This window comes from Anas acuta, chromosome 1, assembly GCF_963932015.1.
Source record: "Anas acuta chromosome 1, bAnaAcu1.1, whole genome shotgun sequence".
NCBI classification, from domain to species: domain Eukaryota; kingdom Metazoa; phylum Chordata; class Aves; order Anseriformes; family Anatidae; genus Anas; species Anas acuta.
The window spans coordinates 83,022,814-83,144,709 of record NC_088979.1 but is presented as its reverse complement, the minus strand read 5'-3'; the positions used below and the strand labels follow the sequence as shown (position 1 = coordinate 83,144,709).

Genomic DNA, 121,896 nt, shown 5'->3' with positions numbered 1-121,896 from the left:
TTAATCCCCAGAGCACCTGGGAAGTGTTTTCCTATCCTTATAACAGATTTGTAGCTCTTGGACCTTGTCAGGAGGTGGAAAGTCATTTTGCTGACTCACACAAGCTGCCAGGTCAGGTGGGTCTCATTAGCTCCAACCAGCTAGGATAAAAAAACCTGAGTATTAAAGATTGGAAAGGGAAAAAAAAAAATAAAAAATTAAGTAAGAGGATATAGGATGGAAAAAAAAAAACAGCAGGTAGTACTTTTGTTAGCTGCTGTGGGTTAGAGGAAGTATTGACAATGCTGTTTGGTTTCAGAACCTTGTTCTTAGTATGTTGTTGAAGTAGCTAAATAAATGATAGGGAGTTAAATGGGATTGAACCCTTTCAGTTGAATTCAATAGGTTGATTCTTCTGGGCCTTTATTTATTTGTTTTCAGAGTGTTTCTGTGCCAGCCTATGCTAGCAGTCTTAAAATTGTATGAGGCAAGTCTACTGCGTACCTGTAGTTAACCTGTGTGGCTGCAGCGATTTGGAGTTGCTGTATACGCTGAGCTAAGCATGCAGTGCCTATTTGTCTTGGGCTTCTGCACTTTTAGTAGCCCGATGTTTTTTTGCTCAAATACAGTTATTTAGCTGCCACTAGAAGAAGCTGTATTTCATCTAAACAGGTTAATATGACAGGCTGGCAAGCAGGTGGCTAGACTTTAGCTTTACTTTGCTGTGGATAATTTCCAGGTATGAGAATGTCTATAGTGGAGTTCTAAAAGCTAGGTGCTGGAGCCAGACTATTTTTGGCTGGTGTAAGGACTGGTGGGAGAAAGGTTTTTGCTGTATATTTTCTATGTTTACTATGCTGCTTTGCTCTCTCAGCTACTGGGAAACTGAGGCATGCAAGGCAAAAGTAATTCATTCACTTTCTGAATGTGTTGGAAAGTGTGGAGATTTGAATCATATCTTTTTATGAAAGGGTCTTTCATAAACGACAAATCTTCTGGTGTTCTAGATTTTTCTCTTAGCAGATCAAGTGGCATGACTGCTAGACACTGCTGTAAAGTGGAGCTCTGTAAGCCATGCCTGTTGTGCTCTGCAGCAGAGGAACGTCAAGCAAGAGCACCCCACAAACTGGTCTTCATCAGTGGGCATTTGCAGGGGAAGTAAAGAGCAGGAGCTTTTAACAGAGTAAGGAAAAATACATAAGCAGGTGTTTTCCTTTTAAAAATAAACAGGACTAGAGATTTAGGTGAAAAAAATATTATTAGGGCTGGACAGTCTGATGTATGCTGAAGGAGGGGAGTAAAAAAGGGGAGAGGGTGCGTGTTTCCTAATACCACCTTTGTCTAGAAGCATGCAATAAGGCTGCTAACATTTGTGCTTTAAAAATAAAATTACCATCTGAAGAACTGAATTTAGACAGCAAGCAGAGGCAGAATGAGAGGTAGGGGCCAGTTCATGGCTGCAGTGCATGGGTGTTAGTTAATGTTGTTCTGGCACTAAGATGTTTTAAAAAAAGAGAGAGGGGTGGGGGAAGGCGGAACAACAAAACACCCCGAAGGCTGTGAGCACTTGTGGTTCAAGGGAAAACAACATTCTGGGTAGCAGGGACATTTAGACTGCAAATGTGACAAACAAAAGCTTACATATTGCTGCAGGTTATACTGCAAGGCTCTATGACATTGATGTGAGTGCTTGATTAAGTAAGAGCAGTAGGGGGAATAGAGAGCTTCTGCTTAAATTTTAGGTAAAATATTCTTGCAATTCCACATTGATACAAAAAAAAAGTCTGTATCCATATGACCTAATTCTGTTCTTGCTTGCACCAGCAGATGAAGGACTTGCTTTCTGGAGGTTAATGGCTTTAGACTGGTATGTAAATCAGAGAAAAGCCTGATCTTAAATCTCTAGGAAGCAAAAAATAGTGACACAATTTACTGCAGACCTCTTCCACTGAGGAAGCCTGTGGGGGCTGGCAGGGAGGGATTGTGCAATTAGAGGAGCCTTCAGCAGTGTCATTCATTCTGCACTTGTTGTTCCATTTCAGTGCTGGTGAGTGTGTGGATTTGAGGAGGAAGGAGGCAAAAGGACTCTGCAAAGGGCTGTCCCAGATCCCATGAGGGTGTGTTCTCGCTGACCCTTCCTGATGGTGTCTTTCAGGCCAAGTTCCCTGATGGTCTGTGCTGTCTCACCTCGGGGTGTGTTTGCAGCATCAGAGTGATGGATTGGGGGAAGCCTGGGCAGCAGTAAGCTCCTCCAGCCTTGGTGACTACTCTGTGTTTTCAGCTATCTGTCAACACAAACTTACCGTACACAACGTGGTGCTGCAGAAAAGGTGATAATACCACACCATCGTCACAGCAAGACTCTTCCAAAACTTAGTAAGGTGGAGGAGCACCAGGGTGCTTGACAAAGAGCAGGGTGTCTGCTTGTCCAACGGGTGAGCCCTATGTTGGAGGAGTGTGAACATGGCCAGATTTGGCTTTGCCCCAGTTGTTTTGATGAGGAAGGAGTACCCTGGGGGGATGAGTCACTTTGCCCATTCCTACTCACATTTCCCCTAAGGTCAGTGCCCCTGTCTGGCTCTGTTCTGGTTTCTCTTTTCCTTTCGTGACCAGGCTTTGTACCTCAGAGGCTGTTGTCAGCTCAGGTCTGCCCTCAGCAGAAGGACTAAGGAACGTGGTTTAGTGATGGGACTTGGGAGGTCAGGTGGATGGTCAGACATGATAATCTTGATGGACTTTAGGAAACTAAATGATTCTGTGATTTCTGAGTGGGCATCAGTGCTGCTCCCCACATGTGTGCTCACAGGTGTGTGTGGACAGAGAGGGATCTGATGAATGTGGTGATAAAACTCCTCCTTATACTGATCTATGACTTTCTGTGGCACTTTTCTATCACCTGTATGACAAGGAGGAGGACAGGACAGGCCCAAGCAAAAATCAGAGGCTGGATGTCCACTTTGTGCTAAAGAATGAGATTTAAAGTCAAGGAGAACTGCAGTAATTGTATTCAAAGGGCAAAGAAAACAGCAGCATGTTCACCATGGAAATAAGCCACCTGAAAAACCAAATGGATCCCTGGTGTAATTTTATGAGCTTCCGCAAAATTAGTGCAGGATCAACAGCAGGCATTGAATTGAAAGTTTTCAGGTGAGAAATATTAAGTGCACGCGTCTTTGCCTGCTGTGGAACGGATAATGTATTTCTCCTGCTTTGTCATCTGCAGGCTCAAAGGGTATCTGGGATTGGCATCCATTTGTTCTTCTTTTGGACAAGATATACATGTTCTTGGGAGTGTGGAGTCCAGTTGTCTGCATATCTGGGGGGCAGTACCAATAATAAGGCAAAGAGCCTGAACTCTTCCTTCCCTCTGAGTGATGACTGGGGTGCCCAGGTGAGACAGGACATAGAAGCACGTGCTGCTAAAACCTGTGCTCCTGTTTCTGCAATGGATAGATAAGTGACCTCAGGGCTTCTAGGGTGGCATTTCCCATATATACTATAATTCATTCTTTGGAAGAGGAAAAATAATGTAATATATTCTGGCATTGCCTACATGATATAGAATTCTATTTGCCTTAATCTGTTCCTTCATTTGCTGTTTGCTGTCTCGTACCCTTTCTGTATATTTTTCTTCTCATTTCATTAAGAAATGAAATGTGATTTCCCTAGTTTTCTAGTTCCCTTGAATCATCAACAAAAACCTGGCAAGTTTTTTTTTTTCCAAGGTTTACTACTAATACACTTAAAAAAATAACTTTAATCAATGCTACCTCTTAGGGAATTCTGAAGTAATTGCTAGAATACAACTAATTATTGTGCTGTTACTTTACTCTTCATTTGTTATTCTTCTGTGTAGTTGTAACTTTTGCTATCTAAATATTAGCTCTCTGATGAGCACTCCCATTAGGCTAAGCTTTTTTCCTCAAGAAACTGTGTAATTTGCTTAATTACTTTCACTCATCTGCTTAACTCCTGTGCTACCAAGTTACGACTTCTAAGAACACAATTTATAACTTAAAAGGCTGAGAACTATGAAGTGGGAGGGAGGGAGGTGGCCTCAACTCTGAAAGGGCTTGTTTACCGTGGCGGATTATCTCCCATAGTCTTTCAGAAAGTGATAAAGAGCCAAAATATCAACAACTTTTATTTTCCATGAGGTTCAGAAAAGTTTAGTTGTTTGTTTTTTTTTTTTTAATTTCCCTCAAGTGAAAGTTGAATATCCTGTGCAGGATTCATTTCAGTTTGAAATGAAGTCTCTCTCTCTCTTTTTTTTTTTTTTTTTTTTAAATATATCTTTTCACTAAGAAATTATTTACTTATATTGTTTAAAGCAGTTCCACTAAAAATGTATGTAGTTTTATCACTTGCAATGTGTTACTATGTTTTCTATTTCCACATATGCTGTAGAATATGCTTTTTTTCTTTGCTAATAACCTTGTTTTTTTTGCCTGTTCTTAGGTGCTATGTTCCTAGACATTGTCACAATGAATAGTCTGTGGTAGTTCATCACTCTTTCTATTGAAATCAGTATATTAGTAAAGAAAAACTATCACTGAGATCTGCAATACCAGCAGAAGCTGCACTGCCTTCCAATTTCTGTAACACCGTATGGTGATATGTAATAAAGACTTGAAAGAGTGCCCATAAAAGACACTTTTTCCCTAATTTGGTTAGAAAATCATGGAATTCTTGCAAGCATCAGACTTTATTTGGATTCTCTTGTAATATAAATGTTTTGTTGTTGTTGCTTTTTATTCTTGTTCCCCCCCACACACACACTTTATCAAATGTCTGTTGACCTTTTAAGAATTGCTTCCACTTCTATTCCAAGTTACCCCCCTGACCAATAGCCCAAACCAGGCAGACCCTATGATGGCCAGGTCCTCAGTGTGTCAAGCAGCAGTGGGTTACACCAGCATGGCTAACATGAGAGGTCCAGTCCTTGATTCCTCTCAGGTTCTTATCTCAATTCCCAGGTCAGCAGTGTGTGGTCATGGGCAAAGCACTCAAACCCAAGGGGCAGCACAACATGGAAGGTGTGTTGGCTCTCTTGTTTTCTTAATGCATCTTTACTCACCAGTGCACAGAATTATGTTAGTAGCAACACTGATTGGCTTTATCTCCCTGTGCTTGTTGGCAGGGGGGAGGAAATTGCTGCTGCTTATATTTGCAGAATAAGGGAGATGAAGATGTCCTCCTGTGAGGCTGCACGGGGAACAATGGTAAATAATAGAAAACTGAAATATTGGTGGAATTCCTCTTGCCCCTGGCATTTTCTGTAGTGCTACAGAGCTCTATATAACTTAGTTCTCATCTATCTGTGATTTATTGTAAAATGTCCTTCTCTTATACGTTCTCTGTCTCTTCTTAATGAAGAGACAGGCATCATGAGAGTAGTTTGTAATAGATTTATTAGCCAGTCATATGCATTTAATTAACATATAGCACTGTATTCTACTTACAAGCAAAAATTAATAACGAAGAGAAACAGATGGACATTTTTGTCTTGCAGAAAATGAAGGCACACTTAATTCTCTTTACTGATGATGTAATCCCAGACTGATCTGCTGCCAGAGGTTTTGGTGTTAAATTCATCTGCCGAATTATTCAGGGTGTAAAGAGTATTTGTATCAAGTTTGCCAACGTAATGGCAAGCAGCCTGTCTAGGAAGGATGCAGCTTCATTCATGCACTGGGTGAGCTGTCTGCCTCACCTGCCCTCTCCCTTTCCTCTTCCTGACAGTGTTGTTTAAAGTATTTTCTTAGTATATGGAGAAACCTTACCCAGGAAGCCAGATAGACAGCAGGGCTTTTCGTGCCAGCAGTATGTTTGTGCAGGCTGCGTGTGACCCCAGTGATACTCTGCCAAGGTCAGGTGGAGGTTGGCAAATCAGTCACACTTACACAGGGCCCCACTGGGATGGCTCTTCCACCGTGTTAGCAGCTGTGAGCACTGACTGCAGTAATACTCTCCCAGGCCTTGCATGATGTTACCAGACAGTTCTTTAGCATCATAACTACTTTGATCTGATTAATGCGAAGGTTTCCTCGGGAATCAGTGGCAGGATGCTTTGGAGTGTGTGAACCTGTCATTAATTAGCTACAGGTGGTCTTTTTGTGTTAGAGCAATAATAAATATGACTTCATATTACTGAATCCTCCTGGAACTGGACACCATGAGTAACATGATCCCTAAAAATGCTTCTCTGATTTCTTTGGTTTTCAACTTGCTAATCAGCCATGCTTTCCTCTGTGAGTGTAAGCCACACAAACCATGTATGAAGATCTTAAAATTGCAGGACTAAGATTTTAATTAATGAAGTTATATTAATGTGAAGACAGAAGAAAAGCCAAGAATGTCAGTATCTTCTACAATGATTATCTATGGGAAAAATTGTCCCAAAATGCAGATGACATTTGCAGATGACACTCTAACCGTGTTATGAGTATGTCACTTTAAGAAGAGCTGATCAGGTTCTCTCTTTCTTTTCCGAAAAAAAGTAAAAATAATACTGATTAGGCACAAGTACTAAATACTCAGGCCAATCAAGACATTTTCTCTTACACCGGAAACATTTTGTTCTGACTTCTGTTTTTTTTTTTTTTTTTTTTTTTCCTTCTTCCAATTTTCACATCCCAAGCTCAAAATTCCATTAGAAAGGGGAGACTGAAGTAAGCTAGATCTTTATTTTTAAACAAAATATTTGTCATAGCCTGACAGCTTACAAAACATGCAGGTTTGGATGAAATGGCTTTTTCCTACAGGAAAAAAAAAAAAAGACATTCAAATTCTGATCAAATGGTTTCAGCATGTGAAGCAATGTACTATAAATGTACTATATTCGGTTATTCTGCCAGGTACTACCCCTAATGAGGCTGCTCAGTGGGCTATTCAGTCATGAACCTTAAGTGCTATTCTTCAGACAATAAAAAAATAAAAATAAATAAAAAAAAAAAAGGAAGGAAACATCAAGCAATTGGGATGGGAAAACTGAGATTTGAGTGAGGGGAAGAGGTGAAATCGGTGGACCCGGGAATGCTGTTAGGCATAGTGCCACCATTAAAATACAAAAGAAAGCATATGGTGAACTGTGACACGATATTCTGTATAATCAGATAATTTAGCAAGATTTAGTGGGTTGCTTTATGACTGAAGCATGGGATAGAGCAATAATTATTAATCTGTCATTTCCATTGACTTTGACTACATAGGACAATTGCTGCTTGATGTACTCTACAAATTCAGGCTGGTCACATTCTCACTTAAACTGTGCTAATTTATGTTGTCAGAAGCTCAAATTAGTTGGTCCTAGGGATGCCCTGCCATGCCTGCTTTCCTCTGATAATGTCTCTTCTCCTTACAGCTGGGAGACAGGTATGGGAATGGCAATGATGTCTCTGCTCTGCTCTGGGAACCTACAAAACAAAGGAAGCCTGGGATGACTGAACAAGTACAACAGCTCCCTTACTGAGGTGACCCAGATCTATCCTAAATCTTGAAAAGCCTTGACTATTTCAAGGAGATGAAGGTTGCCTCTGCTTTTTTTGTTTAGTTTTGAAATGGAAGCAACATCTCCAGCATTATAATTGTTGTTCAGTTTAACTTTAAACATCTTGCACAACCTCTTGTTATGCCTGGTAAAAAGTGGTTGATTGAGCTGCACATTAAGGTGTTTCCCTGTCATTCTTTGTCATCTACCAATTTTTCCAGAACCCTTTCTGCAGTTATTGCTAATTTCCCACCTACACAAAAGAGTTTTTTTTTTTTCTTTTTTTTTTTTTTTTTTTTTCCTCCTCTCCCCTCCACCCTTTCCTCCTTACTTTCTTTTCTCACTCTTTCTAGGAGCACGCTGTATTCAGCATAGATTTAAAGCCCTGGTAGAAGACACGCTTCAGTTCCATTACTGCTTGCTCATGAATGATCTGCAGACTGAGTAATTCACCTTTGCAGGATTCCTGTCACCCACGGGAACCTAAAGGCTGGGTGTAAGTACTGGCATTGCCATCACGATGGCCTTGGAGGCACCCGAGAAGCTGAAGTCTGTTCTACTTGCTGCAGTAAGCCAGAGCTATTGCATACAGCTGTATTTATGGAGGGTTACTGATACAGCACTGAATATTGATTCTTGTCTCAGTTTTTCCTTTTTCAAAGTGCCTCCCGAAACAGCAGAATTCTGATTGTCAAAACACAGTGATAGTTAGCAGCACTGTTAGGATTTTATCCTGTAGTCTAAACAGAAATGATGTTTGATATCAAGAAAAAAGGCTTCCTCAAACTCCCTGAGTCTTACCCCTGCACACACAAACAAGTTGCTCTGATTGCACGGCCTGAGACAGAGGTGCTGCAATTCATCTGGCTGCCTTGTCTTCAGGGTGCATAATACATCTGCCTTTCTGTAGCCAGACAGGCATATTTCTTGCTCACCAGTTTCCCAGCTGCACAGAGATAAACACATTTTTCTGTCTAAAAGCTGAAAAGTAAACTGAAGGTGCCAGGAGGAGAAGCTGCAGGGTTTAGTGGCTGGACTGCAAAGTCTGGCTGCTTTTCTTATCCTCCTTATTGATCGTGTGTCTTCAGTGTGTCTCTCCTGCTCTCTTCATGTTTCCCTTACCATTGTTCTGCTGCTCCATCTCTGGCATAGGCAATTTGTCTTTCTGTGTGTGCTTGGTGCAACAGGCTGTGCTGAGCCAAGAAAAGAATTAAATAAAAATATGAGGCATCCTATAGAGGTGTGTTTGCTGTGAGGACTTAATCTCCTTCCGTGCTTGTAGATGATGATGCCTGCTGCTCGCAGGCATAGTGACAAAACACAGACCTCCAACAGAAGCCATTCCCCCAAAGGTGGGGATGGCAAAGTGCCAGCTGTTCCCTGTGGTCTTCAGCATGCAGATCTGCCCTAGCCCTTGGGCCTCAATGCTTGTCTGTGTGTGCATTTCCCCTGGTGGGTCTCTGGTGCAGGGAGTTCTCCAGGAGCCCTGTATAATGATGGTGAGCAAGGTTCTCCTGGGCCTTCTCAGCCTGGGGGCCTGGCCTTGTTCTGGTGCCTGTGATGCTTCTCCACAGTGCTACAAGCCATCCCACTGCACTGCTCCAGCAACAAACAGGAACAAAATTTCTCACTGTTTGCATGCTGATATATATATATATTTTTTTTAGTGAGAAATTTTGTTCCTGTCACTGCAGTTATTGATGAGTTAGCACTACTGCTCTCTTTTGTTCAATTTGTTGCTGTGATCCATATATGAGCTGTAACTGTCCTCTCTTATTGTGGGCCCTGCTTTTCAACACCCCACCTCTGGTACTCTGCCATCAGTCCCTGTGCCCTGTGCTTCACCTCTTTTCCCCATGCTCAAGGCAGGGACATGCACAGCTCTGGCACAGATGACTTGATTTTTAAGAACAGCAAAATGTCCCCCTGCAAAACTGCTGAACCATCTGCATATAGCAGAGCATATGACAAGTAACCTACCGCTGTGTTTCTGGCCGTCCTGGCTCCCCCCGCTCACCCCTCAGTGCTTGCTGTGCCACATGCGTCAGCATAAAGATCACGCTCTGTAGGGGTGGTGCTCAGTCTCTGTCTGGGCTATAAATCCCTGTGTACCATGGAAATGACAGGGAATCATCAGATAATCTCTCATGAAACTAACGGTGCTGCACGAGGTCGTGCAGATTATAATTTTTATCAGTTTTGAGTTTTTGCTATCCTAAGTATCATCTGCTAATGGTCCCTTCTCTACACGGGCTGATGATCACCCAGTATGCTGCTGTTTTTATTTGAAAACTTGTAATTTATTGGTATTAAAACTGCGAGGGAAGCTTGGATTAAAATTTCATGTTTCTTTATTGTACCTCTTCCTTAAAGAGGAGGGGATGTGTAGTACAGACATGGGTTAAACAACAACTTTGTCAGGTGGGTTGTGTTTTTCCTTTCCAAAGAAGGATAAGAGGATTTTCCCTCAGCAGTGCTCTCCCGTTATATACTCGATAACAGACTGAAATAGGTTTAATATAATTCACTTAGCATTGTGGGAGGATACTTTGCCAAGTAGTGGAAACTGGCTTGTGGCAGCTTAAAAGGTCATTGCTGTGCAAGGGTGCCCCTTCATGCATTATCTGTAGGCACGGCTTCTGATTTAGTGTAATTGATTTTAAAGCCTGATAGTTTGCCAAACTGATTTATAATATGAATCTCTGATGGGATTGAAATTTTTGAGTTGAAGTGCAAGTGGTAAAACTTCATCAACCCAACCTGCTTTTGTTTGCAGCCTCTGCCTTCCTTATTATTGTGGTTAACTAATGTTTTCCACAGGAACTGGTAGAAATCCTTCAAGGCAACCCTGAAACATAAAGGCACACGTGGGCATTTTGCCTAGCACCTCCCTTGTAAGAGAAGACAATGCAAGTCGAAGCCAATTTAATTAGCAACAACGATGGGTCTATTTCTGATCTCATACAGGCAGATCTTTTGTGTGACTTCACTGTTTCACTGTATTTATTCCTGGAATACATCCTTTCCACTGTGGTCAAAATTATATCTAATGTCCTTCTGATACAGGAGAATCTTCTAACTAGGAAAGTGCCTAAAAGTAGGCAGCACTTTAAAAACAAAAACAAAACAAAACAACAACAACAACAACAAAACAATAACAATGAACCACTAATTTAGAGAGACTACAATATAAGGAAATGGTAGAAGTGCTGCCTGTACGATAGTTTATAATAATAAACTGTTTATAATAATAAACTGCAGGACAATGCCTTTGATTGCCTGGGTGCTTGCAGGAGAAATCATCTGATTTATCAGAATCAAGTAAAGCTGGAAAAAATCTTTAATACCAGAGAGAATAATTTCATTTCCACATAGAGCATAGAAAAGAAAATAATTATCTGATTTATAATAAACTGTAATATGCTGATATATGTGTAGAATGCAGGGTTCTGAAATAATTTTATCATGACAGAACAATTTTTTTTTTTTTTTGGTATGTTCATCTCTGTGTGGGTTTGGGCTGCTGGCCAGCAGGGTGGCAAGCATATTTGCATTGCTTGTGCTACTGCATGTGAACTTTAAAGCTGATGGTATTCCTGAATGTTTGTGAGACAGTGACAGGTAACTGCAAATGAACTGGTTCACAGAGTGAGAAAACAGAGGTAAAAAAGTGGAGGGGTACCTCACAGGATGGCTTTAACATCAAGTGCCCTGTCTGCTCTGTTGTTCAGTTTTTCCTTCCTCTAACTACAGTATGAGGGTTTGAAAGATTTTCCAAAAAATCTGTCTGTCAGTTAGGATACTATTTTCTCCTCCGTGTGAGTTGTTTATTTAATTCCATAAAGTGTTAAGCAGCAGGAATCTTTGTGAATGACAACAAAATGGTATAATTGAGAAAAACTTGGGTCAATTTATTTTAGTCATCTTGTATTGCTGCCCTTATTAATGATGAATGCTGCATGACCCTCTTACTGTCGAAGCCTGAAAGTTGACCATTTTGGGTCACTTTAGTATGCAAAGGACTGGATTGGCCAGAAACAGAAGTACCTTTGAAGTATCGTTGGCATTGAAAATGTCTCCAGCAGTGATCTGTTGGTCTGCTCTAATTAGTAGACTTAAATTCTCATTGGTGTTTAGTGAAAATGATGATAAAAGAAATCTTTATCTTTCAGTGTGATAGATGTACCTGTTGTTTTATCCCATGTCTCAGCAAGGGTGAGGGAAGCCTTTGGTTGCAGGCTGTTTTCAGAGGCTGATGGTACTTGGCCTTGAGTGCCAGCACGGCAAAGAATTCAGTCTCACAAGGACAAGTTATGGAGCAAAGAATTAAAAAGAAAAAAAAAAAGCTCACTGATAAACTGAGACACGCCATCTGTTGCATCCAAAGTCTACCAAAAGATTTTAAGGAGGCATCATCAGACTATTGACACACTTCCAGAGCTCAGGACCTGGCAGATAAGGAAATAGGAATGAAATCAATTATTTTATGGGAAATATTCTCAAAGCAGGTGCCTAACTTGTTTCCTGCACACCAAGGTTTCCATTTGGTTTCTTTCATCTAATGACATGTCATCTGTTATAAGAAACTTTTGTGACATTCAGAGCAGCCAGGTACATTTGTTTCCATGAAGTTAGCCTAAAATTCTGGGTTTTAACCACTGATTCAGAAATGTCACATGTATCAAAACTGTCATGTAAGCCTCAAACTCCCAAACTGAGATCTTCTAGGAAGGAAAAAAAGTGTACCACACAGGCCATCTGATGAAGCCAGGACACACACCTCCAGCCAAGAAGACTGCACAGATTTGAGAACATAAGGGAAACTCCTGATGCAGCTTGAAGATTTGTTCTCCAATTTGTCCTCTGAATGGAACTGAATGTCAGTCCTGCTGCAACAAAAAGATTATGCATTTGCTTCTTAGTCTGTTACTGCAGCAGAAGCACTTGAAGTTAAAGGATGAAGTGTACTATGTTAATTTTGGGTTTGTCAGAAGGCACAGAGTGGAAGATTAGAGGCATGGAGGAATAAATGTACCCATGTGGCTTCTGTTGCTCTGCCTTTGAGACCATTTTTGTTTTACACAATTAGATCTGCGCCACCAATGCACGTTCTTGTAAGATGTTATCAGGCCATAAAATAAGATGCCTTCTGTTGTTGAGCTGAGGAAGACAAAAATTAAAAATCATATGTATGGCATGGCCTTTTTAACACTGACAAGCATTAATTGGAAGACTAAGATGTATCTGCAGTTTCCAAGACTTGTAATGACAGGACCCCAACAAGCCAAAAGAGCTTCAGAAGACCTCTGCTTCAGCTTAATCTTCTAAACTTCACCTGCTTCTTGTCTGCATCTGTGCAATTTGGCATCTGTGAAGCATCTTCAGACTGAGATCCACATGGAGCTGCTTGTGGGTAAGGAACAAGCTCTCTTGTTCATACAGGGGCTCCACCTTGCTACAAAGCCATAGCAAAGCCACCATAAATTGAAAGCTTTCTTCTATGTTGCCCAGCCCAAAATACTTTTAACACAATGTCCTGCACCAATGCATGGTATGAATGGCTCAGCAATGTCACCATTCAGTGAGTTGTAGTGAACAATAGTCACCTTTTCTAAAACGATACTCAACTAACAGGATGACATTGCCAATGTTATGAAGGATGTAGTCACAGTGGAGTCTTATTCCAGTCTTCCCTATTTCTATCAAGCTTCCTTACCTAGTCATCTTTATCAACTATTGCTCCACATTAAGGGGTGCTCTGTAACTCAGATGTTAAACTTTTAGTTTTATTCTATGTTTCTTGTGGGGAAAATTACCTGAATTTCAATTGTCTTTCAGTGCTTTCAGCTTTCACTGGAAAAACAAACCACGTTTTTCCTTCAAATATGATCACTATTGGTCTGAAAAGATGACAGAAAGGTAGTTTGAGCATTGTTCCACAAATTTACCAAAATAAGACTGCTACCCTGGCTCAAGCTAATCAGCATTTCTGTACAGAGCCAAACGCAATGCAACTTTCATTACGATGGTCCTTTTTCAGGGTTGTCCCACCATCTCTCTGCCACATGCTTGCAGATCAGGAGCAGCTCTGCTCTCATTGCATGGAGTCAGCCAGGAGCCACTGCAGCCCAAATCACAGTTGCACTACATGCTTCTAATGTGTGTTTGTTTCACTCTTACAGATGTACTGGTTTCAGGCTGGCTGTTCCTATTTTCTCACATAATAACAAAAATAAATGCTCCCTAATGCTTCAGGGAGAAAAGCAGCCTTTTCCAGGAGGCTTCAAGAAGGGCAAAAATACCTGGTATTTGTTTTAGAAGTGCAATAGTTGATTAAAGCTGAGAAATGATCAGGTCCAAATAGGTTTAATTTGCATCTGCATTTTGAAATAGTGACATTTCTGCTAAAGCCAGGCATTGTGTTACAGAGTTGAGAAAACAGGCGTTTGTAAGCTGTCACATGGCACATAAACGAACCAGCAGAACTCAAGGCTAGCTTGCGATGAAGAAATGTAAGGTAAGCAAATATTGGGCAGGTTTGTGTTCTCTCCCCCTCCCTATTTTTATGCTTTTGTTGTTTTTATTTTTTATTTATTTATTTGTTTGTTTATTGAACGGGAAGACCATCCTTTCAGAGGACATTTTTCTCTAGGGCTGCATTCCCATGAGCTCCATACAGCTTCTCCAAATAGCAGAAGCATCTCAGGGTCTGCTAGGACATGTCCTGACAGACCGGGTTTAGCAGGGGACAACAGTCACCAGAGACCCCAAGGCCAGCAGGGAGCAAAGGCTGCAGGGTGGTGCAGCCAGGTGAGCAGCCAGTGATGGATAGGAAGAGCTGGAGCAGCCAGTGGCAGCCCCGTGTGGGAGCTGGAGGCCTCCAGTGAGCCTTAGCCATGAGCAAGGGACTGGTGTGGCATGGAGCTGGAGCACACTGGACAGTAAATGCTGGGCTTCTCTTGACCTGCTAGGTCCAGCACACAGGTGGAAAGCAGCACAGGCAGTCCTGGGATCAGGAGGAAGGAGGCAGTCAGAGCTCAAGTGCTCTGCAAGGCACCAGCTCTGGTTCTGGAGATCATGTGAGTTTTTGAAAGCAGGAATAATTTTATTTTCCTTTTTGTCCACCTCCAACAAAATTCCGTTTGCTTAGGTCCATCTGCTTAAATGACTGTTTGCAGGGGAAGGAACATTGCTCGTTTTGTGTCCAGGCTTGTTTTCTTCCTCTGGCTGGATCTGAGTCTGATGATGTTTGTGTTTTTAATGAAGACCGTACGAAATTGCATGTGGCCTTTCTTTCCTTCCAGTCAGTGCCTGGCAGAAGGATTATACTTGTGAAATCTATGAACCCAGCATAATACAAAAGGAACCGTACACCAGCTTGGCCACACTTCCAGCCTAGCAGGCAATAACAATACATTTGTTGTGCTTCATCTATCCTTTGAATTTAAAATGATTGACAGCTTGTAGCTGCCATCTGTCAGTGGAAAATCCAGTTATTACAAGAAAGCAATTTACTCACAAAATTTGAAAGGAGATTCTACCCTACTGCCTTCATTGTCAAGATGCAAAACACTGACGTGATAAAAAATGTGGTAGCCATCACTTCAGGATTTTCTTTTGTATCCCTTGATGGGATCATGTGTCTGCCCCAGGCGCCTGCGCCTATTAGCTGTAAAATCAATCCTGCTCCATGTTAGTAGGTGGAGTTTCAACCAACTGCTGAGGAATGGCATGAATGAAATTTCCTTTTAAAACAGTGTGAAAGTGAGGATGCTCAAGTGAAAGTCTGCTTTTGTGACTGATATAAAAAATATCCTCTCCATCTGCTCCTAATCACCTGAGTGGTGCCCAGGGTGTGCAAGTAGTGTGTGCCAGCATCAGGTGGGGAGGCAGTGCTGCTGCCCCGCACTGTGAGGATGCTGGGAGCTGGTTATCCACCACCTGAGAGTTCTCTGCTGGTGATCAGTAGCCATCCCTGCTCATATTTGCTTGTCTTAGTAGAACCAGACTTTCAGGGCAAGATTCGACACAGCACTGGAAATGTTCTGGCTGAATGACTCTGACTAAAGTTGCTGGTTTGTCAAAACCAATGCACTTCATGAAGATTTGGCAATTCAGAGAAATTTGTTTTGAAAGTTAACGAGAAAAAAAAAAAAAACACTTTGAAGAGATTTGGCAATTCTGGTCAACTTCTTCAATACGGGCAGTTTCAACCTTTCTGTTTCAAACTAAGTTTGTTTTATTCTTTGTCTTTCTATAGTCTATAGAATGTGTTAATTAGACTGTTTTTGTTTTGTTTTGTTTTTTTCAAATGACAGAATATCTATGAATGATACATTCAAGATTTTTGCTGTGGGCTTGTCTTCTTTGCTCTTTTTTCTCTATATGTCATTTTATTCTAGAGTGAAGAAAATTTAAAAAATCCTTGGGGATAAAGAAAAAAACAAAAACAACAATAAAAATCCTCAGATTTTCTCTCTTCTTTTTCGCCAGACTATATTTTTGTCACAGACTTGGCAGATGGCTCTTTCACCTACACTGACTTCCGCCAAACTTCAGCTCATAGACACTTGAGAAGATGTGGGTAAGCAGACTGGTAATATTTTGTGCTCTTTTTTTCTAACAGTAAATGTTCCAGACTGAAATAGAAACAGTTTGGTGCCTAAACCCCTCTCTGTTATTATGAAGCTTACACGTAGAATCCATGAATGTGCATTCAGGTAACCCGTCATTAACCCAAAGACAGCTAAAATGTCCTGTTAGGTCTATATTCTTTAATTCTAAAAGAAAATAACAGTAATAGTAATAAAAATGAAACTGGGATGTGAAGGAAGAGCTGTTAGATCACACAAACTGCTCACTGCTTTGCAGAAAGAGGTCAAGAAGGGGGAACTCCTGTCTGGGAGCAGAAGCACCCAGATCAACACGTAATCATGTCCTCACTGAATGTAAATCTCTTTGGTATCTTTTGTGTATTTTAGAAGCAGAGAAATGATTTGAAGAATATGCTGACCTAGTTGATTCAGGGGTATTAAGATTCAATCCAATTTTAGGACTGTGCATTCCCAGCGGGCAAAGGAAATTGTATCAACTTTCTACAAAAGCTGTCTCAGGAGCTCTTAGTAATAGCCAAAACCTTTTATTGGCACAATGCCACCCTAATTAACAAGAAAAGACATTGGGAAGAAGCCCCACAGAAAACAAAACTGAGGATGAAAACTGGCAGCATGGCAAGGGGAAGACACAGAACTATACACGATGCCTTAAAATTTCTCCTACGTCCAAAAAAAAACAAACATCTGTGCCTGAACTTGGTGTAATGCAGGAGGGGATCCTCACATGTGCCTGGTCCATTAGTAAATACTGGCAGGTGGTAGCTATGCAGCAAGTGCAAGCATCTAGAAAAATGTTTGCTCTGTACTGCTGTAGGCTTGCTAGCAGGCAGGCAAAAACCTAGGCGTATTATCTGCTTTCTGCCATGGGGGCCTCTGCAGAGGGAATCAAACCCCATTAGTTTCCTAAGCAATCTAGCAGCATGCTGCAGCTGGAGTTACCACAGGACTTCAACCCACAACCAAGTGACAAAATATGCAGCAGCAGTAGCTCTGGAGTAAGGGCACACGCTTGTGGTTTTACCTTGCTTCTATAGCTTGCAACACTTAGGATAGCTGCAGAAATGTCAGAGGTATCTTACCTCTCAGGGGAGCAAACCACCACGGTGAATGTCTCACGGTGGGACTGGCTGCTTGCAAGAAAATATACTTCAGCTAGGCTATGAAAAATGGGAGGCATTGTAGGTTAAAACTGCTCAGAGCTAGGCTGGAGAGTCTTTTAATTTAAAATTGATCTCCTTCAGTCATTTTAATTTTATTTTTTTGAAAGTGAACAGTGTTTTAAACAAGCTTTGTAAAATATATATTTTTTCCTTATACTATAAAATGTTAGATTATGACATTATTGATATTCTTATTTTCAATAGTAAAAGCAAATTGTCTTTCTAAATTGCTGGAATTTTTCAAGTTTTGTTTCATTTTTATTTTTGAGAATAGGTTGTTTCTTCTTGGGGGAAAAAAAATAACAATTTGAAAGAAAAAACACAGATCTTTTTTATTCTTACTTCCTACAATCTATTCCCTTTCTCCAGTTATTCATCTAATACATTGCCATCCCACTAGACAGGAACAGTAAATTGGATGCTTTAAAAATAATCTCCATGTTTTTGTAGACCCATATTTGAATGCTATGGAGTTCATTTTCAGGTGATTGACATAGTTCAGGCACAGTTCCGCTCACATCACAGTGAAGACCCAGAACACTTGGCTTTGTTATTACTGTGTCTTAAATTTCCTCTCTGGAAGACTTGCATAAATATAAGCAAAAATGTAATGAAAGCAGCAAAAGTTGGACTGACACATGGAAAGACCAGGACCATTTGTGTGACTGAAGGTATGCCCTTTGTTTTCAGAAGCTCTTTAAAGAGATAAATGAAAAATTGAACTGATTTAGCAAGGAAGAGGAAATAAACTTGCTGTGAAAATTGTACCGGTGAGTATGAAGGTTGCAGAAGAGGGAAACAATGTGTACTATGTTCTTAGTATGACACTAGTACTAAAATATAATGGGCCATTTTAGTGGCCAGCATACTAAAATTAAAGGAAACAGAGAAAGCAAGCTGAACCAGCTACACACCTGACCATGAGCATTCAAGCAAACTGACCTCTGGGGCACTGGTAATTTGGCTTTGGGGATAAAACAGGAATGGAGCTGTGAGATCAAGAACCTCATACAACTGTATGATGGGGAAAAAAAAAAAAAAAAAAAAACACAACTGGATTTTCAGCCTCCAACAGTTCTCAGGCAGCTGGGCTTTGTTCAAATGTGGGGATACCACCGGAGTAATAAAATGCTCCAGGTGCTAGCAGTTGTGCTTGCCACAGTCCTACTCTATTGGGTGTTGCATGCTTTAATTTGTTTTTATTTCTGCTAATGAAAATAAATAGAAATGAGAAAACTCCAGGGAGCAAAGAAAGGAACGGCATTTACGTTTCAAAGCTCAGCAGCCTGCTCTCTAGTGTGCAGTTGCAGTGAGAGGCAATGTTCATGCCTTGTTAAATAAAAAACAAAGAGCAAAAGAAGAAAACAGAGCTGTTTTACCAGAGAGCACAGATTCCATCTCCTATTCACCACTTTGCAGATTCTTTGCAGTCTTTGGCCTGAGGCTACATGAACATGCATATCTGAATTTGAAATGCAATAGCTGAAATCTCTCTTTCCACCTTGAATATACTGACAAAAGCATCACGAAATTCAGATTCATGTTGAAAGGTATGGAAAGTTCCAAAAGAGTTAGTCTGCTATCTGTTTAACACAAAAAGAAGAGCCAACAGGCCTGTTTTTCAGTTCCTATATCTCCAGCAGAGAATGAGAGCTTGAGCCCTGTGCCTTACTATGGAGGCCCTCAAGTCATTAAATAGGAGCAATCCAAAGCATTCATCCGGCTTCACTCCATCAGCTTTTCCAATTAGGTCTGAAAAGGGGTCACTGTGAAACCTCCATCTCTGTCCTTGCTGCTAAAAACTTCAAGAGAAGTGGCAATTAAAAGTCTTTCGGTTAATCAGCACTCTGCCTTCTGCTTGGTTTGCAGACAATAGTCAATCAACAAGACTTGAAAGAGGCTGGCAAGCATGCATGTAGCACTGCCCCCGTGCAGCAGCTTGGATAAAATGATGAGTGCATTACCCTGAAGGATGTCAATTACCCTGAAGGATGTCACACCAAAGCAAAAGCTTAATAATTCAGCCCCAAGACCAGCACGTGTTATTTAGCAGTGGAGCCAGCTGTTGTGCTTTCTCAAGTTGTGACCTCATCGGATTTATGAAGTAAGCTGAACTGAGCTGCATTTATATTTGGCTCTGAAACCTCTTTTGAAAATCCAAAATAATGCAGGAAGTAGTGATGTGGATTCAACAGCAAATATGATTCCCCTCCGGTGTTGGACTGATGTGATGTTTTAGCATGGAGTGAGGAAGCAATGTGCTACTTGCATGAGCTGTATTTCATATAAAGTATTAGCTCATTTTTATGAAAATCCACACAAAGCTTGCTCAAGGGATAGGTGCACTGCAGCACTTTCAATATAGAGTTGCCACTGGTACACTCCAAAACAGAAAGAAAAGCAGAAACTGAACATGTCCTCTAGGACTCGAGTGTCCCACTCCCTTACCTCTTTGTGAGTTACAGCATGACATTTACAGCTACTGCTCTCCACCTTTGCTCTGTATTCAGCCTGCAAAACAAGTTCTCTGCTTCAGTGACCCCCACCCCCCCACACACTCCCGGGTTTTCCTTGCCTGTATCAGTCCACACAGTCATTCTTTTAACTATGTACTTTGATGTGAGAGAGAAAGTAAAGGGGTCTGGCCTCTGTTACTGCTTTATCTACTTGCATTCCTTCCACATTCACTTTTTTGTGCTCTTTCCTCTCCTCCATCCCTGTTTGCTTTCCTTCCCCCAACAGTGCTGACATCGGAGATAAGGTAACTCTTCATCTCAGGACCAGAGTCAATTCTTAAAAAGCCTTAAGACTCACCTTCTGCTTCCAGTTTTACCATGACTCCTGCACTGAAATAAATAAGGGTGCATTGCTGTATCTCTGAGCAGCCTCTAGCCACTGGCAATGTGTTCCACATAATTTTCTATATATCCAAGATTTAATAAGTAGTTCAACTTTCTAGGTGAACCGTTGTTCTTCATGATAGCTTTTAAATCCATTCTGCATATGTCCAATGTAGATAGCTGCCCTTCATATTAGGGTGTCTTTTATCTCACCAAAAGCATGAGATTTCACCATATGCTTTAGTCTTCTCTAGCTTAGATATTTGCGTGTTGCGAAATGAGTAAAGTCTCCAACCTGTGAGAAAGGGCTGCCTAAGGAAATGTACTCCCAGTGGCTTGTTGACTGGGTGGGTGAGTCAGTCAGCATTCACTCCTCATGTTGCTGGTGCTCTGCCCACTCAGACATTTGAATCAAGTGTTTTGGGTGGGGGTCCTAAAACTGGGAGCAATTGGAGACTCCTGGGTCGCAGTAACAAACATTGGAGAGTCAGAAAAGATCGAAACCCAAAGGTCTAGTGGTCTGTGATGGTTTTACCCTGCTACGCAGCTGAACTTTACCACAAATGCTTGCGCTCTCTCCCCTCTTTAAAGAGAAAGGGGGAGAAAATGTGATGAAAAGGGCTCAAGGGTTGAGATAAGGACAGGGAGATCACTCATCAGTTGTCCTCATGGGCAAAACAGACTCAGTATAGGGTGATTAATATAATTTATTTCCTATCACTAGCAGATTAGAGCAGTGATAAACTAAAAGGGTACTAAAAAAAAGGTTACCCCATCCACCCTCTTCCACCTCCTCCTCCCCAAGCAGCACAGGGGAACAGGCAGTAGGGTCTGTGGTCAGTCTCTAGCATTTTGTCTCCGCCGCTCCCTCAGGGTCCCTCCCTGCCCCTGCTCCCCATGGGGTCCCTCCCATGGGATGCCGTCCTTCCCCAACTGAGCCTGTGGGGGCTGCCCACAGGCAGCAGCTCTTCGAGCACTGCTCCCGCACGGCTCCGTACCACAGGGTCCATCCATCCCCCAGGAGCAAACTGCTCCAGCACGGGTCCCCCCCGGCTGGGTGGCATCTCCCCCCAGACCCCCTGCTCCTGCAGGGGCTCTCCATGGGCCGCAGCCTCCTCCAGGCCACATCCACCTGCTCCACGGGGGCTCCTCCACCCATGGGGGGGCTGCAGCGTGGAGATCTGCTCCATGTGGGACCCATGGGCTGCAGGGGGACAGCCTGCTCCACCAGGGGCCTCTCCCTGTACAGGCCGCAGGGGAACTGCTGCTGCCTGCCTGGAGCACCTCCTGCCCTCCTGCTGCACTCACATGAGGGCTGCAGGGCTGTTTCTCTCACATGTTCTCTCTCCTCTCTCCCAGCTGCTGTTGCATGGCATTGTTTCCCTTTCCTAAATCTGCTCTCCCAGAGGCCCAACCAGCATAACCCCCTGGCTAGACTCTGGCCATCAGCAGGTCCCTTTTGGAGCTGGCTGGAGCTGGCTCTGATCTGACATTGGGCAGCTGCTGGGCTCTGCTCACAGAGGCCACCCCTGCAGTCCCCACTGCTACCCAAACCTTGCCATGTAAGCCCAAGGCATGGGCACACACATCTTTCTGTCTCTCTCACTCAACAGGGAACCAAAACAGAACCTATGTCCTGCCACTCTTGGTGTGAAGAACACTATATTCCATTATTTTGGGCCAGTGTTTTTTTACTTATTTTCACAATGTGATGCCTCATGCACTATACAACAAATGAAGGTTGTGTTATATAGGAGATAGTGAGAGGCAGAAAAGTTGAATTTTAACACTTCCAGCTGTGCCACATAACTAGTTTCTGCACAAATTCAGAAATCCTGATATGACCCACAAGCAACTTATACAAGAAACCATCATCTTGCTAATAATACTCAGATGTAGTTGTAAATAGCAAATACACATCAAGGGAGCTTTCACTGGCATAAAGGAAGAGTTACTGACAGGATAATAGCACTGAGGGACATATTTGGGGAATTTGTCACTAGGTACATGGGATTCTGAGGTTGGTCCCCTCCAGAGCAGGCTGCAAGGTGCTGCATTTCTCCTGCACACCTCAGTTATTCTAGTTATGTGTTCAGAGGATAGATAAACTGCTAATGTGCAATATGAATTGCATTTTTAAGAGTTTGTAAAATGTTTCCAGCTGAGGTTACCCCTCAGACTCATTTGACCTTAGAAAAAAAAAAAAAAAAAGACACTCATTGGGTGATTTTTAATATCCTAGTAGGAAATGTTGTAAATAAGTTAAAGGAATCTGTATTGGGTTTACATGGCAAAGATTTGGTAGCAAGGGTACTGCAGAGGTGGCCTCTGTGAGCAGAGTCCTGCAGCTGCCCCATGTCAGAGCAGAGCCGGCTCCAAAAGGGACCTGCAGCTGGCCAGAGCCGAGCCAGGGACCGATGCTGGGTGGGCCTCTGGAAGAATGGAGTTAAGGAAGGGAAACCACATTCAACAGCAGCTGAGAGAGAGGGGTGAAAACATGTGAGGGAACAAGCCTCTAGCAGTTCCTCAAGGTCAGTGCAGCAAGAGGTGCTCCAGGTGCCAGAGCCAGTGTTTCGCTGCAGCCTGTGGAGAGGCCCCTGGTGGAGCAGGTGGAGACAAAGCATTGTGGGCTGACTGCAGGCCCCATTTTCCTGCACTACTTAGGGGGATAGGGTAGAAGAGAGTGGATGGAGGGCAGGTGGTTTTAGTTTGCTTTTAGTTTCTCATTGGTCTTGTCTGATAGTAGTAGACAATAAATTTTGTTAATCTCCCTTCTGTGAATCTGTTTTGCCTGTCATGTTAATTGGTTGGGCGATCATACTGTCCTTATCTCAACCTGTGAGTGTTTTTTTTTTTTTCTTTTGTTTTATTTTGTTTTTGTTTTTTCCTCCACCTGTTCCTGTGAGGAGGGGAAGTGAGAGGGTGATGTGGTGGAGTTTCATTGGCCATCAGTGTGAAACCACTACAGAATCTCTGCCTGAAGGTGCTTTGTATTTCTTCTTGAGAGTAGAGGACTCCAGGAAACTGTTGCACAGGTATGTTGCAGATATCCTTCAGACTAGAATGGTCATTTGTATCTGGAAATAATGCAAATCTCCTTTAAGTGTGCAAACTGACCAGGAAAAAGAAGAGCTCTTTTAGGATATATGACATCTATTAGTCTACTACCTTCCTCGTTTGCTTTTTCTTTGGAGCTCAAGTTTAACATCCACTTTAATGAACACAGAGAAACAACAAAATACTTTCATATGTATTGTTCATCATCAGAGAAAGGATGGCCTGTTTGGGAAGCTAAAACTATATCCTCAGTGGAAGAAGATGGGTACAGAATTAGCAGCTGGGCATTAACTTAATAACAATGAAATACTTTACTCCAGTTTTGTGATCTATAGAAAGAGTTGCTGCAAGAGTGGATTCTCTCAATCCATGTACGGATGAGATGCTTGAAGTGCTGAGTACCCAAAGGTCACCTTCAATGACACTCAATAACTCTCTAATGATTCCTCTAAACTTCAGGAGCTCTTTGAAAGACCAAATTTAATGTGACCTATATAACCAAGAGATGAGATTTGGCATAATTTTTGAGAAATTATTATTTTCCAGATTTAAAACCATTTATAATTTTACATTTCTGATGGCTCATATGAATTTCATATACATATATGTATTCACATATACACAAACAAGTATACTGCTAAGCTCTTAGAAAAAGCACAGGTGTATTTTTGTTTTGCATCCTGAAATTAAAATTTCAGGAGATGAAACAGTTCATTATTCAGAAATTATTAATCATTTAGCTAAAATGTGGGGTTTGAGTCAAAGAAGGGTGATGGGAGTGGTCCTCAAACTAGCTAGCTCCCTGTTTTCATATTTCTTCTATGTAAATATTTAACTCTGCATCTTTTGTGACAAGTTCCACTCTGGAAAAAAAATAAAAATATTTACAACCAATTTATTAACCCTTCAAATGTAAGGGAGGGCGGAGATGATAGCCAAAAGATTAATGTGCAAACATCACATTTTATAATCATTATCACGTGGTGCTATTTCTTTCCAACAGTAAAGCAGCAGCTCATCATGACAATAACTTAAAGTGACAAAGAGGATTACAGTGTAAAACTACAAGATTGTTTTATTCTATGAAATCTGTAGGACAGAGACCCTAATGACACACCATGACATGAATGCTGATCACTTTAACGCCATGGAAAGCCAGTGACTGGAGATCTGACCTCTAGCAGAAAAACACCTGTCTGGGTACATAATTCTACTCTATTAAAAAGAAAGAGGAAAGTGATGAGGGACTTTCAATCAATTTTTAATCGTCCCACAAAAATGGGTATCTATCATAGTAATATGAGGGGAAGGACACAGATCATCCTATCACATTTGTTCATTGGAGAAAAAATACGCTTCTAAGTGGTGCTCCATCATTTCTTGCTGAGCCAGCCTGCCTTTGGTGGGCTGATGGACTGCTGTCTTTTAGAGGGGGAATAATTAATTACAGGCTAGTCCAGCTCCTGTAGAGTGCATTAGTAGTCTTCTTGCTAATTTACGTGGAGAACCAGAAGCCCTGAGTTTTAAATACTTAGCCAAATGCTTAAGTGTGTTTGAAATGGTAATTCTACTATCTAGTATTCTGTTCAGCCTGTTTACATCTTTTGTATCTTTTTTTTTATATTTATTATATAGGCTTTTGATTACTTATGGTGGTGCAGCTAAATTTAGGCCTTTGCGGTATAGGTCACCACGTTGGAGTCAGACACCCTGAACTGCCTTGGTAAGCCAGGAAGAGAAACAGGAATTTTTATGGCACAATTCCTTTGACCACTTTCAGACATCTGCATTGTGATGAGATGATTTTCTTGTAAGAAGCAGTCATTTCTCTCTACTAAGGCCACTGTGGAAGACTAGAAGGGGTAGTTCAGATGTCAGCATGTGCATTAGCAATGTTCTTTATTTGACCAAATTAATACTGATTTGTTTGATTGTTTTTTAACACAAATGCACCAGGCTCTTTACTATAGCATACATGTGCCTAGGACACAAGATTGCTGTGGTCTGCAAACAGCCCCAAGCAAGGGCAGCTGCTGCCTTGCTGCTTTCCATGTCTTGTTTGATCAGGCAATGGAAGGAGACAAGCACAGAGAACAAGACGTGCCTATAACAATACCCCATCAGGAGCACTCGTGGGAACTTGTGTGCCAGCCCTTACGTATTCAGTACAAACTCCACTGTGAGGTTATCCATCATGCACTACTCATACTTAATTTTCTCTGATGGTGGGTATCCCTGACCCATCTTGGCTCACTTCTGTACCCATGTCAAACAGACCCAAGCAGAAGATGAGATCTTCTTCTTACATAAGATGTTCAATTTTATAAGGATATGGCTAGTTTCTTCTGAGTTTGAATTGCCTTTTGTTTTGGAAGTAATTCAAGGAGTTTTACTTCATAGAAAGGCTTGGAGTGCTGTTTTCACACACACACACACAACCTTTTTTTTTTTTTTTGGCAGCTGTGGTTAACAGTGGACTTGTTATAAATACACAGTGTTGCCTGGGACATGGGTAAAATGTAGCTGCAGGCACTGTGGAAAAAGGATCTTCATGAGAGTGCTGGAGGAAGTCATCTGGTTTCATACTTTAATGATGATGTGAATTACTTTCAACACTTTTCAGTGCGTTTCATAAATATTTTGTTATTTCTCTTAAGCGCTAAAGAAAATCCATGTGGTTGAGATCTTTCTATTTCTCCCTCAATTAGTCCTCTCTCATTCCTCTTTACTTTTTGCTGTGTCTGGCTGTGTATTTTTTTCCTTTAATATTTTACCATCATGGGACTTTCAAATGCAAACACTTCATTCTTCTAGTCAACTCTTGACCCTGTTTCAAGCCTATTCTCTTTACAGCAGAAGATACAAGGAGCTAATGACACACAATGTTTCAGTGGCATCCAATCTTATGCAATTTAAGGAGAGGATGGTATCTTCATGTAGGTAGACACTTGTTTCTCAAGAATGACTGATCCTCTAGTAAGCTAATGTAGCTTGTTCAAATATTTGTTACTTCTATCTCCTTGAAAATATATTATCTCCACCAGATGGAACGAAAATATAGCCAACTGGTATGCTGACAGCTTCCAAGTAGAAACTTTTGAGGAAGTTAATAACATAACTTCTCTAAAGAGTTAATATAAAGCCTCTACCAAAGGTAGTTGGGAAAGGATCAGAACAATATACAAAGTTAAATTACAAAAATGTGGCAGAGGAGTTGTCTGAGGAATGTTTTGTAGGCATAGCCAGGACGACAGTCTCCATACAGAAAGACACAACGTACTTGGAAGCTTGCACAGACCTCAGAGGCTGCTGCTCTGCTTGCTGCATGGTTCAGGGTTTTCTCCCCAGACGTGGTGGTCCTTTTGGGCAGGACATGGGAAGATGGGAATGGAGCAGAACTGCTACCACTCTCCTTCCTGTCCCCTTTGTGTCACCTATTTTATAGACAAGGGAAAGAACACTTTCCCAAGGAAGGGACTGCTTTTATACCCAGAGGCCCATGATTTTCCTTCTCTGCTATATAGAATTCCTTCTCTGTTATGTAGAATCATCTGAATTTGTCACATTGGTCCTTTTTCTTCTGGACAGGAAACATACCAATTGTCTTACAAAAATTTCTTCTGAACATTGTGAACAAGTAAGAGTGAGAACTAGCAGCCCTGGTCTCTCTTACCCCAAAAGGTTAAATTTCATTTAATAAAAAGTGAAAATTTTGGAATTGTTTCTTTTAAGTAGCAGTTTAGAAAGAAAGAATGCTAATAACTATGGAATTTTTCTACATAATTCAAAAGAAGTTGGGGTTGAGCTTGGATTCTTTTTTTTTTTTTTTTTTTCTTTTGGTAGGTCACAATCTGCTTTATTTAAATTTGCTTTGCTTTTTTATACCTAAGGTCATGAGGTTTTATTTTTAAAATATCAGTAAAGTCCTGCCATAACAGTGCACCCACATGCCCTCCTTGGAAAAAGACAGAACAAGCTGTGAAGATGTTAAATGTGTTGGTTAATGAACTGGAGGGCGCTCAGACACAAAGGGTCTGTTGGAAGAATCTGGTCAGAGAACTTAATGTGCGGCTAAGTCAGGAATCATGATGCTGATGCTCCCATGCAATGAGTTACAGCGAGGCTATAATATCAATAATCTGCATGTTAATGAGTCAGAAGTCTTCAGATTAAAGATTTTCCAAGTGAGCTGTGAGACAGCAGACCTTGGCAGCTTTATTGCTGTTGAATAGAATAGCTTTCTTAATGCTCTTTGATGGTGTTTTTCTCTGTCACTTTCATGGGGAATATAAGTTCTCCAAATGAATACTTCCATAGCAGAAACAGAAAATCATGTATTTTACACATTTTTGTGTGTGTTATTGTTATAATAATCTTTGCTGTTATGAGGATTTTTGTACCTACGGGAATGCAAAAGAAGAATATATAAGAGATGAAACAGAGCTAAATCCTAATGCTAAAGACTCAATTCTGAAGTTACTTTTAAGTTTCAGTTGTTGTTTTTATTTCATGCTGGAATGAACCCCAAACTTGTGGCTGTTCTGGAAAATAAAACTGTGTCAAAATGTGTGTTTTCTGTCTGAAAAGATTTTCAATTCTAGTCTCTGACTAGGGAGTCCTTAACTTCATGCTTCAACTTTTCTGTGTGAGAACACCCTTGAGAATGTATCAGGAAAACGTTTAATCTTATAAAAACAAACAAACATACACACACACACGTGGCATTCCCTAACAAAAACACAATAATTGTATTCTAACCAGGAGCAATACTAGGCCCACAGACACTTGACCAGTTGGACCTATCCATATATATGCCTACCACCCATATGGTAGACTTTAAAGTCTACCGCTGGGTACCCATCAGATTCCTCTGAAAGAGACTGAGGTGCTGAGGGAAGGGGAAGGACAGTACCTGCTTAGGAGACCTGTGAGAGCCCTGGGAAATGAAAGACAAGCGAGCCGAAGGCAGACATAGGGTTTATTTCTACTGGTGGAGCATGTAGGATCACTGGAGTAGCTATTCACATGAGACCAACTACTTACTACATCCTTGCATCCTCCTTCCCTTGTCATTTGAAGGTCTTCCAAAATTTTTTACTGAATCACTTGACAATCCTCAGGTGCTCCATATGGAGTTTTAGCAGCATGGAGCCACCCAGGGTAGGGGAAAGAAAATCTGACAGATGACAGCCTGGCTGCCTGGGGGGCAGATGCTGTTTTGCTCAGCTACATAGCAGTGAAATTCTTTTACAGATCTAGCCCTAACAAATCTGGCTGTGGTCATTTATGAAATATGTAGCAGTCCTGTTTCTGAAGCACACAGACTGGTTGGCACATCTCTTTTTTGGGTCTCTGTATTCAAAGTAATTGAGAAAGAGCACAGCTAATTATTTTTAAGGCTCATTACAATAACAATTCAAATTCCTTTCAGGCAAGCAAGACAACTGAAGGATGAAAGCTGAAAATTCTCTTCTTGTTTTACAAAGCTCAAACTCTGCTTCCTTAGCAACCCTCTATGACCATGAACTGAAATCTTGGTACAACAATAGAAATTTAGCTCTTCTCTTTTATTGTTACAGGATTTCAGACCTGTATGTGAGATTTTAACTGCATAGCCTCTGGTAAAATTGGAATCGTGCAACTCTTTGGAAATGGAGAAATTAGTAATATCTGGGTAGCTTGAATAGAATGTTCTGTGTCTGCAGTCTTCTACAAACTTTAGTAATCCACAACACTTAATGGATTATGTAATATTTTCTCTCTTACCTGCAGATGTATATTGGAACTGCAAAAGACCTCCAATATTGTAGCCAGCAGTTAAAAACACTGAGCTGTAATTAAGCAAGAAAACCTTGCACGGTTTGAAACAAGCAAGTTGCATCATAAAAGGAAAAAAAATCTCAGCATGGGTCCAAATTTTCTCATGGAGGCAATTTTAGAAATACCAAATATGAGATTAATTTAGATCACGCCGTTTGTTCTTCTAGTATTAGTCCACAAGTACATATACATAAGTGTTATCAGAAGAAAACAAAACTAGCATTCTGCTATTTCCTCTATTGTTCTCTCAACACTATTAGATAAGAGAAAGATATTCAATAAAATATTTATGAGACAACTCCTGTTTTTACTAACAAGAACAAGGAATGTACTCATCCCATAGAAAATGTATAGAGGTAGAAAAATCAGACCCTTCCTTTTAGCTCCCACCTAAGGAAGCAGTTGCAGGTTCAGGTCTTAAATCAGGATATCATGTCATGATATCATATCATGTTGGAGTGAGTTTCAACTCTGTAGTCTTCAACTGCTGCAGGTGAAGCAGTGGGGAGGTCTGCAAGCAACAGGTAGTGGTGATTGTCTGCAATGGTTCTCTCTAGGGTAGTTTTGGACCCCACAATTGATATCTACTGTCACTGACCCAACAAATCTATGCTGTGCATTTGTTTTTGCTCTGTAAAGAAGCACTGCCAGGTTTGTTGACTTGATGTCAACCACTGCTACCAATCATCATGGGCTATGGAGTAGCTGAAGGTGAGCACTGAGCAGCCATCCACAGCTGGTACCACAGCGAGTTTCATGTCAGCTGAGCCCATGTAAGACAGCAGTGTCAGCTCAGGTTTGGAACCAAAGCTGGAGCTTAAATGTTCATGTGCAGTCTGGAGATGAGGTAAGTTTTTATGGAAGTGCAAGTGTGGTTATGTCCTGATGGTACAGTCTGGCAAGCCCAGATGTGCTGTCTTTACTGGCCTGAGCTTCAGCTTTACACTCACCTCCCAACATTTTTCTTGTGGAGGCCAGGGGGTGTAATTTTTGTCCCTTGAAATGCAGAAAGATTTATTACTTGCCAGTCTATGACCCCTTTTCATTTCCAACTAGCTACTTCTACAGCACCACCCCACTGAACTGTGCAAGGTAAAGCAAGCCTCAGTGAGATGCTATTGTCTCGATCCAAAATAGTTTTAATGTCTTGACCTCCTCAGCCCTCTTGTCCCTCCACCTGCTCAGGTTTGAGGGACAAGGGGCCAGGAAAGGGAGCTGAATGTGACTAACATTGGAAATAAAGCATTCAGAATATTTAATTCCTGTGGTAGCTGGTTCTGTTATGCATGCCTTTTAACAATGTTGTCAAAGGCATCTAGCAGCAGGGGTAACTGCCTCCTTGTCATGTGGGCTGACAAAGACATAAAGGTATAAAATAGGTTTTTCTCTTTCATTTTATGTGATAAAGGTAAATTCCCTTTGCTGAGAGCCCCCCTACCTGAACTGTATTGTTGCTAATTTACTATTTCTAACACAGTAATGTGTTGGCTCTGTAAGAGATCGATGTTCTGTACGCAAAGTGCTCCATGTAAATATAACAACAGAGAGACATTCTGCAAGCACTTAAACATAATAGTAAATGCTTTCTACACCACATGTTACTTGCTACTTTTTACTCACATTTACCTACCGGGTTTCAGTTGCTAATGTCGCCAGCACTGCAAATGTTTAGGAACAATTTTCCATGTGTTTCCTCCAAACCTTAGCAACAAGCCAAGAAGTTTGACTCCTCCAGCATGCAAAAATGTCTATGGGGAAAGGGGAGGTTTCTGTCTGAAAAGTTCAGAACAGTGTCAGGCTGCCTTGCTTTCCCATCTCATGCATAGCAAGGCAAAGAAGGGCTGCCACTGCCTTTTTTTAAAATGTCATCCTCCCCAAAAGGCCATCATTGTTAACCTGTGAATTTCTGCATGCCACTTAAACAAACCTCCCTCACCCAGCTTCTGATAATCCAAGTTTTTAAATGTTTTATAAAGAGGCTTAGGGCTAGAATGATCTGAAATACATGAAAATCCCAGCAATCTCTTTCAGAAACAACCTGTGTGGTCATCAGCATAATTTGGGTTGCGTCTTTATGAGATAAATTAAGGCTTTGTCCTATTTTGCTCAGTCCTTCATAAAACTCCATTTGTAGTGTGTGTCATCTCCCTGAGAACAGACAGGTCTCCTCTCTATCTGCAATGGTAATTTCTGTTTAAGCAGCCTCAGATCACAGACTAAGAGCTCAGTAACTCTTCTTGGCTCTTTAACTCATAAATCAACAAGGCCATGAAGGCTTCCTGCATCTCCTAGCTTTCAGTCTTAGGAGTGGACTGGACACAGCATCAGTAGTACATGAGCCGTGATTCATAAAGCCTCAAGTATAGGGCTGCTCTGTGAAAAGGGAAGGTATAGAAAATGAATGTTTCTTTTCCAAGGCAGCAAAGAAAAAATAATTGCAAAGTCAATCATGGCATGGTTCAAACAACAGCTACCATTCTGTGGTTGGCTTTGAATTCCCTGTGGATATTGATTTTCATTCCCCATCCCCATCCCCACCCTCACTCCCTCCCCACCCCCACCCCCCCCCAAAAAAAAAAAAAAAAAAAAAGGAAAATATTCTTTTGTGTAATTATGGACATGTACATATGCTATGGACAAAATGGAAGTCTGTTTACAACTGCTACGTAAATGCTTATTATGAGATTATGAGCAATTTTTACCTACACTACAATCTATACAGAACAAATCTAGTGGTGGGGAAGTTTTCTTAGGACAATAGGGTGCCTGAAGCAAATCCTAGGTGGGGCAGGATTTAACTGTGCCACCCTTACTCAAACTGTGTGTAGGAGCAGATTGCACACAGACCTCAAGTTCCCAAGAGTCACAGCTCTGTATGACCCCAGAACAGACCCAAACTTAAAAGCATCAAACCTTTTAGCACCTAATTTATGCCCATGCATGATGACGGTCCAGAATTTAGGCATTCCTATTTGCAAGCCCTGATGGAAGTGGGGTACTTGCAGCATATGCTGTCTGTAGTAGACTTTCCACAAAACACAGTTATTACAGCTGCTATGTTGCTTATTTATTTATTTATTTATTTATTTAATTTTCCCTGTGAAATAGGAAGTAGGAAAAGTTTTTGCCACATCCTAAATCTACTTTATACCTTGTTGCACAGGTTAGACTGATCAATACAAGAAATGGAAGATCCTGTTTCAGGTCTTCCTTGCACCCTAGGCAGCCCTCTCTCAGGTGTGGGTTAAACTGAAAGTGTTTTTTGCTTTTTGTTTGTTTGTTTGTTTAATTTGTTCTCCCTTCTTGAAATCCTAACAATAAGCAGGAAAAACAAACAAACAAAAACTCTGAGGATGCTGGAGATGAAAATGATGTGCAGGAGTCCTAGTGACTTGAGCATGTATGAGTAAAGAGGAAAGCCTTACTCCTACTCCCAAGGCCATAACTAAACACTTGAATTAAAGTATGTTGGTTCTTTGGGTTCCTGTTCGGAAGGCACATTTTAAAAGCAGGGACATGGACATGCAGTGTCTGCTGATACAACTGACTTTTGTGTGATACTGTTTGGACGCACTGACATGCAGATGTGCCGGACCGTTGTGTCCTGCCTCACTAGTGACCCTGATTTCGTGCAAGTTGTGAGGCCACTGCCTCAGGCGGCTAGAACAAGCAGCCAGAAATGCTAAGGCTGTGGTTTTCAAGCCCCTGAAAAATGGACCTTACTCTGTTTACAGGCTGAGAGACTGCTAGGGCAACGTAGCCTACGTGCCTGGCCTGACTATTTTTCCTTAAGCAACCCCTTACAGCCACTGCTGGAAACAGAATAATGAGTTACAGACACCTTTGCAACCCCATGCAACTCTGGTCTTGTGTGACCCTTCCCACCTGCTACAGGGAGCACACTCACCATGGCCCAGGATTCGACCCCAGGTTTCAGGCAGTGAAAAACTACACTTTGCAGCGGCTCACTTTTAAGCATTTATTTGGCTTGATCTTTGTGCAGGCTTGTCTGCAGGGAGAAGCAGATGAAATAACCTGTAATACACTGGAGATAGACATAGTTGTCAGTCAGTTCCCATTTCAGAAAGAGATTTATCATCTCTTGCTGCTAACAGCTCCATCACCTTGCCCACTGTCCTGTTGTGAATTTTAGCAAACTACCTTGGCCGGAGTTCTCTACTGCAGTTATAATCGGTCAGACTTGGATCAGGATCTATCTGGCTGCAATGTGTGTGCCATTATGTTGCAGTATTCAGGTTCTGTGGTTCTGTTACTCATTTTTTCCCCACCAGAAGCATTATAATACAAATTTCAAAGAAAAATGCTCAAGGAATTTACTAAACCTGAACCAAACATCAGTCTGAAATGCCTCCTCTCTGACCTTCTGCCTCCACATTGAACTGGTGACAAACTTGAAGGTTTTTTGTTTGCTTGTTTGTTTGGTTGGTTGGTTTTGAGGTCTTCATTGATCCTGTACCAGTACTGAGCTAAGAAAAGAGTGAGTATCTGGTTACTGCTTCAGCACAATGGACTGATTAAAAGCTGCCATTTTCTAACAGAAAAAGAAAATTCGTCTCGGAGACTGCCTACACTGGGATCTGCAGAGCAGTGTGTCACTGCAACCTCTCCCTTCTCTCAATCAAATGCTTGGCACAAAGCTTTTCCTCTGCAAGGGGGCACCCCGTACTGCTCCATAGACCCCTAGAAGGAACCTGTTCAGCATAGGAACTTAAGGTATCCTCATAAATAACATTCTGAGACAGGGATGTCTCTATCCTTGTTTCCAATCCCCTATTCTTTCTAAATGCTTCTCTACATAGAGATATCATCACTGGAGTACCTCACCACATGGGCAGATGTTTAAACCTGAACATATCAGAGGTGTGTGCACAAAACCAGGCTCACAGGATTGTTTCTGCCACCTGTCCTTTTGTTTCTTACCTCAACTCTGGCACCTCTTGCATTCCTTCTCTCTCTGCTCTGGTTCCTTCCTCCCACATGCCAGATTTAGGGCAATGAAGTGATGGAGCTGTGCTGGGAATATAAAATGGCAAACAGAGGCTGAAGCTTCTTGCCCCTGTCTACAGGTTTTCTCCATTTATATGATCCTTTCTGTTTGTAGATGTTGTATTTCTCAGTTTTGACTGTTTTCTAAACCCTGTTAGCTCTCAACCAGCTTTAGCTTTATCTCAGCCCATTGTGACAGTAAACAGGGAAATGTGGTGGTTTGTTTCCTTGGAAATGCCTTCTGCTGTTCTCTTCAGGCATTAATATTATGTGTTACAGCTGTTTAAAAATTCAGTGGTAATTATGTACTCCAGTGAAGATGACTTCACTGAGATGAGGAGTTCCTTTTTTTATCCCAGGCCACTGCAGGGACATCTCTCCCATGTTGTCCCAGTTTGGGAAGACAATTGCATTGTGCCCCAATCACATCAGGGCTTCATCTACATGGGAGTGCCCTCTGCTCAAAGCAACAGTGGCCTTCAGCAGTGTGTTGCAGTGGCAGCTCAGTGGGTTTCTGAACAGGCATTTTACCTGTAACATCTTCAGTATATACATTCAGCTTTGGGGAACATACAGAATTAAGTCTACATAAAATCTGGGATGTAAGAAACATATATTCTAACCAGGGGGTTGTTATCTAAAACTGACTGCTGATGGATTGAAACTGGCCAAAAACTATCCATGAGAAAGAACAAGGTTGCATATATCAGGGGAAAATAACTTTAGGGACCTTTTTCCAGAGTGGGGGTAAGTCTGGGTTCAGTAGAAATGAATTGCAGTTCCTTCTCAAGCTCTCCTGCAGTGTTGAATTTCAACATTTCCCATTTTAAATTGAGCAAGAGGATTGCTAAATGGCCACAGCGGTCTTTTCTACCTTAATGTCTTCAACACTTCATTTGCATGAGCCCAGAATTGATGACATTGCAGCATAGATCTCCTAATTTATAGCCTTGTTATCAATTCTTAACTGCTCCAAAAGAAGGTGATCCAAATTATTATGGGACAAGAGTTTTCATTGGTTTTATCATGAAAAAGGCCATTAAACATCATAACCCAAAGACAGCCTTTTTCCTGTAGACATACCGATGCAATAGAGACAAACTGTAATGCTTGTGAAGGAAACTAGTTAACTATCTAACTGTAGTCTCTAAGCAGATTGCTGTCGTTCATGAATTCACTCCTCCCTTCCAAAAGCCACCTATTCCTTTTGTTTCCAAAAGTTTTGAAGGGCCTTTTCTTATTGCAGCTAACTAATGTTACAGAGGAGCATTAATTTCCTCCTGTTCACATTTGTAAGAAACATTGATTTACTGTATGCATGAGTACTGTGTTGATGAAACAGACAGTAGGGATTAGAGCTCTTGCAAAATCCAGGTCTTTAGTGCAAAAAGCCTCCCAATGACAATAAAATGGTATATTGGATAACTGTTGATACAAAAACCTGTCTAGCAAAGCGACACAACCAGTACTCCTGCCAGTCAGAGTAGGTGCCCCATCTGTGCAAACACTATCCAATTTGGAGCAATCAAGCAGAACACTTTCACTGGCTGTCACATTTTCAACATGTTTTCTCAGTTCTTCCATCAAACCTCAGCCAGCGGTGGTAGATATTGGCAGATACCATCAGTTCCTGAATAATATCAGCATTTTCCTTCACTCGCTCAACTTAAACACCCAGTTTCAGTGTCTGTTGCTTACATTAATTGAGTGAGAAAAATAGATACATGCAGCTGCTGAAAAATGAATTCATACTGGCACCTCAGAAACCTTTTCAAGTCTTTTTCATCATTGTAGAGGCCCAGGCATAGCGTTCCAGTTGAGGTCATCACTCAGTGGAGCTCAAAGACACAAACTTTCTTGGACTCCAAAAGCATTTGAGTTAGGAAGGAATTAATTGTAGGGCTATTGCATGTGTTGGCCCCTTCTGTTTCTCATTAGGTTTTGGTTTTCTTAAAACAAACAAGCAAACAAAACAAAAAAAAAGCAACAACAAAAAAAGAACACAAGCTACTATGTCAGGAAAACTCTCTGCTATTTTAAATCAGTGTACAGATTTCATGATGGCGTTAAGTTGGATGGAGCTTTGAGCAGAGGACTGCATCCATTCAAACTGCTTCCTCTCTCCATGGCATTACAGGCAAACATCCTCTGTGCTTGGAGGTGCCTGAAATGGATGCTACAAAGCCTGGGGCACCCTGCTCCTGGGAGGAGAGGAGCGAGGGGCTCATTGAGTGAGCCTGTCCAGGCTTACTTCATGCCCTAAGTCGTACTCTTCTGCAAAAGGGACGACAACAAAATGGCTTCTTCATGAGGTGGAGGCTATCACAGTAGTTATAATAACTTCCAGATCATTTGGGAAAGCTGGCCATGCCTGAAAATGGTCCAGGGGAGTAGGTTCCCTGAAAGAGTAGCCTGCAGGGCTGGGGTGAAGAGGACTTGGCCAGAAGGGTGTTCGTGACTGGGAGATCTCTTTGGGACAGCAATGCGTTCCCTGTTTGCTGCAATAATTGTTGCTAGCACATAAATACAGTACAGCAGATGTAGGTTGCAGATGGGCTGTCTCAAAGGCTCCTAGTCCAACAGCCTGCACTGGGATAGGGGATGCAGCCTTTAGTATCGTCAGGAAGAAACAGAGCAAGTTGCACATCCAGGAAGGGGACAGCAGCCCATTTCCTGACCTGCACTGAACAGGGAAGGGAATATTCACCTTTCTGGTGAATATTTGAAATGTAAATATTCCCTCTGTCATTTGAATATTCCCTCTGTCAAAGGTGAATATCACCCTCCGTCATTTTGCAGCTCTGCTCTGTCTCTTCCTCAGCATGACTTTTAATTACGCCAATTGTCCTGGACCCTTGCAAGGAAAAGGGAGGAAATGCAGTTTGGCAGACTTTGTGAGCCTATGTTCTCAATCAATTCTTTGTGGAGATGCTTAGAGACCGAACTTGGCACTTGAGGCAGGTTTTGGCAAAAACACGGTGGTGGTACAGCCCTTCCTTTCCTTGTGTTCTCACCGTCACTACCTCTTTTTTCCCCTCTGTGTGCTGGGCTTACAAATATCATTTTGATGATGGAGATAATTAGGTAGCTATGTAAAAAAGTATGCACATCTAACATAAGCAGTGGAGCCATTAGGAAAATTGAGGCAGATGAAGGGCAGGCAGGACTCTGCTGGGTGCCCTGTCCCTCCTAGTCTCTGCTTTGGTACGGCAGAGCTGCCAGCTGTGACACAGCCTGGGTTTGTACTTCCAGACCTCGCGGCTGCCTGCAGAGTGCTGCAGAGCCATAGCCAGCTGTGATTACAGCACCTTCTTTCAACAGCGAGTTTTTTTTATCAACTGGGGGTTATTTATCTTGGTAGTCTGTTGTGCTGGGCTTCAAAGATATTTTAATCACAACACATGCCACAGAGAGGAATGCAAGTTTCTGAATGGAAGGGTAAAGCTGTTGGACTATATTTTTTGCAAGAAAAGAGGTCTAATCTTCCTCACTCATACTATGGATTTTTAATATTTCTAGTACTGTGGGAAGGTATAAGCCATAGTTCAAATAAAAGAAGGTCTTAATTGGTACATTGGCATTTAGTTTTAGTTTCCATTTACCCATGCCTGAAGCCTAGTGAAATACTGATTCCCTGAGTACTTCTGCCTATGGTTAATTTCAGTTTGCAGACGGATACATCAAAATCCACAAAGTGCTGAAAATCAAGCATGTAGCCTGCTTTAAAATATAGTGGCTGTTAATAACATTGTGAGGACAAAGATGCAGCTCGAAGTGGTTGAAGCACGTCTCATTGAACCTGGTGGGTGTGTGTACTCTGCTCTCAGAGAAGGGCCAAGGAAAGGATGAGTCAAGTAGTACAGAAGTTGTTCTGACAAAGAGTTGGCCCACTGAAAATATGGAAATACTGAAAATATGGAAACTAGTGAAAACCACCATGACCAGGCCTTACTTAAGAATCCCACATATAAACCTCTTATCTCTGACTGCAGCTTCAACGAGACGTTATTCATAATGACCTCTGCAAACACAGACTTAATGAGAGCAAGTTGTGAGGCTCTGAGTGAAGATAGGAATAGAACAAAACACAGTTTCCTTCACCTATTTATGGAAAGAAAAGATTCATAAGCACAGATGGGAACGCTGGGACTACCATAAACGCTCAGACTAAACTGTGTTAAAACAAATTTTCATATTGTAAGTGACATTTTAAACATGTGTCTCCTTCTGAAAAAAAAAATTCAAGCAATGAATAATGGAGTTGAATCAAATGGAGCAAAAGGCATCTTGCAGCTAGTGAGTGCTCAAAAGCACTGACTCACTTCAGATCTTTATTTTTTCTTTTTCTGAAAGCTTCACCTGCAATGAATGTGACCTAGTGAATTAAAGAAACAAAAAGACAGGAAAAAGCAGCAAATAGCTTATGAGCCATCTACTGAACCAAGATTTGTTAACATAAAACTTTCATTAAACAACTATGAATAATGAATTCACTTGTGTTTACACTGAACGATTTATTAGACTCTGGTTTCCTTTTCCCTGCTGGCAAAAAACAACTTCCATTTTCACAAGAATGCAAGAGCACCAGTCCAGAGGGAGATCCTGACACACATTCTCTCCCCCCCTCCAAACAGACGTTACCTAGTGGTTAGTGAAGAGGATAAGGCTATGTGCTGGTTTCTGCTCCAAGTACCAATGTCTTTCAAAAGCTCCTGGGTTAAGTATGTGATCAGACCTAGAAATAGCCCTAAAACAGGACCCTAAAGCTCGCTTGACTGGTCCTACACAACCTATTATAACACCGCGGCCACAGTCTGGGGTTTTTAGTTATTTGCTCTCTTTCTGGCTCTGTAAGTACTTTGTCCTTGCCACACCATGCCATAACTTCAGCAGGAGAAGGTGAGGCCTGTCATCTGCAGGTTACCCTACAGCACAACTGTACTTACAGGTATCATTTTGGTAGATCCATCTGGAGGTTTGTGACCAGAAGCAGTAGGTCTTGGTGCCTGCAAGAAGAAGTCAGGAATCACCACTGATGCTGTTTTGTTGTGGATGATGCTTTGCTGGAGACCTCTTCCACTGAGGCAGATGGGAGAGGTCCTGGTCTGAGTGAAGGGAGGTGACTCTGCAGCACTGCAGCTCAGAGCTTCCTAAGGAAGTGGTAGGATTAAACATCTGGGCTCTGGAGAAGATGGAAATCATCATCTTTCCCCACAGAGGACAGATTCACACACAAACAACAAAACCATCTTGCCCACCAAATTTGCTTAAAGAAAACACCTGTGCCCTGCTCACTTGAGAGCTCAGAAAAAAAGATTTGCCAAAGCATCTGCTGCCCCTGGTCCATTCAGAAAGCCCCAGCCCCAAGAAGAGTTGGAGGGACATGCTTCTTTTTACTTTGGCCCAGAAAATTTCTTTCTCTGGGGAGCAGAAAAGCAGGGAGCAGGTCAGGACCGTGTCTTAAAGTTTACTTTCCTCATTGGCTGTAGAGCCTATATGGCATAGCTTTGTCCCTCCAAATAATCCTAGGAGAAAAGCAGCCAGGTAGCTTCTCTGAAGACAGGCATTCTTGATAACAATGCCTTTGCTGAGCATTTCCTCTTTTTTTTTTTTTTTTTTTTTTTTGGTGGACCTTCATCCAATTTTCATTCCACATAAAGGCATAATAGATGATTAGAGTGATGATATATTGATTATGGATGTCATTATTGTTACCAGTCCTCCGGTTGCTCAAGCTTTGAGGGCATTATTCCACTGCATTAGAAGAAACCCTGGTCTGCTTATTTCAAGGCAAAACAATCTAAATATGCCTTATAAGGCCAGATATTATGGAATTGAGCTTTGAATCTGAGTCAATTACAGTTCAAATTTACTTATGTCATTACCATAGACTGACAAACTCAGAGACCTGTTGGGCTGCTGTTTTTGAGAAGACCAAAACAATGGTATCTTTAGGCAACTTTGATACTTCTGTTTTTAAATTCAGTCATATCTCCAGTTAAAAGACCCCTAAGGCCATCATAGATATATTATTAGTGGAAATAGATATATTATTAGTGGAAAGTTTGGGTTGCTTTTAAGTCCTGTGGGAGAGTAGAGCTCATTTAGTTGATTGAGTTAGCTCATTTAATCAGTTAGCTTAATTTCAGTGAGGCTGTGTTTCAGAAACATTGGAACACCGAGAAAAAGCAATTTCCTCTGTATTTCACATATAAAATCACATTGTTCCAAAACAGTAAAAATCATTGCAATGTGGTAACAGCAAATTTTGAATATTTGATAGCAGTGATGGGATTTTCACAGATCAATACATAAAGAATTATCCTTCAGATTTATTTAATTATTTATTTCTAGAGCAGAGGACAAAAAACAGTCTGACTTGTCTGAATGCATTCTAGTCTGAAAGGTTAATGTCAGGGCCAACACCAAAGGGGCTTTTCCTTACAAACCACTACAAAGAAAGATTACAAGACAAATCTTGACCCAAACTACTTTGTCATGATCATAAGACTGCATATTTGGCTTTACTAGTGCTGACATATTTTAATTTTAAACTGCTAGCATTTTTTCAGAAGGATAATGTATACACTCAGCCTGAAGGCTGGAGTTATGAAAGCATGCACAGAAGGAGTTAAAACACCAAACCTTTCATAGTGATGGGTTCCCAGGAGCAGAAAGCAGGTCCCAGAGCCATACACCTGGGATCCTTATGGAGCAAGGGGTAGAAGCTGGCCCTGAGGCATGGGGTACACTGATGCTGTGCTAAGAGCCATCTGTGTGCTCCCAAGGAACACTAAGCAAGGGGACAAAATGAAAGTGTGCAGGGAATTAGAGGTGAAGATAGAATCAGCATTTACTCACAGACTGATGTGACAGAAACCCAAGATAAAATCCCTTCCATGCTTCAAGGAAGCATGACCCTCTAGCTCTGAGAGGATTGTAGGACACTTCATGTGAGGCTCTTCTAGTTTCTCCTTTCCATGTTATGTCTTGTTGCTTGAAATAACTAAACAAGTTCTGAGCCAGGGAGAGAAAGCAATAATGATTCCATAACTAGCAGCAAAAACTTTAGCAAGTTTTTAGCATATAAAACCTTGGTAAGGCGGTCTAAAAAAAAATATGAGAAGAGGTTGTGAGGAGCAATTTGCTAAAGGCATGAAATTTAATAACAACAAAAACTTCAAAAGCATCAGAAATAGGACACCTACCGTGCCCACTGAGGTCCAGAATTGAACAAAAAGTAAAAGCATCACACAGGCACCAATGTCATTGCAAGAAAGCTGAATGAATACTGGAGGGGATGAAGCCCAGTGTAAACAGGGATCTGCACAGCTGGTACCACATCTTCTAGGACAGGAAGGTACGAAGTGGCAGCAGCTGCTAGTGGTGAAAGGCATGTCCTTCGCTTCTCTTGGGAAAGGTGGTAGTTTTCTCTGTCTCTGTGTTCTCCACAAAGAGGTGAAGGAGAGACATGAGACACTGCTGTTCTTTAGCGGGTATATTCCCAGGGAATATCTGTCTTATCTGGAAAAAACAGCAGAATAGGATATGGAACAAATCAATAAATAACAGTAAATAATTAAAAACAAAACAAAACTGTAAAACAGTTAAAGTTTTTGTTTTATTCTCGGAGTAGACAAACTTCAGGTTATAGATATCAGAAAGCAGAAGAAAAGTTTTTGGTTTGGTTTGGTTTAACCAGGACTGCAAGAGAGAGATGGGAAAATATAGACTGTTATGCCTGGCTTTTGTACCAAACAAACTCATAGAAATTTATGTACAGAACAGATTTGCCAGATGTGCGGAAAAGTACAATTTATTGAGGAATAGTCAACATGGCTTTTACCAAGGCAAGTCATGACTCACAAATCTATGAGTGCTCTATGATGGAAATAAAGAAGTACATGAATAAAGGCGATTTATTTGATGTAGGTTTTGAGGGTTCCCAGACAGATCTCAAGAATGTTTCTCCGCAAAGGTTCTTAAAAAAAAAAAAAAAAAAAAAAGTCATTTGGAGAGGCCTCTCAGGCCTCTCATAGAGTAATAACTGATTAAAAGACTAGAAACAAGAGCAAATGATAAATTTTTCACAGGAAAATGTTAGCTATGCTGAGGATTCATCGTATCTCAGGAGCAAGCTTGTAAAGGGGGCTGAGTGGCAATGCTTGGTGGTCATACAGAATTATTTATTGCAGTCAAATCTAAAGCTGACTGTGAATGACTGCAGAAGATCTTGCTATATTAACCATAATTCAGCACTGATAAGTGCAATGTAATGCATATTGGAAAAATATTTCTAGCCATGCATGTACTGTTCTTAGCTCTAAATTAGCTGTTACCATTCGAGAAGTAAATCTTGGAGTTGCACTGGATAGGTTTCTGTAAGCTCATTGCTCAGCAGCGGTCAAAAGGGCAAGCAGGCTGTTAAGAATTATTTGGAAGAAGAATTGAGAGCCAAACCAAAAGCACCTTAACCATTTGTATAAATGCCTGCTGCCAACATACTCTGAAGACTGCACCTGTAGGACTAGACCTTCCCTTATGTTCTAAAAAGCAGAGGTGAAAGAATTACTGAACTGTTTGATCACTGAAAGAAAGAGATATGGTAAAACTGATTAAAGTTATTACATGGGTAGAGAACAAGCATGAGGAAGGACTATTCCCTGTTTCTGGACACACAAGAATTAATGGGACTTCATTGCCAATGGATCAAGCAGCAGTTTTAAAGCAAGCCAAAGAAGGTGCTTTTTTACACAGCTCATAATTAAAGAAGGCTCTCGTTGCTGAGAGAAGCTGTGGAGGAAAAAATGCAAATAGAATCAGGAAAGGATTAGCTAAATCAGGACAGGTCCATTGGCACTCATTACAAGGATGGTCTCTGCATGACCTTCAGCTCAGGTGATCTCGAAGGCACTGACTGCCAGAAGAGGTGTTTGGCCAAAGATCTGTCTGTACTTATTAACAACTTCCCCAGTGTATCACCTGCTGGGTAGTTTGGGAAACAGGCTGTGGGGCTAGCTGGGCCTGATTCAGGCTGGTCATTATATACGTGTGTTATTGAACTAAGCACTTGGTGCATTCACTGCTTTGGGAACAACTTCTGTTCCAGAGAGCAAACCTCTTCCAGTGAGTGGATATGCCCTTGACTCAGCTGGTCATGTATGCTATTCCTAGGCATTTCTAATATGCTTTCCATAGGTAAACCAAGCATGTGTCGTCCCCCCCCCCCAAGGACGACTATTTATGTCCTGGACATAATATACACAACTATAGGCTCACTGGTGGATATCAATGGTAAAATGTTCGTAGTATACCACCGTAAATACAGAACTTCTTTTCTGCAGTCTGAATTTAGGTGTATGTTAAATGACAGGCAAGGATGCAAAAATGTCACTGGATTATGCTGGGATTAAGTCAGATACAGACATACCAGCTGTTTTTACATTTTTCTATTAAAAAACAAAAAACCTGAAAATCTGCCTCTTCTCAACAAGAATCTATTATCAGTTTAAGTTTAACATAAAATGAGCATTTACACAATATGGCAAACTGCTCTGTGGTGTTTGCTTGTATTATGCTAATATATTCCAGAAGAAGGAAGCAAGGTGTAATAGCAGGTCCTCCCTGGCAGTTGTTCCTCAGGCAAAATCCTGGTGATATTACATGGCGGAGGAAATCCCTGAATAGATGAGCTACAAGATAAATCACCAAGAGCGTCAGGAATTATTTGTAGCATTTAGCAATAAACCACGATATTGTCAGCATCATGTAAGCCAGAATCTGATTTCAACAGCAGTAATTTAATGTGTGATAATATTGCTCTGTGCATGTGTGCTTGCTTGCATGCAGACGTGCTGGGAAGGGGGAAGGGAAGGGATGTGCTAAACAGGTTTAGCACCTGCCAGGAGCAGCTGCTGCTTATTCTGGGAGAATTCATGCAGAGCTAAGCACATCTGTGTACAATAGGACAGGTAGAAGAAGGCACGGGTATGAGTATGTGTCACTGTAAGAAAGCAATAAGGAGGGAAGTGGGAGTGCTGAGATGGCCCCAGTATGTTTCACTGCCAGTCCTGCATGGAGTGCTGATGTTTCAGCCAGCTTGTTTAATCTTGCTATGTTTTCCCTGAAAAGACGAGCTGCCCTGAGGACATCAGAGCTGAGTTTTGGCTGAGGGGCAGTGCTTGCTGGGGAGTGCATGCTGTTTTATGCTCCTTCTTACGGAACAGTGCTTCCCTCCACCTCCTCCGTAGTCCTTTAGTCCTCTCTATTGGCTATCCGCGGTCCTGTGCAGCTTTGTGCACTTAATGCACAGATGATAAGGGTGCATATTTAATGTAATAGGAGCATTTTATGACAGATACACATATCATTTATCAGTGCAAGTGGAAAATGAGGTGCAAATTGTTATTACTTTACTCATTTAGCAATTTAATTCACAGAACACAAGTGTCTTCCTTGGTGAGCAGCTCCATAGCATTATACACACTATTGTAAAGCAGAAGTCAAGGCAGAGAACAGGGAAGCTACTTGCTCAAAGTCACCCAGAGCACAGGTTTTTTAAATCACAGGCTATTGCAGGCAAGGCTGCTTCCCATATACTGTATGCATTATTCAACAAGAGAGTTGCTGTTCTATATGTGAAAAGTGATGTCAAATATAAAGCTTTTTTTTTTTTTTTTTCAGTGCTGAATGATGAAGATGTGAAGGGTAGTGAATGAAATATGAGCTTGGTGTATTTTTCTTAAGGCAATGTCAATAATGTGACAATTAAGAAGGAGACCACAGAAACAAATGTTTCCTTTGCATGAAAACAATAAAGCAATCTGTTACACAGATAATATATATATTGATGTTAAAATTTAACCAACTACGTTTCTACAGTAAATCAGTCTGCTTTTCAGACTGCTCGTGGAGGACTGAGTCCCTGTTGGTCCATGGACAGCTTCTAAATGACCCATGAAATGACACCACAAAGTCTGTGTTGGCTCAAGTTAGACTAGCTTTGGAGTTCTTCAGCTCTTACTCAGTGCTCAGCCCCATCTCTGAGATTCATAGATAGTTCTGATCAAAGACATTTTGTTTATTTGTCTATTTTTCAGGCAGTGCTATTGCCTCTGCCTGGAAGTCTGTCCCATGGAAACAAAAACCTCATGAGCTCTTCAGAGAAAGCCAGTGACGAGGGTGAACTTTGCCACTGTCAACACCCTTTGCAGCACCTTATGTGATTTTTATTTTAATTGTGATTTTGAAAGAAATTTGAGTTTGGATAGGAATTGAACCTATCACCACATTTGCTGAATTTGGCAGATGGTCTTGACCCAAAAGAAAGGATGAGGTTTTACCAGAAACCAAAAGTGGTGATGCTGAGGAAATTTTTCTGAAATAGAAAAAAGTTTTATTACTACAGTTTTAAGTATTTGCCTTTTCTTTTTCAAATATTTTCCAAAAGTTATTGGTACTTTCTCCTCGTCTTGAGCTAAAGACATACAGGTCTTAGCCACACACAGGGGAAACAAAACATTTAATTTCAGACTGAATGACAAATTACAAGACATTTCAAAATGTAATAATTTCAGACACCAAACTCTTGAAGAAGGTTTATTTATTTTGAATGATTCCTCCCCCAAACTGTTCTGCTCAGCCAGTGTGTTATTTCAGTGTGTTATTTAAATCAGTGTGGCAGAGCTGAGGTAGGGCTCAAATGTAAGAGAAACCTTGCACCTGCCTTCATACATCTCAAGTGATCTGCTCAGATTTGACCCAATTAACTCAAGGCTGCTTGCTTCTTCAAGCTGGCAGTGCAAAGAGAGGGGAAAAAAAGACTCCACAGAAGCTACACAGTTTTCCCATGACTGTCATTACCCCATGTAAGCATTTTGATTGCTTCAGTGACTGTGCATACCCTAGACGTACAGTCTAGGTACAGATGTAGATGTTTGTTGCTTAAATCACCTGACTCATTCTGTAAGTCCAATGACAAAGTCTCATAGGCATAGCATGTATCTCCATTATCAACACCAAAACTAGCAGTAGGACAGTACTCAACAGATCATTAGTGTTGGAAAAGAATAACACCTTTTATTGAAGACTTCAGAAACTCCATCAATTAGCAGGCAAACACTGCAATTTACAGTAATTCCAAGCAATTCAGTATACCAATAATGACTTGTTACTCAGATGAAAAACACAGAACCCCTGCCTTATTAAAAGCAAAACTATAAAGTTCAGCAGACAAAGCCAAACAGACCACAACATCAAAAGTCTTTTGAAGATTAATACATTGACTAAATTACCAGAGATTCATTTAGAAGTAAATGACACAGACATTCATTACATCTGCAGCCATTTTTAATTTATTGGAGTATGTTCTTCATTTGTAACATTCTCCGTTTCTTAAGTGATGGATGTAGATGATAGGATCTTTTTTCTTTTTTTTTTTTTTTTCTTTTTCCCAGGATAAACTTTTTGGGGTCATGGTCTAGACGCCTTTAGAGGAAATCTTCTGAATCTCAAATGAGTCATTTGGAAAATATCCTACTAGAGAGAGTTATGTTTGCTGAAGCATGGATAGGAAAAGCTAGTGAGAACTGTTGCAGCTGTGTTATATAAAAGGAAGAGACAATTTAATGGAAAATTTCATACTTTGCAGAAATTTGATTGCCTATTTTCTCTATGTAGATATCTTATTAGAGCAGCTACAGCTGCTGCACTGAAGGTATATTTTCACTGATGATGATCAGGATGGGAGTGCCACAGCAGTATGTGGAATTTAACATTTTATTCTGTTGCAGAATTACAGCAAACATTTACAAATCTCTCAGCTGTTATTTTCCTTTTATTAGACAGGAGTGAGAATTTGCTCTTTGTGGCTGCTCTTTTTTGTCCAAGGGACACAGAGTGTTTGTTGGTTCCGGGAACTTACTGGGTTGGGTATACTGGCAAAGAAATCATCAGTTAAGTGTGTCTGTCTCACCTCCTGTTATACTGAATGCGGGATGAACTGGTTCCCTTAACACCATAAGTATAGACCATCCTACATCATTCTCCCCTCCATATCCCCCTTCTTCACTGACTTTTTAAAATATTATATTCTTTAAAAATTTTATCACAATGCTGTGATCTGGATCTTCATAGATCTCTTTGTTTATAATTAGTATTGGAGGCGAACATGTCATAAATTCTACATCATAACATCTCTTAGCTTCACAGCTATGATAGTTCCATTTCTTCACTGAGGCCAAAATAATCCCAGAACTGCTGTCAAATGTTTTATGTTCTGCAATTTGGAGTTTATTACTGTTAACAGGGTAATGTGTTATACTATTTGTGGTGTACAAGGTGCTGCAGGCTAAACATTCTCAGACTACAGTGGTTCAATATCCAAAATAATTTTAAAGTCCTATCTACATATTCTTCACAGTATTTTATTTGATTTTCACAGGAACAAAACAAGAGATTTTTAGGGATATTTAAAGTAAAAGATTCTCTTTTCCTTCAAGTCTGTGTGAATGATTCCTCAAGTTGAATCAGTGAAAGTGAACCTCAAAATATTTTCAATTGTTCTTAAATATCTGGAGAAGGAGCCTTGTTGTCCCTGAAGCCCTAGGGTGAGTAACCCAGATGAAAAGCACAACAGCTGAAAGCAGCTGCTGTTAGTCTGGCTGCTTTCTTTCTCTCTCCCACACAGGACAATGGAGCAATGATGCATCATGTGAAGATGACTCCATTTGGAGACATATCTTACAATGCATTTGCTGACATTCTCCCTCCTGATTTCGTAAATACTTGATTTTCTTTTTCTTTTTATTTATTTATTTTACATCTGTTTCCATCTGTCTATATTCACAGTCCTACCAAGCACAGTATAAATAGTCTTGTAGGCCACCTCTACCTGGTCTAGAAATATATCATAGGTTCTTACATCAAACTCTTCAGAACTGCAGGCAATCCAGCTGAACAGTGGGTTGAAATAGCATCTTAATTAAAATAAATCCGTGGCAACCATAGGCTTAAGTGTTGCCAGAAACTGAGCAAATTACTAACCCTTCTTTTGTTCTGAGTTCCCATTATGCATTATGGCACCATTCTAGATGACCCTCAGCAACTATAGAAAGAGATGAAATGTCACAGAAGTGAATGGAGAAATGTTTCTCCAAGCACTGTGGTAGACGCACTTATAAACATCTTATTCTCTCTGTCCTAACTCAAGGCTGAAGTCACTATGCTTAAAAATTACAGCTTCTGCTAGGGTCAGAGATAGCTTTTCATACCACCAGATGAACCTCTGGACAACAGATGAGTTATAGTTTAAGCAAAGGACTACAGAGTCCAACTTCTAGCAAGTTGTTTCTTTATAAAAAAGAGTTGACTGTCCTGAAAGTCATTCAAGGCAATTTTCTTAAGAGAAGATGGCTTTCAACCTGTTCTGCCACTGTGATGGTATTGCAGCATGTTTGGAATTGTAGCTGGTATCTCGGAGCATCACTGGCAAAGCTCTGTCAGCAACAGCATCAAAGAGCCTGTTTAAAGTTTAAAACTATTCTACTGGTAAGATCTGAGTGCTGCTCTTTCAGTAAGCATATGTATGGTGCTTAGGAGAATAATGTGACAAGCAAGTGAGAGAAAACAAAGCAAAACAAAACATTTCTGGCTCCCAGCAGAGATTCCACTTGGAAATTCACAGTTTTTAGACAAATGAGAAGAGGAAAGCAGAGGAAAGGGAAATTGTCCATAATTACTTGTTTTGTTTATTTGTTTGTTTGTTTGTTTGTTTTTACTGTTTGTTTTTACTGGATGAAGGTATCATTGTGAACAGTACAGTTATATGCCCATAAAACCATCTGAAATCCATTTTTTGATCTCTGTACATTGCACTGTGTTCTTATCCATGAGTGTGGAATTGGCTTGAAGGAAAAATGGTCTTGAACTAATGGCAGAGATTGTCATCTTCAAGGAAAAAATGTGAGAAAGACAATGCCTTAGCTTCCTATTCTATCTGGAACTGAGATTGGAAGAGACTAGAAAATTTAGAACCAAAGCCTGCTGACTAACATGTGCCATTTCATTTACTTTTGTGTCTTTACATTGTATCCTTGGTTGAAGAGATTGGCTGATGAGGAAAAGACGGTTTGTGCTATTGATAGTGACTTCCAGGGTGGAAAGGGAATTAAATTCCTACCTATATAGTGGACCCACACAAGGCCATTATACCAGCTAAGACCAGAGCTAGTCCAGCTCCTTGACTTGGGTGGTCTTGAAGTGATACATACAGTTTATACTGCTCCCTGCATTCAGGTGAGTTTCAGCCTGGGATTTACTGAAGTACCAGCAAGATCAGCATTTTTATCTTACCTGATTATTTTGCACACTGTCACTCTCCCCTCTCAACTTCTCCCTCTAGCAGGATGCTCACTACTGGTCTGGGAAAGTCAGGCAAAAGTCTTGCCAATTCATGCTATACTGCTGCTCACTGTTAATGGTCTCAGGCATCACTGGCCAGGTCCCATACCATCCCACTGCATTTACCTCTATCCCTCTCTCCAATCTCCAGGATCATCCCTCACTTACAGGAGCTTTCTTCTAGTGGAGAACTTCTTACTTCCCTTAGTCCAGGCATCCTTCTCCTCCCCAAGGCAAATTCTCCATTTTAGGAACCCTTGTTTTAAATTGTCTTTTCTTCCCATAACCCAAAGTCCCCGCTTCTCCTAATCAAAAGTCTATGTACAGAAGCACAATGTGACCTATTGTGATCAGCCTCCTAATTGGTGTTTCTGTCTTATGTGTCTTCATTAATGAGAGGATTCAGGACACGTCACATTTGTTTCGTACAGGTACTACCAAAATTCAGAACCAGCACATACATACTGCTTGCAGCTAGCAAGTGGCAGGTTTGTGCGTGAGAGTTCAAAAGTACAGTTTTGGACAAGCATCGACATGCACATCTACACCCAATTATCTGCCACTTCCTAGCATTCACAATTTAAGCAGGTTTTTTCATCTGCAACAGTTTGTTCATCAGAAATGTGAGTAGCTGAGCAATTTTCACTCCTACTGGTTGAACACAGCCAAATCTAAACGCAAGGATGCTGAATTCTGCAAGAAACCCACAGTCATCCACTTCTCCCTATGGGATTCGTTCAAGATTAGGGATACAAACAAATATCAAATATGCTGTCAAACAGAGCCTGATATTACTCTTTTGAAGGTACAAATGCATATTTGCTGAAATGTTTGCAGAATTTCCTTAGACCCAATAAGGTAGGGTTTCATTTAGCTCCAGTGGGTCTGAATCAGAGATCAGCTGCTGAAACCAGGTTCCAGAAGCAAATGATTTTCCTAACAACAATAGATATTACAATTGCCAGCTAGAGTTAAGAAAACCGAATTGCTGTAAGGTTAACAGCATCATGCAAGTTCCACTATCTCTTCCTAATGAATTAATTAAATTAGTAAAGATGATCTTCTTCCTGTCTCTGCTTTCCTAAAGAAGGGCTGAATCCTGCTGCCAATTAAATTAATTGTTAACTCCTTTTGACTTGAGCTGTACATGATTGAAGCTCAAATGAGCTTTAATTTGTACAAAGACTTAAAAACACAAGTGGAAGCATTTGCAGATTTCAAAGGTAGAGCAATGAGCTGCAAAGTTAGGCCAGGGACAAGTACATGCATATGTAATTCAGAAAGGTCTCTTCTAATCAGATGGGTTAATTAAAGAGGTATAAGCCAGTCAGCTTGGTGTTTTGATGCATTATGTTTTCTTGGAGCTTCCAGAATGTATCCTGTAGATCACATCTTTGTTCAAACTGAACTCAAAATAGTTCTGTCGAAACCTGCTTATCTCACAGATAAATGTTCTGAACATGCATCCTTTGACTCAAGTTCAGTGCAGTGTTCTGAAATAAAAATTTTTAAACAGATTTTGTTTCCCAGCACAGCAGGGAAGCCTCTTGTCCCTAACAGACAAGATTTGGAATGATGCTATAAACGAAAAAGCTACAAAACATGAGACAGGAGAAGGGAAAGAGAAGGAGGGGGGTGATTCTCACACTGAGAGACATTGTAGGTGCATAGCCATGGGAATGACGACGTGAGACAAACATCATAAGAGCAGCAAGAGAAAATCACTGTCATGGCAGCTGAGCAAAAGGCTACAGAGCTGCGGGGGAAAGGCAGGCTGAAGAAATGCAAGCAGGAAGCCCTTGGCATGATACAGGTGAAGGCATTTTAAGTGTTGTACAATACTATCTTGCTGCAGGAAGGACCATTTCTGGCAGTAGTGATACACTGGCAAAACGTGAAGTGAAACCCTTCAGCTTCCCACAGTTCTGTTTCCCTTTTGACCCCGTGACTCTATTCTGCCCCATCCCCTCCATTTTTTAAGTTGAGTGGGTAGGAAATGCCTCTTAGCAGGAGTTTATGTTGGCAAGTTCCTCGGGGCTGTCATCTCATTTGGGAACCCAATGTGCTGTGCCAATGCACATATCCCAGCGACTCCTCTCTGTCACTCTGCCTCAGCAAGTGTTGTACTGTCCTGAGCAAACACCCAGAAAGAGGTCTGGGACCCAGAGACTCCAGCTAATGTCTTCTGAGGGCAACATGGGCAAGTTACAACCCACAGTTAAGGTTTTGTGGAGTAGAAGAAAATTGCTCCTGGGGACTCCAAGGCAGGTATGGGGTGTGCAGTGCTCCAAGCCAGCCACCATGCACATGAAAAAGGTGGAAGAGCATGGCTGTAACTGCATGCAATGCTCAATTGTTGCTGCAGTAGAGGTAAGACTAGCAGTGGGGACTGGTGATTAACACAGCATTAGTGCAGGATACTCTAATAAAAATATAGGTCAAAAAGCTTTCAGAGATCCTGCATTAAAGAGCTTATAACACATTTCCTGACGTATTGATGGAAGCAAAGGTTAATCTTTTTCTGGGGTTACTTGTAAGCAACTTCAGACAAGAGTCGTATTACGATGATTTTGCAGTCTGCTTTGGGACTACATACAGGTCCTACATCAGAAAAATGGAAGTTGAGTCAGGGGCTGATTGCTTTGCCTTAAGAATAAGGATTTTTGCCTCATGGGTAGCTACTAGGCTTTTACCTCCTGATCCCTTTTATCCTTGGAGACCTGCAGAGAAGGCCTGGAGACTACAGGCCCCTCTGTGCAGTCTGCTCAGTGGGCTGCCAAGGGAGGTGCAGATGGGACAGGAAGAAATCTGGCTGCTTTCTGCCAGCAACCTGCACAGCAGGAAAGTTTTGAAGCCCATGTGCGCTAAACCCAGCTCCACAGATTCCCACACTCGGCAGTGTTTCGTTCTGATGAATCGGCATTTCTCGCTGGGAATGGGTTCCACCAGAAGATTTCCGGCCAGATTTAATCAGGGATGCTTGAAAGCAATCCAAAACACAGGCCAGGAAAGGAAATAGCTACTAAAAACCACCAGCTTTTTCACATTTTCTGAATTGTTCTGTAATTACATTTGTTGAAGATATAATTCATGCATGATTGTTTAGAGTTGTCCCTGCAACATTTATCAACTCACGCACAATTATCTTCCTTTCCTTCCAGCATCAGTCTGTAATCAGTTCTATAAACCCTTTGAGATATTTGTTTGAAGACAATGTTTTTTTGTAGGGAGTAAAAACGGGAAAGAAAAATGTTTTCGAAGATGTGGCCAAAGAGAAAGACAGTAATCAGAGAACTGAAAGGAAAATGTAGATTTTTCTGACCTAGTGAAAACGGATTCTTGAGGAAATGATATTTTCCCCTTTCTGCTCTTTCTTGTTACATGTTATATTCTACTTCTCTTGCTAAACAGTGTTAAACTCTAATGTTTTATCATAGATCTTTTATTTTTTTTTCTATATATGAGAAGCTCTATTGTTTTAACTCAATGATTGTACATGGATGCTGTGCTACACCAGCACAGTCCAAGTGGTATGATCTTTTTAATTTGAACGCAGCTGCACCAGGAGGTGCTTTATACTAGTCTGGGAATTAAACAAGCAAGGCAGCTATAATGAACTGTTATGCCAAGATAGCCATGCCCACGCTCAGGGTTTATGGGTGTGAATCTGTAGGAAACATTTCCTACCTGGCACAGTTACAGTGGTTAAAAACAAGAAAACCTTGTGTGTGTGAGGCCATAAGGATGAAATGTTGTTGGAAGTCTCCAGCTGCTTCATGCTCCTCTGGCAATATATAGTATCTATATATCTGGTTTAGCAGCCTAATTAATCAGAGTTACAGCAATTTGCATTGCTGGAGCTGCTCAGACAAAGCATACAGTAAATCCACCTTATGGAGCCTGCTTCTGCCCCACTTGTGCTGTCTTCGGCACCACGTGCCTCCACAGAAAATTTGGGTGTAAAGGGCTGTGTTTTGTTGGAGGGTTCTGGTTTTGACCATGCATTTGTGCTTACATCGCGCCTTAGTTAACCGAGGCTGGCTATCTTGGTATCAACCTTCCTCCTGATAGTGTTAAATCCAGTTGTACTCTGTGATGCTCAGACCCACTGACAAGCTGTTCTGCGATAAGGAGGATGATGCTGGCTGTGGATGATCTTGTGACTCAGTAACAAATGCATGTGTTGTCATCTGGAAGACCAGGAGAACAGCGCCAGAAGCACAGCCATCTCTGGACAGCAGCACTTCAGCAAAGCTTGCTTTCTGTGCCTCGTCAGCCTTCCCGGAGGGCATGAGTATTTCAGCAAGCTAGATCTATTTTTTTCAGAAATGAGATGGTGCAGAGGGCTTATTTACTCACTGACCTATGAGGAAAAGGGAGAGCAGAATGGTTATCTAAGTAGCAGTGCTAACAATGAGGTGTAGGCTGGACATGAAGTGTTTGGATGCCCTGTACTGAAAAACCCTAAGTGCCAAGTACACGACATATCAGGATTTTGAAGTTTCTTTCTTGTTAATGCAGGTGCCATTTGTAAAATGCAGCTCTGGATCCTGAGCATTCACAACACTTCTGGGTGTTCAGACCTCTGCTTGATTAGAGCCAGCCAATATAGTTAAAGGTACTTTTTCCTCACTACAGGAGTTTATAATGTGATACTCTGCTATTGGTTCTTAAAGTCAGTATTTATACAGTGCCGCTAAGACGTGAAGTGCTTTCCTGAAAGAGTCTTGATGCTCTCTCCCAAGAGGTAAGTCTGGTGGTATAAAACTTAGATTTTTAATGAGTGAAGCAAAGCTCTCTTGTTTGGCTTCACTGATTTACCTGCATAAGGGCTACAAGTTGAATACAATTTGCAGACTCAGGCTAGACTAAAACTAGACAAAATAAGATGGGGGAAATATGTTACAGGCTTAATGAGAATGAAGGATAGAGATTGCAGTAATATAGTCAGAAAGTCACACTCAATATACTATCGCAGCAGCACTGGTCCTCCTATTTTTAGGTTTAGTCCTTTGTGAGGGAAGATTAGCTTTTTGCAAAGGGTGTTTTAAGAGAGAAAGAGCAGAAGACTACTGACAGGGTTATGAGAGCAGGTCCAGGCATTAGGCATTGATGACAAAATGTCCATTAATAAGAACCAGAGAAGTGGATGAAGGAAGCAGACTATAAAAAGGGCTGGTAAAGAGAAATCCAGTGTTGCCAAAACAAACAAACAGAAAACCACCTTGTTCACAAACACTGTATTTTGGTTGTGCTCCAGGACATGAAGACAAAAACATTTCATGAGAAAGGGTTCCAGGAACATTCCAGTCTGAGAGCTGTAACACTAGTTCTGCTCCTATTGCTGCTGTTTTCCAGCTCCTTCATCCTAGAACAGAAATCCTTAACAGAGGATTTCTGTTAAGTTTCCTTTCTCTCTTCCAATGAAAATGTGAAATTAACATGTTCCTGAAAAGGAGCCACCAGGGCAGCCCATTTCTGATTTTCCTGAAGAGTCAAAATCTTTAGGGGAAATAAGAATTTTCTACATGTAAATTCTGGATTTTGTGAAAATGTCATTTTCTGTTGGAATGATTTTTCCAGGAAAATCTCAACCATTTCTAATGGCAGTCAAAACTTTCTGGCTAGTGCAGAGAACAAAAAGAAATGTTTTCCAAGATCTGGACAACATCAAAAGTAGCTTAGATTTTGTAATCTTTCAGAGGGATTGTGTGACATCTCTCTTCAGACCTCTGGCCTTTGAGGTACATCACCTTATATAACAGAGATCACTCCTGGGCGTGAAAGTCACTGAAAGACAATTTCTTTTTTGCTAGTACCAGCTCTCAGACCTGTTCTTCCAGTGCCTGTGGAGACACATCTTTGAACGTTATAAATATATGCTAAGGGAGGAAGGTGGTAATCTCATGACTATTTCCCAGATTTCCTCCCTTGTGTAATAATGATTGTCTAGTTAATTTGAAATTACTCTTTACTCAAAAGAAGTTCAGGCAAAATGAAAATTGAAATTTTTATGGTATCCAAAATAGATAGACAACACCAATTGCCAATATTTATAAAAGATACATGAAGATATGCAATGCACTTGTACCAAATTAATTCTTGAATTTCTCTCTCTTTCCCTGTCTGGCTGACTTGTTATAGGCTTTTTATGACCCATCCCTCGTGAGGCCCTCTGCCTGCCTTTGTGCCTTAGGTTTCATTCATCACAGAGAAACTGTTCTTAGTGGAGCGTGCCAGTTTCATAACTGATTTCTTTGAAGCCTCCAGGAGGAACTGGACAAAGTTAATCTTCCATCTCCTCTCCCCCATGAAATATATTTGCTTCTAATTTATTTGGGGCACTCCTGTAACTAAATTAAGAATCAGATCAGATCATTTATTTTTAAGATGCATGTGTCACCTTTACAATTCCTAGGGTCAACAGAAGAAAAAAAAAATCATCCCTTAACAGCTTTCAGTGACTCAGTATGCACCATTCAGCATGAACCATATCTATCCATGAGACTTGCATTCCTATTGATCTGTACAATAACGAATATGCCAGATGTGGCAACCACAGGTGTCTCATTTGGTGTCTCACAGGTGGCTCTTGACTAGAACAGGCATTTGGCTTCCTTTGGGATAATGCAGGCAAAAGGCCAGGGAACTAGCTCTTGGAGGAGACTGGATGGACCTGGAGGCTGACTGTCTTTAAGAAGTCCTTAAGAAGCGTTGCATAGTTTTCTCTGAGCAATCTTTTCTGGAATAGGGTGGCACTTAACAGCACTGAAATCCTCTACCGTAATGGAAAATTGCAGGTCAGAGAAAAATTAAAGATAGTAATGCAATCTGAAAATCATTATTTAAATACTGCCATGAGCAGAGTTTGCCATGAGAGAGCAGACGTGAAAGCAGCAGAAGCTCAGTGCTTGGAGAGTGGCTGGATTTAAGCACAAATGGCTACATAACACTGCAGCTATTTCAACGAAAGAAACAAGGTCTGGATTCACGCTGCAACTACACAAGGAAAAACAGGAGTGTCTAAGAAAATGAATGCTCCCTCCAGTACCAAAGATGCTGATGTTGAGTCAAACCTTGTAACTTCTCCAAGTTATGTTAATCTCATTAGCTTCCTCCTCTCCTCCTGCCCCCAGTCTTTGATAGTCAGACCTTGATAGCTTGCAAGTCAACTTCTTGATTAGCAAGCAGCTCATCCCAGTAGTTCTCCTGATGTGCTGGCTGCACAGTAAACACACCAGGCTGGCACTGGGCAATCCTTATGGCACATGTGCAAACATCATCTTCCTTTGCAAGGGAAGCTTTGGAGCAGCTGGGGAGGCTGATGTTGCAGTAACTGTACTTTGAGACTTCAGCACAATAAAGATAAACCACAAAGGATCAATGTTTGATCACACATCTTCTCATACAGCGTCTTTAAGAAACCTCTATATAATTCAGTGAAAAAAAGAAAGCCGTATCTATATTGTTAACATCTCATTTTCATTTCTTAATTTAAGGATGGGGTTGAGCTTCCCTTGGTCTAAAGCTAAATTGTCAGCACAATTCTGGCAGCAGATTTTTAAACACCTTTGGTGGTATAAGAAATAAAAGAGCACCAATTGATTTTAAGATCAAAGGCTGAGTTTAGGTTGGCAAAAAAATAAAATAAATCCTCTTCTTACTTCTAAGCAGCACAAAGAAGCTATGCAAATCTCAGACAGAAAACTGCGATGGGACCACACATTTTTACTCTCATAGTGCTTCTCTGGCTAGAGCCTACCCAGTGTTTTCCTCTGGTTCAGACATACACCACAAATACCAGGTGTCATCTTGGGGAGGGTGTGAAACTCACTGGTCTCTGCTGCTGGAGACAAAAGCACGTTATGTAATGTATGTGGCAAAAATATTTCTGCTGGGAGATTAAAGAAATGACATGAATAGTCAACAGGCTGCTTCAGAGAGCAAGCAACTGACTGAGTGAGCACTCCCAAAGCTCATGCTGGCTGTGTCTTTCATCTGGGGAGTCTTTGAAGCATATCTGTTGTTCCTGGATAGATAACCTTTGCTCCATCAGAATGGAGTAGTTTTTAACTGAATTATTTTAGCAATTATTTCCCTAAATGGAAAGTTAGTTAAACTGCATTGGTTTTCCTGTTCTCTGACATGAATCCTGTTGCTGCTCCATCAGTAAAGCAGAGAAAACCATGGCTCTTCAACAGAACCCTGTGCTCCCCAGGGGTGGTTCACACCTGCTGGGTACCTTCTCTGCTCACATGTCCAGCTGCACATGTTTTTCTCCAGTACCCAGTTCCAGTGTCTCTGCTGTGCCTGTGCAGGTGAGGTGTGACCCTCCCTGATGGCACCAAACTGCCCAGGGCTGTCACCCCACACCTCCATCTCCTTTGCACATAATGATTGAAGCTCTGGCAGCCCCATGGGCCCATGGCTGCTGATGGTGGGTCATGTTCCTTAGGAAGGAGCTCAAGGAACATCACAGGGCACATTTGCTCCAGGAGCATGAAGGCTGTGAGCCCACCCTCAATACCCACAGCAGCCTGTACTTGTTAAAGTGCTCTCCTAGGAAATGATAAAGCCTAAAGGTAGCAAGGGACTCCTTTGGGTGATTTTATCATGGGTGGGGAATAAAATCTGTGGCATGAGGCCTTCTAGGTTTGGATACGTCTGTAGGCCAGCCATTGCACGGGCTGTGCATATCCCCGAACTACCTTTGGTTTACCAAACTGCAGTGCTTCTGGCAAGGAAACTGCAATAGCCAGAGGCTCAGCATGAAAACAGTCCAACGAGACTTAATCATTGTTGTTTTTTTTCTTCTTCAGTCTGTTCTGTGGCTCAGAGTGAGCTCCATGGACACACTGAACTGATTACAGTGAAGCTGGCTTATGTGCTCATCCAAAAGCTGTGGCACAGCTGCGTCCTTTGATAGTTCTTAAGCGCAGGCTTGTGGTTTGTGAACAGGGGCTTGTATCCCCCAATTTCTCACCTGTGTGCCTTTCATCACTATGGTCAGTGGCAGTGATTCTGCCCAGGAATCACTGTGAGTCCATCTGAACAGGACTCACCAGACACCACTGCTTTTGAACCAGGCAGATGGATCCTGCAGCCACCCTCACAGCCTGGGCCATGTTGGTAGCCAAGCAAGGAGCAGTGAAGCCACAGCTCTCCAATGCCTGGCCTTCAGACCAACCCATGTGTGTCTCTGGGCTCCTTCTTCTTTCTCAGAGTAGCATCTGATGCTGTGCTGGCAAGTGAAGTCAACTGCTTTCATTCTTAATTCCTTTTGACCTGTGTATCAAAATGCTTTCTGATTTTTTTTTTTTTTTCCCTCAGTACTGACAATTTTCCCTGGGCAGTTCTCCTATTGGAAACAAATTATGTGTCAGTTTTTGATGGAAATGTGTCAGCTGAAGCCTAAGTAAAGAGAATAAGACCCATCTCACTTGTGATGGGTACTCCAAGATTGAAACAAGACAGGCCTCCAAAGGCCAAAGACAAGCACATCAACTCACCCCACTGCCCTGTTATTCTTTTTCTCCTCAGTGGCCTGTGGTCATTGCTGGCTGAGCACATCCCTAGGGCATATGGCAGCAAGTGACTATGACGACTTTTGAACTCAGGCAGTGTGTTTTGCCCATCTGCTCTCAGTGGTACCTACCAGACCAATCAAGCCCAGAAATCAGGGTGTATATTGGTTTTATGTGGCAAGATTTTGGTAGAGAGGTCCTGGAGAGGCTCCTGGTGGAGCAGGCTGTCCCCCTGCAGCCCATGGGTCCCACATGGAGCAGATCTCCATGCTGAAGCCCCTCCCTGGGTGGAGGAGCCCCTGTGGAGCAGGAGGATGTGGCCTGGAGGAGGCTGCGGCCCATGGAGAGCCCCCGCAAGAGCAGGAGGTCTGGGGGGAGCTGCCGCCCACCTGTGCGAGACCCGTGCTGGAGCAGTTTGCTCCTGGGGGATGGATGGATGGATCCCGTGGGATGGAGCCATGTGGGAGCAGTGCTTGAAGAGCTGCTGCCTGTGGGCAGCCCCCGCAGGCTCAGCTGGGGAAGGACGGCATCCCGTGGGAGGGACCCCACGGGGAGCAGGGGCAGGGAGGGACCCTGAGGGAGCAGCAGAGACAAAATGCTAGAGACTGACCCCAGCCACCACTCCCTGTTCCCCCACACCGCTTGGGGGGAGGAGGTAGGAGAGGGTGGATGGGGGGAAGGTGGTTTTGTCTGCTTGTAGTTTCTCACTGCTCTAGTCTGTTAGTGATAGGAAATAAAGTGTATTAATCTCCCTATGCTGAGTCTGTTTTGCCCATGATGACAACTGATGAGTGATCTCCCTGTCCTTATCTCAACCCTTGAGCCCTTTTTTTCTTCCTTTCCCTTTGAGGAGAGGGAATGAGAGAGCAGTTGTGGTGGAGTTCAGTGTCCCAGCTTGGTAAAACCACCACAGGGTAGTGGATGGGGGAACAATTAAAAGATGGAAGAAAGGGTCTCCTGAATAGTATCATCATATTTCATGGTACTGCATGATAACACAGATCTGTGTTAGCTGTGATCTCGGGCTGTGATCTCAGCTTTTGCCATGAGTCCCCTGATATGCTAAACACCTTTAACCAGTGTGGAAGTTAGATGTTTGGTTAAAATGAAAATATGGGGACACTCATTCATGGAAGCAGGTAAAATACTACAGAATTCAACCCCACTGCTTTGCACAGGTCTTTCAGGAGCCTTTCTTTCCATTATCTGTATCAACAGTGTATATCAACAGTGTATGGGACAAAAGTAATCTTTGCATGGGGACCAGTTAACTTCAGGACTGACTTGTTTGACATCCCTCAGAACACCAGCTATCTGGCAGATACACTCACAGCTATTTACAGGGTAGTCTCAAGAGGTGGAAAGGATAAAAGTAGCATCGAATTCCCCCTCCAGGATTTCACTGGATTTCTCAATGCAAATCTTCCCAGAAAGTCTTTGAGGTCAAAATTTACCTGGGAGGAAAGAGAGGGAAGGGAGAATGCCCAGGAAATACCCATTAGTTCAGACCAGCTTTCTAAACCATAAATACTTCAAAAACAGCCAAAGGTCAATAACTGCAATAAACCCTGACCAAATGATCAAAGTCAGCATTTACCTCAACATAAATATCTTCTTAATAGACTTTTTTTTTTTTTGGTTGAGCAAAGCTTAACAGAAAGCTTTCCATGCAAATGCCATTTTGTAGAATGAAAAGCAGCAGAAAAAAGCCTCAGCCGGTCTCAGTTTAACACCGTGTGTCACAGACTCTTATGACCCCTTGAGATCAGGATTGAATCTAGGCTGAGTGACATGTACATTGCATATAGTGTTTTAAAATCCTAAGTGAGAAAGGACTTCCTGACTTCAGCACATATATCACGTCTGTGAACATCAGCTGCTTTGTTTTCATTACACTTGCCTTCCTTGTCAGCACCCCAGCTAAAATAAAGCAATCCCCAGGCAGCTTTCACAAACACACAGTGGGAAGAACATACATTCATATGTGGGGTCAAATTCAACATTGCACAACTCCATTTGCTTTAATTGAATGTGACTCACACAATATACACAGTGGGAAGTGCATATTTGCTTCTGTATATGGAAGCTTAGGAACTTCTTTGAACCAGCTACAATTATTTGCCTGGCATTGGTCTTTGTCATGGAGCACCTGAATGAAGGAGAAGTAAATTTTTAAATAATATTTCTACTGATTTATGAAAGCAATAAACGGAAACTCCCATTCCATTCTCCATCCACTCTCCCCACTAACCACATAAATATTAAAGCTGCAGCAATGCCCAAACACCCCCCATGCCTAAACTAAAAATCCTGATTTATTATTGATTTTACTTTGGGCAAGTTATTCTCTCAGAACCTTGTACTACCTAAGTAAACACAAAACTAAGGAGTCCCCCCAGAAAGACTGAGGGATTATTTCAGATCCTGCCTGCAAATATTTCTAGCTACTACATTTCCAGTAGTTGCTTGCAGCTGATTATCACTTTGGAGCAGTTCCCCATATGTAAAAGATTGTCCAGTTCCCTGTTGTTTCTAAATCGCCTTTACTTTTGCAGAAGTCCAAGGAAGATGAAAATAAGTGAAAAGTCAGGCTGATGCATGCTGAAAGGGCAACCTTCTTTCCTAGTCAATAAATAGATCCTTGAAATCCTCTTCTGACAGTTTCGGAATTGGGCCTCTAGCATTAATGCCAAAGCCGTGATTTAAGGTTGTAGGGTACAATTCTCCCCTCTGTTACAGGGATGTAAATCTTTACTTTTAAGGAAGTCATCAGACTGAATTCAGGACAGATTTGCTGGGTTGGCTGTGGAGTAGATGAGATCTGGATCTTGTCCCACAGTCCTTTGAAGTATTAGCATTACCCCTTGAATCACAACACTGCATTTTCACATTTCTAATTACACCCTTATCATACAGGATTTTGCTCATCTCTGAAGGCTCCCCCCCCCCCCCCCCCAAGTGCTTTTGACTCAGTGTGGAAATCTGTAAGCTCAAATCAGCAAGAAACACCGCTGAGTTTTACTCCATAGTCTGTGACATGCATTTGAAAATGAAGAGGTTATTTTTAATTATAATTGACATTTTTTCTCCTGGTTCTCCCAGAGAATGCATTCATCTTGCTGGAAAAGTGGTGCCGTCATCATGATGGGAGCTCAGTGGAAGAAACTGTAAACAGACCTCGAGGGAACTTCAAAAAGCATCTGTCAATTAGACTGCAAAGTTTAAAACCAGGGAACTTGATTTTCCCAGCCCTTCTGAGGACATCTGACTAGGACTGGAAGAAGAAGAAAGAGCTTTTTCCCTGATCATACCATGGCCCCGAGGGCTGGGATTTATAGGTTGCCATGCTCTCAGAGGACATGTTGTCACTGATCATGCAGCATGGCTTCCAATATCCTGTGTCCAAATCTGTAAACTGGGACCTGTTGCTGCCACATGCCATGGTGAGACTTGGAGATGTACCCTGCTGCTATGCCTGCATTTGCGTGGAGGGGAAACACAGGCTCCATAGCTTCGTAGAAAAGTTCATACTCCAGAATCTGGGGCTGAGATTTCCCATTGACAGGTCTATTTGCAATTGTAATAAGCTATACACCACCCTCTTCATTTGTCCCCTTGTCCTTCCCTCCCCCTGCAACATCCCTGGCTAAGTCATCAACCAGGATTTATTGTCATAAGCACACGATCAGCAAACGTGCTAGGTAAGTGCAGAAAACACACGGTTACATTAGGAAGTAACATCACCTACACAGAGCGGGACTCTTCCCTTGGGATGCACATATCAGCACAGCAAAATGCTCTGAATCAGACAAGCTATTAAGAAATAAATGTTTAAGAAAGGCTTTAAGAAGAAATCTGAGGAATGGGAAAATATGCACCACTGAAAAGCCAGCTCCTGTGAAGCTTTCTGTCTCAGGTTTCTGCCTGGGCACTGGCACAAGCCCTTTCCCAGCACCAGCTGAACCCACTTATTCAGAAGCAGTTCCTAGTGTTAGCTGCAGCCGCAGCAGCACCACGTTCCTGTTTTTCTCTGCAAACAAACATCTAACCCCTCCTGGCAGGACTATCTTGCTGCAGGGGAAAAAATGCCCTCAGCCATCAGATCTGTCAGGATTTAGTAACTACCTGGACTGGGAGCATAGTATCCCCAGCAGGCAAGACGACTGACACACAATATCTCTCAGCGTTGTTTTGTTGAGGTGATTCCTGTGAGCTATGAAGATCTCTGGGAAACATCAGCTCTCTTGACTTAGGGCAGAGGAGACAGTCTCGCCTGGGTTCCTATAGGAGAGACAGAGGATGCTGAGGGCTGGGAAGATTAAAGCAGGACAGCAAGGTCAAAGCCCAGCCATGAGTCTCTTGCAAGATCTTCCTGGTGGCTGGAGACAGCGTTCATTGCTTTATAGGGAACCAGTCTGGGAGGAGCTGTGCTTGCTGGTGGGTGTTACGGGTGGCTTTCTAACACAAGAAACTCGGATTTCATACTGTTGTGTGTTAGCATTGTAATAGTTCAGTAAAATGCGGCTCTGGCCGTGTAAAGTGTGCAGCAATTGTAACTTTGAAACTCCACAGAGCAGCAATGAGATAAATCTAATAAATGGTGTAGCAGAATAGCAGAATCAGGGTCAGATACGTAGCTTATGCGCATAGTATCTTATCATTGCAGAAAGCCATACACCACAGCTGAAACATAAATATCCTGTATCCACCAACAAAGGAGAAAAAAAAAATATTTTCAGATAGTGTGTGACGAAGTCAGGAGTTTCATGTAAGGGAAAAAAAACATGCCTTAATATGGAGAAGAAAAAAAAAAAAAGAGAGAGAGAGAGAGAGAGAGATTGTTACTTCATGGAAAAATCAATTTTGAGGTTATACTTGGTTTAGCAGTACCTAAGGAAAAAAAATAAATGACCAATGTACGAAGTACTATAGAGAGACCAAGCCAGAAGGTAAGGCTGGGCCGAAAGTTCACAGAAAAAAAAAAAAAAAAAAAAAAAAAAGACATATATATGTTATAAATATATATATATGTACCACATCAAAGCAGCCAGACAAATAGGATTTGACTCACAGCCTGGCTAAGGCAGAGTTCCCTCTCACATATAATACAGGGGTAGCTTTTTTAGCATGTCCCAGGGTGGGAGGCAAACTGGTAAGCTGATGCAAAAAAAAAAAAGGCCAGACTTAGAAACCCAGTTCTGGAGAGGAAAGTGCATTGAATAAGACTTTTACTTCATTATGAAAACACATAAAACATTTGAAGATGCAAAGGCAGCAAACAGGCAAAAAGGCAGCATCCAGCAGAATAAGCAGCATGTAAGGTATCCCGACCAACTGAATCTATTAGATTATGCTGTCAATCTGTTTTTTCTATATATTTTGTCATTTGTATCCAGAGCTAGCAGGAACCTGTGATCAGAAGGATAGGAGGCGAGGCAAGGCAAGGCAAGACAAGGCAAGGCAAGGCAAGGCAAGGAAATGTCTGTATGTATAAAACTAGCTCTGCTGAGCCTCCCCAAACATCCAGTTAGTATTGGATTCAGATAAAGGTCCAGGTTAGTTTTCCATCTTATTTGGACCTGTTCACTCAACACGCATCACAAAAGCACGTGTATTTTTATTGAACACCTCTATCCACACCACTGTATTCAGTTCTTTTTGCTGCATTGTTGCATTGATTTCTTCAGCCCAAATCACAGTATTGATTTTTTTTTTCTGCCTCTGTTACATGCCTCCTATGCTTCTCTCAACCACCCACCCACTTGATGTAATAGGGAAAGTGCATGATTAAATGTTCATCCTACAAACACTTATGCATGTGAAGAATTTGCACACAAGGATAAATTCAAGGCCACTGTTCTGCCGCAGGGCTTATGTATAATGTTGTACATGATTTTTATTTATTTATTTATTTTTTTTTGGTAGAATCATAGAATTGTAGAATCATTTAGGTTGGAAAAGATCCATAAAAGAATACAGGGATTACATGAAAGTATAAAATGAGGATCGTGTACAATCCTTTGCTGTTGATCTTCATCAAAGCAATGACAAGCAGTTCAAAGCACTCAGCAGTTCTGCTAAAACAATGTTGAAAGGCAGTTTTAGCTAAAGTTATTAACACAGAGATGAAAATAAGACTTTTTTTTTTTTTTTTTTTCCAGGGATGGGCCAGATTTCCAGATGAGGTCAGTACCAAAAGATGGATTCTGATGCACTGAGTGTCTGGATTTTTTTCAGATACCCTTCACTAAAGATGATGAAGTTGTTGGGAAGTCCTGTTATGATTCTGGATGCGGATCCCTTGGAAATTCTACTTCCAAATACAATCCATGAATCAGATATTGATGCACGTTTAATACACATGGTCAGAAACTTCTCTATAATTTATCTGTGGATAATTATATTTTTCAATTTTTCAATTGTTTTTCTTACCTTAAAATGCATAATACTAAGTGGAAAACCAACAACTTCTAGGAAAAAAAAAAAAAAAAAAGACATTTTACATGTATCAACCGTGTTAATTTTTTTTTTCATTTTCTTTCAGTGAGAATTTTATATATTCCACAGGAGAATTTTTTCTGACTTGCTGTAAAGTTTAATAAAATTACATTTAAAATAATTGTGTATGTGTTGTTCCAAACAGGAATTTTGTAATAAAAAGAACTGAGTAATTCTGTAACATTTTTAAATGAAGGTCTTGAAGAGTTTACTGAAATGCATTATTAATATGGAAACAATACGCTGTAAGTTTTTGTACAAGATGGTGTTACAAATTGTACATGATAGGATGTTTAGTACACAGCAATTATTTTGTAAGTAGAAATGATTTCCCTTTAATTAAAAACTATCATTCTGCCTCCATGAACTCTGTTGAAGATGAGGAGGGGTTGTTTTGGAGATTTCTTTGTCAAACAAAACAAGACCCTATTGCACTACACTTGGTTTCTTTCAGTCACTCCCATCTTAAAGCAAAGGAAAATACACAAATATAACATTTCTACCAAAGCAGGAATGGGCAATTTGAAAGCTCAGGGAAAACAGTGCTGTCTGATTATTGTTACTGTGCAGTTTCACAGGTCCCTTGGGTGTTATCTCCCATCAACTTTATAGCTCTATCATCCAAAACCCCAAGAATTTGTAAAAAATGTTGTAACCAGAAGGCAGAGATTTTCCCTTTCATATAAAAAACTCATGGTGACACCTTGAGAATGGTATTGTTTAACAATCTTCATGTGATTCTCTACGTTGGTCAGACCTGCCTGTGACCACCTTATGCAGGATTTACTAGCCTGGGGAGCCAAAGGTGGGAGATTAGCATCACCTCACACTGAATGACCTTTGCAAATTATTCACAAAACAAGGTTTTCAAAAATGTTTGCCCAGATCTCTTAACCAAGAAAGTAGAAGTGATATTGGTCTTAGGAGATAGAGACCAAAGATGATAAGGTGTTACCTTCCTGATTGCAGCATAACTACTTAGCTGTGCATGGCAGGTGCCTACAATACAATCAATGATATGTGCTATCAAGAAATGGGTTTCTTTGTGTGAGTGGCCAGCTCTGCATAACTCAAAATGCCAGATCAGTCCTTTTCAAGGTTCACCAAGGACAGCAAGGTGGTCAGCAGGCTTTTCTGCAGTGGAGATAAATGTTGGTATCATGAAGATGGTTGTAGGGTCCCGCAGGTCCTTAAGGGGGCTACAGTCAAAAAGCTTGACAGACCAAGGTGTGGAAAAATTGAATCAGACCAAGGTGTGGACAAACTGAATCTAAAAATTACTTTTCCAGGTTGCTTTTATCTCAAGATGAATTTTGCACATGCTGTTTTCCCTGAGTTCCTTCATATGCTTAAGGTAACAAGCACAATCCCTGGCTCATTTTCACAGCACTGCAGCTGTCTGAACATCCACTGTTTCTCAAAGAAAGTCTGGGGTGTAAGAAACATGCAAAGCAAACTGTATTTTACTGAAACAACTGAAGGTTGCTCGCTTGATTCTCTGTTCTGACCTCTCTTAAAGAGTTTGTAATATACCTCTGAAGGCACAGACCTGATTTAGTGGCTGAGGCTGTTTTATTCCCAGTTATAGCTGGATCAGCAAATAAGCAGCACTGCTGGAGGATATTGACTGTCTTTCTCACATCTGTGTGACCAAACCACAGCCATTTATTATTCTGTTATTTTCAATCCTTAGCTTCTTTAGCTAGCAAGTGATCTTAAACCTCTGCTTTCTAGCTTTTAAAATCAATTGATAAATAGCATTTGTTTATCTCCAAGGAATCGATGTACAATTAGTTTGAACTGTTTCAAGAAAATGGGATTCTTGAGATACTACATCTTCCCTTTACTCCCTTCAACAATTTTGATTTAAAATTAAAAAGAAAGAAGTAAGAGTAGTGATGCAAACTTACAGAAATGAGAATATTCCACAATCAAATTATTTTTTGAGACTGCGATCTTTATTGTTAATCTCAGGCCTTTATTTCCTTTGTTCCCAGACTCTTATCTCCACAGGACAAAGTGGAGGTTGCAGACTTCAAGGTGTTTTTTAAAACAGGGGATGTATATGGTATGGTATTTACTGTAAATTACGTAGGAAGACATTCAGAAGACAAAATGATTCAGACAAAGCAATACATTATGAATTTCATGTATATAAAATCTCAAACTCAGAGTGACTGGTATAATGGTATTGAATTTATTTGCATCCAGAATGTCTGATGAAGACTCTTGAGTCATCCAAGTTTTCAAAATAGGAATAAAGAACTGCAAAATGATGCCCATCAGTCAGCCTGTATGAAACTCCATAGCTGTGTGTTTAGTCGCTGCAGAAGTGCTAGTAAACAGTACTCTAGCAAGGTCATTTTGAAAACTTTCTCAAGCTTTGAGTAGCGATAGAAGTGCGATATACACCTTTCTTATAAATTCTGAAATTTCATGCATAGCAAATATCATTATAGTTATAATTAATTTTATCCTCCTACACGTTTATCCAGAAGTAAAATGCATATAATGCAAATCCATTTGGGTGATAGAATTGGAGTAGTTGGAATTTAATGGCTTCCATAGGAAAATCCTCATATATAGGTCCATGTCTCAGTATTGTAAGAAATAACACAGAGTAGAATGTAATGCCATAAATAAGTAAAATATTATTTTCTTTCTCCTCTCCTCTCCTCTCCTCTCCTCTCCTCTCCTCTCCTCTCCTCTCCTCTCCTCTCCTCTCCTCTCCTCTCCTCTCCTCTCCTCTCCTCTCCTCTCCTCTCCTCTCCTCTCCTCTCCTCTCCTCTCCTCTCCTCTCCTCTCCTCTCCTCTCCTCTCCTCTCCTCTCCTCTCCTCTCCTCTCCTCTCCTCTCCTCTCCTCTCCTCTCCTCTCCTCTCCTCTCCTCTCCTCTCCTCTCCTCTCCTCTCCTCTCCTCTCCTCCCCTCATTTTACAATTAAGCTACCTTCAGATCACTTGACATTGATTAAATGTGTTTTACCAGAAAGGTTATAACATGTGCCATTGTGGTACATCTTTCTCTTTGTAAGTCTGACTCAAAGGATGCAAAGAAATTAAATGAGTTGCTTTCTGTAAAGAGTTCCTATCTAAAACAGAGGGTCTTTCCTGGGACTATTTTTAAAAACATTATTTGAGTGTTTCATAGGAGATACAGGATGCAACTGTAACAAATGAAAAGGTAAGTTCAGGTTAATGGAAAAAAACTTTAATGTGATTGTTTTAGTTCAAAACTCTATCTAGAATCATCACCCTATTTCAATAGATGACAAAAGCTTAATTCCATTAAATATTTTCTAAATTCCCAAGTGAAAGAGCCATTAGCCCAACAACTCAGTGTAATATAGAGGTGGTAAAATCTAGAAAAATGGTAGAAATAAAGAGCAGGAACATAAATGTGGAAGACTTTTTACTGCAGAGAATTAGGAAGCTATTAAAGAAAAAGATATACAGAATAATGGAGAATATGGCTGGGGAGCCATGATTGTAATTTTATTAAGCCTGAGAGTTAAATAAAAGTGAAAACCTAAGAGAAAAGTCAAAACAATTGAATTTGAAGGGCCACCTTGATCAGATTAACTGAGATGCAAGTGTCTCAATACACAACCTCAGCAGACACCCAGACTTGTGAACTACCTCAGGACTTTCTGTCCTCTTGCAACCAGGACACAGACTACTGAAAAGTCAAAGTAGCCTGCATTGCACTTTTACCCCTAGCAGTTGGAAAAATTTGTTGGCGTATCATACTTCTGATTTGGATTGTCTACCCAGAACAGTTATTTCGTAAGATGGGAAGGAAAAGACAAATTAAAGCCAAAGAGACCAAAAGTGCACAAAGCTCTTCCCCATACTGGTGAAACTATCTCAAGGAAAAGACTGGACGCCTGAAAATTTACTTTGGTCAAAGCAGACAACATTGAAGAAGCAGCAAGTTACCAAGAAAATTATTAGAATGAGGTGCTGGCAGAAAAACGTTCAGACATGTTAAAGATGCTATAGCAGAAGAACATCAAAATAATTGCCTCAGACTGCAAGTCTGGGTCCTTCCCTGAGGTCAGTTGGATGGTATTTTTCCTCCATTTAACACTGAGAGCTCAAAAAACAAGAGCTGGCTACTCAAAGAGTTGACTACATTAGGGAGCAGTCAGCCACAGGAGAGCATAAGGTCTTCCCACCCCACAAGCACTTCCCGATGTACAGCTTCCCATGTGCTCCGATAACATCGCTCTGTGCCGCCTACGTGACAGTCAGGAAATATAGCTTCCAGCTTCGTTCAGTAGGCTTTTTCTATTGTGGTACATACTGAACTCCTTTATTCCTTCTCACAGGAAGGAAAATGAATCAATCCTTCCAAGAATTCAAACATACCAAGTTTGCATGTACCATGGAGACCTCAAGAGACCAAAGTAAATGAATAAAGGTTCTTGAAATGATTTATGACAGGAATTGCTGGTATTATTGTGAAAGTGTCAGAAGAGGAAGGTAGAGATGACGTTGATAAAGGCAGTTAAATTTATAAACAGTATAGATATGGCCAAGAAAATTAGGATAAACAAAAAGAAACTCTTTGTAAACATGAGAAATCACCACCAAGTAACGAGACTTCAAGGCATGACAATGGAAAAGTACAGATGAAGCTGATATTGTTTAGAATGCTTTTTGTTTCATTGCTCACAATAGAAGCTGAAGGTCATTTTCTAGTGATTAAGATATATTTCCACTGGGGAGAAACAAAAATGTTCAAAGGCTTCATGATTATACTGGAATAGATAATTAGACAATAAGGACTCTTACAGGTTGACAAGGTAGTTGGCCCAGAAGATTTCCAGGCACAACAAAAGTATCTAAGAGAGACAGGAATCCATCAGTTGGAGCAAAGGAATGGATTTGGTTATGGCCCATATGCAATTACAATACACTGGGGACTCAGTTCTGTTGCCAAAATATCTGTATCTGAAAATACAGCATAGGATCAGCAGACATGACAGAAGGTCTCCAGGAAATCTGTGACTTCCATATCAGCTGTGGAAGCAACATGGATGTCTGAAAATACCTCAGATAACACAAGACGCTGGCTTTGCTCAGTCAAGCCTCAGGTCTTTCATTCAAATAGTGGATGGTCACTGGAGCAGCACATGTCCATCAGCAGAAGATGGTAATGTAAATCAATTCCAGTGAGAACTCCTGGAAGTCAAAATCAAGTATAGAGTCACAGAATCACAGAATCACAGAATTTCTAGGTTAGAAGAGATCTCAAGATCATCGAGTCCAACCTCTGACCTAACACTAACAGTCTTCCACTAAACCATATCCCTAAGCTCTACATCTAAATGTCTTTTAAAGACTTCCAGGGATGGTGACTCCACCACTTCCCTGGGCAGCCTGTTCCAATGTCTAACAACCCTTTCGGTAAAGAAGTTCTTCCTAACATCCAACCTAAAACTCCCCTGGCGCAACTTTAGCCCATTTCCCCTCATCCTGTCACCAGGCACGTGGGAGAATAGACCAACCCCCACCTCGCTACAGCCTCCTTTAAGGTATCTGTAAAGAGCAATAAGGTCGCCCCTGAGCCTCCTCTTCTCCAGGCTGAACAAGCCCAGCTCCCTCAGCAGCTCCTCGTAGGACTTGTTCTCCAGGCCCCTCACCAGCTTCGTCGCTCTTCTCTGGACCCGCTCAAGCACCTCGATGTCCTTCTTGTAGCGAGGGGCCCAAAACTGAACACAGTACTCGAGGTGCGGCCTCACCAGAGCCGAGTACAGGGGGACGATCACCTCCCTAGCCCTGCTGGCCACACTGCTTCTTATACAAGCCAGGATGCCGTTGGCCTTCTTGGCCACCTGAGCACACTGCTGGCTCATATTCAGCTGACTGTCCACCATCACTCCCAGGTCCTTCTCTGCCTGGCAGCTCTCCAACCACTCATCTCCCAGCCTATAGCTCTGCTTGGGGTTATTGCGCCCCAGGTGCAGGACCCGGCACTTGGCCTTGTTGAACTTCATACAGTTGACCTCAGCCCATTGGTGCAGCCTATCCAGATCCTCCTGCAGAGCCTTCCTACGCTTGAGCAGATCGACACACGCACCTAGCTTGAGGCATTGAGAGTGAGTTAGTTCAAATTGGTATTGGGTTATGCATGTATCAATTAATTTATTAGCATTTCCTTTCAAAATTAGATCTATTCCTCTGATATTTTATTCTTTAAATATTGCAAAAATGGGAATATTCATTAATTATTGACTCATCCATTGACAGGAAAGACAGACTGTAATGCCTACAAGACTGAGATGGAGGAAAAACTTATGAGTTTAATTCTGAATCCAGCATTTCTCCTTTAGGCAATCTACTTGCCCTGTGAAAGACCTCCTAATTTCTGATATAAGAAAATTCCTTCCTTTTCTGATACAGCTGTAACTCTAGCAATATATCTTTAACTGCACTCATATTAGTTCTTCTGGTCTGGTCAGGATGCTTGTTCTGCTTCAAGCCAAATTGAATTTCCCCTCAGTAATGTTAACAGCCATTTCTCTTATCCTTTCCTTAGACAGATTTAACACATCACTGCTAGGACTAACTTGATGTCAATGGGCAAAGCCCAATTGATGGCCTCTGTGGACATCAGAAAAAGCATAAAAGTCTGTACATGAAGACTCAGTTATGTCCTTCTGACCTAATCCTGAGCCTATTCTGAAAGATGTCGAGGTGCCATACTGTCCTACAGGTTTGCTCTGTCAAGGCAGGATCAGTTTCATTCTCTTGGGTTTGATCTTGAATGAGTTATAACAGGCTATTTTGAAACAATTTATGCCACCTGGATTCCTGTTTTATTTCTATCTTCAAACTTCTGAAAAGTGTATCTTTTTGTGGTTTCTGGGAGCATCTACAAGCAAATCACAAACTCTCAAGGATAACATTAATTCCTATGAGGATAACAGATTATGATGAGTTGGATGGATATGCAGCATTACTGACTAGCTGCTACAGGGCTTTGTTCAACAAGTAAAAAATCACAGGCTTTCTTGGAGCTGTATCAATTTATATCCCAGTGAATGGAATTTAATTCCTTCTGTAGGTACTTTCTCAGCACCTGCCAGGGCAGGACAGATGAACAGAGTTTTCTGCTCGGAAGGTGACAACTTCCTTAAGCCTTTGGAGGAGACTGTCTCTGAAAGCCACATGCTTTGTAAAAATTCAGATCAAGCTGCCGTCTGAATTTTCCTCTCACAGATCTGAATGGTGTGTGCAAGCTGATTTTATTTTTATTTTTTTGTCCCAGCAGTCTCACAGTTTTCTCCAGGTATGGAGAATTGAGCATGGTACCCAAATTTCACAGGCGTGGATCTCTTGTTATTTCTGTTACCTTTAAGGGTGCTCCGCAAAAATCAGGACAATTTCATGTCTAGAGTTAGATGCAGTGGTCTGATTAATGGCTTCAGGAAAGGGGGGACCATGTGGTTATAAAATGTGGTTACAAGTGGACAGTTGATCTGAAGAACTGTAAAACAATCAATAAGCCATCAGTCAAGTCTTCTCTAACAAGCACTTCCCAAATAGACCTTTTCTATGCACCATGACCACTGTTGCAATGCATCTGCTCTTACTTTTCACTTACTGGGAGGGCTCTGAGGTTTGAAGAAGGGGAGACACAGGGAGGGCTCTGAGGTTTGAAGAAGGGGAGAAGGGAATGGCTCCTTCTGAGAAGCCTTGTAGGAGGCAGCTTGAATAAGTTAACTGCATTATACAGAGGCTCAGACTAGAGACTGCTGCTAAGTTAGCTCTCAAACACTGCCATTATTTTGGGTCTGACTGGTATCTATCTCCTCAGCATGAGGATTAATACAGACTAAACAAATACCTGGAGGCATGGGATAGAACAGCCTGACCCACAATGAAGCCCTTCTAAATGTCAAATGCACCTTAACAAGGTTATATAGCAACAAGAAAGGGATTTATTAATGTTGATTATTTATGACACAAAAACAGATCAGAGTTAGCAAAAAAGCAAACATAAACAAACAAAAACCATCCAAAACCACCACCACCAACAGCAACAACAAAACAAACAAACCCCCCCCCAAAACACCATGTTTCTAGTATAAAAATAATTGTCTTTTCTGGAGGAAAGTAGACATGGATTGTTTACACACTGGGAGGAAAAAACAAGCCCAGCTAAACTTGTCCTACACTGTTATGTCCATTGCACTGAGACAGTAGTTTCTAATGAGGCTATAGCTCAACCTGTAATGATGGATATCTAATTTATTTTATCTCGACATGACAGACCTGGCATAGTAATATCTGGCAATTAGTCACAGTTTGCTGGGCCTTAACTTAAGCAGTTTGTAGTGTAATACACGTTCGGATATGTCAGTGCCATTTCCTGTTATTCCTTGTACAAAGTCCTGGTGGAAAAAGCATTAAAATACTAAATCACCTATTGCAAAAGGCTGCAGAATCAGATTCAGAATCCTAGTTAGTGCTGCTAAATTACAGAACAGCACCACTACAGCATGTGTTGTTACTGGCTGATATTTTGTTAAACAGAATGCCAAAAGCAAAAATGTTTGCACAGTTAGAAACTGATGTCAGATTCAACATCGTTTGCCAATATGCAAAGATAGAGCAAAGCTTTAATAGATCTCATTTGCTTTATCTAACAGGTATCCAACAGATAAAGAAAAACAAAAGGCTGGTAAAAGCCAAGATATTTATAGTGTCCACCACCCCATGGAAAGGATGCTGATTGTATATTTTGTGGAGTAGTGTGGCCACAAGCAGCATTGACACTGGAGGAGGTGGATTCGTGGTTATGGGCAGTGGTCCCAGGGGGAACAGCAGAGCATTTCTGTGCCTCAGGAGGGGGAGAAGTATAGAGTTTGAGGCAGCTCTTCTAACCCCAACATTATGTGGTGAGGACTGCTGCTAGCAGAGCTGGCAGGTTCCCAGGACTCAGTTCACCAAGAAGTATTGGTCTTACCACTGTGGGCAGATGATGGTGCTGGTGTATTTGGTGTACAGGCACCAGGACGGCTTCCAGCTCTTATGTCAGGGCCTTGGATGTTTTTCATGCTAACAGTAGGATGTGTCTTGGCATGTGCATGGGTCAACCCTCCCCAGGGAGGGTACCCCATGTACCCCAGTAAATGGATGAGGAAAAAAAAACACCACAAAGCACTCCACCTGGTGCCCCATTCTGGATGATGGAGAACCCAAGGCACCCCATGGCACCCACCTACTGCTTGTATAAACACCAAGACCAACACACATGCATTGCAGCACAGGGCACCTCTGGGTGCAATGGAAACTCAGAGATAAGTTTTACTCAGTACACCCACGGAATATGTATGTGAAATTGTGCATGGCACTCATTTATTTAAACCACCACTAAGCTTAATTGGGAGAGGGCATGATGGCATGTGTTGCCTTTAGGACATCTCACTTGGAAACTGGTTTTGTGCTGTGTGGAGACTCTCAGGAGGCTGCGGCATCCCAGACACTGCCAGGAGTTTGCTTCTGCCCACCTCTTGCCTCTGAGCAATGTTTGAAACTCCCCCCAGTTTCCCCCAACTCCTGCCACGCCAGCAGTACCACAGCTTGTGCTAGGGCAAACAGCCTCCCATCCCTTCGTAGGGAAGGGCAAGTCCATGAGCACAGGACAGAGCAGCACATGAGAATGTGACACCTTTGGGCAGACAAAAGGGGAAAGGCAATGGACTGGCAGCAAAACAACACCAGCTATGTACAAAGTGCTGGCAAGGCTGCAAACCGAGGTGCAAAAATGGAGAAACACACTCTCTTTTTCCTCTTTCTTCTTGTCAATAAGCATTACCTATGAAAATAGCATGTAAAGCTATTTCAGACCAAAATGTAATTTAAGGTATGATGGTGTCTCTTTTAGTCTGTAAACTCCTTGGGGCAGGGATTATATTTTTGATCTGATGCATTAACCGAATGTAGAGCATTGAGTTTTGCAACACCAAACTTCCTATAAGATAAAGAATAACGATAATAACATCCCTCCTGCCTGCCACCCCAATCTCTAGAACGTGTATCTTGCTATTACAAAGCTCTCTGCTTGTAAGAAGAAATCTATTTATAGTTTGAAACAGATTTGCAATCATGTGTGATAGAGCAGGAGACTGAGAAGAAATATGCAAACCAAAAAAAGCAATGGCAAAATTTGCATAGTTCTTTAAAGTTTTCTTCAAAAGCTCCTGCAAAATACAACCATCTGTTTTTTGTTGTTGTTGTTGTTGTTTATTTTTTATTTTTGTAAGAATATCCTATGGGGGTAGTACAGACCATTGTCAGTTCTTCTTCCTTTTTTTTTTTTTACTTTTTTTTTTTTTTAATTTTATTTGTAACAACAAGCTCTACTTGTGGAATAGTCTCTCCCTTTAGCAGGGAAATGTGTGTAATCGTAAACTATTAGAGACAGACATCTGCATAGTAACCTGTACTGCTGTATTCAATTACTCAGTAAGTATTTTAAAGCAGTTAGTATGTGCCAATTTACCTCATGATGAAAATGTTTGTCAGAATAATATGCTTTATTCTAAGCACCTGCTATTTAATATCTGAGAGAGCTGAAAGTGTAATGAGGAAAGAGGAAAATATATGCTTGCAGCTCAAACATGAGCTGTAAAAGGCAATTCTGGGGTGAAAAGTGGTACAGCTAAACAGAGCCTAGACTATTTTTCCTCCATTTGTAAACGAGGCACAGAATGACAAGTTAATTCCCAGCAGTCAAGTGCTACAGGCAGGGCCATTAGTGAGGCTAGTTAATCCTTCAATCTGTGTGTCTATTTGAAGAAAATGTCACAAAAAAACAAAACCGAAAGCCTTTTGGTCACCTGCAGGATGATAAAGGGCCCAGGGAGCCCAGAGACTGACAGAACCCCTGGTCTGGGGATGAGCAAGAAGGGGTTGAACCCCCCCATACCTCAAGGAGGCACCATGGTATCCATCAAACAATCTCTGCATAAATAATCCTAAAATCAAATGTAACTTTGAAAACAAAAAGTCCTCTCCAATTCCTACAACAAGATGGCAAATGGAGCAGCTGGGCAGACAGCCTACAGCATCTCTGGAAATTTGGAGCTTAAATTAACTCTTTGAAGTGTATGGTGCAGGTGGTACATATAGAAACTCAAAGCATCTGCCCTTCTCTTCACCAGCTTTCTTCTGGTGGTGGTCCGGGAAGGTGGTGATAATGCAGCAAATTCATTTGCTGTTTTGATTTTGCCCTCAGCATCATGATGTGATTTCAAGTGATTATCTTGAATACATCAGTACGTGCACAAAGACACCTAGACAGGCTTTAAAACAAAACTTTCAGATTTAGGTAGCTAAAACTAGGCTTCTGAACCCATCTTAAATCATGTAATTAAATAATCTTAGTTCCAGACAGTCTGAGCAGTCAACAGTTCCCAAATGCAAGCTGTTAGTTTAAGTGCTTAGTTTTGCATTTAGAGCTAATGCTAGACATCCTTTTTTTTGTTGTTGTTTTCTTTTTTTTTTCTTTTCTTTTTTTTTCTTTTTTTTCCAAATCCTGGCATAGGTCTATAGGATCCACATGAAGGCTCTGTTGGATTTTCAAGTTCAAACTTCCAGCCATTGCCCGCATGGAACAAATCACAAGCTTGAGCTAACCTTTCTGCTGGGGAACTGATGGAAATTCGCAGTTTCACAGGCTGAGTGCCCTGTGCAAATGTAGAAGGGATGCAGTGAGACAGCCTGACAGAGAAAGGCAGCTGGCAGACTAGTGCCTTAGCACACAGGCTCCAGCTGCTCAAAATGCATAGTATGTATCCTGCAGGATGGCACACAGGATACCTACAGTGACAAGATAATGTGACATGCAGCACTGTCAATGAGCTGGTACAGTGAATGCTAATAGGGCCTGCTCCTATTCACTGCAGAAGTCAGTTTTAGTTTTGCTGGGAACTTCAGCAGGAGATGGGGAACAGTGAGATTATGGAAGTTGGCATTGCATCATGACGCTGTTCTTGGTGTGCGGTTACCCAGGGACAGAGGTGCTCTCTTGGGTTCTACTGGAACCCCACTCAAGTGGAAAAAACACAATACTCAGGGGCAACATCTGAGCTGGAAGCTGAGCAGTGAGTTCAGCCTTCAGCCTGCTGTATCCAGCAGCAGCTGAAGCCCTACTCAGGGCTTTTCTGGGTGTATGTGAGGTGAATGTTTCCTCGGGTCACAGTAGGAAAAATACTGAGCAAGCAGCTTTGATCCTGCCCACAGAGAGAAGCTTTTCTGCAAAGGAGCTGGCTGTCCTCAAGAAGGAGCGTGGAGGTCCCACATCTCCTCCAGGCAGTCCTTCCTCCCAGGCAAAGCAGCTGTCCTTGAAAATGCATCTCCGCTCTTGTCACGGGAGCCTGTGTCCACACTGGTCCTCCCCTCCTGCCTCCAGGACAAGAACAGTGGCATCCTTCCCTCTCTCCAGCTGCGACCTAAGCAAGCGCTGGTGTTTTCCAAACAAAATTTCAACTGTTCTCCTCCAGCTCCATTGTTCAGCTTACATTCATGGTGCATCAGAGGTTGGGGATGCTCTGCCCAAGGAGGGGGTTTCTCCCATGTGTACTGCTCAGCACTCTCAGCACACAGCCCTGCACAGACAACAGGCCATTGATGGATAAAGGGGGTTGAGAATCATTCCTCCAGCTCTTCCTGCTAGGAAAACATGTTTGAGATTTAAAACTCAATTCTCCTTTCCCAATTTTCCTCTGTTTTTTTTCACTGGGTACGTAATTTTTTTGCCCAGTTTAGCTGACAGAACTCCCTCAGCACACTTTAAAAGCTTGCCAAGAACATCTGTAGCAGTGGGTGGATATTGCTCTACTGTATTTTACTGACATCTGGAAATTTGGAAATAAGGTGTTGGAATAACATTTGCAGAGAAAGAGTAAAACTAGCTAAGGATTTAAACATTTATTTCACTCAAGTAGCCTTTCCCTAACACGTTCCCCAATTTATGGGACTATGGAGCACAAGGGGAACTGGTCCAATACTCAATTTAAATCAGTTCACGGTTCAGCTAAAAGGGCATTGTCAGGCAAGCAGTGCAGTTACTCTCATTATAAGGAAAAGGAGTTCGCACAAATAAGATAGGACAAGAGCAACATAAATCCTCATGGATTAACATCAAAGATTGTTACACGAATTAGCCACTTTCTTAGTAAGCTAAAATTTATCCCTTATTATAAAAGTGAATGATTCAATATCTTGGTCTTTGTCAGTTAACTTCTAGCCACAGTGACAGATACCAGTGATAAATGACCAGGCCCTTTAGAGAGATAAATGGTAATAATTACATCAAACCATGAAATAACAGTCCTACAGCAGCCCCGGCAGTGGCTGTAACCAGTAAATTTCTGAAGAATGAGTAGAGGGGGGATGATCTTACAAAACTGATTTGATTTTCTAGTCCTCCCACATAACTGAAGGTTTGCTACTGGTGATAATCACATGGTGTAGTCAGAGGGAAGCCCTGAAGACCAAACTCAATGTTTAGTGTTGCTCCCTGTTTGCTGTCTTCCCAAGTACAACTGGGTACATTTTTTCATGATTTTTTTTTTTTCTCCTCTTCCCTACTCTCTCTTATTTTCTCCTCCCCTTTCTCTCCTTTCTTCTTTTCATTTTTGATTCTCTACCTTTTCTTTCCCATTTGATGTTTGCTGTTACAGCACAAAGGCAGCTCCACCAAACACGTGGGCTTCACCCTCAAGCTGAGGACCTAGAGATGGATGTCATCTGAGCTTCCCAGTAATGATGCTGGCCCTCCTGCCCCATCTGCCAAGACAGGTTTGCAACCTGCATTCAGTCTCAGCTCATTCTTGGGAAAAACTGCTTCACAGGCCCTTTCCAAAGGGAGAAACATACCCTGTAGGACATCAAAGACCTGTTCCCAATGAAAACCATAAACCAGAACAGTCTGAATTTGACCTGCTATGATAGAGTAGCACATCCTGGAGATCCTGTTACTGTTTTTGTGAGGGGTAGAATTGTTGCTTAAATGGCCAGGCAATGAACTGAAGCTAAAACACATTCAACATGATGAAAGATTGACAAATATGCTCCCTGTAGTCTAAACCATCTCAGAGCTGTGGAGGTGATGTTCTTTTCTACTTGCAAAAGGCCTGCTCAGTATGTACCAGTCATATTGTGAGGACTGTGGAGAAGTGAAAAAGGGAGGCCGTGTGCTCCCCAGCCCCGACAGGCAGTGGCGGTGACACTCAGAGGGATCCAGACAGGGAACACTCTCTCTTCTGGGCAATGGAAGGACTTTGAGGAGCAGATTTTGATGTGGGGGTGAGGGCTGGAGGAACATGGCTGCTCCCTCGCTACTGGAAGATGGCTGCCATGAGTCCCCAGTTGTCAGGCTCCAACCTGACCTACATTGTTAATACCCACCACGAGTAAGAAGGGCTGTTACCCCCACACAAATCTGATTAGGTGCAAGTTACTTTTATTTTTTTTTTTTTCTCCCTGCTGTACGCCCAGGAAATTTCTGTATTAGGAAAAGTTGCCTGCTTGGGGGAGGACAAGGCCTCAGGTATGCTCATCCCTGCTTAAAATGGAAGCAGCTCTGCCTCAGCCAGAGCTGTCACCCTGTAAAATCTGCCATGGGGTCTTGCAGGCAAGGAGGTGCTCCCAGCAGCACAGAAATGGGCCAGGGTAAAACAGATTGTGCCCGTGCATATAGGAGCAATAATATTGGGCAGAGGTGAAGCTAGTAGATTGGTACAGACTGAGCAACCCACGCCTGTAATCCTTGCTCCTCTGACAAGTCAGCAGGCCCACTTTAAGCCCTTCTGCAAGAGGCCCAAGGCAATGTCCCCATGGCACACTGTATCCTCTGTCCCTGTCCACTGCAGCATCTTGCTGTCAGAGGCAGGGTGAGTACACTGCCACCCTGCCGGCACCCTTGCTCAAGCCATGTGTGAGAGGCAAGGGCAGGGATTTGGCCTGAGGAAAGCTGTGCCAAAGCCGTGCCAAAGCTGTGTCCTGCTTCCCTAATTGAGCAGGAATTAAGGCAGCAGTGGTGGTGTCACCCCTCCGCCCACCTCAACTGAGAAGCAGGCATTAGTGGCCACCCAAGCATTTGCAGCTGGTCGTAGCGGCGCTGAGGATTCAGGCGACTGCTTCGGTGAAATGAAAGAATGATTTCTGACAGCAGCTGAGACTGCTGTAGTGCCTGGGGAAAGTGTGGTGTTGTCATCATGCAGGCAGCCAGCAAGAAAAGAAAATTTTTCCTCCACCTTCTACATCTACTCACCCATCCCCCTGTACTTTTTTTTTTTTTTTTTTTTTTTTTTTTTTTTTTTTTTTTGGTACTAGAAATATTTCAGGCACAATTAAAAAGGCGTTATTAGCATTTAATTGGTTTGGAGTCCTCACTGTGATGTTGAGCCCTGGTGCTGATGTCATCCCAGTTGTCATGGTTACAGGTGAACAAGCCGCTGGAAGTGCAAAATCAGCGCCGGGCTCCAAGGGGAAGGGAGGATGGAGGGGGGAACCTGGGGAGGAACCCGAGGCTGGAAATGAGCGAGCAGAAACAGCTGCCATCGCCAGGTGAGCACCACTGTAAGCAAGGGGGAGAAGGAACAGAGAATACTTGGCAGAGATATTGAGGTTACGGTATCTCCTCCGCGCTTTTCAGTACAAGGTAGGAAGGCAGGCTGCTCCCTGGCACGAAGCACAGCAACAAAAAAGTCCCCCCTAGACAGCTAACAATTAGGAGAAGAGCCTGGGCTGACATCCTTCCATGTGCACAGTAATTAGAAAGACAAATAGAGCCTTTCTTTCAGTTCAATCTGTCTAATAGGTAAGGAGGGAGTAGCAGAAGGCAAATCGTGAGGAAAAGCCAGAAAAATATATATACTCGTGGGAGTATATGTGGTTTTATGTATGCAAAAGACCAACTCTATGTGTCTGGAAAAGATAAAGGGAGGCTGTGGGACTAGGTATGTATTCACGAGCACCCATATAAGACCCTCTAATGATCTTTCCATGTAACAACTATAACAATAAAAATAATAAAGGAATCCCACCTAACCAAGTTGCAGAAGTAGTTCCTCTGCCTGCTCCTATTTCCTTTCTCTCCATCTCGTTCTCTTGCTGAGAAAGAAATTAAAATGTATTTTTCATACAATATCTCCAGCACTCTTTTATGTAATAATCCTCTTTCTGTCGAAGAGGCAGGTCAGCAATAGCTGCAGGCTCCTACACAATCAGTGCTCATCTCATAAAAATCTCCAGCTTTCCCTGGGATTTTCCAGCCACAACCTATTAAGCATTTGCCTGTGACAAGAAGCCAGCCTGGGGGGAGGGGCTCTTTCAGATAATGCTGAGACAAATTTGTATTTATATACTGTGTAGTTGTATGCATTTTGTTGTTGTTGCAATGGAGAAATTAGACTTTTAAAGATGATACTTCGTGTTTGAATTAATCTTAATAGGCAGTTATGTCTTAACATACTCTTTAGCTCTTAGTCTAAACAAACAAAATTTATGAAACAAGTTCAATTTTAAATTGGAGAAGAAGCAGTGGAGTGCGGTCTCCCCTCCATATCCCCCTCTTTTAATGCTTGACTAAAGGTATGAGGTGCCAAGATTCAGAGGAATATCAAACACTGATCTCTAATATGTGGATCCTGGAGCAATGAGTTATAATTAAGCTTTGCACAGTGGCTGATTGGAAATTTACTAATTAAATATTCCCAGTCAGAAAATTCCTATTCTCTTAAATCTAATTTATGTGTTTCATTAAAAAATATTTGCTCAGAACAGTGATACGCTCCTTCTGAAACTGTGAAAATATGTTTTTCTTATACTCACATAGCCAAAGATATTTTCTGAGGTTCAAAGCACCTTCATGTTGCAATTTAGGCTCAGTAGAACACACACATATACATACACAAAGATATGCTTCCAATCAAAATTAAAACCTTTGATTTATGTGAATTGATTGTACTCAATTCTCACTTTGCTGTTTTCCTTTTTTTTAAAAAAAAAAAAAAAAATGCTACTTTTTCCCCAAGTTCAGAACAGACATATTTTTCACATTATTTTTGGTTGAGCCTCCAGCACTTTATATAACCACTATAAAAAGCAAGCTGTCAATGAGAATTGTCTTTTTTTTTTTTTTTTTCTTTTCTTCTGGTGGCCCACCTTGGAACCTCTTTATTGTGGTGACCACCACCAAACCAATACACCAATGGCCTTTTCAGCAACCTTGATTTCGCACCATGTTATTTATAGCCTCTTCCTTGGTCTGACTGAATGTGACACTGGTGGAGCTGTGCTAGAAGGCAGGTGGGCTATGGCAGGGTCCCCATGCCCCATCCACAAAAGGAAGGGAGGCAGCTGAACTGCCAAACCCACCTTGCCCTGGCACCCCAAGCCTTGGGGTCTGCCAGCCCCTGCAAGAGAGAACAGTGATTTCCCCCCTGGAAAATCACCACTCAGGGACTGTACCCTCAGCTCTCAGGTGCAAGTACTTATAAACATTTTAAAGTAAAACTTATAGGGACAGGGGGGAGAAGTCTGACTTCTGTATGCCTGAGGTTTCTGAGCACTGTCTCCATACCTGCCTCAATTTAAAATAGCATTTTTCCTTTGAAGTCTGTTTCTCTTAATTTAGCCACAGTCCACCCTCCAACCCAGTGCTGTCTATGGGATTGTGTCCCCTTACACCTCCGTCCAGCCCTGGTCTAAGGAAAATACTTATGTTCCCCATTTGGACCTGGACAGGGTTTCATTCAGTGCTGCTCTCTCCTACAGCTTCAGGCTGGTAGTTAAAGCACCCATCCTCTCTCTTCATCAACAAGTAAGGATTGTGTCCTTTCCTCACCTGAGGGCCTGCTGTGAAGTTAGACACCTAATCAATGACCATGAGTTGCTCAGCGCTTCGGTAGTGTGATGAGAAAATATCCACATGTGTGCCTGCGTGGAACATCCCCAGTACCATGCCTCTGTGGTTACAAGTGTCACTGTGGTGACAGGTTACCGGTGAATCCTGGAAAAGGCTTCCTTGATCAGTGGGTACTTGATAGCCAAGTTCTCACATTACAGGATCTTTGTGCTATTTACAGGCCAACCTCAACCACAAGAACCATCATCACTGTTCATTCATCCTGGTCTGGATGCCACTGTGCTCGTTCAGTAGCACAATGTCTCCTGAAGTCAGAGCATGGCTTTAACTTAGCAGGGACCCGGTGCTTGAAATCCACTGCCTTACCCAGCCTGCCCAGCAGCATCTGTCTGTGGGGAGCAGAGAAGCATCTGTGTTTGCCTGAGGCTGCAGGTCTGGCAAGTCCCCACCAGTGCCTGACTGTAGCCACTCTCCTCTGAAACTAGGTCTTCAAAGCCAGGAAGAAGGTGCCAATAAGGCGTGTGACCTTGAACTGCCTTACTGGGGGTGTTGTGGCCAAAGGAAGTGAAGTGGCAAAGTTTGGCTTCCATACATGGAATTTGCTTCACTATCATTTTATTCTATTTTTTTTTCACGTCTTTTTCTTTCCATCTTTTAAATTTAAAACACAGAGACTTTTTTTTTCCCTAAACCATAAACAACACTGGGCTTTTCAAATTCTGCCTGTCATCCAGTGTATGGAGTGCAAAAACTTGTGAATATGTCTATTCCAAACCATATATTTAAAACATTGCCAATTGAAGTCACATATATGCCTAAAAATGTTTTATGCTCTATTGTCACAAACAACATTTACAATCTACTAGAAATGAATGGGATAAGAAGAAACAAAATACGTTTCTGTACTTCAGTGAGAATTTGATGAACACACTGGGTGGGATTTGTCTCATATCACTTTGAATCATAGAACATCCTGAGCTGGAAGGGACACACAAGGACCATTGAGCCCAATTCCCTAAGGTGTCTACAGCTGAGCCAGTAGTCACCATGGCTCTCTGTAGGCTCTTTACAGTCAGAAGAGAGGTAGAAACAGATGCATTTAGGGAGCAGCTCACATGCTCTGCTTGAACATCTATTTTAGGATGCAATGAGTACACTGGGTGTAGCATCTGGATTCCACTGACTGCAGGTGGTGTCAAGGTGTAGCAGATGGAGGCCTGGGCTGGATATCTGTAGGATGACTCCCATTCTTTATATGTGTTTTCATTGCTTCTCTATCTGGGCAGTTTCCCACTCAGTTTCTTTTTGGTGTGATCTTGCAACAAATACTTATGGAAGAAAAAATTATATTGAAAAAGAAGATGCTAGTACTATAAACACGGTTGGGAAAGCACAGTGGAAGTAACCTTCAATGCACTGAAAACAGCTAACACTGATATTGTGATCATTCCTTTGCAGTTATGTTGTCAAACCTCTTAAGCTTTGGCTTTTTCTTTAGTTTATTATGTGTTGTGAGAATATCTGCAGATGACCAGCACACGTTATCCATCTAATCTATGGTGTCTCCTTCTCTCTTTATTTTTTCAAAATGTGAATAAGAAAAGCCAATGTAATAGAACAAATTAAACTTTATTGGTGTGTATACATTTGTATATTCAGACACGGCTTAATTAGTGAAATCCTGACTTAGGACTATAAGGAATCATTGTGTTATGCAGTTGGAGAAGTCTGGTTCAAATACCATAATCAGAAGCTGGTCTCTGGTGAAGTCAGCAAAGTTGTTTTTGAAAAATTTGAATTTGCTGAATTTAGCTGCACTGCTTTACTTTATTTCTAGCCCTGCCTCCATTCCCCATCTTGTGTGAAACGAAATAAGTAATTTTCATCTTAGCTTCTCACCGATAGTGATCTGCGTCACGAAATCATCACACACCAGACACTCTGCTCAACTGCAAGTGCTGGAAGCCTGATAGCTGAGCCTCTGCTGCAGAGACGCTCAGGAAGGAGTTTATATGGCTTCTCAAAGGCATCTCTTCTTACAGGTCAGTGCTAAAATAATCAGCTGAGCAGCATGGGGGAAACTTCTACTGCTTCTGTACTTGTTGCCCCTGCTGCTACTTGTTCTCTCTTAATGTAAGCAAGCAACCCCACTCTCCTCAGTCAATCCCTCGGGGGAAAAAAAAAAATATCCAACAAACAAATAAATCACACAAAATCAACAACAAATAAATGTCACCCCCAAATGACAGCAAAGTTTATATGTTAAGGATATCTCTTTTTTCTTTTTTTTTTTTTTTTTTCCTAGCAGTTGTCACAGCAGGAAATGGCCACTGTAGGCTTTTAATTGCTTGGTTTCAAAGGGGGGAAATCTTTTCTTTTCACCTCCTTTCTCTGTCTTTAAATTACTACTTGGAGTGTTAGCCTTTGTTGCTGCAGTCCTTATCAGCACTGCAGGAGACAGTGATTGCCTTGTATCTGAAAACTACAGTGAAATTAAACCTTAATTGGCTGTTTAAATGGGGTATGATATAGACCTTCAGGGCTTAAAGATACGTCTCCCAAATTGTTTTCAGGTTTACTGTGAGGATATACACCTGGGATGATTAAAAGAAAATTCAGCAAAATCTATTCCAGGAAAAAGCCTGATCATTTAGTATGATGTCATTACTGAAATTGAAGGAGGAAGACTAAGGAACATTTTCCGTGGACTGTCTCCCATTTCCTCCCTCTGGGATGACAGGTCATAGCTTATTTATGCATCACAGTCTCTCCTAAAAAAAAGCAAAAATAAACACCCAAAATAAATAGACGAAAAGCAGCAAAATAAGCATTTACTCATTTCTTGCAGGCTCTCCTAAGGGAAAAACCTAAACCTGTCGAAAATGTTAATAAGAAGGGTCAGGAGGAAGAGACAGAAACAAGCAAGTGCCCATGGCTCCGCAGATAGGTTTTGCAAGCTATATGGTAATCAGATGCATGCCCAGAGAGGTGTAAAACGATCCAGTCTCACTTTCCAGGGAGCACTTCGGAGCACATACACCCCCAGGTGTACATGGCCCTGAGTCTTCGAAGGAACTTCCAAGGCAAACAGAATCACAGAATCACAGAATTTTCTAGGTTGGAAGAGACCTCAAGATCATCGAGTCCAACCTCTGACCTAAAACTAACAGTCCCCACTAAACCATATCCCTAAGCTCTACATCTAAACGTCTTTTGAAGACTTCCAGGGATGGTGACTCCACCACCTCCCTGGGCAGCCCGTTCCAATGCCTCACAACCCTTTCAGTAAAGAAATTCTTCCTAACATCTAACCTAAAACTCCCCTGGCGTAACTTTAGCCCATTCCCCCTCGTCCTGTCACCAGGCACATGGGAGAACAGGCCAACCCCCACCTCGCTACAGCCTCCTTTAATGTACTTATACAGAGCAATAAGGTCACCCCTGAGCCTCCTCTTCTCTAGGCTGAACAAGCCCAGCTCCTTCAGCCGCTCCTCGTAGGACTTGCTCTCCAGGCCCCTCACCAGCTTCGTCGCCCTTCTTTGGACCCGCTCAAGCACCTCGATGTCCTTCTTGTAGCGAGGGGCCCAAAACTGAACACAGTACTCGAGGTGCGGCCTCACCAGAGCCGAGTACAGGGGGACGATCACCTCCCTAGCCCTGCTGGTCACAGTGTTTCTGATACAAGCCAGGATGCCGTTGGCCTTCTTGGCCACCAGAGCACACTGCTGGCTCATATTCAGCCGACTGTCCACCATCACTCCCAGGTCCTTCTCTGCCTGGCAGCTCTCCAACCATTCCTCTCCCAGCCTGTAGTTCTGCTTGGGGTTATTGCGCCCCAGGTGCAGGACCCGGCACTTGGCCTTGTTGAACTTCATACAGTTGACCTCAGCCCATCGGTGCAGCCTATCCAGATCCTCCTGCAGAGCCTTCCTACCCTCGAGCAGATCGACACACGCACCTAGCTTGGTGTCATCTGCAAACTTACTGAGGGTGCACTCAATGCCGTCATCCAGATCATTGATGAAGATGTTAAAGAGGACCGGCCCCAGCACCGAGCCCTGGGGGACGCCACTAGTGACTGGCCTCCAACTGGACTTGGCTCCATTCACCACAACTCTTTGGGCCCGGCTATCCAGCCAGTTTCTAACCCAACGAAGCGTGCGCCAGTCCAAGCCAAGAGCAGCCAGTTTCTTGAGGAGAATGCTGTGGGAGACGGTGTCAAAAGCCTTGCTGAAGTCAAGGTAGACCACATCCACAGCCTTTCCCTCGTCCACCCAGCGCGTCACTTTGTCGTAGAAGGAGATCAGGTTCGTCAAGCAGGACCTGCCTTCCATAAACCCATGCTGGCTGGGCCTGATCGCCTGCTTGCCCTTCAAGTGCCGCATGATGACTCCCAAGAGGATCTGCTCCATGAGCTTCCCTGGTACTGAGGTCAAACTGACCGGCCTGTAGTTCCCCGGGTCTGCCCTCCGGCCCTTCTTGTAGATGGGCGTCACATTCGCTAGCCGCCAGTCAGCTGGGACCTCCCCCGATAGCCAGGACTGCTGATAAATGATGGATAGGGGCTTGGCCAGCTCATCTGCCAGTTCTCTCAGTACCCTTGGGTGGATCCCATCCGGCCCCATCGATTTGTGGACATCCAAGTGCCGTAGCAGGTCACCAACCAGTTCTTCGTGGATGGTGAGGGCCACATCCTGCTCCCCGTCCCCTTCCACCAGTTCTGGGTACTGGGTATCCAGAGAGCAACCGGTTTTGCCGCTAAAGACTGAGGCAAAGAAGGCATTGAGCACCTCCGCCTTTTCCTCATCTCTTGTAACTAAGTTTCCCCCTGCATCCAGTAAAGGATGGAGATTCTCCCTAGTCCTCCTTTTTGTGTTGATGTATTTATAAAAGCGTTTTTTATTATCTTTAACGGCAGTAGCCAGATTGAGCTCCAGACGAGCTTTGGCCTTCCTAATCTTGTCCCTGCACAGCCTCGCTACATCCTTATAGTCCTCCTTAGTGGCCTGCCCAATTTTCCAAAGATTATAAACCCTCTTTTTTCTCCTAAGCTCAAGCCACAATTCTCTGTTGAGCCAGGCTGGTCTTCTTCCCCGCTGGCTCATCTTTGGGCGCATGGGAATAGACCGCTCCTGCACCATTAGGATTTGCCTCTTAAAGAGCGCCCAGCCTTCCTGGACCCCTCTGCCCTTCAGAACCGCCTCCCATGGGACTCCACCAACTAGTGTCCTGAGCAGCCCAAAGTCAGCCCTCCGAAAGTCCAATACAGTGGTTTTACTGGTTCCCTTCCTGGCCCCGCCAAGAATAGTGAACTCCACCATTTCGTGGTCACTCTGCCCAAGACTGTTCCCGACAATCACATCCTCCACCAGTCCTTCTCTGTTTGTGAAGAGAAGGTCTAGCAGGGCACCACCCCTGGTAGGTTCACTAATCAGCTGCGTCAGGAAGCTATCTTCCACTTTCTCCAGAAACCTCCTAGACTGCTTCCTCTGAGCTGTGTTGTGCTTCCAGGATATGTCAGGGAAGTTGAAGTCCCCCACGAGTACAAGCGCTGACGATTTCGCAACTTCTGTCAGCTGCCTGTAGAACTCCTCATCCGTCTCCTCATCCTGGTTCGGCGGTCTATAGCAGACCCCGACCAGGACACTAGCCTTGTTGTCCCTGCCGATCCTAACCCAAAGGGACTCGATCTTGTCATTCCTAGCCTCGAGTTCTACAACATCGAAAGACTCTCTAATATAGAGAGCCACACCGCCACCCCTTCTGTGCTGCCTGTCCCTTCTGAAGAGCCTATAGCCAGGCATCGCAGCACTCCAGTCATGAGACTGGTCCCACCACGTTTCCGTGATGGCAACCAAGTCGTAGCCTGCCCGCTGCACGATGGCTTCCAGCTCCTCCTGTTTATTACCCATGCTGCGTGCATTGGTGTAGATGCACTTCAGCTGGGCCTTTACCTTATCCTCCGGCCTTGCCATTGTTCCCCCTGGCACAGCCCCAACAGTCCTTGTTTCAGCCCCATCCCCCTTCTTACCTAGTTTAAAGCCCTATCTATCAGCCCTGCCAACTCCTGACCCAAGATCCTTACCCCTCTCCGAGAGAGGCCCATCCCATCCGGTGCCATCAGGCCCGGTGTAGCATAGACCTTCCCGTGATCAAAAAAACCAAAGTTGTGCCGGTCACACCAGTCACGAAGCCACGAGTTTATGCGAACAGCGCACCTTTCAGCTTCCATCCCCCCTATCGGAAGGACAGAGGCAAACACAACCTGCGCGCCTGAACCTCTAAGTTGTCGCCCCAAATCCCTAAAGTCTCTTTTGATCGCCTTCGGGCTTCTCTTTGCTACTTCATCGCTACCAGCCTGAAAGACCAATAGCGGGTAGTAGTCAGTGGGCCGTACCAGGCGCTTGACCTTCTTGGCAACGTCCCTGACCCTGGCCCCAGGGAGGCAGCAGACCTCCCTACGGGTAGGGTCAGGCCGACAAATAGGGCCCTCTGTTCCCCTAAGGACAGAGTCACCCACAACAATCACCCTTCTTTCGTTCTTGGTGGAGGCAGTCCTGATGCGTGGAGTTGACCTCCTCACCCTAGGAATCCTCCTGGGAACACTTTCTACCTCTTCCTCAGTTGCTGTTGATCTCTCATTCTCCAGGGCCTCAAACCTGTTTTGTAAGGGCACCTGGGAAGGTGGGGTCGGAAGAGGAGGGCATCGCCTGCGATGTCGAGCAGGGACCTGTCTCCATTCCTCCTCAACTCCCTGGTCCCCTCCCTCTGCCCGACGGCGACAGGGCAGGGGGTCCACCCCCATTTGGGGTGTCTCACCCCGGTACCTCTCCTTGAGGCCCTGCAGGGAGTTGCTCCAGAAGTCTATCTCCCGCTCACACTCCCTGATGGCCCTCAGCCTCTCCACCTCCTCCTTGAGCTCCGCCACCATGCGGATCAGGTCATCCACTTGCTCACACCTAACACACGCAGCGTCTCTGCCTCCTGCCGATGGCAGGAACAGGCTCTGACACTCCCTGCATCCCGTGACCTGAACCGCTGCATTCTTTAGCGGGTACCCGGTCTGGGTGTGTACCGACCTCCTGCAGAGCGCTCCGTGCCTGGTGGAGACCATTATCACCTAGCTAACGACTGTCGTTAACAGGTGTTCGTATGGGCGGGGATAGCTCACCGCCCTGCCTGCGCGAACTGCCGCGCCACTCCCTTCTGACGCGCCACGCCCTGTTTGCCCGCCCTGGTCGCCGCGCTCCTGGTCGCTCGCGCTCCCTAGGGGCTGCTTTTGAACGGCCGGGGAGGGGGCGCTGCTGGCTCCGCCTTCGCCTCGTCAGCCTCCCTCACGAGGGCTGCCGGCTCCTGGCGGCTCCCTGAAGTCGGCTCGATGCCGGAAAGTTAGCCCTGCCTGGCCCGATCCCCCGCTCCGCTGCAGAACGCGTCTGCCCCGGAGCCGATCGCCTCGGCAAATGGCAAAACAGTTATCACATTCCATATTTCTCATAAAGGCGGGTTTTAACAGAAACCCCACTCTTGGCCTGGCCCCCAGGAACCTGCTCAGTGACTCACCTAAGTGGAGCAGATCCCTCTGCACCACGGAATTTCCTAGAAAGAAGCTCAAGGTATAAAATGCTTGTACAGCCTCGAATGCCTGTGCTGTGCTCAGCTTTGTCTTCGGTTGCTAAATAGCAGGGTAGTGCCACTGCTGGATGAAATAAAATGCATGTTAAACCAATCCGTGGCTTTCTGTACTACTGCAACGGTTACAGAGGTTGAAGCTACCCTGGGCCATATGGTCTGGGGAGATTTTGGTGGCATGAGATGGAGGGGGGGGGGCTAGCATGGACTCCCAGCAGTTCTTCACACCCAGACTTTTGCTAGGTGTGCTCTGCTGTCACCAACGTTGTGCTTACAGTATATAGAACTGTGTCAGAAGAGGTAGGTGGAGGGATGGAAGAAAGGAAAAGGAAAAATTAGTGCATAAACTGCTCTTTGCAGAATGGATCACAAGTTGATTTTGAACCACAGTCTTCCCTGTGGCAAGTGGCTCCATCCACCTCACCATAACCCAGGCCACAGAGCGCCTCCCTCTCCTAATAGAAGAGCTACTTTGGTTTTGCTCTTGCTGGGCAGTGCACAAGCAGCACGTCGCTGTCAACAGCCTGCAAAAGCATCATGGTGTTTGAGGGAAAGTAAAACCCTGTCCTTGGGCTCAGTGCCTGGATGATCAGCTGAGCAGCGTACGGGGGCTTGCTAAACCTTCCTAGCACCGTCCCAAGATTAGGGCATGCCTTTGGAGCCTGCAACAGCTCCTAGCCACACAGGGCTCTTTGGCAGCTGTCATGACAACAATACTTGTCAAATTCATGGAAATGCTACTTACTCTCCTTTGAGGAAATTCAAGCTAAGGTTAATTGGTACAGAGCATAAAACAGAACTTTACTTTTTGGAGGTTCAGATCACCCCACAGTTCCATCTCTTGTGGAAGAAATTCTGGCAAAGACTTAGTCAATCTCCAGTCTGGCTTTTCAGGTGCTTCAGCAGCTAACTGGATTTTAGCGTGTTTGATGATATACTCCCCACATCAGAAGAATGGCAAAACACTCAAACAGGGTGCCAAATCGATGAAAGAGTCGTCATTTTCACACAATTGGCCTAGAATGAACCATTTTTTGCAGTAATTTGCCACTTACTTCTGTTTTCCTAGTTCATGCCTCAGTTAAATCTATCCCATGATCAAGCTTAGTGATTTATATGAGTAGATTGGTATCCTGTTCCCATAGAATAGGTATCTGATCTTTCAGATTTTTTTTTTTCTCATTACAGAATTAATAAAAGTGAAATACCTTTCCTAATAGTTTCATAATTGCATCTCAGTCTTTGCTTAATTTCCCTTTAAATAAAAGTCTGTAGTTCTGTAGGACGTGAATGCCAAGTATATTCCAAGCCCCAAAGAAGAGATCTCAGAAAAACAAATTTAAATAACATTAATGTCAACAAAAGTAGTTCTGAGTGCTATATTCTTTATCTGTCATGACTAGACAGATGAAAATCTGATAGCAATTTTACCTTTAAGTTTGTTTGCTTGTATGTCTGTTTAACAGGCTCTGTACAAATTTTCCTCACAGAATGACTAACAGAAATATGACTGACCCTTGTGCACCTTTTGTAGTTAATTCATTAGGTCAACTTTAACCACTAAGCCCCTTGTCAGGTTATTTCTATTAGTGATAAGGAGCAATTAACCTTAAAAGTTTGAAGCCAGGTAGATGAGCCTACTCCACAAGGTCTCTTGGCTCCACCCTTGTTAAGTGAAATCTGCCAGGTGTGGATCATTTGACCTTTCCTATATAGAAAGCATGAAGAATTGGGCTCAGATTGGTTCCCTGGGGGAGTTTGAGGCTCAGGTTATCTAGGGTGCTTTTCTATCATGGCGAAGTGAAAGTATTCCCCTATTCTCTAGTAGGCTGCTTTTTCTGGCCTTTTTTTTTTTTTTCTTCATGTTTTCTACTGCCTTTTTCTATTGTCTCTGTGAAATGGTTTTAGAGACTCTATGAGCTTGTTACATTGGTGGTGTTCTCTCAGTACAGTAAAAACTTGGTGGTACTACTTCACTGTGAGCTTGTTGGAAGTGACTCAAGTTCAGAAGCTGGCAGGTAAGTGTCCCTGGGTTCTACTCTTATTGAAATGTTGGGGAGTTTGAGTGCTTCCTTCACCTTATCTGTTCTCGGTGAAATTACTTATATTGGTTCTAAGGTCCCTTCCTAGCCCTTAAGGAAAAAAAATATGTATATATTAAAAGCTCAAGAGCACACAGGTAATCCTGACTTTGAAGAATGTTCTTAAGTATTTGTTAAGATTGAACAACAGGCTGTGTGAAAATGTTGCCTTAATGTGAACTCAGATTTTGGTAAGTAGAAACAAATTTGGATAGATAGTGGTGGCATTATCATTACTTTCACTAAATGGAAATTGTGAGAATTTGCTGTTCATAAAAGAAATGCTGCTTTCACAATATGCAAGTCAAAAGCCTTTAAATTACCAGAAGTTATAGCTTCAAGGAGATAACTTGAAGGAAAGAAATCATTTTTGGACATCTCCCCCTGACCCCTCCATAGACTGGTTCCCTGAAGAAAAAGCATGAAAGGTGTTATTGTTAATAGTTTCTGAGGTAGGGTCACGGGAAGATGTTTTTTCCCCACTTGTTTACCCTCCCTTTCTTTTCCTCCAGGTGAATTTTGGAAAGCTACCATAACTTTGAATATCCTTGGGATGTTCAGATCAGCATGTTCTTATTATGCCTTCTGAATGCACTTCAGGTTTTGTCTAAGGTTAAACAGCTACTTAAGAGTGTCACCCAGAGATCTGTCCAGAGGCAGGATAGTTATGCATGGCAGGGAGAATGGGAGGGTATGGACAGGAATCTAAAGCAGCAGGCATCTGAAGTGCTTTGGAAATTCATCCCTCAACAACTGGGAAAAAAAAACAAACAAAACAAAAAAAAATGGTAGGGTGGCTGAAAAAGGTGTGTCATCACTCTGGCAGTACCAGACATATACAAATCACTGTAATGTGCTGGGGTTTGGCCTATGCTTATCAAGCCGTGTCTGATGCCAATATAACCCCAGTGACAGACCCTGCAGTGACTTCAACCCCTGAGACAGGCCCAGCAGCCCCTCCAAGCCCTAAAACATGCCCCAAGGCTGAGCCAGGGAAGCAAACTGTACCAGTGTCATTTGCACCTATAACCAAGATGAAAAAATTGTTTAGAGAGATTGTTGAGAACACAGAAACTCATGTTAAGACTAGGTATGGAGAAGACAAGGTTGGGCCATCAGAGGAACAGGAGGATGAAAATGTCACAAAAACAACAGTAGGGAACAGGAAGGTGAAGATGTCGAAAAAACAACAGTAACTACCCAAAACCTATAGCAGTGTGAGCTACAAGATGTGCAAAAAGACTTTGGTCATGGTATAGGTGAGCACTTTGTCACCTGGCTGCTCTGGTGCTGCGACACTGGAGCCAATAGTCTGGAATTAGAGGGCAGGGAAGCTATGTGGCTGGGATCCCTTGCTAGAGATGCAGACATAGACAGAACAACTGGAAATGGAGCACCAGGCTATGGCCTATGGAAGGTTTCCTGACAGCTGTGAAGGAAAGGTATCCCTTCAAGGAAGAACTTGTATGTCTCCCGGGCAAGTGGACCACTATGGAGAAAGGACTCCAGTACCTGAGGAAATTAGCTGTATGGCAGGTGACTTATAGGGACCTAGACTACAAACAAATATTCACAGATCCAGATGAAGTCAAGTGTACATGACTTCACAGAAGTTTTAATGGAGTGCACCATCATCATATACCAGCTCGTTGGCAGTAATGACCTGGCAAGACCATGAGGAACCCACAGTGAATGAATTGACTAAACAACTCTGGCAGCACAAATAAAGTCTGCTCTTCCCTACAGGCCTGTGTCTTGGCTGCTGAGAAACTTTCTGAAGAGATCCACCACCTTAAAAAGAACTTATTTTCCTCCCTACCTGTACAAACCAGTGTCTCAGCTACTGGGGTAAGCATCCTTCTGTGCAAGGAAGACGATAGACTGGGTACACACCACATGCCACTCTGTGGTTTTACCTACATGACCATGGAGAGGACATGAGAAAATGGGATGAAAAATCTAATTTGAACCTAAAGGCATGGCCCCCAGGCCCTGGCCCAACAGCACTGCTCACAAATAGTCACCATGCTTTCACCTATGGTCTGCGAGCAGTATTTTTGCTTAGGAGAAATATGCACTGGTCTTTGCTTTCTGAAACAACTTTAATTTTTTCCTCCTTGCCCCTTAATTTATTTTTCCCCCTCAGATACACTGCAGATCAGCAAAGAGGGAAATGACATCCTGCCTGAGTATCTGAACACTCTGTGGTTGGAGAGGGCTCTGTCCTTATCCACAGTCTTAACCTCTGCCCTTTCCTTTTTTGAGTACTCTACTGTGAACCTGGCATACACTCTCTCAAGCACCCTCTGCTTGAAACAGTCCAACGAGGCTGATCTGGAGCCCTCTCAGGTATAGGGACATGTCTCAGTCTCTCATTCCACTCATTTCCTGTTCCACAGCCTTACCCTATGTGAAATACCCGAACTCTTCATTTTCGATGACTTGAATGCATCACACTCTGTGAGGCTGCACTATGCAGAGCTTTTGAAGAACAGTAATAATGAAACCTCTCTAGTGCTTTTCATCCAGTGTGTAAAACCCAACCTTGTGGTGGTTTTATCTCTTCCCTATCCAGGCATGAAACATCAACACACAAAACGGCTGAGTGCTCTGTTCCTCAAAGCTGTCTTCAGTCAACAAACCCTTGCCACCCATAAGGGATTAAATTCATGCTTTCTGTGACAGACAAAGCCATAACTAGAAATTGGCTGTAATGTACTCAGAACAGCTTCTTTAGCTTCTGGTTGAGACAAAGAGAGGGAGGGGGGACTTCAGTGTAATGTGGCCCTTGCGCTTCATAATCTGTGCTCCTCTGGACTCTCATCTGTGATCTCCATGCAGCTGACATACTACACAGTGAAGGCATTCAGGCTACTGTGGTAGGCAGTTTTTTTTTTTTTTTTTTACAATTTTTACTTCTCTTGGATGACTATTTGCATTGGCACTGTCAATGTTAAATGATTCGAGAGGAAAAGATTCATACTCTGACATTTGCCTTTCACTGCATCCACACAGTTGTTCTGGTTATAACAGTTTCTGCATGGGGGAAAAAAAAAAAATCCTTTGGAAGTACATGACTATTTTTTTTTTCCATCATCAAAGAAGCCAATTTCACCCAGAGCCTTATTAATAGCGTAGGTGGAAGTGGAACTCTAGCAGCAAAAGCCCAGCAGGCATAATATGCTTGTTTTTCTTTTTTTCTTATTAATGCTAATCCCACATTGCTTATTGCTCTTTTGGAAGAGTCTGATTAGAACAAAAAGAACTGATATTAGCATTAATTGAGAAAAGTTAATCTCACAGTGCAGACAGGTAAATGACCTGCTTGGGACAATGAAGAACTGTGGTGACAATGAAGAACTGTGGTGAAATCCAAATCTTCGCTACCATTTTCAGATGAGGGTACTATAGACTGTTAATACTGCAATATGCATTATTAATTATGCATCTATATTTCTTCTACCAACAAAACAGGATTACTTCAGAAACATTTTTTCTCTTATTCTTTCGGTTTTATTAACAAGTAGTGATAGACAATAGCTGAATATCTACAAACTTTCCATGCTTTTCTATCTGTTTCCCAGATCTACCTCTGGCAACACATATGTAGATTCAACACTGATCCCCATGATGTCAGTCTCTATTGAATTTACTGAGATTAGGCTGTGGCCTTTCATTTCCAGCTGTCTGTTGAGGAATGTGCTGAACTGGTTGACCAACGGGAATGCTCATTTTTTCTGTCATTCAGAAATTGTGAAGGTGTGAAGGTAAAATAAAATGAGCCTTGCAAGAATGAGAGCCCTTAGAGTTATCAGAGTAGATATACAAGGGTCCTATTTTAATTTGCTGGAAAGCCTGTGGAAAATAATAGCGTCTGAGCTGGATGTTTGGTTATCCTTTAGCTCTGTTGATGTCTCTATTTTGATCTGCCTCTAAAGTGCAACATCATCAGAGTACTGGTGCAGGTGGAGCCAGGTCCTACAGCCTTCCTGGTGGGACCATACTTCACTTCTGCCTTCTGTACGGTCTCCAAAGTGAGTTGAGATAGCTCCAGCTACTCTCCTGTTAGACATCTGCTGGAGAACATGGTACCATAAGGACTCATGTCAGGAAGACCTCGAAAGGGATGAGTTTATCTATTGTCTACATAGTTTTCTGTGACACAGTGCACTTCCTTGCTTGGCTGATGAGCCGAGAGGGCCATTAACTGGAACATTACAAAAATTAATTATGCATAAAATCTGCAGCCTTGATTTGTGCATAAAGTATTCCAAGCTTAATATAATGTTACCAAAGAGTTTTGTTTTATGTTAATAGACTTAATTAACTATTTCTTAAATAACAAAATATAAAATGCCATAAATCTTTTCTCCCCATTTTTTATCCCTAAGACTTGAAGTGTTCACTTTAACCCCCAGTTTCTGATGAGAACATTTATTTTATGCACAACTCTAGCATAGAAATCACCTGCTGGGTTGCTTTTGCTTCCTCAGATTAATTCTGAAGAACAGGGCCTTGACATTTTTCTTAGTTGTCCTTTTAAACTTTCATATTATAATTCATAAAACGTTGTGATCAAATCCTAACATTTTTACTGTTCTAATTTTACAAATTTTTAAAGAAACCCAAACAACTATCATATCATCCCTCTGTTATTGTAGGGCTGAACACTTCTTATTTACATCTTGGCCCCTTTGCTAAAGAAAGTAAAAAATATATATATATGTATTTATTTTATATATATATATATATATATATATATATATATATATATATATATATATATATATATATAATACCTTTACCTGAAAGTAAAGGTATTTTCTCCTGGCAGAGAATTGGCAGAGAATTATGTTTGCCCAGATAGATGGCTTTGAAGATCAAAAATCGCTTGTTGCCAGCTGTCTTAGGGTAAGGTGGAGGCAGGGAGTGGGTCACATCTGTCTGTACACATCTGTGGGCATCTTACTGCTGCCCACAAAAAACATGCCAAGTGCATTTTTTTCCTGTGGAAAGGAAGTCATGCAGAAGAACTAACGCAGTCTTGGCTGTATCACATTTCAGAGGACTTTGTTATGACTTAGCAAGGTTTGAATCCCTCTCCTCTTTCATTTGATCTATCTGCTGGGACTTCTTTTACGAGGAGAATACATGAAAGCATGATGTTGCCTACTCCTTTGTGTTTGCTGGCCTTATGGAGTTACAGTTCAACAACAACATAGCACAATGATGCTGAAGGAGTTGGCATTAAATAGCATGTTCAGAAGGAGACAGTAAAAAGCCAAGAACATCCACCCCAGCATCCTCTAGGGAAGGTCCTGGCACAAATGTCACCTGCAGGCTTCTCATGGCTCAGTCTTCTCCTTTATTGGGAAAAAAAAAAAAAAAAAAAAAAGCCATGCACAGCTAGAGTGTAGCTAATAAATAAACAGGAAGAGACAGATTCTGAAGGACAGCCCTTAACTTTTTTTCTTTTTTTTTTTTTTTTTTTTTTTTGAGCCCTTTCATGGCCACATGCTTCCCTCAGAAATGAAGGACCAGTTAAAATCAAAGAATCACTTCATAATTCAGCACCATGACAGAACATGAATATGTTTCCGCAAACTGAAGCCTTCTGAGACCTGGAGAGATTGTGGTTTGGCCCATGCTGCCTTCTCATTATGGTTATTTGCTTATGCTAGCATTCACACAATTCCAGACTGACAATCAGGCACTGTTTCTGCCTCACTTACAGCCAAGCAGCCACTGCCCCCAAGTGCCCATTTGAAGGCTGTTTTTTAAATTATGGGTTCAGAAGGTTTCACGTGAGTGATGCTCAGATTAGAAATGAGGCCATCTCACAGGCTTCTGGCCATGCAGTCTCAGCCTGGTTAGGTCTAGCAGTTGCTTTCAAGGCTAGCTCACTTCCTTTAGTATTCCACAACCCATTTTCTCCAAACTGAATACTTATCACCTCTCAAAAAAAAAAAAAAAAAAAAAAATTAATATATATTTAATGTCTCCATGTCCTGTGGCATTGCCTTTGCACCATACACAATGAAAAACAGTTCCTTGAAAGCCATTTCATCACCAAGATCTGTGCTAGACTACCATGGAGTTTTGGTCTTTCATATACTGAAAAACTAAGTTTTGTTCCATCTTCACCCTGAGTAACACCTCTATGTCATTCAGCATAATTGTCCTTTCTGTTTACTTTTCAAATAAATCAAATGTCCTCTTTCTGTCTAGGTAATATATGTTTCCAGTGGCCATTTTTTTCCTGGAAAAAAGGGATTTCATCTATAAGGCTGTCACTTACCTGAGCAATTATCTCCTTCAAGATGTCTTGATGCCTTACAACCAGCAATTCTTTTCAGGACTCCAGCTCTAACAGACTTTCTCTTCTTTTCCTTTCCCTTTTTTCTGGATGTCCACTCCAACTTCCTATCCTCATGTCCCTTGAATTAGTGAAGTCTCTTTCCACACGTTTCCTGCTTTCTCCTACCTCTCTTTCCCATACAGAAGACACTTTCTCTTCCATCCTCCTCCTAGTCTCCTCCACAAAATATCTCCCCACTTCAAAGACCATCTGTGCCCTTGCCTGACTCCCTGCTGTCAGGACTGATCCTGGTTATTGTGATGGCTCCCATGACAGCTCTCCCAGTGTCAGGGTTACACACTTGGTGTAGCAGAAACTCCAGGGTGGCTCCTCACCAGTGTATGTTCCTTATGTGCCACCAGCTGCTGTGTGTGTCATTAGCTGACAGACTCTTGGTTGTCCTCTGTGTCACCCTGTGGCTCTTTCTTTCAGGTTTTGGACTAGGGATGTTAAGTAGTTTCTGGTAACTGCTCTCACGTATCCCACCTGAGAGCAGCACCAAAAAGCATAGAAGCCCAGCTCCTCCACACTTCAGCCTTCACCATCCCCTCGGACTGGGAACACAAGTCCCACATGAAATTATCAGCACAGCAGCAGTGCTTCTTAACATCATCCCAAGCAAGTCAGAATCAGTGAGAAATTCATTGCCAGTCATGTGGTACAGCTTTATTCAAATGGGTTGAAGGTAATTAAACACATTCATTTAGAGTGCACAATGCTTGCTTTGTGTTTAGGATAACTATATATGAATGGCTTGATGGCATTTGAGTCTCAGGCATCTGATATCACAGTTAAATAAAACAGGCCATGAATCCACACTACAATAATATTTACTTGAAATGAGGGAGTGAAACAAAAGAAGAGAGACCACAATAGTGCTTTCAAGCCTCAGCAGATTTGTGATTTGTGCTAACTTGGCTGTAATAATCTCCTTTATCTAGGTTGATGTATCCATCAGAAATGTTGGCCTGAAAACCAAGGAAAAAATTAAATGTCAGTAAGCTAAAAGACGTTTTTTACCTCTGTGACAGAAACAGCCTAGTTCTGATCCCTTTGTCACTATTAGAAATTTAAAGCATGTGATTTAAAAGTTCAGTTTGTATTGTGTATACACACATTAGGAAAAACATATGGAAATGCTTTCCCTATTCAGGCCAGTGAGTAATGCAGCAGTGTCTGGATTTCTCTCCCACACACATGGAGTGATTGAGCAGAAACCTAGCTAGTAGGCTGAGAAAGGGAAAAAAAAAAAAAAAAAAAAAAAAAAAAAAAAAAAAAAAAAAAGTCCTGTTCGGTTAATGTGATACTTTGCAATCAGGTCAGCAACACTTCTAGGGCTGTTCTACCAACGACTCCCCTGTGGTATTGTGGCTTTACAAAGCCTGTCTGGAAGCAGCAAATAATTGCCAGCAGGCAATAGAGAATTTTAAGAAAAAGGAGAGAAGAGAAAACATAAAATCAGGTACCTGCCTGTTCTGCCCAAGAGGCAGCTCAGAGCCCTGCAGCATGTGGTGCTCAGGGAAGAGGAATTCAGGGGAAGCCTCTGGAGCAGTGCTCCTGGGCAAGTTGCAGAGTGCTGCTGAGCAGGTCCAGCCTCACTTACAAGGTAGCCGCCTCTGGCTCGGCTTGTCCTTTGATTAATTTCAGGTTTTACTTTTTAACCTTTAAATATACCGTATGTGTCCACCAACCCAAGTGTTGGTTTTATCAAAGACAAGCCAACAGTGGAAAGGGAGCCTGGCAAGTCTACATATGCACTTTATGTAGACTAGAGAAATATGCAGGCATAATGCCTTTATTCTACATCTGGAACTCTCTCCTTTCTAAATCAGCAGTCATTTTATTCTGGAAGCATCTCTAACATGTACAAAAAGAGCCTGTATGAACTCAAGGTGTTCTTTCATGCTATGTTAAAACTGGAGACTAACATTTCACCAGGTTTTGTAGTTGGCATTGTTGCTTTCCATCAGCTCGGCACTTTGTGCAATTTCCTGGCTAATTACAGTCAACAAATGACAGAGTTTTACTCAGTCTATTTGAGAAAAGATGCATCTGATGTGCTTGAGATATGGCACAACTGTAAGACACAGGGAGGAGCAAGACTGCTGGGAAGTATGTTATTAATAGAGAGCTCTTTCAGTGGTGTTGGTGGGGGGAAAGTCCCTCACACGCTAGGGCAGCCAGGGAATATTATGTTGCATAAGCAAGTCTGATTGGCTTCTCCCAGCTAAAGCAGTGCTCTATCCCAGTGCTGTCAGGAGGTGTTATTTCCAGAGCCATGAGCCTGTTGGTTACCCATTTGTGTTTCACACATACCCTGACTTTTTAAACAGACAAGCTTATTTCCAAGCAGACTGAGTCTCATTAACTACATAATGTGGAAAAGAAACAAGCATTTATAATTTACTCATAGCTGAAAAAGCAGTTGTAAACTCTTAAGCATCCATCATTACAGTTTGGTTTGGGTTATGTTACATGATGGTATAAGTTTTAGAACAAATTCAATTGTAATGCCTCTTTGATTTTCAGTATCTGAGCATTTGATAGCATTAGAGATCTCCCCCTCCCTCCCAACTCCAGATGGCAACCAACTATAGCAAACAGAGTTTCTGATGTATTTACTTCCAAAATGAGGATTGAGCTGTGTTACACACGTTACTTTCTGTACTACACTGACTTATTTGCAGGCCAGACTTAACATGGATACCACTGCAAGCTGCAAAATGATTTAGTACATTTTAGTACTAATCTGGTAGTAGCAATACCATAAATGGGATCACTTTCTTTGATGTATCTTAATTATATTAGACTTTCCTTCAACTAATTACTACCTTATTTACTTCGAGGTAATAGCTCATAGCCACGAAACCATACATACATTAAAAAAATAAAAAAAATAATAAAAAAAAGTCCTAATTTTCACCTTCTTATTGGTGTCTTGTTTCTCATTCAAAAACATTAAGGCACACTTCTTCCTACCTACTGTCCTGATTCCCTCTGTGCACCTCACAGTTTAACTGCTAGGTGCCCTGCTGCCTTCTAGTTCTGGGGTTATGCACAAATTAACATGAAACATTTATCAAAAACCTCAGATGTACCTGTCTGGGTTCAGCTTCTGTTCAAAATGAGCTGCAGATCAGAGGGATGTTCCATGTGTTGCATTAACTTTTCATTAAATCTGGGCACAAGCCTTCTCTACTAGAATTTTCCTTAATGAACAACCTTACTATTCACTACCAGCCAACTTTTCCACTCTGAAATCTACTCGGTGGAAACTGTTCCACAGGGCGAATTGTATAGTAGCTGGCAAAGGAATAGTGGATTTCTTTCCCTCTCTTTCCTTCTGGTGAAAGACAAAGCCATGCAAATTTGAGCAGCATGGAAAGCGGACTTGTTGCTCTGGGATATGACCCAATGAAAATTGGATTGATTCAAATTTATATCTGTTATAAAAGGAAGAATCAGCAGTTTACCCACATAGAGGATAATGCAGAAAGAGAGGGGAATTGCCTTTGAACCTGAATTTGTAGGGTGCATTCGGCTCTTGGGCCTTGCTTTAATTTTGGATTTAAAAGAAACCCAAGGCAGTTACTGAGTACTGCAAGGTCTTCCCTCTGCACCTCAGGAGCAGTCCCATGAGGTGAGTTGGTGTCTTCAGCCTGCAGGTGGCACACAGAGAGCACCAAGCCGGGTAGAAAATACACATGGGCACATGCACGATGCATGGAGACACCAGAGGCAGGCAATAATAAAGATAATTTCCTAAATTGACTATTGAGTCAATGCAGCCTTCACTTTTCACAGTGCTACAGCGGCCCTCAGCTGACTTGAAAGACCTGCTCACAAACACGTTTTCCATCAGTGATATGCTTAGGGGCAAAAAAGAAAAAAAGGAAAGAAAGGAAGAAAGGAGGAAATCAATAGGATACATTATTTTAAACTAGGAATATCCTTCTCCAAGTAAGACATACCTAAATATCATCATAGCTAATGAAGACAACGTATAGAAAGAAAAGTTATTCTCCAGTGAAAAGCAAATACATGCAAAAGGAGTTAAGCCACTTCTGATTTGGCATTGAGACATTTGTCACTGCTCAGCATGCAACAACAAATACGAGTTTGTCTGTACTTTAACTTTTTATTACACCAATGAGACACAAGAACTTATTTAATGTTAATTCTAGTTTGGGGACTGAAATTAATTTTATATGGAATTTGTCATCTTCTGAAGGTGTAAGCCATAATCTTTGAAAAAAAAATAATTTTTTTTCTGTATGAAGATAACTTCACAGGGCCACAGCATCAGACCCATGGAGAAAGATGGGCCAGTCAACAGAAAGGGAGGACAAGCTCTTCTGTGTATCAGGCAAGTTAGGCATTGATTCAGCAAGGTCATTAAGCATGTTCATGTTCTAAAACTCTTGTTTGACCAGGATGAGAAACAGAGAAGCTTGTCTCAGTGGGCTGCCCTAAGTTTAGGCTTTTGAGCTAGCATCACACTTTACAGAAGAGGCATTTTTAGGTTATATCAATATTAGCTGTTTCAGAGAACAAAAGAGCTGGCAGCAGTTCCACTGGAAAACCTTTAATCAAAGTAACTGACATGAAAAAAAAAATTGTCAAGGCTAGTGTAGATGGCATTTTGTTTGGCATAATTTCGCTCTTTGTCATTATTGTGGTCATCAGAAGAAAAGGCTTCACAGTGCATTAACGCTTTTATATTAAGCCGTATCACTGAAGCAACTGTGCTTTTTGTGTGTGTAATGTGCAGCAACATAACAAGGTATTGACTGGTGCCTGGAGTTCACTGCTAAGGGTGGAGGAAAACATCACAACAAATAAACTGGTAAACAGTTATTGGTGGCGTTCCTTGCAAGGGGCATTCAGGGCAGTACTGCCTGGTCAAAATTACTGCATTTCACTGACACAACACTGAATATTTAGAATGAGGAAGTGTTCTGGGTCTGTTGCTGAAAATATATTCCCTAGTGACTGGCAGCTGGGTAATGCATGAAATGACTACAGCTATGAACACACACACAGGGTGATAAGAGAAACAGCATCTGCAACTGAGGAGCATGGGCTACTGCACCTCCCACCAGAGCCAGAGGTGGGATGCAATGAATTCCTCTGGGAACATAAGTGTTCCCCTCTGACAAAGCTCTGGCAGTCACCACAGATGTTGGTGATACAGATGTTGATGATTTTCATGTTGGGATACAGCTAGATTTATCTATGTTGGAACCGATATAACCACACTCATGGTTTGCACAGTTATTTTAGTTATTTTCATGCTCTTTTATTTCTACATGCTATCACTTCTTTGCATTGGTCTGTACCTATGTGCCCTTTGTATGGTATCCCTTGTCGAGGAAGTAAATATTTGGGAACTATAAAAAACAAACAAGCAGAAGTCAGCCTAAGCGTGGGGGATGTAGGAGAGTATTTCTTGGCAGCAGGAACATTTATGTCTGGAAAACAGTGGCATCAGCAAGATCTGAGGATTTCTCTTCACCTACTGCTGCTCCAGATATAAATGTGAATGGTTAGGGGAACAATCCATCAGACCTCAAGCAACAAACAAAAAGAGGACAAGCGCTTCTCAGGTCTGTATTTTCATTTCTCTTCTCCTTGATATTTATTTGAGCGCGTCTTGCAGTGCCCCAAGTGTACCCAGCCTCTTTCCTGATGTAGCATCTCCTTTAATAATGTAGTCTGTGCAAATTGCAGCCTCACAAACTGCAGCCTCATCACAGTGGCAGAGACACAACACAAGCAGGCGCTTTCCCCTTATAATCCTTTACCATCAAACAAGCCAACAAATAGAAAAATCTTCATTTGCTTTGAGACACCCCATGGCAAAGCAGATCAAGCTGCACTTTTCCTTAGTTACAGCTCTATCTCCACCCTGCAAGATTAACGAGCAGTGCTGTGAATTGGGGGTATCTGTACTGCCAGGGATTGCTTGCAGCCATTGCCAGCCGAAGTGCAGCAGCAGCACAACGATAGCTGTTACACTGTTCATCAAGAACTGCAATCTGTGCTGCTTCCCCACCATTAAAATGATCAGTGCAGCGCCCTGGATCAGCCCGTGTCAGTGCCTGTCGCCTGATTCATGTATGATGTGGAAGGATGCGCTTCTAGGAAACCGCTTCTTTTCTTCAGGGCAGACAGGATGATGTGAGATAAAACGAAAGTTTACTAGGCAGCATTGATTTAATGATGTTAATAAACCACAGCTATTAGTTCAATTACATAAGAGCAGGTTACCCTGTCAGCCCTAATACCAGAAGATGATAAATGCAGATTAATTTCAGCTTCTTTACCTTATTCAGTTCTCCAGATAGGGAATGAAATGCCTGAGTTTATCTTTTTGTAAATGGCTCATAGTTTAATACTGACTTATAAATCCTTTTGGCTGGCAAAGGAAATTCTTTGCTCTCCTCTTAAGTAGGGCTGAAATTGCCCTCAGTTTGCCGTTATTTGTTGATTAAGAAGTGAGCCAGATTGAGAGGTGTTACTTTTTGTTTTATTCTGTTTTGGAGCAGCCAGCTGGGAAGGCACCCAGCTAACTGGGTATCACTCTACTGGTGTGGGGGGTCCAGGTGACTTCGTACCATTGTGGCATGCCAAGGCACCAAACAGGCAGGATAGTATCACCATAACTCAATGTATTAGTAGTAGCAGAGGCACCAAACAGGACTTGAGCCTCCAAGCCATGTGCTGCACAGAACCAAACACACGTAGACATGCAGAGCTGGCATGGTCCCCCAGATGTCACCTCGTCATCTCATATTGGGAGCTGCCTGAGCCCACAGCCCCACTCTCTGAGCCACATTTATGTGCTCTCAGCAATGAGTGAGGCAAGGTAGCGGAGTGTTAGCTCCTGCACAGGGGGATACTTCGGGTCCATGCTCTGCCCTGCATTGCTGTCTCATGGCTGTGAAGACATGCCTTTAATTAGCTGCTTAGAGCTAGCATCGAGCTGAGGGCAAGAAAGGAGAGGGCATCCCATTCTGTCTCGGGTTTCGCTTAATTTCCTGCAGGTATATTTTGCCCCTTGATCCTGTCCCTCAATCATTAAATAAAGGTCTAAACAACAGTGGCCACCCCAAATTATGACACTGGAAGTAACATATGTCCATGTATTGAAAGTGTAGTACTTCTAGGCTAGGAATAGACAGGCCATATAAAATGTATTTAAAATACTCTTTCAGAGTTATTATAATTATCCTATTATAAAGCATATTGCAAAAATAACACCCCTGGATAAGGGTCTTTCAGGCCAAGTTTCATTTCAGAATGAACTCTCACAGCACTTAATATCACTGTGAGGCTGTTAATTATATCTTGGCAGAAACAGGACCTGTATAATTAGGCTGATGTGTTTGACAACCTATTTTTCACAAAAAAAAAAAAAAAAGTTGACCACAAATAATTCTTGATCAACCTAACAACCTTCCTGTTTGAAAACCTGTATGAAAATGTGAAAGACAGAGTCCATCTTACCTCTCTAGTGGTTATGGTACGATTTGGAGGGACTTACTGAATAGTTTGAAGCCAGTTTGTTAGAATGAGCTGAGAGGTGGTGAAAGAGCCTTACGTCTTGAGCTGTGAGAAGGCAGTTGAGCACGCAGCTTTTCCTATATGTTTTTCTTTTCTCACCTTTCTTCTTCCCCATGCCAAGATCCCCACTGTGGTGGCTGTGCTCTGGCATTTCAGAACCCCAGATGCCTCTCTAACAGGAGTAGTGTTAGCCACGAGCACTCTGGCCATTATATCAAAAATAAAATTCCCAATATTTCAGCCACCTTTAGGTCACGAAAGCTTAGATGAGAGGAGGGGTAGTTAGAGACCATCTCCCCCCCACCATGAGTGTTCTATCTCATATGCCAGTGGTCCCTTGCAACATCCCTACTCAAAGGAGGTGGAAGAGACATAGCTAAGGTCTTCAGCAGCCACAGACCATGGAAGGGTCCTGTATTTTGGAGAACTCAGATATGGCCTCTGTAGGCAGACAGGAAGGACTGTTCTATCACAAGCAAAACAGTGTTTGTTTTCAGGGTATCCCATGGTGAGACCATGTTATGTGACTTCTTCAGCTCATCAGTAGCTATACTGGGTCTGGCTGGGATGATGTTAGCTTTCTTTATAGGAGTCCCTATGTAGTGCTCTGTGTTGGTAGTGGCTAAAACAATGTTTATAGCACACCAGTGTTTTGGCCATGACTGAACAGTGTTTGCACACTTTGGCCCCTGCAAGTTCTCTGGAGGGAGACAGGAGATCAGGAGAGGGCAGAGACAGGACAGCCATACTCAGCAAAGAGCCTTAGTAGAGGAAAATGAGATTTATTTTTTTGGCTTCTGAGGTGGCTGTTACTTGGAGCCTGGCTAGGCATTGGTTTTCTTGTGGGAGGTGATGAATTATTGTCTTTGTTTTGCTGTTGTTGTTTTTCTTCACCTATTATACTATCATAATCTCAAACCATGAGTTTTCTTGCTTTTGCTCTTCCTATTCTCTTCCCTTCCCACTGGGAGAAGGTGAGTGGGCGAGCAGCTGTGTAGGTGCTTGTTTGTTGGCTTTGGTCAACCCATATCAAAAGCAGAAGGTTAAAACATTTGTAGCTTGAGACTAAGCTGCTCCAAAACAAATCAGTTTCCTTTCTGCCCATCTGTCATTGAACTCCCTCCACCAAGAAGGGCTGTTCATGGCTTGCAATAATAGGTATTTGGGGGAAAATGAGCAGGAAAGTGGACTTTGGTTTTGTAAAGCTTAATTTAGGAAGTGGTAAATAATGGATAGAATTGGATAGAATGGTAAATATTCCCAAACTTATCAAGAACCCTTACTCACCTTTACTTTCAAAGTGTGAGGACAGCCAAATACCCCTCAGATTGACGGTTTCATTTCACCTTCTTTCAAAAGTTACTTAAGAGAATATCACATGGTTCATAAATTTTTAAGGAAACGAGACAGTAAACATGAGGTGGCTGACCCACTTTACTCCCAGCAGCTGAGTGGAGCTTGATTTTTAAGTGCCCAAATTGCAGCAATATGTCTTGGCTTAAACTCTGCTTATTGAGGTTTAAGCTAAGGGGTGATATTGCACAGCAGGGAGAAGATAAAGTCCTACATGGGGTTATTTAGAGGGATTGAGCTGGAGGAAGTTGACTCAGTGGGCACAGTCACATGCTTGCATTTGGTCAAGAATATTCATCTCTCATGCTCTGTGTTCAGTAGAGTCCTCTGGTATGAAGCAAACCTTGTCTTCTCCCCAGTGTGGAGCCCAGGTACTCTCTTTTTGGGATGAAGGGCTATTTGCTGAGTTGGTGAAAGGTTTCAGAGGTTTGGTGTTCTTAATAAAAATTTTAGTTTAGATTATTATATTAAAATAGCATCAGTGGCAGGAAGTATTTCAATTGGAAAGGTCCAGTAGACTTTGTTTTCTGCAGAATTATGTCCATTCTATACCTGACACTACAGAAGGGAATATTCTTTTAAGAAAACAACCTGAAATCAAAAGTTAAATTCTTGAAGTGCAGGAAATGCCCTAGAATCATGTTCCAAGGACAATAGTTCTGTTTAGTGCAAAATCACTAATACTTTCAAAAGCGGTTACTAACCATCTGCCTCAACAACACCATAGGTTGAAATGAAGCTTGAGATTCAAAGCTCCTTTCTCTCATTCCATTTGATTTGTCAAATAAATGTGGTAAATTGTTTGATAAATGGCTGCTGAAATTTAAACCTCTTGTGGAGTAGATTGTGGTCCTTTGGCTAAGAGGAAGAAGAAAAGTTGAACTCTACAGAGACTGAGGAAGAAGGTCTGGGACATGGTATCCATGGAGAAGCACACAAACAGACTTTTTCTCTTTTTCTGCAAATGAGGTTAGCAATGGTTTTTCTTTGATTGATTGATTTTTGTTTTAAGATTTATATACCCATAACTACTGCCACTAATAAGCGTGTATGTTGATGCAATGCCCAATCATTTCAACCTGATGAGAATCATTCCAAGGCTCCTCTACAAAATGATGATAGTCTTTGCTTCCTATTATCCTGCAATACTTGGTATATTTTTATTACACTGGAAACCTTGGCACAAGTGATCTGTCTATGGCTGCATTTACAGCCAACCATTCTTGTTTTCAAGTTGAACATTAAGATGTTTGCTAAGTAGGATGAATTTCCTTATACCTCAATGATATTTAAAATAATCCTTTGGATCATTCGTGCAGTTTCTCCTCCAATTGAAATGGATTCCCTAAGCCTTGTGAAACTGTGGGCTGATTTATTTCAGACTCATTTCTTCCAGAAACCCTTCTACTTCTCAAAAATATTTTTAATGTAATACCTACACTAGTGTTCTTCACTTGAGCACTCAAAGGGAGTGAAGTGTCATTATCTTCAGCTTTCCAAGCAGACACAAACTAATACAGAAAAGGAATTCATCTCACTCAACTTCAGCCATGTAGAAGTTAAGCATCTGGTCTAAGCCTGCTTTATGTAGGCTCCTTCTGTAGTCCTCCTAGAGAAACATCCCTTCAGGATTGATTAATCCCATCTCAAAAAGGCACTTCTCTTAGAGGGGTACAGTTTACCCTCTGGAGATGCTTTGGCTGGGGTGACATCAGAAGGATGTGAAAGGGCAACAAATAGTATTTAGGTATCCCAGTTTCTTAATCCAGCACCTCTAATCCCTGTACAAGTACACAAACAACTGAGAACATAAATTGTTCATTCTAATACTGTGGGTTTTATGCAAAGTTTTGTGATTTTATGCTGCTTATTTCATTTTATATATGTTTATTTACATATGCATGTATTTAATTTTATTGTATTCAGTTTTAAATAGTAGCAACAGCACTCAGCAGACTTCACTGCAGTGTTTTCAGGGAGTGACCAAGGTGGGCAAGGGCTGAGAATCTAGAATTTTTGCTAGAACTATTGTGTGTCCAGAGGCCACTCTACATCTTACAGATCCATTCTTATTTTGTTCTCTGCATGTGCATATTATAATTTATACAAGTATCATGCCCTGGTAAAAGATAAGTGCCTGAGCTGTTTTAGATCTTCTCTCAATATGCTGTGACTATGTGCACATTTACCTGCACAGTAATCTATGCATGATGACTATGAGACCTCTTGATTACCATCGCTGTCTGGATACTGGAAGCATTTCTTGTGCTCTTATGTTTGTAATCCTGTGTCTTCAAGGTATGTAGCAATTGCATGCTAACATCTGTTTCTCTATCTGTTGGTAGTTAAGGAAAGTTGCGTCTTAAAGCAGTCGTGTGCCCAAACTTCCTTCTTTCCTGAAGGAGAAAATTGTATAAGGAGATATTTTTAGATTCATGTCTTTGGTGGACTTACAGACACTACAGACTTCTAGGCTGTGGGAAAAGGCTTACAAAATAACATGCTACTGCTACTCATCCACTGTCTTATAGATGCCTGTCTTTCTGAAACCCATACTCAAGTGCATGTTTTTCTCTTCGAATCAGTGAGTTAAAAGAAATGAAATTATAATTTGCCATGGACATCATTGCCCTGTTAACATTCCATCCATATTTTCGTATTTCTGTTTATATATCAGGAAAGCAGTGACCTGTGGAGGCCAGAGAAGCAAACTAGTAAGCAGGGAGAAAAATGGACTCTTCACAGTTCCCGATCTAAGCAGGGGTACTTTCCAAAGACGGAACTGCCTTCAAAAACAGTGTCACTGAACCGGTAGGATCAGCCAACTGCACCAGCCACCTTTCCCAGTTTCAAACCCTGAGTACCACAGAGACCAGGGTTGTACACCTTTGGATTAGTAAGAAGCTGAAATCATGAAGGACAAGCCCAGCTATGCAATGCAATTAATGGACAAATTCTTATCCTTCACTTGTACTGAGTGACCCCTTACTGAAAGCAGTAGGGCTGCTTGGGAAGAGAGGCAATTGGGCTAAGAGAGTGAAGGGAAAAGCAACTGCTGCAATTTCCAACCCTGCAAAAAGAACCCTGACTCTACAGTTACATAAATGGATTGCCAGGGGTAAAGGGATTCGTCAACAAGGATCTGGTGCTGCAGTAGGACGCTGGAGGACCGAAAGATATAGCTGCATATGCTCCTTAGCAGCAGTTCCTGTTAAGTAAAATGAGTCCTGTGTGTAAGGGCTATACTCTGACAAATGGCCTCACTTCCCTACCCTGGGTCCCACCCTGTGAATAATGGGAGAGTTATAGCAGATATTCCAAGAGCAGCCGAGCAAAGCATGTTTACTTTCAAAACAGTGTTCCCTATGGATAAGCACTGAGCCTACTTGGCAGCTGCATGAGGAAGTTTGCTCTGATTATGATCTGACTAAACAAAATAATTTGGGGCTTAATGTATGCAAAGCAGAGAGCCTTTTCCTAGTGCTTGTGCAAACTGAAAGGAGAACTGGGCAGCTTCAGGTAAGGTGTGACCACAGCAAGCCCTTAGTGGAACCAATACATGATTGATTACTGCCATTTTAAGGAGGCTGAGTGTTGGTTATCGAAAGTGCAGCTTGCAGGGCTGAAAAGGTAACATATTTTCGCTCTGCTCTGTTCAAATAAATGAATGTTGCCAGAATTCAATGGGAGGCTGCTGATACTGGACCTGTAACCACCTTGTCCAGGAGCACGGAGAGCCATGAATGTAACAGTACATACAGATCTGTACAGACAGGAGGTGGAAAGCAAAGGGCACTTTGTGGACAGCCTTTCCTGAGCAAGTGAAAAACAAGAAAGGGAGCACATAATTTTCTTTAGCATAAGAAAGACTTCCAAGTAAGAAATGAATTTGGAGACCAAGTCTAGCACATATTAATTTGCAAATAATCACCAGGATACTTTAACCACTAGAGCATTTGGTTTAAGAATAAGGGAATCACATACAACACGTCTGCTAGTGTCTGTATAGTAGTAACGTGGGCTGCCTTTCTTTTTATAGTAAGATTTTTCTGCTCATCTGTGCAACTAACCCTTTAAAACTCCCAGATCTGAAGACAGTCAGAGAAACTCTTTCTGAGAGCATTCACATAAACGTTTTTCTGGAGAAGGACGCTATTTTTAATAAGCAGCTGCTAAATGGATCAGTGCTCCTGCCAAAATTGAGGATACACATGTGGGTGTCCTGCAGAAGCACAGGGAAAAAGTCTAAGTTGAATTCCATAAACTAGACTAAACTAAACCTAACTAAACTAAACTAAACTAAAATAAAATAAAATATGCAGGGCAAGGCCTAGGTTCCAGCTTAAGATACAGGAGGTGGAGGTTAAGTCCAAGCTCTGCCAGATCTGAAGGACAGTTTTTCATTGCTGAGTGATCCGAATTATGCCGAGTAAAACTTGAGAACTTGGCCAAGATGAAGCATTATCTCACAGCTGGGCAGAGAACCACTCTCTTAGGAAGCGTAGCAATGCAATTCTGAAAATTTTTCCTTTCCTGAAAGTGTTACAAGTAGCTCTAGTTTACATTTAAAATGCAACTATGTGTGTCAAGCTACCCAGCTGATGTGCTGGGTCTCCATAGGGAAGGTAAGGCTTCTGTGTTAAACTGCTTCTAGTAATGTGTCTGAGGAGTCTGAATCCATAAAGTCACTGAAGCCACCCTAGCCCACAAAGAAAAACAGGGGAAGTCCCCCATGACCTGTATCAGTATCACCGAGACAAGACATCTGTGGTTTAAATTTGTAAAAATCATGATCCTTTATTAACCACAATATTTTTATTTTTCTTTACAGTAGAAAAAGACACTACAGAGGAACAAAATGCAGTGGAGTTCTTCTTCACTTACTATAGAGGAGAGTGGAAGCGGAGGCCCGGGTGTCCAACAAAAAAACACCATTAGAGAAGTTGTAGGCTTCAGAGCAAGAAGGCTGTGTCACTGATTAAAGCACCAGAGCTGCCAAAGGAGACCAAACAGCTACCAGCAAAAGAAATCAGAAGCAGAGCAGCAGGTGACAATGAAACAGCTGGGGGTGCCCAAGGCCTTGGTTGAAGGCCTTGAAGGTTGAATCTTGATTGATCTTGGTTTAATATCCAGTGCTGTTCACGAACTCTGAAAGAGCCAGAGAGGCATGAGATGAAGATGCAGAGATCATTGATGACAAAATCTAAAGAAGAGGAGAAGAGGGATGGTCAGGCAGCAATGCAGGTGGAATTAGGCTGAGCAGCTGGAGAAGGAGTGGATGGCAACCGAGAGAAGCCAGAATGAAGGGCAGGTCAAAGGAAATCTTGTTGGTGGTTGAAGAGTAGGACGCAATCAATACAGCACTGAGCTGGTTCACCAGAGTACTACAAACCAAATGGGTGGTTTCAAGACAGAACTCTTGACAGGTAGTGCTATAATTCCCGTTAGCCAACCGCCCCAGCTGATGGCAAGTGGCTGCCAGGCACAATGTCAGGGTGTAAAGCAATGAGCTGAGTTCATGTTACTGAAATCGAATAAAATTTGATTTTATTACAGGGGCTGATTTATTATAATACTTTTTTTCATGAAACAGCAAATATTCTATGTCAATTCTTCTTATAATCATAAGAAGTGGAGCCTGAAGAAACATAAGAGGCAGGCAGGGAAAACAAGGTTTTACTGGCTGGAAAAGTGGCTACAGCCAGGTGGATCATGCCAATTGTCCCATGTAAGCACTAAAAGTCTTTTATCACATCCCATTTTAAAAGTAGTTGTAGAACGAAATTAAATGACATGTATACTGCCTTTCTATCTCAACACTTCTGTAGCCAGCCTTTCTTAGGAGTATGATCTTAGATAGAAAGAAAAATAAGAACTAATTTTTTTATTATTTTTAGAAACCCCTATAACTGACCATCAGTGTTGGTTGGTGTTGTTTGTCTGCTTGTTTTTTACAGATGTCCATTATTTTTTTAATGGTAGGAGACTCTGGATGACTCTAGAAACACGGGACTTTAAACACAACTTTGCATAGCTTTAGCAATATCAAGCAGTGTAATTTTAGTAGAATATACACACATGGATGGGAAATGAAGAGATTTGTTCTTAGGTAGTTGAAAAGTGATGTATAATCCAACAGCAGCATAAAACTGACATAATCAAAGTTATTTCAAATTATCAAATATATCTGTAGTCTGCCACTGGTATTCTACAGCATACTGTATATCAGTATATTTTTCCTGGGAAACTTTCGAGACTTTCTATGTTTTAATTAAATAGTTTTGCTTTCTGTTAAATCTTACTCCCCAGAACTCAAGCTGAATTTGAATTAATTCCATGGTCTTTTGTTAGGGGACTGCAGACTCCACATCAATGTAACACATTGACTGTGTTAATGGTGGCAGCAGAGCTGCTCTTTCATGAGAAATATCACAAAAATGACATACAACATTAAGAAGAAGGAAAAAAAAAAAAAGAGAGAGAGCAAGGAGCTATGCCGAAAGGCTTTGTTATTCACATTATGAGGATTTGCACTGTGTAACAGCTTTCCTTCACTGCTGGCTTTCATATTTTGATGATGTAGCACTTCGTCCTTATTATCCGTGAGATGAGGTTTGTGAGACGTTCATAGCTGAAGTCTGCAGACCAGATCATTCAAGATTTTCTGTGGGACTGATTCTGCACCAGGAAAATTGATGTGATTTTTATTGCTGGCTTCTCAGGACATCTGATGCTTTTATCTTAGAAAATGTTCATATGAAACAAAGTTTAAAGTACTTTTGATATTACATTTTGTTGTCCTAATATACTAAAAGAAATGAAATGTGCCGATGTTAGGATAGGCTTAGATGTATATTAGACTGTATAAAATTGTAGCCTTTGAACAGTAGCCTGCAAGTTGCAGGCAAGAGTAGCAAAAAGTGGCAAGAAAAACTAATCTTTAAAAACACATTTATATTTATTGAAGGAGAGGCTGTTTGTGCTGCTAACACACCAGACACTTTTAGAATATGAGAAGAAAACGAGTGAAACATTCTCTGAATACTGTTGAAATACAAAAGGCCTGGCCCAACTCCTTCCTTCTTCCTTCCCTGTGCAAGAAATAGCAATAAATAACATTGAATTTTTCCTTGCTCTCCTGGTCAGGATATAGCTTTCAGTTGATATTTTGAAGTGTTATATAAATTTGAAACAGAAAATATTAATCTCTTAATATTGAATGAATAATAACCATATATAAAAAAAAAAAGTTTTCTCTACTTTTAGACACGTTTTTCCTTGTTGTCAGCTGGTTCTATTCTGTGGATTTCTGGGGAAATGGGTTGAGAAACCATCCCTGGGCTATGCAAAATGGGCCAGGGTATTGCATTGTCTTCAGAGATCATTCCTTTATTCCTGTCACTGCTTGTATTGTATTGTATTATATTTATTATATTTCTGGTGTTAAACCTGCTAGAATGTTATGGCCAAACTGAACAAGCACCTATAACAACAGCGTTTGTGACAATGATTAAAACCACAAATCTCTGCTTTGCTCTAAACTACATTTCAAGGTCTCCTGCTGTGCATTAAAAAAAAAAAAAAAAAAAAAAAAAAAAAAGAGAGAGAGAGAGAAAAAAAAAAAACTTGTCATGGTGATACAGAGCCACAGAACAGATCTTGCAATAGGTCTTTGCTGCAGCACTGAGTATGGGAAGGGCTGCAGGAGCAAGCAGGCATCTGGAACAGCAGCCCAGGGCTCCAGGGTTCCCTCAGGCACTGTCTGCCTGATTGTGCCTTGGCAGTTTCCGGGGGCCCTGCACAGCTCCAGCAGCCCTGACCTCCCTGGTCAGGCACCATGGAAGAAAAGTGAAGTGTCAGCAGTCAGCTGGCTCTGGTCACTGTTAAGAAGTCCCCCTGTAGGCCATGGAGTTGGGTTTTATTGGCCATGAGTATCCACCTGTCATGCACCAGAAATCCCTTTACAAGCCTTGATAAATACAAAATTTTGAGCACCACTACAGAAATGCTGGGAACTCATATTGAGACTGACTGTGCTTCAACATGGAAAAATAAATGTTTGGAGATGCTTACTCTTTACGTGGAGAGCTTTGTTTTGAACCAGATGCCCCTGAGATTCATTTCACATCCCAGGGCTTCCCACATCCAATGTTCAGTCTCCTGATGAAGGCAGTGCATGATTAAGGGACTCTTAAAATAAAAGAGGATACAGGTATCACTCTTCATCTTTAGCATGCCCACATCTCTTGAAATACAGCTTGATGAAGATGATCTGAAGAGCAATCAGGTCCTTATGGAGCAAAAGGCTTTAAGCATAAAAAACTGAATCTGACTATTTTGACATTGTCCCTAGATACCTGCAATTTGCCAGAAACTCCCTAGATACAGTTATAATGGCCTCCAAAATGGATGCCATCAGCAATCCCTGACAGGTTTCCAGTACTGAGCATGTTTAATTCTTCTAACATAAAGTATGTCATTAAAGGAGCTCATGCCATTTTGTGATTGACAACAATATAGGACAAAACCAGCAAGTTTCACATGAGCTCTGCTGTGTTGTCAGAGGACCAGAGTTCCAGCAACAACAATCATTTATTTTTCAGACTAATAAAAAAAAAAAAAATAAATCCAAATGCAATTAAAAAGAATGACATCAAGAGTAAAATCCTTGTAAAACCAGCATTAGGGAATTGCAGTGACAATGACAGGGTATTTTAGTCTCAGACGGTAGCTTGGGCAGTATTGATAATGCTGCTTGCTAATGTAAGCAAACCACAAGTGACAAAACAGGACTGAATTCACCCAAATTAGAAGCAGGTGCCACTCCATGGACTTCATTAAACCAGACTACATCTGTCTTAGCTCATCTCTCATAACAAGGCTGGATATTGCTGACAGATCATTTTAAGCCCCAATCTTTCTATATGCAGAAGACCCCTTCTTTCTGTATGCATAAACATCCTTATAAATGTCAAGAGAATTATCCTGGCCAAGACCTTTGGTGGCTTTGACTTTCTTTCCCTGAATCACAGATAGCATCAGAATTAACTCCAAGGTTTGCTGAACCCAGAATTGCATGCTGGGCTTGACATCAACCCAAACCATCCCAGCAGCCACCAGTCAGAGCATCACCTCCTCCTGTGTTGCTCTATTATCTTCAGTTCTCTAAGGCAGGTGTTTCCATCTTAGTGTTTGTGATCTGTGGAGAGGTTAAAGCAAGCTAATGCAATCTGGTTCCAGTTCAACAGAGCTTGTAAGCACATAGCTTAATTTGATTGGAGTCCCTGGAACTATTACACTGTGTGTTATTAACCATGTGCTTACGTGCTTTGCTAGGCTGGGAAAGGACTTCCCAATTTTGTATACTGCTAGTAGACAGTAGCACTGTCTAGACAATGCCCAAAGCAACCATTGCTTTTCAGTAGTTGTTTGGTGGGAAACTTGCTTTCTCCATATGTTTTGTGACGAAACTTTGCCTGAATGTTGCAGAGAGCCCAAGAGCCCAGAATGCACAGGATTTGCACAAGTTATATCACCGGATCCTGCAGTCCCAAGCCCTCTGCTTTGCCATTTCTGATAGGAGAAATTTCAGAGGAGGCTAATTATATAGCAATTTCAACCAGCCAGCTAAGCTGAATTCCCTTTTCTGTTCTGTATCGCACAGCACAACTGAACTGAGTTAGCGCAAGTCTGTGTTGCCTACATGTTCTTATCAGCTGGGTCAGTTGCTTACTTTTCTGTGCCTCACAATGCCAAAACTAAAGATGGTGAATCCTCTAGTCCATGGATCTGCCTGAGGACTGCTCTAGCCTTTAATCTTGTTTTCAGTTTTCAATTATTCCATGCATAAAAGATGAGTGGGAAATAGTAGCAGTAGAAGAGCTCTTCTTGTATCATTTCAGGACATTCCTTCATGCTGAGCCCTGACGGGCCTTGTTACACACTTAGTAGGCGTTCTTCATCATGGATGCCTTGACAGCATCGTGAATGCCTTCTCATGAATGCCTACGATGAGGCAAGCAGGTGTTACTGTGACATATGCACCTCTGATGAACGTTCAAATTAACAAAGCATAAAAATAACAACAGTACCCTGAAACCTGCCACAGACCTTTACCCTATTAAACCCTAATACTGGAGTCTTTCCATGGAAAATATTTTTTTATTTTTTTTCTGAGAGAGTAGATATTAACATTACGGATTAAAACATACCAAAGTCATAAATCTCCATCAGAAAACTGATTGAGCTTTGATCATAGAGTTGTTGTGCTACAACACTGTCCTGTAAACTGGAAGAGAGAGGGATATAGTTTTCAAAAGCAGTAGGTTATAGCATTTGGGAAAAACAGTGTATTTTTTCTCTTCAATGTGCAGGAAAGTGAACATTTCAGTGTGCATTTCCTGTTTGCTTGTGTCATTTCAAAAGAGCAATTGCAATTAAAGGAACATATGACTTTATTTTGTCCTCGAATGAGATTCCTGTAGTCCTCTGGTGTAATGCAGCTGGGCATAGCAAACAAAATCTTGTAAGCCATTTATCTAAGAATGGTGTCATATGAAACCAAAGAAAACTTATTCTAGCCATGTGTGCTGGTGCTGGATGTAGGGTGTATATGAAAATGTCCAATACCCATAATTAAACTCACATGGTTCAGCACAAAAATGGAAAGTGTATCAAAACTCTGGATATTTTGCTACCCTTTGGATGTTGTTTCTGATTCAGGTTTGTCCCTGACATTGACCCACCTAGATTTCTGATGAACGTGTCAGTCATTTTCAGTAGAAACTAAAGCCTTCATGTATAAAGCTTTACTCTTATGTCAGCACAACAGTTGCCTCCCCAGACTGGTGAAATATAGCACATAAAAATGAACCAGGGTGTGTCAATGTGTGTGCATATTTGTATGTGTGTGTACAAAGAGGTGCACTACAGACTGCTAAGTGGTTCTTTGCAGGAGGATCACACAGTTCTCTTGGAAGGGCAAGCTCTTTTTTATGCCTGATTTGGGAGGATAAGGTTATGAGAAAAATGAAGGAAACAATGCTGGAATATATGAATTTCAGAAATATAGAAAGTCAGGTAACTAAAATTAAATTACACACCTTTGAATTGATGCAGATAGGCTCCATTTCCAAGAGGCTTTTTGCAGATGCTGCAAACCTATGGGAGTAGGAGAACTGGAGCAGCCACAGGAAGGAAAAAAATAAAAAAATAAATAAATAAAAAACAAAAACAAAAACAAATGGGCCTCTGTGTCAGGCCCACAACATTTAAATTCTGGCAACCCCTTTGCAAGAGATCTTGCAGCAACAGAGAAGTGTAGCACAGGAGAGTGGGAGGGTTTCTCCTATCATTGAAAACACAAATTCCCAAGTGGTTTAGTTCCAGTCTGAGTCAGCCATATCAAGGTAATATAGTACACAGGGCAATCAGGAGTGATCACTGAATCATAGATCGCTGAGGTTAGAAAAGACCCCTAAGATCACCTAGTCCAACCTCTACCCTAGCACTGCCAAGTCCACCAATAAACCATGTCACTAATCTCCACATCCACACATTTTTTGAAAACCTCCAGGGATGGTGATTCAGCTGCTTACCTGAACCACCTCTTCCAATACTTCACAACCCTTTCAGTGAAGAAATTTTCCTAATATCCATCCTAAACCTCCCCTGTTGCAACTTAAGGCTGTTTCCTCTAGAAGAAAAAGGCCAATGGGATTTTGGTTATAGGTTACTCTTTAAAAAATGGGAGAAAAACGTGAACTGCCTTTTCTTCAGTGTGTTTTCTGCTGGAAGTAGCTGAGACTGGGAGGAGTCTCAGGAGGGGAGACGTCTTCGGGAAAAGCAAATGACTCCCATTGTATTTCTTGAAGGAACAATGAAATGAGAATAGTTTCTTTTCAATTTCCTTGCCACCAGAGAGACGAAACAAAACCAAAACACAACAAAACCGACAACAAACTACCACCAACAACACCAGGGCTTTCTAAGCGAAAAGGGTACAGAGCAAACATCATTTGGCTTTCTTATGGCAAATTTTGCATCTTTGAATTTGCGATCAGCTCACCGTGCAGCTGGAGCTGCCCCGGGCGCGGGGCGGTGCGGGGCGGGATCCGGGGGCTTTCCCGAGCCGATGCCTCCCCCTAGCGGGCTGCGGTGCCCTGGGGCCCGCGACCGATGCTTCCCAGGGAGCAGCTGGAACTAATTAATTAATTAATTAATTTAAAAAATATATTATTTTTTTTTAAATAAATAAATAAATAAATAAAATAAAACCGGGGAGGTTTGCGCCCTGATTTCCAGGCAAACCCTCGGAGGCTTACTCATGCAGACATAGCAGAAGCAGCACTTTTTTTTTCTTTCTTTCTGTTTTCCTTTGCCTCGTGCATTCTTGCATGCATTTGCGGATCTATTCGATCGTGCCTCCCACTGCTGGGATATGCCGGTGTCATAACAACTGCTGGCACAAACAGAAAGCTCTTGTCAGAGGCAAGCAGTGCGGGATATCCAGCTGTAGGGTTGCTGTACCGTCTAATTAGAGGTCTCTCTGAACAAACACGCTCTTCCTCCAAACGTAACACTCACCAGGCACTGGCTATCCCACATAGCACGCTGAAGAAAGATCCATGTGCAAGAGCTTTGCCATGAGGTCATGTTGCCACTGTTTTCAGACACTAAAAAGCCCAGCAAAAGCTGTCCTGCAGACCCATCTTGGGTCTTAACTCTTAATCTCTCCTAGTGGTCAGTTAATTTTGCACAGTACTCATCCTGAAACAGTGATCCAAAACCCAACAGTTTATAACAGAAATTTTCCTAGTGGTCCTACACACATCCTCCTTGCCTCTCAAAATCCAAGAAAAGAGAAACAACCTGTTCTTCACTCACCCTGTGTTGCCATAAGTTCATGGCAACCAAATTCAGCACAGGGGCACTAGTGCCATCTGGTCAAATGAGCATATGGTGAAATTGGGAGCCTCTGAGGACATCTCCTGCACATCAGTCACATGTCCGAGTTTGCCTGACCCACTGCTAGGGTTGCAATAAGAGTATTTGTAGTACCCCTTCACAGAGGGCACTCTCTAGGGCCCATGCTAATGGAGCATGTGTGCCCACTTCGAGTTCGAGCCTAATGGGCTCTTGATGACCACTGACCCCTCAATTAAACGTTCCATGGAAATGTAGTGCAGGAGCTCCTGAGGCTTCATCTCAAGAGCAAAACCTATTTGAAAAGTTCTTCACAATCTCCCTGGAGCCACATCACCCAGCTTTCCATTTCTAGCTCCTAGCAGGTTGTTGGCCTTGAACAGCGCAATGTGACAGGGTGATAGCAAACAAATGAGTGTTAGTACAAATAGTCTGGAGGATATAGCCATGGGCACTATAAAGACCTGTTAGCATCTTACACTGTGTTATTTTTCCCCAGGAGTAAATTTAGCCCAAATGTAATGTAAGAAGGGTAAGAAAGCACCACAAAAATAACTCCAGAGCAAACTCCTGCTTGCCAGTGCTGAAAATATTCCAGGAGTGTGGAGGCTCTTTTCAGAGAGTTTATTGCTTAGCATAGGCAATAACGATTTATTTCAGTGTCTTCACGGTTAGGTATAATAGCCAAACAGAGGTATGAAAGACCCAAGC

The 121,896-nt window shown here is 42.0% G+C and overlaps 4 long non-coding RNA genes across 12 annotated transcripts; 2 read left to right on the top strand and 2 right to left on the bottom strand.

Moving 5' to 3' along the window:
* Nucleotides 1-202: 202 nt before the first annotated feature.
* LOC137858340 (uncharacterized) lies at nt 203-18,011 on the top strand. Of its 7 annotated transcripts, none has more exons than XR_011097655.1 (10): nt 203-466; nt 652-718; nt 2,022-3,126; nt 3,203-5,015; nt 5,120-5,201; nt 7,343-7,451; nt 7,822-12,881; nt 13,897-13,985; nt 15,962-16,052; nt 17,934-18,011. It is a non-coding gene; the product is annotated as an uncharacterized lncRNA (long non-coding RNA). The 7 variants fall into 7 exon arrangements; XR_011097665.1 differs by having other exon boundaries at nt 203-718; nt 2,022-2,309; nt 2,888-3,126; XR_011097657.1 differs by having other exon boundaries at nt 203-718; nt 2,022-2,789; nt 2,891-3,126.
* Nucleotides 18,012-22,510: 4,499 nt separating this feature from the next.
* LOC137858362 (uncharacterized) lies at nt 22,511-65,604 on the top strand. Its single transcript, XR_011097676.1, has 3 exons — nt 22,511-23,118; nt 61,993-62,333; nt 65,052-65,604. It is a non-coding gene; the product is annotated as an uncharacterized lncRNA (long non-coding RNA).
* LOC137850171 (uncharacterized) lies at nt 32,953-41,488 on the bottom strand. Its single transcript, XR_011092322.1, has 4 exons — nt 41,176-41,488; nt 38,914-38,973; nt 33,902-33,994; nt 32,953-33,447 (listed from the first exon to the last, which is right to left on the bottom strand). It is a non-coding gene; the product is annotated as an uncharacterized lncRNA (long non-coding RNA).
* Nucleotides 65,605-113,072: 47,468 nt separating the features above from the next.
* LOC137858333 (uncharacterized) lies at nt 113,073-120,723 on the bottom strand. Of its 3 annotated transcripts, none has more exons than XR_011097650.1 (4): nt 120,585-120,723; nt 120,329-120,462; nt 119,364-119,438; nt 113,073-114,939 (listed from the first exon to the last, which is right to left on the bottom strand). It is a non-coding gene; the product is annotated as an uncharacterized lncRNA (long non-coding RNA). The 3 variants fall into 3 exon arrangements; XR_011097651.1 differs by having other exon boundaries at nt 113,073-113,464; XR_011097652.1 differs by lacking the exon at nt 113,073-114,939 and adding an exon at nt 116,847-118,266.
* Nucleotides 120,724-121,896: the final 1,173 nt, after the last annotated feature.